The 120,341-nt window shown below is 37.7% G+C and overlaps 5 protein-coding genes and 1 long non-coding RNA gene across 7 annotated transcripts in view; 3 read left to right on the top strand and 3 right to left on the bottom strand.

Annotated features, from left to right (window-relative positions):
- LOC119775737 (killer cell lectin-like receptor subfamily B member 1B allele C) overlaps window positions 1-4,378 on the bottom strand; it is a 10,210-nt gene extending 5,832 nt beyond the window's left edge. Inside the window, exons 1-2 of the mRNA XM_038273841.1 lie at window positions 4,294-4,378; window positions 3,726-3,878 (exon numbers count right to left, since the gene is read on the bottom strand). Coding sequence (XP_038129769.1) covers window positions 3,726-3,878; window positions 4,294-4,337 — 197 coding nt within the window. The 5' untranslated portion in view covers window positions 4,338-4,378. The remainder of the gene's footprint in view (window positions 1-3,725; window positions 3,879-4,293) is intronic.
- A 4,009-nt stretch (window positions 4,379-8,387) lies between these two features.
- On the bottom strand, window positions 8,388-14,216 carry foxr1 (forkhead box R1). The gene is made up of 7 exons (XM_038307576.1): window positions 14,082-14,216; window positions 13,789-13,881; window positions 13,328-13,539; window positions 9,864-9,932; window positions 9,519-9,646; window positions 8,603-8,835; window positions 8,388-8,474 (listed from the first exon to the last, which is right to left on the bottom strand). The coding sequence occupies exons 1-7, from the start codon at window positions 14,200-14,202 to the stop codon at window positions 8,446-8,448; spliced, it is 885 nt and encodes a 294-aa protein (XP_038163504.1). The 5' UTR covers window positions 14,203-14,216; the 3' UTR covers window positions 8,388-8,445.
- An 897-nt stretch (window positions 14,217-15,113) lies between these two features.
- Window positions 15,114-25,888, bottom strand: atp6v0d1 (ATPase H+ transporting V0 subunit d1). The gene is made up of 8 exons (XM_038309410.1): window positions 25,694-25,888; window positions 21,638-21,809; window positions 21,107-21,285; window positions 20,922-21,001; window positions 20,708-20,785; window positions 19,420-19,596; window positions 18,463-18,540; window positions 15,114-16,057 (listed from the first exon to the last, which is right to left on the bottom strand). The coding sequence occupies exons 1-8, from the start codon at window positions 25,818-25,820 to the stop codon at window positions 15,896-15,898; spliced, it is 1,053 nt and encodes a 350-aa protein (XP_038165338.1). The 5' UTR covers window positions 25,821-25,888; the 3' UTR covers window positions 15,114-15,895.
- Window positions 25,889-26,892: 1,004 nt separating this feature from the next.
- On the top strand, window positions 26,893-87,378 carry LOC119775646 (NLR family CARD domain-containing protein 3-like). The gene is made up of 11 exons (XM_038273735.1): window positions 26,893-26,981; window positions 28,360-28,413; window positions 28,499-28,609; window positions 38,484-38,600; window positions 41,086-41,176; window positions 41,678-41,894; window positions 42,032-43,802; window positions 43,891-44,064; window positions 44,231-44,404; window positions 44,521-44,567; window positions 87,176-87,378. The coding sequence occupies exons 2-11, from the start codon at window positions 28,361-28,363 to the stop codon at window positions 87,376-87,378; spliced, it is 2,958 nt and encodes a 985-aa protein (XP_038129663.1). The 5' UTR covers window positions 26,893-26,981; window position 28,360.
- LOC119799410 lies at window positions 74,742-75,396 on the top strand. The gene is made up of 4 exons (XR_005282849.1): window positions 74,742-74,843; window positions 74,922-74,975; window positions 75,080-75,190; window positions 75,286-75,396. It is a non-coding gene; the product is annotated as an uncharacterized LOC119799410 (long non-coding RNA).
- Window positions 87,379-110,751: 23,373 nt separating the features above from the next.
- Window positions 110,752-114,353, top strand: LOC119799199 (high choriolytic enzyme 1-like). 2 transcript variants are annotated; one of them, XM_038309095.1, is made up of 10 exons: window positions 110,752-110,889; window positions 111,000-111,098; window positions 111,267-111,294; window positions 111,381-111,431; window positions 111,714-111,845; window positions 112,723-112,840; window positions 112,919-113,097; window positions 113,403-113,484; window positions 113,641-113,765; window positions 113,850-114,353. In XM_038309095.1, coding segments are annotated over exons 2-10 (771 nt in total). In that variant the 5' UTR covers window positions 110,752-110,889; window positions 111,000-111,044; the 3' UTR covers window positions 113,852-114,353. The 2 variants fall into 2 exon arrangements, with proteins under 2 accessions (XP_038165023.1, XP_038164962.1); XM_038309034.1 differs by lacking the exon at window positions 113,850-114,353 and having other exon boundaries at window positions 113,641-113,773.
- The last annotated feature ends 5,988 nt before the right edge of the window (window positions 114,354-120,341 follow it).

The raw sequence follows: 120,341 nt of genomic DNA, 5'->3' as shown, positions 1-120,341 counted from the left end.
TATTCTCTGTCTCTACCCTCCTTAAAATTTATCACACAATTTAATTACCTGAGTTAATTAGGAGGGTGCTGATGTAGTTTTGTGAAAACCATAAAAAGCTAGTCAGTCACTCCATTTCAAGAAGCAAGTCATATAAAAACTCTTCGTTTTCTAAACCTGAATTAGTTAGCTCAACCTCTGTTTCAGTCACCATAGTAACGTTCACCAAAGAGCTAACCTTATCAATAGCAGGCTTTGTTCAGTCTCCTCTGTCTCCGCTCTCCTTACAGCCAATAAAACTGTTTTATTTCCTGATTTAGTAAGATTTTTGTTGTGGTTTTGTGCATAAAAAAACAACTAATTTTATCTGTTTCAAGAAGCAGGTTTAACAAACTCAGATTGATATAGCCTAAGATCAGGAACTCTTGAGTTTTCGGTTTTCAACAGCTGCTAACAATTAGTTCAATCAACTCTAAGTAGAATCACTCAGAGTTGAGCATATGTGCAACAAGTATGAAAAGCCACCGCACTGATTCGACGACTCATCATGACAACAGGGAACAGGAAGTGCCTATTTCAACACACTAGAACTATAAATTTTAACAATGAAATTAAAAGAAAAAACAGACAAACAGCTCTACAGCTACAAAGTAGAGTGCCCGAGTTCATATGGCTCTGGTGGGCCATTTATCATAAGCAATCTCCTCTCTGTGGTTCCATTTGTAGATCACTTAAATAAGGATCTTACTGTTGAAAATAACACTCCCAAACCGAACTTTAATAATATATTATCTTAACTACATTTTTGCAACAGAAACTGAACTTCAGAAAATAAAAAATAAAAAATTATACAAGTAAGAATTACGTTTTTATATATTGTGTTAACACATTTTAAGTGGCCACTTTAACATTTATCAGCTTGACTGAATATGTATTTATGATAGTGGGTTATAGCAGTGTGCTTAGGCTTTGAGAAGGTTGCAAGTACCTGGTTCAGCCTCCACTATGGGTTGCTGAGCAAGACCCTTAACCCCACACTGCTCCCTGGGTGCTGCACAATGGCAGCCCACTGCTCCCCAAGGGGATGGGTTAAATGCAGAGATACATTTATTCAGTGTACAATCAATAAAGTTACATTTCTTTCTTTTTTTATTTATTGGAATATTGAGATCGGAAGTCAATTTCTTCACATCCAGAGTGTTTATTCTAGATCTGAAAAATGTAATTTTGGTTGAAATGGTCATTTTGACAAGGGAAAAGTTTCTTCAAATATCAGGAATACATATTCAGTAAAACTAATAGCCTACATATCTAGATGGCTTGCCATAGCCTGTTGTGACCATGTTAACATTATGAGTTTATTTTATCTGTCTATTTCTTAGGTGAAATCATCTGTCAGGATGTGAAGATGAAGTCTAAAAACATTGTTCTAATAAATGGAACCTGTTCATCGTTTTATAGGGTTCTTCCTCATGTTGATTCTGTGTTCTTTTACACATTAAATACTAAGTGGCTGTTTTGCAGCCCCTTTTGGATGTTATCATCCCAATAAATGGTGGTAATTAATAGTTATCAGTCCTATTGAATGGCTTCAGATTGTGTCAGTAGGCTCAATAGGTCATTATCACAGAGTGAATCCTAATCCTACGATACATATGCATGCGTAAGTTTTTCTTCAACACTTTTAGTAAACATATACTAGAGTACATTTTTAAGTTAGAACTTCTCATGCCTGTTAACAGCTACTCGAAGTTCAGGGCATAAAAAGTTATAAATAAGATCATATCCACTTCACAGGTGAAATAAATTGACCTAAGCTGAAATTGAGTTTTAAATATCTTTAAAACTATTCTTTTTATTTGACACTTTACAACTAAAACATTTTTTGATGAGCAGATGTTTAGCGCTGCATCTATAAGAATTTACTTGGGGCCGGAAGTTCCCGTGCTTTTTGGGGAATGTGAAGTCAAGCGCATCCATGTTAAATGTGTCCAACCTGGCAAACTATCGAGGCGTTATATTCAACATAGATTTATTATTGGATGCTAAGAAGTAACCGGAATCCATCTCATCTGAGACACCAATGAAAACTCCAGGTAAGGTGAAAAAAGTAAAAAAAGAACCTTCGTAGGTAAGAGCATGTGCTACGAGAACGAACAGAAGAGTGCTGCAGTGCAGTGTTTTGGCCACAGGTGGCAGTATCAGAAACCTCTGTGATGCCTCTTTAAGGAGTAAAGGAAAAATAACAGCTCAAGCTCGTGGATGGCAAGCTGGGAGGGGACGCTATCCATCAAGGTTTGGTGGCTTTTTGGCATGGTTTTCAAAACTACACCAGTACATTTTTCATTTGGTTCCAGGCGAAACTGGCATAAAATGGTGTGTGATTGAATTAGGAAGATATAGATTTCCATGAGTGGACATGAATAGCTAGTGGAAGAGGACAGGGTAGAGTTAAGGAGGAAAGGAGATTGAATCACAGTCAGAGGGGAAAAAATGGAACTGGATGACCATAGTTCAGAGGAAGAGAGAGAAGTATAGTAGGAAAAAAATTCTATCCGCTATTAATTCCTGTTTACATATATTGATTTATGAGAGCTGAGTCACATTCATTCAGGCACCACTGCTGCAAGGCTAAAAGGCGTCTAAGGGTGATGGGTTGTTTATCCTATTCGGGAGTGTTTGGGATAAAAAGACTGGTTCTGAAAACAAGCTAGACTTTCTCAGGGAATATTTTATAACATTATGTGTTGCTTCCAACTGTCTGTCTTTGTTTAGCCACAACAGTAGTAAGGAGAAAAATTCAAAGAGAAGATCGTTAAGTAATATTGAAATCAAGAGATGATGAAGAGATGTAGAAATGGTAAAGGTGCAGGGAGATGCAAATTTAATGGTGTGATGTAAAACTAAAAAACTAAAAAAGAGGCTAAGCAAATTCAGAGCATTTGTAAAAAAAAAAAAAAAAAATGGTGACAGACAAGAAACATTTTAGTGGAAGATAAAATGCTTTGGGCTGTTAATTATGGCATCCTTTTGGATGAGAAATGGGTTAAACTGATGGGAACTGTTGCTGGTACACACACACACACACACATATATATATATATATATATATATATATATATATATATACATATATATATATATATATATATATATATATATATATATAAAAATAAAATTAAACAAAAGTTGGAAAAAGTGACAAAAAAGGTGAGATGGAGAAAGACGGTTTTATAGAATCAAAAAGAAAGCAGGACAAATAAGAACTGGAAGAAGGATTAGAAAGTAGAATAGATTGATTGCAAGATAAAGATTTGGGCATACAGGACAATTCTACACTGTTAAAAGACGAAAGCATGTTACAGGTAAGTTTGATAATTGTGAAGTGGAGAAATCAATAGAATATGTCATATTGAGATGTCAGAAATATGAATAGTCATGAGGGAGCATATGAAAGAATTAGAGATTGGATTTAGCAGTTGCAGTACAAAGAATCTTAGATAGTTAACATGAACAAATAATCATTCACATTTTTAAAGAAAACAACATTGTTCAATAGAATTATGTAATGCACATAGTACTTTTGAAATTATTTCATGATGAACAGCACTTCATACCAATTTCTCATTTATATATTTTTGCCTTTATTACAAAGACACTGTTTGTACCATGTATTTCTCATTTTTATATGCCACAAACTCCAGTGCAATATAAATATACCTAAACATTAAGGAAGGAAACCTTACCCACTACAGAACCTGCGAGCATCCTCCCACGAACGGGGAAATGAATTGTATTTATAATCTTTTTTTACCACGGATCCCAGGCAAAAAGCAGCATTGGTATAAAGAAGGAGGAGAATCAGTGGTCCAAATAGGTTGTGCTTCATCTCCAAAACCCTGTTTTGAAAAATAGGCTTTGAGTTTGTGAAATCAAATATACATATTTTTTTTATTGTAATATCGTTTTAAAACATTAGGTGAACAAGATTTGTGACTCTGACCAAAGTAAGCCGAATGTACGTTGGTACTAATGACTGAATCATAAACAAAGTATCAATACAACATGGACAATTCACTTGTAGAAAGAATATTGCAGCAATAACCTTCGAATTTATGAAATATGCTGGGAATTAGGTAAGTTTTGAATTTATATTTTATCCAAATCTATTATTTTGTAAATGTTAAAAAAGTAAAATCAAAAATTAATTCAATTAGAGAACTGAAACCCAGCTGATTCCAATAAAGAAACAAACAAAACTGTTGACATTCTCTAATTATTAGAAGGATTAAAGACTTTATATGGAATGATTACCTGTCCAGATTATTTGAGTTGCACCTTCTTGCCATTCTTGCCATTGCTTCATCCTCATGTCAGAGGAGGGAAGTGCATATTTAAGATCTAAAGAAAACTGTCACGCCTATTGTAATTCTGCATTTCGGAAAAACATTTGACTTCTAGCAAATTAGAAAAAGATTTACCTATCGGGCTTAACTTTAAAAACAGTTTGCCTTGGGGCTTCAAGGGAGCAAGCAAATGAACCAATGGATGTTTTCAGTTTGTCCACAAACCAGGAGAACGTTGGTTCATAGGGTCTAAAGGGAGGCCTATTTAAGACAAACCGGGGGTTTAGGCACTAGTCCAATAATCTATATTGTGATAAATTCTGACCTTGAACATTTGCAGTAACTACAGAGATAAAATATCAGTAAAGGGTTTTTTATTTCCCAACTCAAACAGAACTCATATAGCATTTGAAAAGATAAATTTGCTTCAATTTTACTTAACTTTTGGAAGTGATATTTAATAGTTTTGTGTTCCTTACAAAGATGGTGTTTGTAACTCCACCTTGCTGACAAAAAAAAAAAGAGGCAATGTATTGTACTTGCTTGTGATCACTGGCCCAGACCTACCTTTAAACTGCTACATTTCCAAGGGACTCTATTTCAACAACATTGAATCAGTAGGGGAAAAAATTAAGTATGATATCTGTATATTACACATCTCCTTGTTGCTAATACTTCTCTCAACTGATGAGTCATAGTCCGCACGGACCTTGACTCTCCAAACCAGTGCAACTCCTCCTCCCTGTGCCTTTTATTTGCATGTCCTGTTTTGCCATTGAAGCTTAGCTTTTACATGCAGACAATCATGACTGTTGCCATGTACTTGTATAAGGAGCTTTATTGAAAATTATTTAGTGAGTGAAATCGTATACACAGACAGAAAAGAAAGGGATAAGAAATAAGTGTAAAGAGATAGAGACAGGAAACCACATGAAAAGAGAATATAAAACAAAATAGCGAAAATAGACAAGATACGAGACAGTAACTCTTAGAAATCTGCTTCCACACCTCTATGAGACAAAATGAACAGAAAAAAGGTAACAGCAGTAAAAAGACAAAAACAGACAACCAAAGTATATCTAAAAAAAACCTTCCAGAGCAGAAAGTATAAATTAGAAATCCATGTGTGTGGAAGGCAAAACAGAAGGTTATCATACAATACTATTCAGGGGGGTATATATCTGTAGCTGCAGCTCATTTTTCAGTATTAAAGTGTATTCGTGAACACCTGGAACCAAACTTGGCATGCTCATGTATAAAGGAATTACAAAGGTTCTTCAGAAAATAGATTCAATTCAGTTTATTTATATAGTGCCAATTCTCAACACGTCATGTCAAGGCACTTTACAGTTCACCAGATCATACACACTAAGCATACTTGTAACAGTGGAGAGGAAAAACTCCCTTTTAACAGGAAGAAACCTCCAGCAGAACCAGGCTCAGTGTGAGCGGCCATCTGCCGAGGCCGACTGAGTTCAAGGAGACAGAAGCAGAGACACAAAAAGCAACTGTAAAAGGCAGCCCCGTCCAGGAAACGCGCAGACAGGCAGACGAGCACCAAGCCAACTCCCATGTCAGAGGATGAAGAGAGCACATCCAGTCAGTCGCGGTCAGAGAAACAGGACTACAATGGAAAAACAGGCTGATATCCAACATCTATAAACAAGGGTGTTGATGGAAGCAGCACAGCTGATATTTCTCTCCAGGATGGCATCACAGCCAAACAGGAACAGACGAGGCAAAGCAATAGCAAAAGAACAGTGAACTTTTAACTTAATACTCTGTGCTCTGCGAGCGCTCCACTGGAAGCTACTGCTCCCGTGGTGCATGCTGGGACAGCAGCCAGTCCGAAGAAGGCACACAGAGAAACAGCCCTCGTCTACTTTTAAGAGTAGGCTTAAAACTTTCCTATTCTATAAAGTTCAGGTTATCCAGAGCTATTTCTGTAGTTATACTGCTATATGCTTAAGCCTGGTAAATGCTTGACATCTCTGCAATTTTTGTGTAGCCAAATTACATCATTTTTGTTTCTGCACAAAAAAACATGGTAGACAATCCCACAGGGTTCGTAATTTAGACAATAAAACCACAATGATCAAGAAATTGGGGGGACTACTCTTGGAAAGAAATTACTCTCACTCTTGGATGATACAAAGAGGCTTTAATGTTTGAAAGGTTGTGACTTTTAAATGTGTTTTGTAAGCTTGAGACTGTGCCGTATTCAATCCCCTAGAACGTCTGGTACAGGTGGAAAAGCTGCACAGATTTTAAAAGCTGAAGACAGGCTTGCAGGTCTAATTTCTTTATGAAATATAAACGTGTCAAGAATATCTGAGGCTGTATGCTGCTGGATGTCATAGGTGGGTAGTGACAGTACAATTACTTGACTACTGTACTTAAGTACTTTGAGTTTCTTTACTTGAGTAATTTTTTAGGGGGAGCCACCTTCACTCCAATGCATTTCAAAGTCTTTTTCACGTCATTTCAAGGAAGCTGCTGGTTTCTGGTTACTTTTTGCTCAGCTTAATTTTGTAATCCGTCGCTGCTTTTTTCTTTCTTGAAATGCAATTTCAACATGCAGCCATTAGGACTGAATCTGGAAACTACATTCCACGTGAGATGAATGTGAGAAACTCAGGGCAGATATTATCTGTACTTTATATATGCCAGTTGATTACTTCTTTGTGGAAATTGATTCAACCTTAAATCTCTAATCCATAGTGTAAGCGTGAGGAAGATGTTTTTTTAAATAAAAACTAATCCAAATGGCTGTAATTATTTGCAGCATTTTTATGCTGTAGTTCAAGTGGCGTAGCATTTGTAGCAGAGTGGTTCTACTCAATACATCAGGTTGCTTCCGAAAGTTACAAGGTTCTTTAAAATCACTATGAAAACTTTACAGAAATTGCTGATATTAGACCATTTAATTTGTATTTTTGAACACCCAAGTACTTTCAAAACCATGTCGCTTTGAATACTTAAGTATTTTTTGAAAAGAAAGTACTTCAAAGCTTTAATGTGAGTAGATGTTTGACCAAGTAACTTTTACTCGTAGTCGAGTGAGATTTGACAATGAGGATCAAAACTTTTACTTCAGTACTACTGTTGAGTACTTTGTCCACCACTGCTCATGTGGACCACTTTTCATCATTCTGCTTTATTCTACTTTTATTCTTCAACTTCTAATTTCATGTCCATTTTTTATAGCTACTTCTGGCTTTAAGTGTTTTCTCCCATTTCTCACCTGAATATGGCTACAGACTCAGATTTTTCTGAAGATAGAGCCACCTAGTTTGCCTTTACTTTTTCTAGCATAAAAAGTATCTATGGATCAGTGCTTCTGTGTTCTGTACACACACCTGTTCAGTTTTCTAAAACTCAAGTTGTTCTCGACAGAAGGACACTGAGCCTGGTTCTGCTGGAGGTTCCTTGTAGTTAAATAGAGTTATTCCTTTCTCCTGTCGTTGCATGCATGCAAGCTTGGTGGGAGGGATTGATGCAAGATCAAAAGCACAAGGCAAGCAAATTTCTGTCACTACATGCCCATCCAGAAAGAGTCTGAACTAGTCTTATTCTAACCGAGTAGCTTGTTAGCATTTCACACCTACTTGCTAACATTTAAACTACCTGAACAGCACTGGTGCACAGGTATAGCAGAGGGGGGGGGGGGGCACTATACAGACTCCACTGACTAATGAAGGCTGCATCAAAACTCACAGGTGCTACTTGAAAGTAAAGGTATTTTTCTATTCTTTGCAACAGTCTGTCTTCATTCCATAAGAATGTGCCGTTCTGCAGAATGGCAGCGTTTATGGCACGCATGGCCTCAGTAAATCCGTTCCCCCCTCTCAGCCCCCCACCTGAATGTATGTGACGAATTGTGATGAATGGTTGTACTGAAACTTAGATTGCAGTGTAAATTTGATTGATTAAACAGACCATTGCTTACCTACTGCCAACCTCTAGGTGGGGATGCTTCTACCTGGCTATTGGGCTTTCATGCGGTTGCTACTCAAGTGGATGCAACAAATCTTAAATAATTCAAGGTTAACAATAAACATATCTCTGTATGTTTTATTATTTATTCTTGTAAATGCATTGATAACTTTTACAGCTGCAGTCACTGTTCAAGTAAACTCCATATCGCATCTGAAAATAAAACAAAATAGTTTAAGCAAAAAAAAAAAAAAACTGTAAATTTAAAAACAAATGGTTATGTTGGACAAAAAAAAAAAAAAAAATGAATGTTCTTTTTGTTAGAAATATTTTTAAGTGACCTGGTTTAGACATGCTCCTCTCTAGCATCTTTAGGGTTTCACCAGTCAACATGTGAATCTCATCCTGTAGCCGGCGTTGTCCGTCCAGAGTTAAGTGCCAGAAACATGACTTCCTCTTCCCCACTTTGCAGAGCTGGTTGCAGGTTTTACGGAAGCTGCTGCTGAAGCACAAGTTGTGGCGGATTGTGTTTTTCCAGCCATCTGGAGCTGTCTGGAAAAAGGGGAAGTGTTCTCTAGGAGATTGAAAAAAAAAAAAGGTATGAGGGTAAGCAAAGACTAAACTTATTTGAGAAAGGCAAAGACTTCATTACGCAAAACATAAAACCTGAATCTTTTGTAAGATTGCAGACAGATCCTAAAGAAAATAATGTTATCCCCCATCTAGAGACCAAAAACTATAGGAAATCCATTATCATTAATAAAAAATTCTCGTCTTTTAATTATAGAAATGTTCTTTTTTTTTTTTTCTTAGTCAACGCATTGTATAAACATAAAAATGCAACTAAAGACATGTTTTTGTTGATTGTCTCCCCATAGTGGTTGGAAGCACATTCATTATGCTGAGCTAGTTTTCAGATCCCTGTTGTAGTTCCCATTACTGAATTTTCCTTTGGAATATGTTTTGCATATTAACATCATATTTTCAGCAGGTTTTGTGTTTGCTGGAAAATTTCCTGTGGCTGCTGTCTGCAGGGACGGAGCTAGATGCCCCCCCAACGGTGCCCATGGCCACCCTTAGCCCTGTGGCCCCACTACCAGTTTTCATAAAATTGCATGAAATTTATTCATGTTGCTACCCGAAGCGTATCATCAACTACATCACTTTAGTCAACACAAAGTTTGGCAGTGGAGGAGGAAAAAATTGACCCTTTAGTTTACCAGTCCGCCTTCATTTATTTGGCTCTCCACCTCCTACCTGGTAAAGTTGTAAATCTGCTGGACTTTGAGGCTCCCAGTTTGGCTGCTCTTTAGTGCCAAAGAAATAAGGATGCAATAATTCACTGGTGGACGAGGCCAGCACCCCGGTTTTAAGGACTTCAGGTCCTAAGAGGCAAATGTTAAGACAAAAAACCAAGACATATCTAATGTGAATAAAACATTTGACATTGACCATAAATTATAAAATCTGACAACCTACCTTTAAATGCACCAACCTTTTTTTTTTTTTTTTTTTTTTTTTTTTTTTTTTAATACATTTAATTGTTGAACTTTATTCCAGGGAGTTGAAGTTAAAACCCTGAAATAAAGCTGCCATCCTCACCACAACTTTTGTGATTCTCCCCTTGCGTCTGGTCCTGGTTGGTCGACTGGAGACCTCTTCCTCCTTTATCTGAAAGTTAAAGATGTGGGGATTAAAGAGAAAATCCTACATGAAAATATAGGGGCATTAGTCGAGTTAGCATTTATTTGGTTTATTTAAAAGCAAGAGTTATATTGCATGATTAAAATATTTCTAGCGCTGTTCATGTAGCACAGTAAAAGGTATAGAAATACCCAACACCTGTTGTGTGAACTGCATTTTTTTCCATTACAGATTGGCTCAAATGTCGCTTCAGTCAGAACTAGGCCATGCTCTTTAGACTGAATAATTTAGTCGTCTCATTTTAATCTGTAAAGCAATAAAATTAATGTGCATGCTTGCAGAAACTGCTGACATACTCCAGCAGCATGAGGTCTAGCATTGTCCTAGGTTAGAAGGAACCCAGGGCCAGATGCACCAGCATATGGTCTCACAAGGGGTCTGAGGATCAAATCTTAGTACCCAGTAGCTGAACTCAACACAGCAAGATCGCACAGAGCAAACCGTGTGGGACAGGAAGTCATGCGCAGAAAAAAAACAAAAAAAAAAACAATCTGGCTAATTTTCAAAATAACTAATTTTCCTTGGTAACTTTCCTTACTTCAAGAGTCACCATGGGTCCTTGAAAAGCATTAAAATGCTCTATTTTTATCCACAATTGCTGTAATGTTGTAGACTCCTATATTTATTCATTTTATATAATTGCTTAAATGTGCATATTTTATCAAGTTTAATTTTATATTCCAACTTATTTAAAGTATTTTTTTTTTACCATTTTATACTTTGACATTGGGTTGCTCTGAAACCCAAAACCAACTTTATTTTATGTCAACGTGTCGAAATGACAAACTCCATGAAACATGATTTTGAAATGGCATATTGTTTTCATTTCTATCATTTTGTATTTGACTCTGTTGATTTTCTTCATTAAAAGAAAAACAGGATAGGGGACAAAGGCTGAGTAAAAACAACCTCCTCTTTGGGCCGAACAGCAAGAAGAGTAGAGAAGAAAGTGATATAGGGGGAGCAGTTACCATACTATAAAAGGAAGACACTGTACCAGTGAACTGTATGAGTTTTTAAATGTAAATATGTATTGCATGATAATTGAAGTAATTGAAATACACTATATTGCCAAAAGTATTTGCTCACCCATCCAAATTATTGGAATCAGGTGTTCCAATCACTTCCATGGCCACAGGTGTATAAATTCAAGCACCTAGGCATGCAGACTGTTTTTACAAACATTTGTGAAAGAATGGGTCGCTCTCAGGAGCTCAGTGAATTCCAGCGTGGAACTGTGATAGGATGCCACCTGTGCAACAAATCCAGTCGTGAAATTTCCTCGCTCCTAAATATTCCACAGTCAACTGTCAGCTGTATTATAAGAAAATGGAAGTGTTTGGGAACGACAGCAACTCAGCCACGAAGTGGTAGGCCACGTAAACTGACGGAGCGGGGTCAGCGGATGCTGACGCGCATAGTGCGAAGAGGTCGCCAACTTTCTGCAGAGTCAATCACTACAGACCTCCAAACTTCATGTGGCCTTCAGATTAGCTCAAGAACAGTGCGCAGAGAGCTTCATGGAATGGGTTTCCATGGTCGAGCAGCTGCATCCAAGCCATACATCACCAAGTGCAATGCAAAGCGTCGGATGCGGTGGTGTAAAGCACGCCGCCACTGGACTCTAGAGCAGTGGAGACGCGTTCTCTGGAGTGACGAATCGCGCTTCTCCATCTGGCAATCTGATGGACGGGTCTGGGTTTGGCGGTTGCCAGGAGAACGGTACTTGTCTGACTGCATTGTGCCAAGTGTAAAGTTTGGTGGAGGGGGGATTATGGTGTGAGGTTGTTTTTCAGGAGCTGGGCTTGGCCCCTTAGTTCCAGTGAAAGGAACTCTGAATGCTTCAGCATACCAAGACATTTTGGACAATTCCATGCTCCCAACTTTGTGGGAACAGTTTGGAGCTGGCCCCTTCCTCTTCCAACATGACTGTGCACCAGTGCACAAAGCAAGGTCCATAAAGACATGGATGACAGAGTCTGGTGTGGATGAACTTGACTGGCCTGCACAGAGTCCTGACCTCAACCCGATAGAACACCTTTGGGATGAATTAGAGCGGAGACTGAGAGCCAGGCCTTCTCGTCCAACATCAGTGTGCGACCTCACAAATGCGCTTCTGGAAGAATGGTCAAAAATTCCCATAAACACACTCCTAAACCTTGTGGACAGCCTTCCCAGAAGAGTTGAAGCTGTTCTAGCTGCAAAGGGTGGACCGACGTCATATTGAACCCTATGGATTAGGAACGGGATGTCACTTAAGCTCATATGTGAGTCAAGGCAGGTGAGCAAATACTTTTGGCAATATAGTGTATGTTCGAAGGCTGGCCTTCCATAAAAAAAAGAGTGAATAGATTAGGTACCAGTATCAACATAATTTAATAGAGACATTAATTTTAAATAGGGACTGGTTGTCTTCATCCTACTGTAGCTCCTAACAGCCACCACTATTCAGATATCACTTATTCCCACAGCTGACACATTTTTGCCATGTCTTAAGGTCTTTTTACAGTTGTGAGGAATTTTAATTGAGCCCAATTCTGGTCCAGTTATCTTGCTGGCTTTCATGTTTGCAGACTGTTGCTCTTTGCAAAGTAAATAAAAAATAAAATAGCAAATATTTGTTTGGACAATATAAACTAAGTGATTACTTTGGGCCCCTGACTAACTACTGGGTCTCTGTACCCCCAAGAACAATTTATATTTTTTTGCATCTATAATGGTTTCTATCAAATTATAATAAAAACATATAGTTTCATGATGAAATTTTAAATTGGTTTACGTCAGTAAACCTTTATTCCGCAATAATTAGCAATAATCGCTTAAAGGAAAGATGAAATTGACTGGTCTTGGGGCAAATTGTCAAATTGACACAGATGCTAAAGGACCAGTGCAAACTCAAAAACAAACTTATCTTTGGTGAACAGTCTGGCAGTGATGAGAGTGCACTGGCACCAGAGACTGAAAACCTTCCAGATACCCTAAAGCATTGATGTACCAATTTAATTATTTACCTTTTTGAAAATCAGATTAGAGTTCAACCCAAATGTTGCATCTGCAGAGCAAAACATCAGAACTGAGATTATTAAAGAATTAACCTGAGATGATTCAAAAAAAGATTAAGTTGGCCTGGAGTGTTTAGTTTTAACCACAAAATTGTCAGAGATCTTTTACACTGACGCAACAAGAGACTTAGCAAACAGAAAAGCCAGGAAGCACAGACTTGAGTTAAGAGTATTGAGGAATAGTTTCACAATACAGATCAATTTTATCATCGTATTCATTGCATGGGACAAAGAAGACATGATGTGCAGCAAGTTAGCTGTGTTTGAATACCCACAACGAAAAATGGTATGTAAGGTTACCATATATTCAGTTGGGGGAATTGAGAACATTAGTTCCTCCTGATGGGGACATTTCCGTGGCTCAGATGTAGATGGACCCTGCATCTCTCCAGGCTCTAACTGAGGCAGACGGCTGGAGGCCGAGGCAACCGATTCAGACTGGTGATTGTACTGGAGCGGACATGCAATGTTGGGATTCACCAAAAGCCACAGGTTTGGTTTAACAAATGTATCTAATAGAGAGGAGGGAAAACCACACATTGCACAAATTCATTCAACTCCTTCAGTGATTATTTAATGGACCTTTAAAAACAATCAGCAGTCAGAGGTACAAGAATGATGCAAAAGGCAGCAATGATGACAGAAAAGTAAAGCCTGAAACATTTCAAAAAGCTATTAATGAAGAAGCGAATGTGCAACACTCCTGAAATATCCCGATCTGAACAATGTAGGAGACCAAACCAATCTTTTGGTTAACTCACCTGATGTTTTATCATACCAAATAAAGTCATCCTTTCTTCTGGAGGCCCTTGCAGAGGGTCTTTGGGCCACATATGGATCATTCGTTATGTCATCTGTCAAAGATTTACAGATTCCCTTGACACATATTCCTGCATTATGAATTTGCAGAAATAAAAAGAAAAACAAACACTAAATTCTCATCGTTTCAAAATGTTTCTGTCTTGTATAAACCAAACACTTCTCCATACTGTTTCTAATCAAATACCAGGTGACATTTGCTCTTTAATTCAGCTTTTTTCAAGGAGTGGTTCACCGTGATAAATTTGGTCAGTGGTAGTTGCCAGTTTCAGCTCCTTATCCATGTCCCAGTCTGTCAGACCCACAGAGCAGTGCAGGTCAAAGAATCCAGCTTCAGTTTTCAGCTGGAAAGTCATACTTTAATCTGTTTCAGAAGTTTTCTTCCCTTCTTATGAGGAACGGGGAAACTGAAGCCTGCAGGCTGTTGATTTAACAGCTGGAGCAGAACTGCCTGATTAGACCTAATCAGATCTAACAGAGCACAGCCTTCTTTGAATGGAAACAAATCAACTCAGGGCCATTTGTGTAATTTTCATCTTACTTTTGGTTTTGATGCAGACTGAACAATATGCTACTAGTAATGAGTTGCAGTTGTTATATATATATATATATATATATATATCAGCATCTGCAGGAAGTGCTTAAAAAAAAGAGGATTCTTTCACATGTTTCCTTTTGTTTGATACATTGAAGACAATCTTTCGGATTAATTTAGGAGTTGGTAAATTGAATGGAGGCATTTATTCAACTTGTTTAACTTTAATGGTCTAAAATACTTAAATACTGATGTTTGTTTCTACTAAATAAAAAGAACAATTGTTTAGTGGTAAAGAATGCAGGTTCAAATAAGGCTTTCTAGAAAAATAAAAATTCAACATTTGCATTTATCAGCCTTAAATTGTCACATTAAACATTTTTTTATTTGCTTATTAAACAATTTTTAAATTCCACATCAGATTTAGAAAAAAGTAATATAATGGATTTTACTTTTCACCTAAATTTTATTTCCAGTGCCATTTTTAAGAATTATCTCAAATGTTTAAGGAAGTTGGGTGTTAACCTAGTCTTGGATATGAATAATTTAAATAAACACACATCAGTCCTGGTTTTAAAGCATTAACCTGACATTTTCAGTAAATTTCCTAAACTTTGGAAACTAAAAAATGATTAAGACTTTCCATTTCTTCAGACCAAAGTCTGTTTATTGTCATTGAGAATGCACAGTTCACAACATCAGATCAAAACATTAATAAATCAAGTTTTATACAACATGAGAACACAAAATCATATAATAATTTTTTAAATATCTATATAACCTGTAGAGTTTAACAGGATTTTTTTATATAGCCACAATATTCTAATACCACTTTGTTCATATACAGAAACATCACACAAATGCAGGAATGACAGCAACGTCTGACTGCTTCAGAACCCGCAGCTCTCATTCCATTCAAGCTATAACTTGTCTAAAACAGTAAATCAGACTCATTTGTGTCACTTTTTGTCGTTGGGAAAGACAGTAATTACCAGACATGCAGATAAACTCTAGTGCCAGAACAGAAATAAATACAGACTTTAAAGAACTTAAAGTAGAGGAATGTTTCAAATACATTTTATTTCAGCTGAATAAGATAAAGACTAGTTGAGATTGGTTAGCTTGGAGAAAGAGAAATCAAAATCTTCAACCAACTGAAGCTTGCTGAATTTAACCTGTTTTTACTAAATTGCAAATATCAGCTTAAGTTTATTTTACCATCTGAGGGGTTGAGAGCGTGAGAAGCGATGGTTTAAGCACACTGAGCTTGGAAAGGTTTGATCATCCAGACACAAGTTTGAAAGTCAAATGGGTTCAAAACAGGGACCAAAGCCCTCTGGCAAACAACACACGGGTGATTTGTTTTAGAGCACAGAATTTACAATATAGAACACCTGACTATGAGAAAGTATCAGAGCCAGGGTTTTAGATCCTTTACCACCAGACTGACTAGAGACGAGAGTGGATGAAATGATAGAGGGCTGAAGATGGAAAAAGTGAGTGGAAATGCAAGCTCAAAATATTGGGATGTAGTTGTCAATTTTAGCGCGGTGCCGCTGAGCGATGCATTCTGCGATCCACACAATGTTCCTGCACTCCTGCTCCTTCAGCTTGACGTATGCGTAGAAGACGCTGAAGTGGAACTGGTTGAGGAAAGCTAGCTTGTTCAGCTTCACCTGCAATTCACAGAAAGGAAAAAAGGGAAATTAGGAATTTTAGTAGAAAATATGCAATTAGAAAGTTTGCAATATTTCCCTGTGTCAAATTAAGGCTGTAACAAATGATTATTGTCAGTATTAATCAACAAATCAGACAAAGAAAAGTCCTATTCTGCAGATTGTTCACTTATTTCAAATGCTACAGTCACACTTAACACGATTTGAGCAGCAGATGCAGCTGGTTTACGTGCAAGGTTTATGGTTGTTGCTCATCAAGGCACATCAAAAGGTCCTGCAGTGTTGAGCAGCAGACAAGGGTTCACAAATGTGGCATCCTGTGAATTAGCTCATAAATATCACCACTACCAACAGATTGTGGAAAAACTCTAAGAAAGAAATACTGTCACTCTTGAACAACATGAAAAGGCTTTTATAAAGCTGTAAACGGCTGTTTTCTACTACTACTTATGTAGTATAGTGCTGAACATCTATCCTATCTCTCTGGGCTGCTTTGTCAGACAGCAAAAAAGCCCAAAAACAAAACAATTGGGGGGGGATTCGGAATCTCTTCCAGCTGGATGACGTTAAGTATGCAACTTAGGCAAGATGTCATGTAACACATTTAAAGACAAAAAATAGCGACTTTTCTTGCTGAGCAGTTGACAACATTATCTCTTCGTGTCTTTCTCCCAGTCCAAGAACACGACTGACTCACACAAAAGCTGCTCTAATTGACTACATTTACTAAATGTAGTCAATTAACGTCAAAAGATTTTAATAAATTACTAGATGAGGCTAGTAATAAAGTAGTAACACATTAAGGATGTTTTCACACCTGCAGCATTACAGTAGGTCGATCTAAATTTCAAACGCCTAAATTTGGTCTCATTTGGGTGAGTCGCTCGGACTCTAATGTGCACAAAACTAGTGCAAAATGAACAGGTCTCGGTTTGGCTTCAGCTGTACTCCGGTGCATATTCCGGGCAAAATCAACAGGTTTGAGCTAAAACGAAAGAGGGCTACTTTAGTGACTTGGACACAACAAAGACATATTTCCACTGTAGAAAACGTTTTTTTCCTTTTTTGTTTAAAGACAGTTGAACAGAAACCACAATTCATATTAAGGTCAATAATGCTCAGGTGATTTTTACAAGTACTAAAGGGTTGCTCAATATGCCAATGCTTACTTCCTACTAAGGCATTTAAAACAGTATTATACAACATTTGGCTGGGACCGATATTTACAGTGCCGCCAACAGAGCTTGCAGCTACACGATGGCAGCGCTGAGATGGGAAATGTGTTGGAGAGAACATTGCTGCCAGCGACTTTGTTACTACATTTAGTTTTCAGACTGCTGTCATTACTTTTTTTTTTTTTTTTTTTTTTAAAGAGACTAGTGACTTTTTCTATGTTGTTGTAGACCAGGGGTGGGCAACTCCAGTCCTTGAGGGACGATTTCCTGGAACATTTAGATTCCTCCTTTGTTCAACACACCTGAATCAAATGGTTGAATTACCTCCACAGTATGCAATCAATTTCTCCAGAGTCCTTTTAATTATCTATTTACTCTATTCAGCTGTGTTAGGTCAAGGACATATCTAAAAGTTTAAGGATTCAGGCCATCCAGGGCTGGAACTGCCCATCCCTGTTATAGACTGTGGTGACAAATGGTAAAAGCATTGTTGGGTCAATATACTGTTTTTAGTGAGCAGGCAGTGCTTTGCATATGCAAAGCTGTTGGCTCAAATATGCAAAATGGTAAAGAGAGAGAATAGTTTCATATTTTGTTTCAACATTGTGTGCAATAGAAAAGATTGTCCTTGTTTTTTTCCTGAATTATATGCTATTGTTAGTAATTATATAAATAAATAAAGTCTGTAATTATACTGCTGGTGCTGAAAAGAAAAGTATCAAAATGTTGAAACAGATATCAAAATGTTAGTATCATGACAACCCAGCAGTACTAGATAAACTACTGATATTATAACAATAACTATCAGCATCTCTTTCATTACAGTTTGACATTACAATGAAATTTGTTCTCTGCTTTTAAATTATCCATCAGGGAACAGCATAGTAAGCATCTCAGGGCTAAGGAACCAAAAAACACCATTCTAAGGGAATTGAAGCAGGACAGTTTAGTCTTCCTAAAGCAGAAACTCCCTGTTCTAACCACTAGACCATCAACAACAAAAAAAAGTTATGTCCGGATAAACTATATAGAAATGTACTAATTAATAATTAACTTCGCAGGCCAATCTATGTATCCCAGCGCATTTTTAGAAAAAAAAAGCTGTTGACAGCTGCCTTCAGTCATCTTGCAAAAGTCTGTCCCATGACAATGATTCAGCCATGATGAACTGTTCCTAAATTAAACCAACTGCTGTAAAAGGAAAAAAAAATGTGTTATGAACTGATTTACCTCATGTTCAAAGAAGCGATCCTCCAGGGTTTTATCTCCTGGGTTGCTGCCTGCACCTTCAAACAACAGCTTGTACTCCTGAAGATGAATTAAAAAAAAAAGAGCACAGAGACTTATACATGAGCTTTTTACTGGGACATGTCAATACTATACATCATGTACGATAAACGATTGAGATAAAAACAAAATACAGCACAGAACAGCTACAATATGAGAAACCAATTAGAAGCTAGAAAAAATAAAGTTCTGCCTAACATCTACAATATAAAAAAAATAAATAAACATATGCGGAGTAAGAGCGCCCCCTGATGGACCACACTATACAAAAGTATTCTCAAGTTTACTATGATGTTAAATGTGAATAGTAGGCTATACAATTAGGTCTTATGCATTATTAATACAATTATAACTGCTTTTTGTAGCAACATAGAAAACAGTTATTCAAGCTCACTCTGCACACCAAACCAAACATGGAGAAGCAACATTTAGTTCCTACGCTCCACTTATCTGGAACAAACCCCCAGAAGACTGTAAAAGTGCTGAAAGGCTCAGTTCTTTTTAGTCTAAGTTAAAAATCCATTTGTTCAGAACTGCCTTTGACTGTGACATTTAAAGTGGTAACTGAATTAACATTAGTTTTAATTTGTGTTCCTACTGTTTTATTTGCTTTACTACCTGCTTTTATCCTTACTTGCTTTTATTTTCCTTCTATTTTACCGTTTAATTCATGTAAAGTACTTTGAATTGTCTCTGTACTGAACTGTGCTGTACAAATAAACTTGCCTTGCCATATTTCTCTATTGAATCAATGATTAAGCAAACAATTTTAATTTCTTGCCTGTTGCAAAGTGAAAAAGAATGATGAGGCAATCCTGCTTCAAAAGCAAAAGCACCAAAACTGAAGATCATTTTAGATTTGACAGGTTTTATTAGTAAACTGAAGTATTTTGGACTTACAGGATAATAATCAGCAACAGCCTTGACTTGCTCATAGTCATCAGCACGGGCCAGTTGTGCAAGACCTTCTGGATAAAGCTTGCCGCAGTGAGGGAAGAGCTTGGCTCGGTCTTCCTTCGATAGCTCTGTACCAAATGAGTTGATGGTGATGATGAAAGCTCTTCTATCGGCCTCAAACTGCAACAAAAAAAACAAAAAAAAAACAAAAAAAAAATTGAACCAAAAGGTTTGTGCAAAACATAAACAAGGAGGATGCAAGATCCATTAAAGGAGAATTCCGGTTTTTAACACTTTTAGCCCATTTTCTGTAGTGTCCAGGATGAAATCGAATGATCTACACCAAAATTTTGACGATTGGTCCTGTCTCTGCTTTTTGGCTCATGCAGAATCCACCCCTGGCTGCTTCAGAATGGCTTCCATTGTGCATGTCCGATAATGTCCTTAAAACAACCTTAAATTTTCTTTTTTTAAAATATGCTACTCACCGGGTCGTCAGCGCTGTTCAATGACATTCCAAAAAAAGTTTCGTGAAGAAAAAACGTTCCTGTAGTGTTTTATTTAGCATTTTGTAAATCCCATTGAGGTCTGTTGGAATAGTCAATATGCCTCCGCCACCGGAAATGGGGCCTGTTTACGCTTAGTTGTAGTCTTTTCGCTTCACTCTGTGTACTCCGACGTCGAGGTGCTAACGTCTCTGTTAAACACTTTAAAAAACTCAGAAAATTTGTTTGCTATGTCCTACACAGTGGTCCTACATTCCCAAAGTATAGAGACATTGTCGCCAACTAGTGGTCTGGAGTGTGCAACGCTTCAGATTCGAACGGGAAGCTGAAGTTTATAAGCGGTTGTGATGTATCGGAAAAAATAGTTCTGGGATTTACAAAATGCTAAATAAAACAAGACAGGAACGGTTTTTCTTCACGAAACTTTTTTTGGAACGTCATTGAACAGCGCTGACGACCCGGTGAGTAGCATATTTTAAAAAAAGAACGTTTAAGGTTGTTTTAAGGACATTATCTGACATGCACTATGGAACCCATTCTGAAGCAGCCAGGGGGGGATTCTACATGAGCCAAATAGCCGAGACAGGACCAATCGTCAAAATTTTGGTGTCGATCATTCAATTTCATCCTGGACACTACAGAAAAGGGGCTAAAAGTGTTAAAAACCGGAATTTTCCTTTAAGCTCCAATATTTCAAAAAATATTCCGTGGGTTTATTTTATCTGTAGCAAAACCATAAATATTTTCTGAATTATAATTTTTCTATCTTTGTGGTACCGACTGACCTCCAGTATTGGACACATAGTGTCGGCAGTGGTTCCTCCCAGGTTAGAACAGAACTTGTAGAAAGCCTCCAGGTAAGCCTGAAAAAAAATTGTTTTAGGAACCGATATAAAGTGAAACAAACACAGCTGTCAAATTGAAACAATTAAATTTTTTTCCTGTAAATAGTTTTATATTTCCAGACAAAATAATTTTCAGTGTAAATAAGGGATTTACCTTGTAAAGTGTGTTACGAATGATTTCAATATTCATCTCGTCCAGATCCTGCTCAGATATACAATCCTGGAAGAATGCAGCTGTACAAAAAGAAATAATTGTTATTATTTTGATGTTTTGTTTTTTAATCACTCTAAGCAAATGTTTTCGCTTTAATTAATGAGTTAATGTGAGTCCCAACATACCTAGAGGAGTGTCCACCAGGATGGCATTATAGAGCTCAGCAGGGGTCTGGGCAATGTTGACTGCCTCCATCTGCTCGAAGCTTCCCAGGGGGTGACATTTTGGGACGAGTTCAGAGATCGCCCTCTGATGCAGGGTGCCCGTGATCAGCAGGATGACGTTATCAATCATATAGCTGTACCTACAAAACACAAGTGCCAGAATTTTAGAAAAGGTTTTATTTGGATGTTCACAGCCTAGGAATATGTTTAAATTTTAGCATAAACACATTTTTAGAGTGCAGAGAAAATATTAAAATGTATAGATTAGGATTTTAAAATGTTTAGGATCTTTGATGATTTATGCTAAACAGAAAGATAATTTATGCTAAACAGAAAACACATATTTCCATGTTATTGTTGTTACTTGTTGGTTATTACTATTTATTTGCAGAATCTGTTATTTTAAAATACTTTGCAGGATTCCAATTAGCTGTTTATGGAACTTAGAGAAATATTGTTGTAATTGATCCAATTTGGCAGATTTCAACTCACGTGATAAAATCCATAAAGCTAGCCAAAGGTTCGTACGACTGGTTCCTCATGTGGCGAAACTCCACCACCATCTTTTCCTTCAACTTATCATCGATGACCGACACAGTGAGTGGAGATGCCTCATTGGCAAGAAAACTGCCATAGTCTGTGCTTTGCAGATGGAGCTTTAGGTCTGCAGAGTAAAAACATTGTCAAAATTAAGATTATAATACCATCAGTAGCAGACAATGCAGTTTTATCAAATATTTGTTAGGTTGTCTGTCAACCTAAATAAATAATCTGACCTCAGATAAACCTCAAATATTCTTCAAGCTTCTTTAGTTGCAAAATCAACTACTCAATCTGGATGTAAAGCTACATTTTTCTTTTAGATCAGGTATTTTAAACATGTGAGGAAGAAAAACGTATATTGATCCTAAATTCCTAAAATATTGGTTGTGGTAGCATATACTATAGGTTTCTGGCAATTATACACCAAATAAAACTGCAATGTCTGTAGTAAAAACTCTGAACAGTTGGCATATTACATTTAAACAATCAAGAGTTAACAAAGCAATGTTGAATGAAAATCAGTAAAAATTAAAAGAGAAAAAGGTTAAGATACAACATCTTGAATATTTGGTATGACCCAATTTGGATTTTTTATTTTATTTTATTACAACTAGTAAATAACACCCCTAGCAAATTAAACCCATTACACCTAGCAAATAACACCTGGTGCACCAACCACAGCATTCAACAAAGTATAAGATAGTGTGAATAACTTCATACATTTTAAAAGCTTGCAAAGTGATTTTAACTAAGGGAGGAGTCTATCCAAAATCAGTGGAAGGTACCAATACTAATGTACGTCACAGATCAAAAAATTAAGATCCAAACTGTGGACATTTCTTATCATAAGCCATGAGTTTGTATTCCATATTTAATGCTGCAGAGTTTCTGAATGATGTTCTGCTGTTAAATGGCAAACTGTGAAGTGGAAATCTAACAGAAATGCTCTGAAGGGAAGCGGGTCTCATGAGACGTGCAGTAGATTCTCTTTAGTGGTGGTTTTAATTCCTGGTCCTCAAGTACCACTGCCCTGCACGTTTTAGATTTCATCTTTGCTGACTTAAACCTGAATTATACAACAATTAACCAGCATTGCAGCCCTTGAAGGCTGCTAAGGAAGTCTTATAATAATTTAAAAAAACTTGAGTTGCAACAGACAGACATCCATAATATGCTGGGCAGTGATACATAAGGAGGTTTGAGAAATACTGCTCTTTAGGTAAAACACTAAAACACTGATAGTTAGCAATGTTTTAGCAGAAGGCAAAACATGGAGTGCAGCAATGTAGTTAACCTACTTTTAATCACAACATGACTGCTCTGTGGAAATATTTTTTTAACTAGAAACACCACAAAGTAAGACAACAGTATGGAATATTTACTAAGCTGCTATACAGAGAGGCAGAACCCTAACTGTGACCTACAGGTGCTGGTCATAAAATTAGAATATCGTGAAAAAGTAGATTGATTTCAGTAATTCCATTTAAAAAGTGAAACTTGTATATTATATTCATACATTACATACAAACTCATATATTTCAGATGTTTATTTTGTTTAATTTTGATGATTACAAATGACAACAAATGAAAATCTCAAATTCATCATGTCAGAAAATTAGAATATTACTGAAGACCAATAAAAACAAAGGATTTATAGAAATGTTGGCCAACTGAAAAGTATGAACATGAAAAGTATGAGCATGTACAGCACTCAGTATTTAGTTGGGCCTCCTTTGGCCTGTATTACTGCAGCAATGCGGCGTGGCATGGAGTCGATCAGTCTGTGGCACTGCTCAGGTGTTATGATAGCCCAGGTTGCTCTAATAGTGGCTTTTAGCTCTTCTGAATTGTTGGGTCTGGTGTATTGCATCTTCTTCTTCACAATACCCCATAGATTTTCTATGGGGTTAAGGTCAGGAGAGTTTGCTGGCCAATTAAGAACAGGGATACCATGGTCCTTCAACCAGGTACTGGTAGCTTTGGCACTGTGTGCAGGTGCCAAGTCCTGTTGGAAAATGAAATCTGCATCTCCAAAAAGTTGGTCAGCTGCAGGAAGCATGAAGTGCTCTAAAACTTCCTGGTATGTAGCTGCGTTGACCCTGGACCTCAGAAAACACAATGGACCAACACCAGCAGATGACATGGCACCCCAAACCATCACTGACTGTGGAAACTTTACACTGGACTTCAAGCAACGTGGATGAAGTGCCTCTCTTCTTTTCCTCCAGACTCTGGGACCTTGATTTCCAAAGGAAATGCAAAATTTACTTTCATCAGAGAACATGACTTTGGACCACTCACCAGCAGTCCAGTCCTGTTTCTCTTTAGCCCAGGCAAGACGCTTCTGACGCTGTCTGTGGTTCAAGAGTGGCTTGACACAAGGAATGCGACAGCAGAAACCCATGTCTTTCATACGTCTGTGTGTGGTGGTTCTTGAAGCACTCACTCCAGCTGCAGTCCACTCTTTGTGAATCTCCCCCACATTTTTGAATGGGTTTTGTTTCACAATCCTCTCCAGGGTGCGGTTATCTCTCTTGCTTGTACACTTTTTTCGACCACATCTTTTCCTTCCCTTCGCCTCTCTATTAATGTGCTTGGACACTGAGCTCTGTGAACAGCCAGCCTCTTTAGCGATGACCTTTTGTGTCTTGCCCTCCTTGTGCAAGGTGTCGATGGTCGTCTTTTGGACAACTGTCAAGTCAGCAGTCTTCCCCATGATTGTGTAGCCTATAGAACTAGACTGAAAGACCATTTAAAGGCTTTTGCAGGTGGTTTGAGTTAATTAGCTGATTAGAGTGTGGCACCAGGGGCCATCAATTTTGAACCTTTTCACAATATTCTAATTTTCTGATATGATGAATTTGAGATTTTCATTTGTTGTCATTTGTAATCATCAAAATTAAACAAAATAAACATCTGAAATATATGAGTTTGTATGTAATGTATGAATATAATATACAAGTTTCACTTTTTAAATGGAATTACTGAAATCAATCTACTTTTTCATGATATTCTAATTTTATGACCAGCACCTGTATAATCCAACTGGTAGCCAAAGTGTAGGTAATCTTACACTTAATACCGCAAACCATCAAGCAATGTTTAGCAAGACATTCTACCAAGGAGTGTAACTGCAATCATGTCCTAAAAAACAACCTTAAACATCTGTAAAATAAAAAAAGGTAATAATAATATCATAAGAGATTATGGGAATGTTTAGCCAGGCAGAAAGCCAACTGAAATTACCACTGGGGTCAATCCAAAACATGGCAAGATAATGCCACAGTTAATGCTGTGAATTTTTAAAATCATTGTATTTTTTAAATATATTTAATAGTTGCTGAGACAGTAATTTGCAATAATAGCAATAAGCAGCCTTTTTTACAATTATATTTATTTATCCTTCAATATATATCAGATACACATATCTAGTGTTGATTTGAATTGAGTTCAATCAGACTTGATTAAAACAAAGTACAGCAGTGTGTGTGTTTTTTTTCACCCTTAATAATTAATTTTCTTTAATTTACTAAAGACAATAACTTTGCATATTTTCAATAAGGATAGAATTTTTCCTTTTAACACGATGGATTATCTGTTTCGCTTTTGTGACCTTATACTTATGTAAAGTTGTGTGTGCAGCCCTAATATGTATAAAATATACACAATATAAATCATAATAACATAGTGAAAAGGGAACTATAAAAGCAGCCTCGCTTTAAACAAAAGCCCATCATTTTATAGCCTCGGCAACAATTTCCTACATTATCTATTGAAAAACACTAGCTAAGAAGTGCTAGCATCAATCAACATCAGATTCATTAGACATTGACAGTAAATGATGTTCGATACTTGAAGGCTAAACTAAAAGACAAAGATAACTGTATCAATACAAGCACAGACAAAAACACTTATACATATACCGAGTTAAGCCACTTTATTTAGTATTTAAAACGATAGCTAGATTTAGCTGCTAGCAGTTAGCTTCAGTCTGCTTTAGCTCACCTTCCAGAGTCTCACACTGAACCAGGTTTAAATAATCGGCCTGAGACAGTATTCCAGCTTTAAACCCCCTGACCAGCCCCTCCAGGTAGCCGTTATCTACGTTAAAATAGAGCTCGGAGAAAGGCATCCTGGCCGACCGTCAGACCGTCGCTGCAGCTGGGAAACCGTCAGTTAGCGTCAGCTGAGGAACCACGTGACAGTCACCTGATCCGTCAGCTGCCTGTGTGTAACTTCGAGATTTACGAGATATCAATCACCCGATATCTTTGCTACTTAATTTATTAAAACATAGATTGATATTAGATCTTAATCGTAGCACTAAAGGTAACAGCTGTTTTTCAGCTTAAAAATACCATGAAACGACAAGACGTAATATTCATGATAAACCAGTAGGGGGCAGTAATATTAATTTAAAATGTAAGGCCCCAGACATAAACTCACTATATTTATCTATATTCATTTAATATCTTATTCTACATGTGATGGAAAATAGATTTTTTTTAATGGGAGATTTCTATAATATACAATCATGAAAAATAATATGATGGTATATTAGATAGATGGATAGATAGATAGATGTTTTTAAAATCCTGCTTTCTGGTGATATACAGTCTACTCTAGTACTTCAAAATAAAAAAAAATAAAAACTTTCCTATGTTGTTGGTCCGTCATTTACTATTAGGCATTTAAGTAAACTTGCTTTTTAAGAGCACTCAACGATAGTTTTTGACTTATGTCATAATCGAAAAAGAAAAACTTACAGTACTATTAATGAGTCAAGTCTTGCTTATATACCAGCCATCATGAGGACATGGAGTGGGCAAACCTTTTCCACATGAATGTTTATTGTAAAATCACTGATTTGAAAAAAGTAAGTAAAGTAAGTTTGCAGAGATAAATTTTTTTCTAAGTAGAAGTTAATATCTGGCTGACAATCCACAGCAGAACAATGTATATTGAATACTAAAAGGCAGAGCTGATTAACCACATTTAAACAGCATGTATTCAAGTTGTATTTGATCATAAGAGGATAGGAAAAACTAACAAAATGCTACAAAAAGTACCATGTTGAAGAATAATAAATTAAAATTGCTTGCTCTATTCTCCAGGACAACAAGTGGCAGTGTTCAACTTGAGTTGACATTGTTTTCTACCATCAGATGCATGTGACTTACTGGTTTAACCAGAATGACATACTGTAACAAGTCAGATGTACACTGACTCTGCTGGGAAAGGATGGTGCTTTATACCTTCTTTTATAATTCTTACTTGGATTAGACGTTGTCAGGTAGGATGTTTGTTTTATGTAAACCTTTTTCATTTTGCTGTTTACTCTATTCAAATGTATTATTATTTGTGTTTTGCTATCACAAAGCCTCATGTCTGATCTTTCTAAATGCTTCAATAAAAATAGGGAAAAATATTGTTCTCATGTTAAGGTACTCTGTTTACTCAAGTTAGTGAGCAGAAAACAGCTCTAATCTATTGTCAACAAAAAAACAAGATCTTAAAAAAGTAATCTGTCTGTCTGTCTGTCTGTCTATTTATTAATTCTGAAGCCTAATTAAACCAGAAAGACCAGAGTCTCTTGCTTGACGCTGTGTGTTGATGAGGACTGAACTGTCTGAAAGTAAACCATTAATTTTAAAAGTATCTCATCTGAAAGTAAAATGTAAGTCATAGTAAAAGTCACTGTCTTATATCAAACTGTAACATGTGAATAATGTTAAATTATATCCTGTTAAAGCCAAATGGACCAGCAGAAACCAGAATCTCCACAACACGTCCCAGCTGAAGATGAAATGTGAGACCTTACTGAAATATTTCAAACATTTATATTACATTTTTGAATTAAGATCAAATCAAAATCAACATTTTCTTTTTAAGCCAAATAAATGAGGAAAACCCAGAATCTCACCTGCCAAGATGTTTGTTCATGACAGACTCCAAACAAGAATTATTGGATTTCAAGGATGAAGGACCCTCTGAAAATAAAATGTGACAGTGATTTATAGGATAACTATAATAAGTTATGCAAGTTTTTCAGATGTTATTGTTGAATGAGGATATATAAATATATATGTATGTCTATATGTGTTAAAGCCAATTGGATACGAAGAGACAAAAACCATCTCAAACAACTTCTGTGTCCATGAGACCAGAATCCTTGTATCATCTCCAGTCTGACAATACAATTTGAGATTTTACTGCAATGTTTCAAACATTTGTATTAGATTTGTGAAATGAGATTAAATCAAAAGTAAACATTTTAAAGCTAAGTAAGACAGTAATTTTCTTGGATAACTGAATTAAGTAATTGATTGGTAATTGATATTATCAATTTTTATTAGTGTAATTAGTATCAGATAATTATAAGTTTTTTTTTAAAGCTAACTGCTTATTATCGTATAGTTTTTTTATGTCAACCAGATAATAATAAATTTAAACCTTCCTTCCTTCCTTCCTTCCTTCCTTCCTTCCTTCCTTCCTTCCTTCCTTCCTTCCTTCCTTCCTTCCTTCCTTCCTTCCTTCCTTCCTTCCTTCCTTCCTTCCTTCCTTCCTTCCTTCCTTCCTTCCTTCCTTCCTTCTCTCACCCAAAGCAATAATAACTCTTGTCTGTTAACAAAACTTTTCGTGTCTAATGTCGTTATGTCACATTAAAGCAGAATGGACCAGCAGAGACCAGAATCTTCACATCATGTCTCACCTGAAGATAAAATGTGAGACTTTACTGTAAATGTTTCAAACGTTTGTATTATATTTAAAAAAAGAGATGAAATCAAAATTAAATGTTTTGTCTTCAAGCCAAATAAATGAGGAAAGGCCAGAATCTCACCTACCAAGAGGCTTGTCGATGACAGAATCCAAACATGAACCATTGGATTTCAAGGATGAAGGACCCTCTGAAAATAAAATGTAAGACAGTGATTTATAGGATAACTATAATAAGTTATACAAGTTTTTCTGATTTTATTGTTAAATGAGGACATATAAATATATATGTATGTCTATGTGTTAAAGGTACACTATGCAACCAGTGTTGATTTTCCAGCGAGGCTCCCCCCAGAGGGCGAAAGTAAAAGTGCACTGTCGTAAATATGCTCAGCTGTTCTCCTGGTTTCTCCGTCAAGCCAGGCGCGGTTGTTTTCAGCTTAGCAGACAGGCGAACGCAACGAATGACTAATGCTGCGTTCACACCGCAGCTGGCGCGACAGAAGCAGCGAGTTTACATGCAAAGTCAATGGTTGACGCGCGTCAAGGCGCAGCAAAAGGTTCTCGCGGCGCGTTTTGAGCAGCAGGCCCAGCGCGTCTGAGCAGCTGAAAGGCGCGTTTAATCATCTGACGCAGGGAGAGAGACACAGCGCTGATGATCAGAGGCTATAATCTCTCCTCTTAAACAGTTTATTGACGCCTAAATTAACTTAAAATGCAGAAATCTGCTGGCAGAGTATGCAGTTTGGATTATTTAGATGAAAAACACCTACCAGCTGCCGTGGTGAACTGCGAGGAGGTGACCCGGCCAGAGGCTGCTGATGAAGGGATCCCTTCTGTCGGCGCACCGCTGGTATGTGGGGGGTCTGAGCGGCTCCGACAGAAAAAATATTGAAGGCAGGATAATAATCTGAATGAACTGACGGCACTGATTACGTTTTCAGGTGTTTTTTCTCATTTAAACACATATTAAAACTACTTTATTCCAAATGATCACAGCAAATATAGCTGCAAGGCAGAGAAAGGATAGTGAAGCTCCGCCCAACGCACGTCAGACACACTTTTGCACCGCGCAGCCAGAGCAGCAAAGCTGCTTCAGCTGCGCGTCAGAACTAACTGGTACAAGCAGCAAAAATGAAGCAGCAGACGCGATTTTGCTGCTTTTGCTGCATGAACGTAGCATAACTGCACAAAGATCGCCACTGTGCTAGTGTTACCGGCCTCAGACCTAGGGGAAATCTGGGCCGGCACAAGCGATGCACAGGCAGGATGCGCTGTGGATCTGTGAATGATGAGGAACGGACACGTTAATACGTTGTGCCTGGCTCTGCTGGCAGCGGTTTATTATTTACTACAACAATCTTAAACATTCAGTCATTCCATTTAAACAAAAATATCAAACTATCCTTGCTTTGAGAATATCACAAAACATCCTAACATGGGGATAGTATTCATGTCAAAATACACTGTCATAGGTTTTAACTTCAAAACAGCTAAAAATACAATTGACCTCTTGGTTTATAATATTGTTAATAACCTGAGTAATACAAACAAAAACTCTTGTAAAATAAAATAAAGTGCAACATAATAACCCATTACATCTGTCTGTCTCTGAGTGTATATGTCTTTTATTGCAAAATAAACTTAATATTCATCAAAATAATAACTTCCCATCACCAAAGAGTAATAAATCTAATGCCCATTCATACCTTCAGCCATTGGCTAAGATGCAAAAAGTAAACATAAAACGACAAACAAATACTCTTGTAAAATAAAATAAAGTGCGACATAATAACCCATTACATGTGTCTGTCTCTGAGTGTATATGTCTTTCATTGCAAAATAAACTTACTATTCATCAAAATAATAACTTCCCATCACCAAAGACAGTAATAAATCTAATCCCCATTCATACCTTCAGCCATTACCTCAGATACAGAAAGTAAACATAAAACAGATACTATATTCTCTTTCACATACACATCTGTACGTCCCGTGTGCTCTCTGTAATCAGCCGTTAAAGAACTACTGGCGGTTGCCGTTATTCGACTCGACAAAACAAAACAAATACTTATCAGAACTCGGATCAAGTCCTCTCAACACGTTACTATCATGTCACAGACAGTTCACATTACTTTCAACATCTTTAAGAATGTTTAGGAATAGTTATAAATAGTACCTGTGAATGATGAGGAACGGACACGTTAATACGTTGTGCCTGGCTCTGCTGGCAGCGGTTTATTATTGACGGTGCATGCGCGGGCAGAGACCATAAGAAGTTTCCTCGTTTGTTCATTCACTGACAGTAGCGCCCTCTACTGACTAGCTGGTCATCGACATGAGTCAGTTAATTTTAGAAAGTTGTTCTAATCATCTTAAAATAAAATAATCTTTTAAAAAAAAATGGGGGTGTCTGTTTTAGTAAAACATTAATTTCTAGACCCACTATACTCTCCCCCACTTCAAGAGATGTCTCCGGACATCTAGAACTACACCACAAGACATCACCTAGACAGGTAACAGTCTAGGAAAAGTCATCTGTCTAATGAGTCCACACAGTTGGAGTAGGGTAGTACTCTGTTCCGAGTAAGATGGGGTACGGAGTCAAGGGGTAAGGAAGAAATGGGAACATTGCATTCACTCCATGTCCCCAGGGCTGGTATGATGGCTGCCCAAATTGGTCATAAGTGAATCTCTCTCTGGGTTGAACCCTGCGGTTGGACCTCCTTAAGAGCTCTCCACCTTGTGACTCTCTATCAGGCTCAACCATCCCCTCTGGCATTCCTTGACCTGTATCATCTGCTCGATCAACTGTTCCAGTTTGTTCATGGACATTCTCAGCAGACTGTGTGTCATCCTGTAGTTGTGCTGGTGCCGATGCCGGTACCACAATGGGAGCAGATTCCATTTGCTGGTACTCAGCATCTGAAGCTGATGCACGTCTTGGAGGTTGGAATTCTTGCGCCTCTACTCTGTGATTGCTGAAATTATCAGATGGAGGCTTCTGATGTCTGATTGTTCTCCTTGTATACACAGGCAGCCGTCGGGGATTGTACACATATCCCTCCTCGTCAACAGAACCATCAGAATCTTGCTCATCTACTTCTCTGCTGCTCATCTGTTTGTGTCTCTGCTTTATTTGTTGCCGTGGGGTATGACAAGAGTGCTCATCTTGTTCGAATGGCAAGTCATTAACAGATAAGAGAAGGTTACGATGGAGTACACGGGTAGTTTTGTCTCCCTCTTCAGCTTGAACTTTGTAAACAGGGCTTTCCCCCATCCTTACAATAACTCTGTGCACTGTCTTCTCCCAGTAAGCACGGAGTTTGCCCGGGCCACCTCTCTCTGAGAGGTTCCTGATAAGCACGCGGTCTCCTGGCTGAAGTGCAATTCCTTTAACACCACGGTCGTAGTATTTTTTTCCTTTAGCTGAGCTGTTACGACTATTCTCTGAGGCTATCCTGTAAGCCTCTTGCATTCGAGTAGCCCATTTCCGTGCATATTCCTCGCGACTGGGCGCTTCTTCCTCTGTCCCCAGGTCAAAGACTAAGTCGATGGGCAGGCGTGGGGCTCTTCCATAGAGGAGAAAGAATGGTGAATAGCCGGTGGCTTCATGTTTCGTACAATTGTACGCATGGACTATATGGGGCAAATAATCTTTCCACTCAGTTTTCCTTTCCTCTTGGAGAGTGCGCAGCATCTGTAACAGCGTTCTATTCAGCCGTTCGACCGGATTCCCTTGCGGGTGGTATGGGGTAGTACGAGAGTGAGCAATGCCAGACAGCTGTTGGAGCCGCTGGAATAGATTATTCTCAAACTCCCGTCCCTGGTCATGGTGCAAAATCTGAGGGTAAGAGAAACGGGGAATAAAATCACAGAAGATTTTCTCAGCTGCTGTCTTGCCTGACTTGTTCTTAGTTGAGTACGCTTGCGCGTAGCGTGTAAAATGATCGACCAAGACTAATACATACTCAAATCCTCCCTTACTTGGCTCCAGATGAAGGTAGTCAATAGAAACGAGCTCAAATGGAGAACTAGTTGTAATTGACTCCATAGGCGCTTTTTCTGGGACAGTGGGTTTTTTTTGCTTAATACAGGAGCACCGGCGAATGACATGGTCTTCTATTTCCCGCTGCATAAATGGCCAATAGAACCTTTGTCTTGCTAGGTGGATGACTTTATCAGCTCCGACATGTCACATGTCATCATGCAGGTGTTTGAGCACGGTCGCCTTTAGCTTACTTGGGAGAACGAGCTGTTTCCATTTTTCTGTCTGTCTGTACAGAATTCCTTTGTCAAGTTTGAGTTTGGTCCATTCACGTACGAGTCTCCTTGTCTCTTGCCCCATCCGTCTTTTATCTTTACCATTGGGGTTCCATCCACTCCTCTTCAGTGTCATCACCTCATTGATCGATTCATCCTCCATTTGAGCAACTCGGATGTCTTCTGGGGTGATGATGGGGACTGTCACAGAGGGGTCGTCTTCACCACCAGAATTGAGATGTAGTGCAGCCATCCATGGCACATCCTTCTCAGCTACAGCCTTGCTCCCCTGCCATATAGTGGAAACAACTTCGGGGGGCAGGGTTTCCGTGTACTCTGATACATGACCCTTCAGCTGTACTGGATAACGTGACAGGGTGTCGGCGTCAGCGTTCGCCTTGCCTGGCCTGTATTTTATGGTGAAGTGAAAATCTGCCAACTCACCCACCCAGCGATGTCCAACCGCATTGAGCTTGGCTGTACTTATGACATAAGTAAGGGGGTTATTATCTGTATACACGGTGAATGTAGGTGCATAATAAAGATAATCCCGAAACCTGTCACAGATTGCCCATTTCAAGGCCAAAAACTCAAGCTTACCAGAATGGAGGTGGTAATTTTTTTCAGCTGGTGTAAGTGTTCTGGATCCGTAAGCAATCACACGAAGTTTGCCTCCCTGCTGCTGGTAGAGCACAGCCCCCAGCCCTTCATTGGATGCGTCAGTGTTCAGTACAAAGGGCAAATTATAGTCGGGGTAGGCCAAAACAGGTGGATTGGTTAGCATGTCCACAAGGCGAGTGACAACAGCAGTGTGTTCATAAGTCCACTGGACAGGTGTATTGGAGAGGAGCGGCCCAGGCTTCAACACCTTTTGTTAATCTGGGGTACTTTTACCTTTGACAGGTTTTTGGCTTGGCTGCCTGGTACCCTCTAGGAGTTGAAACAGAGGTCGTGCGATTCTTGAGAAGTCTTGTATGAATGATCTATAATAGCTAAGGAAGCCTAACAGACCCCTGACTTCTCCCACATTCTTCGGTTCTCTCTCTTTAAGTTGTAACACTGCTTCCAGGTCTTTAGGATCTATCTGGATACCTTCACTTGTCACTAGGCGCCCAATGTATTGGGCACCACTTGTCACTAGGTGCCCAATGCCGGGGCGTTGGTAAGGCCAAAGGGGAGGCGAAGCCACTCATATAACCCCCAAGGGGTACTGAAGGCGGTCAGATGCCTGGAACTCTCATCGACAAAACCCTGATGGTAAGCACTGCCCTGGTCGAGTATGGAGAACCAGGAGTAGCCCCCCAGGTTGTCCAGCAGGTCTTGAATGCGCGGGAGCGGATGACGGTCTGGGACAGTTTTAAGATTTAACGCCCTATAGTCGACACACAGACGTAGGCTCTTATCTTTTTTTCGTACGCAGACCACGGGGGATGAGTATGGTGAGGTGGGCTTTCTTATCCAGCCCTGGTCAAGTAATTTCTGCACATATTCTTTTACTTCTCCATACAGGGGTTTTGGGATCGCATTATAGCGCTTTTGGACAGGTGTCTCATCATTAAGCTGGATTTTGAGTTTCAAATTTGGGATGCAACCGATGTCAGCATCATCCTTGGCAAAGACATCTGATTCCTCATATAACATCTCTCTGGCAATTTTTTGTTCATCCTCTTCGAGGTGTGACAAGTCAATAGGTGGATGCCATTTTTCTCTAATCAGAGCAGAGCAGGTTTGAGCAGTGGAACTGTTTGTCTGCTTCGGATCGCTGGGAGAAAGGGTAATTGGTTTTACCTCACTAATTCCCTCAATTGTGCCCAATATGGTTCTCTGTGGCAGATAGATGTCATGTTTGGTGAAGTTCTGAAGGGGGATTTTTGCAATTTTTGATGAGCCTGAGGGGACATCGACTAAAGTAGGAAGGGGGTCTAAACCCTCAGGACAGTTGTTCTCTAGGCTGGGCTCAAATACCATTGTTCCACCCTGTGGCCATGCTCTGACTCTGCACCTCACCTCACAGATTTGACCAGCAGGGATTTTTAGTCCTTTCTTTCCGACTCGCACAGGGCAAGGGGAAGGTGTTTCATCAGGGGACAATATCTGGAGGATGGAGATCAGAGTTTCCACTGTTTGTTCACTGAGACTCATGGCTTCCTTCAGTATGGCAGTAATATCTACCTGTTCTTTGTTTTCCTTGATCATCTCCGCAATGACATTGCTACCTAAAAGGGGACCATTAACACAACTCTGACTTATTAATATGGGTACTTGAATGTCAATGTGTCCATGGCTCTTACTGCGTATCTGTAAGTCCACATAAGCCCATCCATCGAAAGGAACTGTTGTACCATTAGCTGCAGATACTTCAAGCGGTTGGTCTGGGAATAGGGATGAGAGTGGCTGTATATTAACAGTGGGTAGTGCTTCCTCTACCCATGCTCTCCCCACCATGGTCACCTGAGCCCCTGAGTCAAGCAGCATTTGAAGTGGGACTCCATTCATTGCACATGAGACCATACATCGCTTGCCGATTAATTGTGCTACCCGGTTTCTAGATGTGGGCTGGGACAGCAGTGAAATTGAGTCTACTGGGTTTGTGGTTTCAACTGAGTTAGCCTGTGCTGGAGGCTTGTTACTGGCAACGGTCACCGGCAGCCTCATTCCTGTGACCTCCTCTCGTTTACCGACACCTTTCTCTGCAGACATCCAACTGCTCTATGACCTTCTTGGCCACAAACAAAACAGTGTGGGCAGCTCCTAATGTTCTTTTGCACACACTCCTGACATCTGCCTCTGTTCTCAGCTGATATCTGGAATCGGTTTGAGGGCCGGGTGAAAGGGGTGCAAGGACTCCCATTGGTCACAGGCTCTAAGGGTTTGACAACGCGGGCAACTTGTTGAGCGATCGAGTTCACCTGTGCAGTCAGTTCTAGAATAGCAGCGCGGTTTGCCTGTAATTCAGCATCAACAGCGGTTGGTTTAGTCTGGTCAGTTTGAGCCACATTTACAGACGCTGGTCGGGTTTTAGTCATTGTACCAAGGCGTTTCACCCTATCCATCTCCTCACTAGTGGACTTAGTGATCTGTTCTAAGAGAAGGTCATCAGTAACCTGTAAGTTTGTGAGAAAAGGTTTCAGGTCACATCTTACATGGCTATTTTTCTCATTTAATCCTTGGTAAAGAGTGTGAAGAAATGTGCCTTGGACAAGTTTTTTATCATAACAAAAATCTGCACCTGGCTGTTGTGACTCAAAAATAATCCTCTGTTTTAGACCCATGATACGATAAAAGAATTGCTGTGGGCCCTCTTTGTCTTGCTGTCTAGCGGTGCTAAGCTCTTGAAAAAGTTCAGTCCCGTTCTTGTCTCTAATATGAGAGCGGAGAAACCTTTTTAACTCACTCATAGTAAGATCATCTTTGCTAGTCAACATCTCCCTGAACGTACCAGGTTTAGTTATCTTAAACACAGTGCGAATAACTTCTGTCTCACTAAACCCTTCCAGTAAACCTTGATCCATTTGTTTACAGAGGCTGCTGTAGGACACTTCAGAGCCGGTGTCAGAAATCTGACCACCATGAATCTTAAACTCTCTACGTGGAAACAGAGCAGCTACATCAGTGAGTTTTACAACCTGCTCACCAGCACTGGAAGACAGGCTGGCACGGCCAGGAAGGGCGGCACATGCGCTGTTGGTGGCGGACTCAACTGGCGATGTGGTGGAAAGGTTCCTGGGAGGTCCATTATTGTCTCTGGCTGTGGTCGGTTGAGGGCTGGGAAAGTCTCTTTCTTCAGGTGATGACAGCAGGTGGTAGCCCATGGATGCAGTAGTCGAACTGATCCTTTGACGAGTGTCTGTATCCTCCTGCTGGGGGGGTGCAGCCTCACTGACTTCTTTTGCTCCCCCGACTGTATCTCCTTCATTCGTGTTTTGTAACAGGCGATCGAGCATGTCGTCAAGGTGAAGAATCTGAGACATGACTTCATCTTCCATGCCGCTTAGCTTCTCGCTTCTTAAGAAATCGTCAATCAAATCAAACAGTTCTGGTTCACTCAGTGCCATAAGGCCCTCAGCGTCCGGCCCCGATCCGTCATCAATTGCACTGGCGATGACCTGTAGTTGACTGATACTCAATGCAAACAGTCTCTTTCGGATTTTGAAAACCAGCATCCTCCGAGGGGTTGTGGTAGCCATCTTTAACCTCTGTAGCCTCTACTCTATGGATGACGCACAGTACTGCAGCCTTCCTGAAGCTTTGGACACAGGTCTTCTCTGTAGCAGTTCCCACTCTCCCAACTAGGTGGCGCTGGAGATCCCGGACGAGCCCCCAATTGTTACCGGCCTCAGACCTAGGGGAAATCTGGGCCGGCACAAGCGATGCACAGGCAGGATGCACTGTGGATCTGTGAATGATGAGGAACGGACACGTTAATACGTTGTGCCTGGCTCTGCTGGCAGCGGTTTATTATTTACTACAACAATCTTAAACATTCAGTCATTCCATTTAAACAAAAATATCAAACTATCCTTGCTTTGAGAATATCACAAAACATCCTAACATGGGGATAGTATTCATGTCAAAATACACTGTCATAGGTTTTAACTTCAAAACAGCTAAAAATACAATTGACCTCTTGGTTTATAATATTGTTAATAACCTGAGTAATACAAACAAAAACTCTTGTAAAATAAAATAAAGTGCAACATAATAACCCATTACATGTGTCTGTCTCTGAGTGTATATGTCTTTTATTGCAAAATAAACTTAATATTCATCAAAATAATAACTTCCCATCACCAAAGAGTAATAAATCTAATGCCCATTCATACCTTCAGCCATTGGCTAAGATGCAAAAAGTAAACATAAAATGACAAACAAATACTCTTGTAAAATAAAATAAAGTGCGACATAATAACCCATTACATGTGTCTGTCTCTGAGTGTATATGTCTTTCATTGCAAAATAAACTTACTATTCATCAAAATAATAACTTCCCATCACCAAAGACAGTAATAAATCTAATCCCCATTCATACCTTCAGCCATTGGCTCAGATACAGAAAGTAAACATAAAACAGATACTATATTCTCTTTCACATACACATCTGTACGTCCCGTGTGCTCTCTGTAATCAGCCGTTAAAGAACTACTGGCGGTTGCCGTTATTCGACTCGACAAAACAAAACAAATACTTATCAGAACTCGGATCAAGTCCTCTCAACACGTTACTATCATGTCACAGACAGTTCACATTACTTTCAACATCTTTAAGAATGTTTAGGAATAGTTATAAATAGTACCTGTGAATGATGAGGAACGGACACGTTAATACGTTGTGCCTGGCTCTGCTGGCAGCGGTTTATTATTGACGGCGCATGCGCGGGCAGAGACTATAAGAAGTTTCCTCGTTTGTTCATTCACTGACAGTAGCGCCCTCTACTGACTAGCTGGTCATCGACATGAGTCAGTTAATTTTAGAAAGTTGTTCTAATCATCTTAAAATAAAATAATCTTTTAAAAAAAAATGGGGGTGTCTGTTTTAGTAAAACATTAATTTCTAGACCCACTATACTAGCAACGAGAATGCTTTTAACTGGGGGGGTGTAGCAGTTCTCGCCGTAAAGCAAGACTGACTCTCAGGAGACTTCTGAGCCTATGGGTGCGGGTCGGTGCTCCTGCAATTGCAAGTGCAGTATTTCCCCCACAGACCACCAGGGCGGCCGAGAATACCTTTGTTCAACCTGAAATTACTCATTTAATCATCCAAAACGTTATGGAACACATTAATTAACTGAAAAATGTTGCATAGTGTGCCTTTAAAGCCAAATGGATACAAAGAGACTAGAACTATCTCAACCAACTTCTGTATCCATGAGTACAGAACAATCAGAAGATGAACCAGATGAAATCGTGGAACAACGCCCCTCTGTTCATGAAATGTATGTCTCTATTTAATTCTGTTATATTAAGACGGAGGAACGAGGGACCTACCCGCTCCAGCCGGTGAACAATACCTCCTTAACGACCAACCCTTAACAATCATAGACAGGTTTCAGGTATTACAGGAGACAATCCCCCCCTTAATGGCAATCCCCCCTTTAACGACCCCTAGAATCATAGACAGGTTCAGATATTACAGGCTAACGATGGAACTAAACGACCCATTCATCGGTTACCATTTGCATGTTTCCAAGCGATACAAGGCGTTGTCTATATAAGACTCAAACTCACTGCGGATCCAGACATTTGAATTGAGAAAGCTTCCTGGAGAGGTGGCGAAACGTCTTCAAATCTTGAAAACCAAGTCCAGTGGATATTTTTTTGAATTTTTTTTACGGAATGTTATATTAAGGCTTTTTTTAAATTATGAATTGAGCAATAACAAGAAACATAACCAGAAACAGGATTTTTACATGTTTATGTCGGGTTAGGTTTTATCTGATGATAACACTTCATCCTTACTGAAAACAATGTATTGTTAATAACATAACCAGGAACAAAAAGCATGAAAAGAAGACTGGGATTCCGCTGAAGAAACTTTAGATGAACCACAACAGAATTATGAATAAAACAGTTTAGGCTGCTTAAATATACAGAATGGTACATTTAGTTGCATGAAATTACACTTATTTATTTGAATTAAAATCTGTGTGTATGATTGTTGTTTTGTGCACTGTCATTTGGTGGTGGGTAAACAACGTCAACTCACGGGTGATCAGGTGTAACGCAGCACAGCTGATTAGGTGGGAGGTGGCACTTACCTGGTTTGGTGTGCTGGCTTGCCGTTGGATGTAGTGTTCCTAGTGATGCGTAGATAAACAGGAGCGTGCACGCACAGAGACAGAATCCAATTGCATGGCTGGAAGAGCGACGCACATCACCGGTAAGGTGCTGGGTTTTAATATTCTCTCGCTGGTTGTTTTAAACTGCTTGATCGACTGTTGTTGCCCTTTAACTGGTCGGATGTTTATAACTTTTTCACTGTGGTCGCTTGGCGAGTGCATTGTTTTAATCCGCCGATTACTGTTAAAGTTTATTAGTCTGAGTTGACGGTACAAACTTTTGAAACGAAGCGCGTTTGACGCTATGCGCTTACTTCCTGATTCGCGGTGCACTCTGGGTGTTGTAGTCGGGCCGAAGTCGTAGTTGTTTCCTGTAATGCATGATGGGAGATGTGGTTCACTCACTTAGCATTTGTAAATGGGCTCCTGTTGTTGTTGTTTTAAGCTGCTTTTTGCAGTGGTAGCTCTGGTGTTTGTATGTAATGAAATGGATTAAGTGTAGTGTCTGTTGTTGTGCATTCTATTGTTTATATTTATAGATATTGTTGGCTATGCTTTAATGAGGAATTGTATTTATATGAATTATTTATAAAAGCTGCAGATCTTTATACAGTAGTTACTGACGCTTCATGGTGTGTGTCTAAATAAGAGTTTATAGCTTATGGATGCATTTATGTTTATTTATATGGATTTCTCATTGATATTGCAGTGAATTTGTATTAGTTAATTATGTAAATATCTGAACATGGCATCTAATGTATGGCACAACTTTGGTGTTTTCCAAAGGTTTATAACCTGCTGTGTTTCAAGTGTGAAATCAAGAAAGAAAATGAACAAACAACATTTGGACACTGAGTTGTAACCAAGTCTCGCTCTTCTAGCGACCCTTTCGGTGGGGATAAATAAAAATAAAAAATAATTGTTTTTAAAAGCCCCTGTTGACTACATGCTTTGCAAATTCACATGTGTGGTGAATTGGCTCTATATAAATACATTGTATAGAACCAAATTGCTGTTTTATAAATTATCCACCCATCTCTGTGTTGATACCTCTAGCTCCTATGTGTTTTAGGAATATAAATTGTTAGACATAAAGCTTTATTTTTTTTTTAAGCAGCAGAAATCCTGGAAGACAGTGGAAACCTAGGAACAACAGATTTTTTGTTGCACATTTCAGTAACAAGGCAATTCAAATTGCTCTACATGAATAGAACATAAAAAAAGAAAAACAAAAGAAAGGTTCACTGCAGTACAGCAATAAGGCCAACAAAATATATACTACAAAATGTTACTTTAGAGATGGGAGTAAAAATATAATTTAATAGCTATAAAGTCTTACAACATTGCAAATTCTGATATGAGAACTATAAGTGTTACCAAAGCTTTGACAAATATTCTTGTAAATGTTGTAAAAACATAGCATTGTTACATTTCTCACATTTGTTGTTAATTGTAAAATGGAAGTGATCAAGTTTGTGATTTTGATCCGATGAATTCCTAAATATTGTTACCGGTAATTCAATTATTATTCAGGGTGAAAATCCTTTCAAAATAAGGATACAGAAATATATATTTCTCTGAATATAATTGGTGTGGTAAAAACCTCAGATGTGGCTTTACTTTGTGTCTTTTTGTCTCACAGTTTGAGTCGGATGCGGCCCCTCTCCAACAAAAGACCATCAAGGAGGTCTAGTGGCCATGAGAATAAAAGTCACCTGGATTTAGTTTTCAAGGTATAGCGTACAACTTTATTTCTATTATCTTTTTGGTGTAGCTTCATTGAAGTTCATATTAAGTTTAAAACACATTTTCTACAAAGACGAAAATTAAAACTTTGATTTTTTTATATAAACGTCTCCCTACAAACATCATTTTGTGATAATACTTATAATGTTTAAGACTTGTTTTGCATCACCTGCCTAATCAGGAAAGTCCCAAGTTTTTAAAACCTGTTTGTTCACATTTTTGTTACTGGCAGATGACTAGTTTAATTATACGGACAAACACCTCGACACCTCGTTTCCAATTTCTTTTTGTGTAAGTCAGTGGAAAGAGCAGATTTGTTAATTATTAGTGTTCATCTTCTGAAGCCCTTGGGTGGCAGTATCAGTTGTAGTTTTATTCTTAATTTATTGCTGCAGGATAGATGTATGGTGACTGGTTTTCCAAATATAAAAGATAATTTTGATGTCTTGCTTTAAAAAAGGTTTCATATGAAATTTGTGTTTCTCCAGGTGCTTGAGGACGACATTATGCATTTTGTAACAAGTGAACTTAGAAAAATGAAGAACATGTTGAGCCCGGAAAGCTCAGGGAGGTATAGTGAGAATAAAGAGGAAACAGCTGATGAGGAAATGCATAGAAAGAGCAACAGATATGCATTCCTGAAAATTACAATCAACTTCTTGAGGAGAAGGAATGAGGAGCGGCTCGCTGAATCTTTGTTGAATAGTAAGAGATTATTAAATTTTCTGTTAATGTAGTTTAAATATTAAATAAATATATCATAAACTTAAAAAAGGATTACATTTATTTCATATATTTACCTACTATCCACAATAACCTCTTATTTTTATTTTTTTTATCAGAAGCTCAAACAGCTGTTTACCAGTTTAAATTGAAGTCCCACTTGGTTAAAAAGTGTCAGCAATTTTTCGAGGGTAATGTCAAGAGAGGAAACCCGAAAAGTATAAGTCAAATCTACACTCAGCTCTATGTGGCACCTGATGAGAGAGAAGTCAAGGATGAAGATGACGTCCAAAAAATTGAATCAGCATCTTTGGTACCAGGTGGTTCTGAAACCACCATCAGCTGTGAGGACATTTTTAAACCTGAGAGAGATGAGAAAATTAGAACGCTGGTGACCAAGGGTGTTTCTGGCATTGGGAAGACAGTGTTGACACAGAAGTACACTTTGGACTGGGCTGAAGGCAAAGCCAACCCTAACATACAGTTTATCTTCCCATACACATGCAGGGAGCTCAATTTGCTAAAATCTAAAAGCATCAGCTTAATTGGACTTATTCATCAATTCTTCCCTGAAACAAAGGAAGCAGAAATCAGTTGTTTTGAGAAATTCCAGGTTCTGTTTATTTTTGATGGTCTGGATGAGCTTCAACCACCTCTCACCTTCAGCAACGCTCAGATTCTAACAGATGTTAGTGAAACTGCATCGATGCATGTGGTGCTGGCAAATCTAATCAGGGGAAAACTTCTTCCCTCAGCTCTTATATGGATAACCACACGACCGGCAGCAGCCAATCAGATCCCTTTCCAGTATGTTGACAGCATGACAGAGGTCAGAGGGTTCACAGACTTACAAAAGGAAGAATACTTCAGAAAAAAATACCCAGACAAGGAACGGGCCAAGAGCATCATATCCCATATTTTTACATCAAGCAGTCTCCAAGTAATGTGTCGCATCCCTGTTTTCTGTTGGATCACTGCTACAGTTCTGGATGAGGTCATGAAAGATAAAGGGAAAACAGAGCCACCCAAGACCCTAACTGAGTTGTATATTCACTTCCTGGTCGTACAGATCAATCGTGACAATGCCAAGAGTCACAACAAAATGTTGACTGAGCTCATCTGGAATTCAGAGAGCGAGAAGATCTTACTTACTTTTGGAAAATTAGCTTTTGAGCAGCTGGAAAGGGGAAACCTGATCTTCTATGAAGAGGACCTAAAGGAGTATGACATAGACATAAACACTGCATCGGCATACACAGCAGTGTTTAGAGAGAGCTTTAAAGAAGGGAGCATACTGAACCAGAAAAGGATGTTTGGTTTTGTGCATCAGAGCATTCAAGAGTTTCTGGCTGCACTTCATGTCTTTTTAGAGTTCATTAAGACCAGTAATAATCTGTTGAGAAGAAGTCTCAAGCCTTTGCAGCGAGAAAACAAATTCAAACAGTTTTACCTGAGCGCAGTGGACAAGGCTTTGGGCAGTCCAAATGGACAATGGGACATGTTTACACGCTTTCTTTTAGGACTCTCGCTGAAAAACAACCAAAACCACCTACAAGGCCTAATTAAAAAAACAAGTCAGTTACCAGATGTTCAACAAATGCTTGTCCAAAACATCAAACAGAAAATTAGGGTTTGTCCTTCATCTGAGGAAAGCGTTAGAATGTTTGACTGGCTAAATGAACTGAATGACCATTCCCTAGAAGAGGAGATGACACTGTATCTGAAGGAAAAGGGTTGGGCAAAGAAGCTCACTTCTTCTCAGTGGTCAGCATTGGCTTATGTCTTGATGTATTCACAAAGAAATTATATTTTCAACTTCAAGAAGTTCTCTGATTCAAAGGAGGCACTCATATGGCTTCAGCCGGTGATGAAAGCATCAAAGAAGTCTCTGTATGTATTAAAATAATCTAAGAAAATGTTATCATGTATTCAAGAGGGGAAAGAGTAATTAAATATCCATCTGCAATTTGTGTTTTAGGCTCTATAGTTGTAAACTGTCACAGAGAAGCTGTATACCTCTTGGATCAATGTTGGCTGCTGAAACATCGTGTCTCAGAGAGCTGGACCTGAGTGACAATGACCTGCGCGATGATGGAGTAGAAATCCTCTCTCAAGGACTTATGAATAAAAAGTGTAGATTGGAGGTTCTTAGGTCAGTATTTCAAAACTTAAGCAAAATAAACATTCCTACTAAGAAATATAAATACATTTGTTATTGTGTTTGTATTCCCAATGACAATATTAGGATCACCTCTGGAAAAAAAGAGTAAACATTTCATAGCCGTGTTATAACAATATGGCCGTATAATTATTTACAGCTTGTCAGGCTGCTTGGTGTCAGAGAGAGGCTGTGCTTCTCTGGCTTCAGCTCTGACCTGCAACCCTTCTCATCTGAGAGAGCTTGATCTGAGCTTTAACCATCCAGGAGAATCAGAGCTGAGAAAGATTTATGCTGGCATGAAAGACCAAGGCTGGAGGCTACAGACTCTAAAGTAATTTTAGTTTTCTTAAAATGAATAAATATTTTTCATATTTCTTTATGTAACTGGTCATAGTACACATATTTATCGTAAATATTTATGACATCTTATAATTTCTTCTTTTACAGAACAGATCATTGTGGAAAGCTTCGCCTGAATCCATCACCCCAACGGTGTAAGTTAAATATTTTTATTTTCATTATATTTTATCCACTTAATTCTCATTCACCAAAATATTATCTCAAAGCGCTTCACAAAGCAAACAATAATTGATGCAATTTTGAGGTAACACAGCCCAACTAACTTATCAAGAAAGACTTTTTTTTTGTAACAGAATACCTTCATCTGCAATGTTTTGTGAAACGACCAAGGTGGCAGGAATGATTACTAATGTGATCTGATTACTGTCATTAACCCAACATGGCGAGTAAGGTAGTGCAAGCTCTCTATTGGCTGTGTGATGTTGCAATTGCATAAATGCAGCCAGCTGGCTAAGAATTAAATTTGTAGCACACTTGGGGGAGTGGCGGCCTAGTAGTTGGGGCATAGAGCTTGGAATCCTGAGGTTCTGAGTTCAAGTCCCACCCCCACAGACTGCCTCTCTGGGTCTCAGACCCTTAACCCCAGACTGCTGGGGTTGCTAACTCCAGGCGTCACACCATGGCAGCTCAGTGCATCCCCAAGGGATGGGTTAAATGCAGAGATACATTTCTCCAATGTGAGATCATTAAACTTCAATTATTAAGTTCAATGTATGTATTTGACACACATAATCTCTAAGACATGATAGATCACTGGATTTAATCCATCTGTGTTTCTTTCTGTAGCTGTTATACTTTCTGAGAGACTGTATAGCAAAGTCATCTTCAGTGCAAGCAATAGTAGACACAAAGTATTGGGTTGTTGATTTTAGAATTTCAATATACATAGATAGCCAATGGTTGCATTGTTGAGAATCATTTCACTTCACATTTCACTCCAGCTGAACCAGGCTTGATGAGAGCATTTATCTCCCACAAGTAAATAAGAAATGTTCTAATAAAATCTAGGTGAATTCTGCTGTTTGTGGACAGAACACGTTGTTACACCGAGAACATGCTGTAAGTTACAGCAATGACTTAGTAGAATTTTTAAACCTGAAGGAAGAAACAGTCAATCATAGGATCAGTTGGCCAGGTGTAGTATCACTAAATCAAAAAAGAGAGAATTTAAGATACTGTCTTAAATAAACAAAAATTATACCTACAGGCTTAGATAGGGACGAGTAAGGCAAGGCAAAGGCAAGGCAGCTTTATTTGTATAGCCAATTTCAGCAACAGGGCAATTCAAAGTGCTTTCCATAAAATCAGTTAAAAAAAATAAATAAAACACAGAAGAAACAGTTAAAAATAAAACAGAATAAAAATTACAGTGCAGTATAAAAGAATAAACAGTAAAGAAATTAACGCAATTTAGAGAAAGGCAACATCAAAAAAGGTCTTCAGCATTGAAAGAACTGAGAGTAGCAGCGGACCTGCAGGTTTCTGTGAGTTTATTCCAGATGTTAGGACCATAGAAACTGAAAGCTGCTTCCCCCTGTTTATTTCTGACCCTAGGAACAGAAAGTAGACCTGTCCCAGATGACCTTAGAGGTCTGGGGGGGTCATAGTGTACTAGCAGGTCAGAAATGTATTTAGGCCCTAAAGTAAAGAGAAACATCAGAGGGATGAAAGGGTGTCAGTAAGTCTACCAATAATCTAAGGTTTGACAAAGACAACCCAGTCTCATGGGAAAATGTACCCCCACTACGTTGGTCCACACTGCAAAACGTAGTGGAGGTACATTAATGGCCATTTTTTTGTGGTACTGTTACATTTCTTCTGCCTATACGCTTTCTATTGTTTTACGTCCTAGTCACGTGACTTTCAAGATTCCGGCTGGGAGAAGAGAAAAAAATAAATATATGGCTGACATTTGCTCATTTTTTTGTGGAAAGATTAATAACTTGAGTTTGTTTTTGCATTAAAATGAGTTTTGATTACATTTCTAGTGAGAAATGTATAGTTTGTTGTCAGAATATTTACTCAGGGAATGTACATATTCACTTGCTTGTTCATTTCTTGCAAAGATTTTTCAAGATAATGTGAAACCGTAACATTTTGGTGTAAACATGGCCGAGATTTCTCTAACTTTAAATAATTTGTACTTTATATAACCATCTTCCTTTTTTATCTTCATTCCACCTTTTTTGCCATTTTTCAATTTCTTTCCTCTTAATAAATGATTTTCATTCCCCTTTCCCTAAAGGAATTGTAATTGTTATTGCCTCCTCTAAAGCCCTTTTTGCTAATTTGTCTGCCTTTTCATTTCCTTTTACCCCTTCATGTGCTGGAACCCAACAAAACCAAATATCAATGCCACCCCTGTATAATCTAAATAAACTGTGTTGAATTTCTAATACTAAATCTTTCCTATTATTTCCTTCTCCCTGAATACTTTCTAAAACTGCTTTGGAATCCGTGCATACCACCACCCTGTCTGGTCTGACCTCCTCAACCCATTGGAAACTCAGTATACCTGCCACCATCTCTGCTGTGAAAACAGATAGTTAATCTGAAATTCTTTTAGAAATGTGTATTTTGAACTCTGGTACATGTATTCCTATTCCCACACACCCTTTTAAATTCTTAGAACCATCAGAATATATTTTAAGGTAATTATAATATGCGTTTCTTAAATATATATCAGTCTGTATCCATATTTCGTTTAAATTCCAATCATTTTTCAATAAGTCTCATGTCTACATTTATCTCAGGAAATAGCCATGGAGGAATAACACTAATTGGATTAAACCTCTTCCTCCTTCGTGGCAGCTTCAAAATGCATCCGAAGTCAAAACATTAAGATTTCTTTCTTTCTTTTTAATTTTTGCTGACAATCCAATAAAGAATAATTATTTGAAAAGCATAGTAATATAATATTTTTTTTAAAGCAGTTAATGATTCCAACAAGCAAACTCATATTATAATTACCTTGGGTTCCAGCACATGAAGGGGTAAAAGGAAATGAAAAGGCAGACAAATTAGCAAAAAGGGCTTTAGAGGAGGCAATAACAATTACAATTCCTTTAGGGAAAGGGGAAGGAAAATCATTTATTAAGAGGAAAGAAATTGAAAAATGGCAAAAAAGGTGGAACGAAGATAAAAAAGGAAGAAGGTTATATGAAGTACAAAAGTCAGTATTAAATAGAAATATTAATGAGAGAAACCGAAGGGAAGAAATAATAATGATCAGATTAAGAGTAGGTCATACTTATTTAAATGACAATTTATACTTAATAGGGAGGAAAAATAATGATAAATGTGAAGGATGTGGAGAGATAGAAAATGTAGAACACGTATTGATGATAGAGTTGAAAGGACAGGCCAAGAATGGAGTCTTAAAGGATTTTTGCGAAATAAAGGAAATATAAAAGATATTTATAGATTAAGGAAAGCATTATTTATTTATCTTCAGAATACAAAATAAAAAAATAGAATTTAATAGATGTAAAACAATGTTGCTACACACTCATGAACAGTAGGTGGCGGTATGCACGCCCCTTCCAGTGAGCCCGGTGGGACCGAAAACATTTTGAATGGAAATCAATTGGGAGAAATTAATAAACTTCTGGTCCCAGTCGCTCTCTGTCATTGATTCCAGATATGCTGGTTGTGTATTTAAATTGTTTTTGTTTTTCTGAGTTCCACTTTGGTCAAAACCCATCAATGAGATCGCACCAAACAGGAAGTTAAATGCACAAAGGATCCGGTAGATTTCCAAATAAAACACATCCGATCTTAACCCATGATCATTTTGTCAACATTAGTTTCTCCCGTATGCCACGACGTAATGCATTGATCTGAAAATCAACCTCAGACGCAACGCACGCAGTGGGGAGGGTTTGATCCGTCAGATGGAGTTAAATCACAAAGAATTCAATGTTGAATCGGGGCGGCAGCTAAATGCTAGGCGATGGGTAGCAGCCAAAACGTTGCAATTTCACATAATCCTGACGAGATCCGAAAAACGGTAGCAAAAACTAGCAAGCGGGTGATTATGTATGTTCACTAAGTAAATATTATGTAAATAAACCCTACACTTCTCGCTATGAATGTAATCAAAACCCATTTAAATGCAGAAACTGATTGAAATTATTGATTTTCCCACTAAAAGTTAGAGAAATCTCGGCCATGTTTATACCAAAACGTTTAAGTTTCACATTATCTTGAAAAATCTTTGCAAGAAACGAACAAGCAAGTGAATATGTACATTCCCTGAGTAAATATTCTGACAACAAACTATACATTTCTCACTAGAAATGTAATCAAAACTCATTTTAATGCAAAAACAAACTCAAGTTATTAATCTTTCCACAAAAAAATGAGTGAATGTCGGCCATATATATATTTTTTTTCTTCTCCCAGCTGGAATCTTGAAAGTCACGTGACTAGGACGTAAAACAATAGAAAGCGTGTAGGCAGAAGAAATGTAACAGTACCACAAAAAAATTGCCATTAATGTACCTCCACTACGTTTTGCAGTGTGGACCAACGTAGTGGGGGTACATTTTCCCATGAGACTGGGTTTACAAATGACCGGGGATAAAATTGCCTGTTACACAGTTTTTTTTTTATTTTTTAGTCCATAACAATCACTGGGCAGTTACTCCAATCTCATCAAGAGATTGAATTGATTAATAAAGCCAAGGTTAGAATAACAACAAAAATGTGTATTTCTGAGATTATAAACATGTAGTGACTCTTGTCTATTTTCTATTATCAGTTTTCCTTGAGCAAATACTGGATCCCAACACAGCAAACAAAAATCTCCTATTGAGTGAAGACAACAAACAGGCAGAGATGGTAGAAAAGCAGACCTATGCTGATCATCCACGGAGGTTTGACACCTGGAAACAGGTGCTGTGCAGAGAAGGTCTGACTGGTCGTTGCTACTGGGAGGTCCGATGGAGAGGAAGCATCAGAATAGGAGTGACGTACAAAAGAATCAGTAGGAAGGGGCAGAGTGAGGAGTGCTGCATTGGTTTAAATGATCACTCTTGGATTCTTTCCTGTGATTCTCAGGGTTTCACTGCCTGGCACAATAACAAACAAACTGTCATAAAACCAAACCAACCTATCAGCTCCAACAGACTAGCAGTGTATTTGGACTGGTCTGCAGGCACTGTATCTTTTTACGCACTTCCTGGGATGGTGCTCTCAATAAAAAAGATCCACCTTCATACCTTTCAGACCACATTCAATGAACCACTTTATGCTGCATTTGGGTTCGGATCAACACAGGAGTGTAAGAATGAGTCTGGGTCAGTTTCCCTGATACAGGTTGAATAATATGGTCGGATTTTTCAGAGACATTTTTTCCCAAACTGAGCACAGCAGTACTTATCTATCTAGGAAGGCCTACATACTTACTTATTGGGAGGTTAAAGTTAAGATGTTCATCCTGAACATGTAAATAGTCAAATTATGGACAAATATAATTGATAAGTACAGAGGTCAAATAACAGTCATCCTGCATCTACACATAATTTATGCTTTCAGCTTTGCTTAGCTTGCACTGTTAAAGAAAACTGAATTAGCAAAAGAAATCAACGAACATCCAAAGAATTTAAAAAGCAGAGAGGGTCAGATTCAGCCAGGATTGTTCTAGAGTTTTCATTGTTTTTAGGGCAGCCTCTGAGGCAACAGACATTATCCCTCTACTACTATCCTGCAAAAAGATTTCTTCTATATAGTTTTTTTCATTCTATTGCTATTAATGTCTTGGAAATAAAAAAATATATAATTTTTTTTGGAATCTTTTATTAAGTATAATCCTGTGAAATGCTGAGAATCATCCTATCTTAATAAAACACAAGCAATAGTTTTGAATCTATTAGAAGTAAATTTAATATGGAGCATATGGAATAATTTCAAGGAATTGAATTAACAGGGCAATTTAGAAAGTATCTTATAACCCATAATCTGAATCGACACATTAATGCTATAATTTTGATACAGTTTTATTGCACGCTATGAAGGCAATAACAATGTCTGGAGCAGACCCTAGATTTAGACTCTAATAGAACTGTTTTTATCTTTGAAGCAGGTACTGCATAATGGCAGAAAAGTACCAACTTGTGTCTGTTTATAATTTATCGTAATCATAGATGCCATTTTTTCTGTTTTACACTGAAAGATTTATATTTTAATGAACAAAAAAAACATGCAGTGGGTAATCTTGCTTGATTGTTGTATATGTTTGAAATCTGTATAAAAGTTTGATTTATCTCAGAGTTGAAATAGTTTAGTCTGACTGTTATGACTTAAGTTTATTTAATGAGATTACTGTACCTGTTCATAATGTAATGTCATTCACAATTCCCAGTTCTCTAACTGCTTCCTATTGTGGCTTCATTTGTAAATGTGTGCTACTGTTCACCATACATAGATTTCTATCAATAAACTTATAACTTAAGATCAAATACATGACTGTCTCAATACTCTTCTTATGACATCAAGTCTGTCAAATGATTCATAGCATTATATCACCTGTACGAATCTGATTGGTGAATTAATATGTTGTGGTTATAAGGTACTTGTCAATTTGAGGGTTTAGTTGATGACCCAAATTCAGAGATGAGTACTTGCAGGTTTAATAAAATAAAGGGCAACAGAAACAAAATCCAAGAGCTAAATGCTAGAAACCAAAAAACAGGAGAAAACTCACAAATGGAGCCAAACAATGACAGAGCAACAAAAAAAAAAAAAGACACCAGCAATGAGGAACTGCAGACGTGGTGTATATACTGGGGACAGAACATTGGAATTAAAGGAACAGCACTAGACTGGTCTAAATCGTATCTACCTGATCAATTTTAGCTTGTTCACGTTAATGACAAATCTTCCTCATGCTCAAGGGTTACCTGTGGAGTACCACAGGGATCAGTGCTAGGACCTTTACTTTATATATGCTCCCAATCGGTAGAGTTATTAGACAGCATGGAATTAATTTTCACTGTTATGCTGATTATACCCAGCCATATCTGTCTATAAATCCAGATGAAGCTAACCCATTACATAGATTACAGGCATGTCTTGAAGAGATAAAAACCTGGTTGACTCTTAAATTTCTCCTTGTGAAATGCAGACAAAACAGAAGTTATAGTCTTTGGACCAGAGTCTTTGAAAAAGAAGCTGATTAGTCAATCACTCTATTTGGATGGGATTAAACTGATTTCAGATGATAAAGTAGAAAATCTTGGTGTTATTTTTGATCAGGACCTGTCATTTAAATCCCATATCAAAGAGATTTCTAGAATTCCCTTCTTTCATCTGCGGAATATTGCAAAAGAAATTTGAAATATCCTGTCCAGGGGTGATGCTTAGGGTGACCTAATTTTCATTTGGGAAAACCAGGACACCTTGGGGGGGGGGATATTGAAAGAACAAATGTCTCATCGTCGGGATTTGCTCCATGATCAGAGGAAATGTTACTTGGCGCAGAACAGTTGTGAAAATTTGAAGTTCAGTTTAATATAATAATACAACTCTGTGAATAGTTCCGTCTGAAATTAATGAAAATTGTTTTAATGGTTATTGAGTCAGATATGTGGCGGTAATGTTTGGTTTATCTAAAGGTTTTAATCTGTTACTGTGTAAATGAGTTTGGCTGTAATTTAAGGACAGATTCTAATAGATCTGCAGAGTGGGAACTATAAATCTGATAGGATTTTAATTTTTTTATTGTTGTTTTTCACAATATGCTTAACTAAGTATTTTTTGTTGTTGAATATTAGAGATTTTGCAGATATATTTTGTAGATACATTGTTTAGATTTACTTATATATTTCTAACCCTTTTATAGAATAGAATAGAAAATCCCTTTATTGTCCCACAATGGGCAAATTTACAGCAACAAAAAGATTATTGAAAATGGTCACACAAATGAGGACCTTAGAGAAATGTATAAGAATAACATAATAGGGAAGAGTTAAAATATAAAAAATAAAATTCTGTAAAGTGTTTTAACAATATAAAACTGGAGAATAAATAACCAATATGCAGCTATGGACATTTTTACAATAATGGATGTTTGAAAATAGCAACATACGCAGAATGACAGCAGCATGTTATTAAACTGACTAAGATTTCTATCATTACATTTGATTTTATTTGTTCCTGCTCCCGGTGGTTGGAATCTTTATTCCACTCTGGATTCTTGTGAGTGTAGTCTTTGTTCACTTTAACTTTTTAAAAATTAAATAAATAAACAAACAGTTTTGAAAACCTCGGTATTCATTCTTCTCCTGCTTTGTGTGTCAACTTTCACGGTTGCTAAGCAACAGAGCATACGGCGGTAAAACCCGCCGAAGGGAGGACCTGTTCGAATTTACAGACAGAACTCTTCCGGCCTCCTTATTGTCAAGGACTTCGAAGGATCCAGTCTAGGTAGACCGCGTCCTTGGAGGATGCAGCCCAGGTTTTTGAACAGAGCCTCTGATTAAGAGCAGGGCTGCCCGCACTGACGCGGCTCAGGGATTACGTCACACGGAGCGTCGTGCGCAGTGAAATCAGGACATTTCCTCACTTTCTTAAAAAAACCCGGGACGCCCGGGACAGGACGTGAAATACGGATATGTCCCGGGAAATACGGACGTTTGGTCACCCTAGTGATGCTGAGAAAGTAGTCCATGCATTTGTTACTTCAAGGCTGGATTATTGTAGTTATTTACTATCAGGAAGTCCAAAAACTGTAGTTAAAATCCTTCAGCCGATCCAAAATGCTGCAGCCAGAGTTCTCATGAAAATGAAAAAGTGAGATCACATCTCTCCTATCCTGGCTTCTCTTCATTGACTTTCTGTTAAATCCAGAATAGAATTTAAAATCCTTCTTATCACATACTGTATAAAGCCTTAAATGGCCAAGCTTAATCTTTTATCAGAGACGTGATTGTTCCTTATGTCACTAACAGATCCCTTTGCTCTCAATCTGCAGGTTTACTAGTGTTTCCTAGATTTCTAAAAGTAGAATGGGAGGCAGATCTTTTAGTTATAAGGCCCCTCTCCTGTGGAACCAACTACCAGTTTTAGTCCATGATGCAGACACCATGTCTACTTTTAAGGGCAGGCTTAAAACTTTCCTTTTTGATAAAGCTTATAGTTAGAGTGGCCCAGGTTATCCTGAGCTATCTCTATAGTTATGCTACTATAATCTTTAGATTTCTGGAGGACATAGGGACCCCTATTTCAGGAGGTTACAGGTGGTCATATTTAAACAGTTTAAAGACATGTATTGTTAGGAATTTAACAATTTAAAGACTATTATTTGATATGTTTACCATGCATTGTTTAAACTAATAAAAAAAAAAAATTCTTATATAGCCTTTTTCCAAAAAATCTAACAAGAGATACCGGTTTAAATCTTCACTCAAAAGGCAACTTGAAAAAAAAAAAGAAAATATATGTTTAGAACTATCATAATTCTGCTTCATTCTCTCTCTATTCTCCCACTCTGCAAAATCTGTTAGTTCATTCTCTAACGTTATACTAGCTCTACTTTTTCTCATAGTAGCTTCGCCTTATCTGTCCCTGTCTGGCTGTGACACCACCCTGGAGAGAGATATCAGCTGTGCTGCTGCCATCAACAGCTTTGTTTATCCTGATGTTGGAGATCGACCTGTTTTCAGTGTAGTCCGGTTTCTCTTACTGTGACTGGCTGGATGTGCTCTCTTCATGGGACATGGGAGCATGCTCAGAGCTCCTCTCCCTGGCTGTGTGTTTCCTGGACGGGGCCGCCTTTTACAGTTGCCTTTTGTATCTCTGCTTCTGTCTCCTTGAACCCCAGTCGGCCTCAGCAGATGGCCGCTCACACTGAGTCGGGTTCTGCTGGAGGTTTCCTCCTGTTAAAAGGGATTTTTTTTTCCTCTCCTTTGTCGCTAGAAGCAGGCTTAGTGTGAGGGATTGCATTTGAGTCAATGAGTCGATGCAATCAACTGGTTTTCCTTAGATAGAAAGCTTTGAATCGATTTGACTGTCTGATCTGGTGAACTGCACTGCAAAAACAATCCAGAAATAAGTAAAAAATGGCTTAAATTAAGTATATTTAGCCTTAATTTGAGCAGGTAAATAAGATGATTTGCCAATGGAATGAGTATTTTCACTCTTAAAATAAGATAGTTAGATAATATTTACTTGAAATAAGACGATAAAATATTTTTTTCTTATTTTAAAAGGAAATTGTCTTGTTCCATTGGCAAAGTGTCTTACTTATCTCCTCAAATCAAGGAAAAACACACTTATTTTAAGAAAAAATAACTTATTGAGATTTATATTTTTTGCAGTGTGTAAAGTGCCTTGAGATGACATGTGTTGTGAATTAGCGTTATTTAAATAAACTGAATCGAATTGAATTTAACAAAGAATGGGTTAATCAGCTGATATAGAGCAGGTGTGAAGAAAGAAGGAAGCCAAGGGGAATTGAAAAAGGCACACGGGGGCAACAGAGAGCAACTCAAGAAATACAAAACTGCCAAAAAAATAACACAAAATGGAAAAGAAAGCAATGAACACGTAAACACAGAATAACATAAATCAAAGTGGAACTGAAAACTTTAAAAAGAAACTCAAAAAGAAGTACACAAGGGGAGAAACATAACATCACTAAGGTACTAGAATCATCAGTCGTATCGGTTTTATAGTTATGGCTGAAAAATTTGTCACCTGGGAATTTTTGCAGAATTAAAAACCAAATTTTATATATTTCATATTTGTAAAACTCTAAAAATTGTTCCAGTGAAAGTAATTGGTACTCTCTACTTAATATTCGGTTGCATCCCTTTGGAGAAAGCAAATATAATCACTTGTTTCCTAAAACAATCAACAAACTTCTCACACCCTTTAGCTAAACATTTAGACAACTCCGCTTTGAAAGGTCATGTAGTGTCAGAGGTAAAAAAAACAACAAAATATCTATGAACTTCAAATACCTGGCTGCAGGTACCGTGCTCTTTTTTTTTTCTTATCTTTTCAGCAGACAGCAGAATGACGAGCTTTACCAATAAAGCCATTTTCTCTGCAAGATTTTTGATTACTCATATTTTGACTAACTACCATCTGGTGGACTGGTGCAAAGATAACAGCCTGATCCTGAATGTGGAGAAGATGAAGGAGATCTTCTTGGACTTCAGAAAGAACCGGCTCAACCACGCTCCACTGGTAATCAACAGCTCAGCTGTAGTGGTGGTCATCAGCACTAAATTCCTGGGGCTGCATATCTCAGACTCCCTCAACTGGAATGTAACAACCCAGTCTCATGGGAAAATGTACCCCCACTACGTTGGTCCACACTGCAAAACGTAGTGGAGGTACATTAATGGCCATTTTTTTGTGGTACTGTTACGTTTCTTCTGCCTATACGCTTTCTATTGTTTTACGTCCTAGTCACGTGACTTTCAAGATTCCAGCTGGGAGAAGAAAAAAAAAAATATAAATGGCCGACATTCGCTCATTTTTTGAGAAGCATCCTGCTGCAGCCTGCGGGAAGGCAGGGCTTGACATCAAGCCCCGCCCACATCAAGGACAGCCATATTGGAAATTCTTCTTCTTCTTCTTTTCATTAATGGCGGATTGCAAGTAACTTTTAGGTGCATACCGCCACCTACTGTACACGAGTGTGTAGCAACATTTTCTCTACATTTATTAAATTCTATTTATTAATCTATGTTTCCTTCATTTCCTAATATTCCTTTAAGACTCACTTCTTTTCCTGTCCTTCCAACAATTCTTTTCAGATTTTCTCTTTCAGATTCATATGTTCTACAGTTCATTAATACATGTTCTACATTTTCTTTCTCTCCACATCCTTCACATTTATCATTACTTTTCTTCCCTATTAAATGTAAAGTGTCATTTAAATAGGTGTGTCCTACTCTTAATCTAGTCATAATTATTTCTTCCCTTCTGTTTCTCTCATCAATATTTCTAATTAGTACTGACTTTTGCACTTTATGTAATTTTCTCCCTTTCTTATCTTCTTTCCACCTTTTTTGCCATTCTTTTATTTCTTTCATTTTAATACATGATTTCCCTTCCCCTTTCCCGAAAGGAATTATCATCTTCATTGTCATTTCTAAAGCCCTTTTTGCTAATTTATCAGCTTTTTCATTTCCTTTAACCCCTTCGTGAGCTGGAACCCAGCAGAACCAGACATTAATGCCACCTCTATATAATCTAAATAAACTATGCATAATTTCTAATACTAACTCTTTCCTATTATTTCCTTCTCCCTGGATACTTTCTAACACTGCTTTAGAGTCTGTACATATCACCACCCTGTCTGGTCGAACCTCCTCTACCCACTGTAAGCTTAACTGCCATCCCATATTGGAAATGCTGACCGCTCTTGCCTTTAGGCGCTGGCAAGAGAAATGGCCAAAAAAATGTGTTATGTCACATGGTATGTCTGTCACGTGGTATGTCCTTTTTATTTTTAAATCTTTATTAAATTTTCAGATGTTAAAATAACATTAGTAACAAACAGTCTAAAATAAACAGCAATACGGAATTATTATGAAGATGTAATTATCTATCCTCAAACCCTATGAAAAACAAATGTCATAAAATGTAAATTAAATTAGTAGTTTAGAGACAAATGTACATTACATTGAGTACACATTTATCTATCCAATAATTATCATACACGCACACTTATCCCTAGAGTGGTGTCGTTAGGGCTGGTGCAGTGGATTCTGGACAGATTCCTAGTCCATCGCAGATTAAGAAAAAATGTATCCATCAAATTTCTGACCCGCTTAATCCCTCATGGGGTCGCGGGGGTTGCTCGTGCCTATCTCCAGCGTTGATTAAGAAAAGCAATATAACCAAATACTTGCTGGTGCGGAAGTTCAAATAATAATATAATATCAGTAGACCATGCATGCAACACTTAAAAAGTTTACAGTAAGAGCAAACAAAGCCCCATGGATTGATGACGAGCTTAGACAGAGCATGGCACATAGAGACTCCCTGAAAAAAGAAGCCTGTGTTTTAGGCAAAGTGGCATTTCCTGTGAAATGGAAAGCTTATTGTAAAGAGAGAAATAAAGTGACTATGCTCAATAGAAAGAAAAAAAGGGATTATAGAAAGTCGATAGATCAAAAGAAAAATGATGGTAAACAACTGTGGAATACCTTGAATGAGTTAATGGGCAGAAGCAAAATTAAGACACTAGCATTTTTAGAAGTGAATGGACTTTTTTTAACAAAAGGTAAAGATATTAGAGACCATTTTGGTAAATATTATTATGATAAAATATATAAGTTAATGAATGACACAAAGTGTTACAGCAATCTGGGCACTTCATCTCAAATAATCAATGATTTGATTGTTAAGAATAAAAACTGTCATTTCACATTTAAATTGTTAAGCACAGATAAAGTTAAAAGTTTGCTTCTAAGTTTACATGAAAACAAACCATCAGGAATGCATGAGATTGATGGCAGATTACTGAAAATGGCTGCAAGTGTGATAGCTTCACCAGTCTGCCATTTGTTTAATCTAAACTTGACAGAAGGGGTCTTCCCTCAAATGTGGAAATCTGCTAAAATACTTCCTCTTTCAAAAACTACCAATGTTAGCCTCTCTGCAGTCAATAGTAGGCCCATTAGTATTCTGCCTATACTTAGTAAATTGCTGGAAAAGGTTGTTTTTGGACAGATTTCAACATATTTAAACTGTAACAAATTGATTTTTGAATCACAGCATGCATATAGGGAAAATCACTCGACATGTACAGCCCTTACAGAAATGACGGAGAATTGGTTGTCTAGCATAGACAAAAAACTGATAGTTGGTGCAGTGTTTTTGGATTTTAGTGCTGCATTTGATTTAGTGCATCATCAAATGTTACTTGAAAAGTTATCGGCATACAGATTTGGTGCCACACCTCTGAAATGGATACAAAACTATTTAACATCTAGATCACAATGTGTGTTTTTTAATGGAAGCTTCTCATCACCTCAACAAATGCAGTGTGGTGTACCACAGGGCAGTTGCCTAGGACCATTGCTTTTCTCAATTTTTATTAATGACATGCCATTTGTCCTAAAAAGGTGCAACATAACTCTTTATGCAGATGATTCTACACTTTACTTTGCAGCAACAAAGATATCAGAGTTAAAAGAAACACTGCAGTTGGATTTGCAGGTGCTTCTTGCCTGGATTAATAAGAACAGACTAACCTTGAATGTTTCAAAGACAAAGTGTATGTTATTTAAAGCTAGGCATAAAAAATGTGATGATAAACTTGATATTGTGCTAAAGGATATGGACATAGAACAGGTTCAAGAGGTGAAACTACTTGGAGTAACATTTGATGAGCAGCTATGCTGGGAAAAACATATAGATATGGTGGTGAAAAATATGGGAAGAAATATGTCTTGTATTAAAAGATTTAGATCTTTCATGACCTCAGCCTCTAGAATGTTGGTGGTTAAATCGTTAGTGCTGTCTCACCTGGACTACTGCTCTGTGGTGTGGTCAGGTGCAGCTCAGAAACATCTGGCTAAATTACAAACCGCACAGAACAGAGCGGCCAGGCTGGCACTGGGACTGCGCTGTGTGTGGACTCAGAGCTCTGCTGAGCTGCATATGCGTCTGTCGTGGCTCAGAGTAGAGGAGAGACTAAAATGTAATGTTTTGTGTTTCCTGAGAAATATTATTGTTTGTGGAAAACCTTCTCTTTTGTTCAGTTTGTTACATTATGTGAGAAATGAGCACAATTATTCAACCAGGCAGGCAGCTTCTGGTCATTTGACTCGACCCATTCCGAGAACAGAAGCAGTGTGCAGGTCTGTGTTGTTCAGAGCTGTGACTCTGTGGAACAAACTGCCTCATAACATCTCGACTGCTACTATGAAAGGTGCATTTAAATCACTTTTAAAAAAACACTGTTGATAGCCTAATATATGAATATTTGTGTAACATATTGTACTGTAATGTGATATAATTTGAAATGTATCGTGGTTCTTATGATGTGATCATTTGAAATGTTATGTGTATCTGTATAATTTTAAAGGGACCCCAGGAAGAGTAGCTGTCAAATTACTGACAGCTAATGGGGATCCAAATAAATAAACAATAAACAATAAACCCCAACAGGATTTATCCTGTAAAAGACTACCTAAAAAAGTTTAAACCTGATATTCCTGTGAACTGCACTTTTTGTGATCTTCTCCCAGAAACTGTAACACATTTGTTTTGGTTGTGTCCATACTCTAAGACGTTTTGGTTACACTTTTGCAACTATGTGAATTCAAATGTTATGAAAAATTTTCAGCTTCATTGGAAAAACATTTTATTTGGCTTTCAACTGCAAAGTAAAATGTTTCCCAAACCTTTCCTTATTAATCTTCTATTTTTGTTGGCCAAATTTCACTTGCATAAATTTAAATTTCAAAAAAAAAAAAAACGGACTTTAAAGCTTATTTAATAGAAGTCAAACAATATTTTCATACAATTCATCTTTCTTCTCATCAGAAAGCTCAAAAAACCATAACAATCTGTTCCCAACTAGAAATTCTAGACAACTTAATGTTGTAAAAGATATATTTATTTGTATAATACATACACATATATATATGACACTCCCCAGCGCATAGGTTTGTATAATTGCTTGTTTTTTTTCTCCTAACTGTACTTGTTTATTGTGACATACCCCCTGGCATATTTATTTGTTTGTTTATATATTGTTGTGTGACTTTAAGTGAAATAAAAAAATAAAAAATAAAAAAAAATCAGTAGACCCCGCATTGGCTGTCGCGGCGCAGGAATTACGGCCGCCATATTGGGGCGGTCGACCTGCTACTCAAACATGCTGATTCAAGCTGAACACACTAATGATGCCTCAGCACTGTGCGGCGTATTTTTGTTTAAATTTACAGACTATTTACGTCAGGGCTCGAGGGATAACTTTTCACAATTAAGATGAAAACATATCTTTACATATATCTTTATATATTCCCTGCCCTGTTACGTCAGCATTTCCAATATGGCTGTCCTTGATGTGGGCGGGGCTTGATGTCAAGCCCCGCCTTCCCGCAGGCTGCAGCGGGATGTACTTGCATTTTTTTGTGCAAAGATTAATAACTTGAGTTTGTTTTTGCATTAAAATGAGTTTTGATTACATTTCTACTGAGAAATGTATAGTTTGTTGCCAGAATATTTACTCAGGGAATGTACATATTCACTTGCTTGTTCGTTTCTTGCAAAGATTTTTCAAGATAATGTGAAACTGAAACGTTTTGGTATAAACATGGCTGAGATTTCTCTAACTTTTAGTGGGAAAATCAATAATTTCAATCAGTTTCTGCATTTAAATGGGTTTTGATTACATTTATAGCGAGAAGTGTAGGGTTTATTTACATAATATTTACTTAGTGAACATACATAATCACCCGCTTGCTAGTTTTTGCTACGTTTTTCGGATCTCGTCAGGATTATGTGAAATTGCAACGTTTTGGCTGCTACCTATAGCCTAGCATTTAGCTGCCGCCCCGATTCAACATTGAATTCTTTGTGATTTAACTCCATCTGACGGATCAAACCCTCGCCACTGCGTGCGTTGCGTCTGAGGTTGATTTTCAGATCAATGCATTACGTCGTGGCATACGGGAGAAACTAATTAAACTAGTTTAAAAAAAGGATCATGGGTTAAGATCGGATGTGTTTTATTTGGAAATCTACCTGATCCTTTGTGCATTTAACTTCCTGTTTGGTGCGATCTATTGATGGATTTTGACCAGATTTTGACCAAAGAGGAACTAAAAAAAAAAAAAAACAATTTAAATACACAACCAGCATATCTGGAATCAGTGACAGAGAGCGACTGGGACCAGAAGTTTATTAATTTCTCCCAATTGATTTCCATTCAAAATGTTTTCGATCCCACCGGGCTCTAGGGAAGGGGCGGGCATACCGCCACCTACTGTTCATGAGTGTGTAGCAACATTGTTTTACATCTATTAAATTCTATTTTTTAATTTTGTATTCTGAAGATAAATAAATAATGATTTCCTTAATCTATAAATATATTTTATATTTCCTTTATTTCCCAATAATCCTTTAAGACTCCATTCTTGGCCTGTCCTTTCAACTGTTTTCAATTTCTTCTTTTCAGGTCCAGATGTTTTAAAGTTCATCAATACATGTTCTACATTTTCTATCTCTCCACATCCTTCACATTTATCATTATTTTTCCTACCTAAAATTGTCATTTAAATAAGTATGACCTACTCTTAATCTGATCATTATTATTTCTTCCCTTCGGTTTCTCTCATTAATATTTCTATTTAATACTGACTTTTGTACTTTATATAACCTTCTTCCTTTTTATCTTCATTCCACCTTTTTTTGCCATTTTTCAATTTCTTTCCTCTTAATAAATGATTTTCCTTCCCCTTTCCCTAAAGGAATTGTAATTGTTATTTGTCTACTTTTCATTCCACCTAGCTTTCCATTAATTAGCTTGAAAATAGCACTTTGTAGGCACCCAGTTTCTCTAACAATGGCCCTTTTTGGGTTACCCTCCATGCATTGGGTGTCAGTTCAGTGGCAGTTCCAGAACATTTTCTTAGGGTTGACCAGGCAGTACAATAATGTGCATGTGGCCAAAAAGTAATAGGGATCAAATTCGGTTCAGAGTCAAGCTATTGGGATCAGGCATCCGGTTCAATTTGCATATTTTCTTAGCCAAAACAAGGATTTGTAGGGCTACTGTAATTTTTAATTGAAAAACGTCCTGAATGGGAAGTCTTCAAACTTGAAAAACAAAGTCCAAAGTTTTTTTTTTTTTTTTTTTTTTTTTTTTTTTCTTTTTTTTTTTTTTTTTTTTGGAATGATTATGACCTGGATGTCTAAGAATCTTCACCAGCTTATCAGGGAAATGAATGCCCACAATGTCTATATTCTCTATATTCTCCAAAAGAGAATAACAGAACAGACCTTCATGAGGCCCTTGTTAAAGCTATGCACATATTTATGCATCTATGCTCTTCAAATAACTTTCTGGTTCGAGGCAACATTTACATTAAATGGGTTGAGAGGTTGTTCTTTACCAGTAAATACATAAAAGATTCCCAGATGACTGCCGATACAAACTCTCCCCTATAAAACCTAAAACTAATTCTTATAAGAGAGTAAAATCTGTATTAGTCTTCATTAAATGTAGCATATTGTTGTAAATAATCGATTGCTTTATTTTTGGTGTAAGCTTTTGGTCAATATGCTAACCTTAAAAGGTCAAAGTGGGAAAATGTACCCCCACTACGGGTAGTAGTGGGGTAGTAGTAGACAAATTAGCAATTAGAGGAGGCAATAACAATTACCATTCCTTTAGGGAAAGGGGAAGGAAAATCATTTATTAAGAGGAAAGAAATTGAAAAATGGCAAAAAAGGTGGAATGAAGATAAAAAAGGAAGAAGGTTATATAAAGTACAAAAGTCAGTATTAAATAGAAATATTTATGAGAGAAACCAAAGGGAAGAAATAATAATGATCAGATTAAGAGTAGGTCATATTTATTTAAATGACAATTTATACTTAATAGGGAGGAAAAATGATAAATGTGAAGGATGTGGAGAGATAGAAAATGTACAACACGTATTGATGAACTTTAAAACATCTGGACCTGAAAGGAAGAAATTGAAAACAGTTGAAAGGACAGGCCAAGAATGGAGTCTTAAAGGATTATTGGGAAATAAAGGAAATATAAAAGATATTTATAGATTAAGGAAAGCATTATTTATTTATCTTCAGAATAAAAAATAAAAAAATTGAATTTAATAGATGTAAAACAATGTTGCTACACACTCAGGAACAGTAGATGGCGGTATGCCCGCCCCTTCCCTAGAGCCCGGTGGGAGCTAAAACATTTTGAATGGAAATCAGTGGGGAGAAATTAATAAACTTTTGGTCCCAGTCGCTCTCTGTCACTGATTCCAGATATGCTGGTTGTGTATTCAAATTGTTTTTTTTTTTTTTTAGTTCCTCTTTTGTCAAAATCTGGTCAAAACCCATCAATGAGATCGCACCAAACAGGAAGTTAAATGCACAAAGGATCAGGTAGATTTCCAAATAAAACACATCCGATCTTAACCCATGATCCTTTTTTAAACTAGTTTAATTAGTTTCTCCCGTATGCCACGACGTAATACATTGATCTGAAAATCAACCTCAGACGCAACGCACGCAGTGGCGAGGGTTTGATCCGTCAGATGGAGTTAAATCACAAAGAATTCAATGTTGAATCGGGGCGGCAGCTAAATGCTAGGCGATGGGTAGCAGCCAAAACGTTGCAATTTCACATAATCCTGACGAGATCCGAAAAACGTAGCAAAAACTAGCAAGCGGGTGATTATGTATGTTCACTAAGTAAATATTATGTAAATAAACCCTACACTTCTCGCTATAAATGTAATCAAAACCCATTTAAATGCAGAAACTGATTGAAATTATTGATTTTCCCACTAAAAGTTAGAGAAATCTCAGCCATGTTTATACCAAAATGTTACAGTTTCACATTATCTTGAAAAATCTTTGCAAGAAACGAACAAGCAAGTGAATATGTACATTCCCTGAGTAAATATTCTGGCAACAAACTATATATTTCTCACTAGAAATGTAATCAAAACTCATTTTAATGCAAAAACAAACTCAAGTCATTAATCTTTCCACAAAAAAATGAGCGAATGTCGGCCATATATATATTTTTTTTCTTCTCCCAGCTGGAATCTTAAAAGTCACGTGACTAGGACGTAAAGCAATAGAAAGCGTATAGGCAGAAGAAATGTAACAGTACCACAAAAAAATGGCCATTAATGTACCTCCACTACGTTTTGCAGTGTGGACCAACGTAGTGGGGGTACATTTTCCCATGAGACTGGGTTGTCTTAGTCAAACCTTAGATTGTTGGTAGACTTACTGACACCCTTTCATCCCTCTGATGTTTTTCTTTACTTTAGGGCCTAAATACATTTCTGACCTGCTAGTACACTATGACCCCCCAGACCTCTAAGGTCATCTGGGACAGGTCTACTTTCTGTTCCTAGGGTCAGAAATAAGTACCTCCACTACGTTTTGCAGTGTGGACCAACGTAGTGGGGGTACATTTTCCCATGAGACTGGGTTGAATGTAAACACCGTTTCACTGATCAAAAGGGAACAACAGCGCTTGTACTTGTTGGGGAGGATGAGGAGAGCCCACCTGCCCCCACCCTTCCTCACCACCTTCTACAGAAGCACCATAGAGAGCATTCTGACCAGCTGTCTCACTGTGTGGTGTGGGGGCTGCAGCGCCTCAGACTGAAAGAAGGTAAGAAGAATAGTAAGAACAGAACAGAAGATCATCGGGGCACCTCTTTCCTCCATTAAAGACATTTCATCCCAGCGCTGCGAGTCCCGAGCCCGTAACATCATAAATGACCCCTCACACCCCCACCATGGAATGTTCTCCCTGCTGTCCTCTGGTAGGAGACTTTGAAGAATCTGATGCAGGTCCAGCAGATTCAAGAACAGTTTCTTCCCCACGGCCATTATACTGCTGAATTTTATGTAAAATGGGTTATACATATATATATATAAAAAGAATGGGAATTAAATGAATGTTAAATGTTAGAACTGTAACTATACAGTCATATGTTTACATTACTGTTTTTCCATCACAATGTTTTTTTTATCACTGCTGCTTACCTTATCAAGGCTGCACTTAAAAAAAATGAAATAGTCTAGAGAGCTGTTCTCAACAAAATTTAGTTTTGTTTCCACTTGTCTATGCAAAATAAAAAAAAGGAAATCTGTCTAAGTCTAAGTACTTTAGGCAGACGAATAGATAGATAGATGTTTTTAAGATCCTGTTTTCTGTTGACATACAGTCTACTCTAGTACTTCAAAATAAAAAAAAAACCTTGTCCCATTCGTTGGTCCGTCATTTACTATTAGGCATTTAAGTAAACTTGTTTTTTTAAGCACTCAACAATAGCTTTTCACTTATGTCATAATCAATAATAAACTTAGAGTACAACATATGCAGATACATGTCCTATTAATGAGTCAAGTCCTGCTTATTGTCATGATGGGCTAAGGACTTGACCCATACACAGAACACTACTGGAGACTGAGTAAAAGTTTGAACAAAGTTTATTGAGAAACACACACAGAGAATGTAATGACTGGTTCAGGTGCTGGTCCGGGACTGGTTTCAAACTCCTTTCTGGAGAGATGAGAGTTTGATTAGCTTTGCAGTTTGATTGTATGATGAGAGAGTTGAATCTTTTAATGTACCTGAAGAGGTTCTAACATATCCTATGAGAGGGGGAACCGGTTGGCTCCAGAGACAGTTAAAGAGGCAGAGAGTTAAGCAGCAGCAGCGTCTAGCTTCGAGCTGGAGAGTTTTCAGACTTGAGTATGTTTCCAAGCTCTTCCTCTGAGAACTGATTAAGGAATCCAGATTGAGATCTTCAGGTTTGGCTTACTTGGCAGGCAGGCAGGTCCTCAGATTAAGCTCATCCAGAGCTTCAGACGTCGGTGGGTTTTCCTGTGATCAAAGAAGACAGAGACAAGAAAAGCTTGTTTCTCTCTAGAGTCTACAAGATTTCCTAAATTCTTAGAGGCTCAGGTTCGCTAACCAAACTTGGTCAACACTGCAGCGTCGAAGGAAGGTCTGACTGCTGCTTATGAAGGGTGGTCTTCTGATGAGCTGATGATCCTCAGGTGTGGTGAGGACTCCAGCTCAGGAAGCCCACAGAGCTCTCTGCTGGAGACAGGTGGCAGATCCCAACAGTACCCCCCTCTCAAAGACCGCCTCTTGGCGGTCCAGAAGACGTGGACGGGAGGGACCTCTCATAGTCCTCGATGAGGGATGGATCGAGGATGTAAGAACCAGGAACCCAGGTGCGGTCCTCCGGACCGTAGCCCTCCCAGTCGACGAGGTACTGCTAACCGCGACCTCGCCGACGGGAGTCCACGATCCGGCGGACTGTGTAGGCCGGATGGCCGTCAATGTCCAGGGTGGGTGGAGGGGAGTTGGATGGCGGGTGGACTGGTGATGACAGGTTTAATTTGAGAGACGTGGAAGGTGGGGTGGATACGCAGGGATGATGACAGGTGTAGGCGGACAGCGGATGGATTGATTATTTGAGCATTCTTGAATGGGCCGATGAACCTTGGAGAGAGTTTTCTGGACATGGACTTTAGTGGAATATCTCTGGTGGATAACCATACCTCTTGCTCAAGGGTATAGTTAGGAGCAGGGCGACGCCTAGAGTAAGCAAAGCTTTTGTTATTGGCAGAAGAACGGTTGAGGGCGGAGATGGTTTCGTTCCAGGTTCGGTGACAGTGGCGGATGTGGTGGTGAACGGACCTGACTGCACTGAAAAAAAATAGAGGTTGACAGAACTTACATTTTCTAGGCAACGTGATGCATTTGGTTTTTTGAGTTTTCTTTACTTAAATTCACTGTGGTTGAGTTTACAAAGATTTTTGAGTTCTGCCAACTTAGGTTTTTGGAGTGTTACATAGAAATTTTGAGTTCTACCAACTTAGGTTTTTGAGTTTCACCTTTAAGTTCTGAGTTCTATCAACTTTGTTTTATGAGTTTGACATATAGATTTTGAGTTCTACAAACTCAGATTTTGTAGTGTTATCTGCAAGTTGAGTTCTATCAACTCAGTTTTTTTAGTCCTACCAATCGTCTTCACTACCAATCATTCAACACACAAAAAATTATGTTAATACAACATTTTTATTGCTTCAAGCCAAACATTGCATCAATAGATACAGTATAAAACCATGTTCAACAACATAATCTTAACTGCACAGATCAAAGTAACCTGACACTGGACCAGAATGTTCTAGATTCGTAAGAGTGATGATGAGGGAAAAAACAGTAAGACACCATTTTAGTAAGAGGAAAACACACAGGTAATTTTTTGTGAAGTAAGTGTATTAACATATATGAAAAAATAACAGTTTTACAAATTTGGACGGCCTTCAGTTTGTTTTTTTCAATTGTAGTCTCTTTAAATTGGGTGCACCCTTTTAAAAAAAATAAAATGAAATAAAATGTCTTGTTTCCCAACGGAAAAAGAAAAAGGTTTTCCCTTTTTATCTCTGAGTTTTTCTTTTTAGTCCTACCACTCCGACAGGACGATGAATGCAAAAAAAGAAAGTCCTCTTCAGTCCAAATCCTTCTCTTCAGTCCAAATCCAGATGTTCACACGGTTGGCTCGCCATCTCCATTTAAGGAGAGAATCCAGAATCCAGGGTATCCAAAAAACCCAGCCTGCATAGCACAACAGGGCTTAGTTAAATCCATTCACTTCTTGTTCTTAACTGTACAGTTTATATCTCTCCAAGTATGATAAATTTCAGTGTGTAATGTAACTTTTCTAACTCATTACGAATTAACTGCTGCATTACAGGGTTATGTCACTGTTTTTCTTGTAAAGCAAATAAAATCATGAAAGCAAAAAATCCACATGTAAATAATGTAAATAACAGTAAATACCCACATCAGATTAAGAAAGTAAAATAATGTAGTCTTGTAATATTCTGTGCCTGAGTGCAACAACACTGCACTACATAAAACAATTTAGAAATTTAATAAGTTATTACACTCAACTTAATGTCTCTTTTCATTTGTACAATGAAAATATCAGGCACACTCTTTTCTCTATGCATAAACACTCACCCGCACATGCGCGGCACAAACACGCACGCGCACACGCGCATTATAAACGCGCACGTGCGCTGCTTTTCCTTTCATCAGAACGTGAAAAACATGTGAACTCATGCTTCAACTCGGTGGCAATACACCACAAGGGAATGCTAACTCACGGAGCTAACCGCTAACTGTCTGTACTTTGCAGCACTCACCGGGAAAACTGGTAAGGTCCCAGGGTCATTCCTCCGTGGTTCTCCAGATGCATAAAATCACAATGTCCGCCAATCTTCTCAAACACGAGGGAAAAAGGCTGTGCCCTTGAAGAAAGGGATAGGAAACCCCGTACCGTAGTGGGCGTGTCCATGAACATAAGCAGTGCGCATGCCCATGAGTTTACAGTTGAGGGAACTCAAAAAATCTTGTATAGGCGATTTAAAACTCCTTGTTAAACCAACTTCTGAGAATTTGAGTTGGGCAAACGTGTATTTATTTGTTAGATGTCAAATTTATATTTCTGAGTCGGATTACAATACAATTGTGTGTTAGAACAACAATTGCCATTTACTTTTTTAACAGTGTGATATCTCCCTCTCATCTGCAGGAAAGAGTGGGGGTTGGTAACCCAGAGACACCTGGAAAGGGGACAGACCGGTTGCAGCTGATTTTTGAGTATTATGAGCATATTCGATCCAAGACGGAAACTGACTCCAGTCAGTAGGATTATTTGAGGTTCAACAGCGGAGAGTGGACTCGAGTTGCTGGTTCATCCTCTCTGTCTGCCCATTGGTTTGAGGATGATAACCTGAAGTGAGGGAGACCTTGCAATTGAGAGCTGTACAGAAAGATTTCCAGACCTGAGAGATGAACTGGGGGCCACGATCAGAGAGAATTTCCTGGGGTATGCCATGGAGCCGGAAGACATGTTTAATTAGTAGCTCGGCGGTCTGGAATGGTGTAGGTAGCTTCCTGAGGGGAATCAGATGGCAGGCTTTGGAAAAGCGGTCAACAATGGTGAGAATGGTGGACATACCTCGGGATATGGGAAGACCGGTAACAAAATCCACAGCTATGTGGGACCATGGACGGGTTGGAACAGGTAGAGGATTTGTTTCTGGCGCAGATGGGACAGGCCAGTACGTACTCCTTCACGTCCTTATGAAGGGACGGCCACCAAAAACGACGTGTGATCAGAGCAATAGTTCTGCTTACACCAGGATGAGCTGAGAATTTGGATGTGGGCATCCACTGGATGAGGCGGGATCTCACTGAGGAAGGAAAATATGTCTTATTTGGAGGACCGTTACCTGGGTCAGGTTCAGAGACCAGGGCTAGGTTGATGAGATCGGTGATTTCCCAGGAGACGGCTCCAACAGTACACGAAGAGGGAAGAACAGGCTCAGGTGTTTCAGGTCGATCAGAGGAGTACAGACGAGAGAGAGAATCAGGTTTAACGTTCTTGGAACCGGGTCTGTAAGAGATGATTAGGTTGAAACGGGAGAAAAACAGAGACCATCTGGAGTGACGAGGATTGGATCTTTTGGCTGATTGGAGATATGCCAGGTTCTTGTGATCAGTCCAAACTAATACTGGATGCTCGGCACCTTCGAGCCAGTGTCTCCATTCCTCCAAAGTGAGTTTAATGGCCAGGAGTTCTCTGTCTCCGACATCATAATTTTGCTCAGCCGGGGAGAGCCTACGTGAAAAAAAGGCACATGGGTGAGTCTTTTGATCAGAATCAGATTGTTGAGAAAGAAATGCTCCAACACCGGAGTCAGATGCATCCACCTCTAGAATGAACTGCTTAGAAGGATCAGGCTGGACCAGGATGGGTGCACTGGAAAAAAGAGTCTTAAGTTTCTTAAAGGCTGTGTCCGCCTCAGGTGTCCATAGGAGAGTCTTCTTTACCGAAGTCAGGGCTGTGAGAGGTAGAGCAGTTTGGCTATAATTTCTAATGAATCGTCTATAGAAATTAGCAAACCCCAGGAACCTTTGAAGTTGCTTACGGTTCTCTGGAGTAGGCCAATCCAGAACAGCCTTTATTTTTTCTTCAGATGGCTTCACCTGCCCGTCTTCAAGCACAAACCCAAGAAATGTAACAGATGGTTGGTGAAATTCACATTTCTCAGCCTTAACGAAGAGCTTGTTTTCGAGCAGCCTCTGAAGAACCAGGCGGACGTGTTTCTTGTGATCTGAGAGGTTCCTGGAATAGATCAGAATGTCATCAATGTAAACGAAAACAAAAACTTTTAGAAAATCTCTGAGGACGTCGTTGACTAGGGCTTGGAAAAAGGCAGGAGTGTTTGTAAGACCAAAAGGCATGACCAAATACTCAAACTGGCCAATGGGGGTCTTAAAGGCTGTCTTCCATTCATCTCCTTCTCTTATCCTAAGGAGATGATAGGCGTTTCTTAAATCAAGCTTGGTGAAGACCGTAGCTCCTTGAACTGGTTCTAAGGCTGATGCCAATAGTGGAAGTGGGTATTTATTTTTGACGGTTATCTGATTCAGACCCCTGTAGTCAATACAGGGTTGAAGGGAACCGTCTTTCTTTCCCACGAAAAAGAAACCAGCACCGAGAGGAGATGAAGATGGTCTGATAATACCAGCAGCTAGAGACTCATTTATGTATTTCTCCATCGTTTCACGTTCAGGCTTGGAGATGTTAAATAATCTACTGCTGGGAAGAGGAGCTCCTGGTAATAAACCTATGGCACAGTCATATGGTCTGTGGGGTGGAAGAGACGTCGCACTGACCTTACTGACAACTGGTGCCAGATCATGATACTCGGAAGGAACAGAAGAAAGGTCAGGAGAGTCCATCTCCCCCATACCTCTAGGGGACTGAATAGCAGGAGCTGCAGAACGAAGTAATGACTTGTGACAGGAAGTGGACCAAGACTCAATATGGCGTTCAACCCAGTTAATGTGGGGATTGTGACGTTCCAACCACTCAAATCCGAGCACCAGGGAGGAACACGCTGAAGGAAAAACAAAAAAAGTTAGAGTCTCACAATGGTTTCCAGAGATGAGAAGTTCTAATGGCTGGGTCTGATGAGTGACTTGGTGTAATCTTTTTCCATCAATAGCAGCAACTCTGAGGGGTCTTTCCAAAGGAACAGTTTCAATCCTCAGTTGCTGGACCAGATTCGAATCTATGAGGTTCTTCTCACACCCAGAATCAATGAAGGCTGATAATGTTAGAGTCTGGTTGGAAACAAACAGGGTTGCAGGTAACAGTAAATAAGGAGATTTATCAGTCTTAAGATGGTCCGTCAGACTCCTCACATCCTCTGACGGACCCTGGCTTTTGATTTAGCCGGGCAGGAAGCAATAAAGTGTCCAGGCTCACCACAGTACAGACAAAGATTCCCCTTGAATCTCAGTTGTCTCTCTTCAGGTGACAGTCTTGTATGCCCAATCTGCATGGGTTCAAACTCCGCTCCTTCTGCAGCTGAGGAGGAAAATTGAGTGATTTGAGCAGAAGCTGGGGGTGACTGATTCTTAATCCTTGGTCTGGAACTGGACTCTGGGGATCTAACAGAAACATGAGTGTGATTAGTTGTAGGAGCGGAAGCAGACATTCCTAGGTTCCTTAGCCTAGAATTGTTTCTAATTCGGAGTCTGTTATCCAATCTTATGGTTAACCGAATAAGATTTTCCAAACTAGTTGGCTCGTCAATTGTGGCTAGTTCATCCTTGATGTTATCGTTAAGAACCTGGAAAAAAGCACTTTTAAGTGCGCCTTCGTTCCAACCGGAAGCGGCGGCTTTAACCCGGAAGTCGATGGAGAACTCTGCCACTGTCAGATTACCTTGCTTAAGACTAAGCAAAGCTCGAGAATCAATGGTTTGATCAGAATCCTGGTTAAAAACTTGAGAAAATTCAGTCAAAAATTCAGAAAAGGTGCATGAAAAACTGTTTTCAGATGAAAACCTGGCCTCTGCCCATTCAAGAGCTCGGCCAGAGAGTTGAGAGAGAATAAAAGAAATCTTCTTTTTGTCATTAGGAAAACTAGCAGGTGAATTCTCAAACAGTAAACGACACTGGAACAAGAATCCCTTACATTTAGACTGTATAGCTGAAAATCTTTCAGGTAGACTCGGACGGAGTTCAGGAAATGACGTCATCGTCTCTGACCTTTGAGACGGACGTTGTTCGGAAACAGGAAGCACTGCTGGTGTGGTGTTAGCGGTTCTCACATAGCTAGCGTATCTTTGTAAAGTCTGATTCTGATGTTCAACATAAGCATTCAACTCACGAAGGGTTTGAGCTTGTCCTTGGATTTGGGCATCCTGTTCCTCAAGTCGCCTTCGGAGGTGCTCTGCTGTGTTTTGTGTTTGGCCGCAGTGTTCTGTCATGATGGGCTAAGGACTTGACCCATACGCAGAACACTACTGAAGACTGAGTAAAAGTTTGAACAAAGTTTATTGAGAAACACACACAGAGAATGTAATGACTGGTTCAGGTGCTGGTCCGGGACTGGTTTTAAACTCCTTTCTGGAGAGATGAGTTTGATTAGCTTTGCAGTTTGATTGTATGATGAGAGAGTTGAATCTTTTAATGTACCTGAAGAGGTTCTGACAGATCCTATGAGAGGGGGAACTGGTTGGGTCCAGAGACAGTTAAAGAGGGAGAGAGTTAAGCAGCAGCAGCGTCTAGCTTCGAGCTGGAGAGTTTTCAGACTTGAGTATGTTTCCAAGCTCTTCCTCTGAGAGCTGATGAAGGAATCCAGATTGAGATCTTCAGGTTTGGCTTACTTGGGAGGCACGCAGGTTCTCAGATTAAGCTCATCTAGAGCTTCAGATGTCGGTGGGTTTTCCTGTGATCAAAGAAGATACAGTAGAGGCAGATTAGAAAAGCTTGTTTCTCTCTAGAGTCTACAAGACTTCCTAAATTCTTAGAGGCTCAGGTTCGCTAACCAAACTTGGTCAACACTGCGGCGTCCAAGGAAGGTCTGACTGCTGCTTATGAAGGGTGGTCTTCTGATGAGCTGATGATCCTCAGGTGTGGTGAGGACTCCAGCTCAGGAAGCCCACAGCGCTCTCTGCTGGAGACAGGTGGCAGATCTCCAGATCTCAACACTTATATACCAACCATCATGTGGACATGGGATCAACAACCTTTTCATATGAATGTCTATTGTAAAATCACTGATAAAAAAAAGTGAGTAAAGTAAGTTTGTAGAGATTAATTTTCTAAGAAGAAGTTAATATGTGGCTGACAATCCACAGCAGAGCAACAGATAATGAATACTAAAAGGCAGACCTGATTAACCACATTAAAACAGCATTTATTCAAGTTGTATTTGATCACAAGAGGCTAGGAAAAACTAACAAAATGCTTAAGTACCATGTTGAAGAATAATAAATTAAAATTGCTTGCTCTATTCTCCAGGACAATAAGTGGCAGTGTTCAACGTGAGTTGACATTTTTCCTACAATCAGATGCATGTGACTTACTGGTTTAACCAGAATGACAAAACAAGTCAGATGTACGCTGACTCTGCTGGGAAAGGATGGTGCTTTATACCTTCTTTTATAATTCTTACTTGGATTAGATGTTGTCAGGTAGGATGTCTGTTTTATGTAAACCTTATTCATTTTGCTTGTTTACTCTATTTATTCATATTAGGCTACTCTACTTAAGTTAGTAAGCAGAAAACTGCTCTTGTTGACAAAAAACAAGATCTTAAAAAACATCATCTGTCTGTCCGTCTGTCCGTCTGTCCGTCTGTCCGTCTGTCTGTCTGTCTGTCTGTCTATTTATTAATTCTGAAGCCTAATTGTACTGAAAAGACCGGAGTCCCTTGCTTGAAGCTGTATGTTGATGATGACTAAGCTGTCTGAAAGTCAACCAGTTGATTTTAAAAGCATCTCATCTGAAAGTAAAATGTAAGTCATAGTAGAAGTCACTGTTTTTTATCAAAATGTAACATGTGAATAATGTTAAATTATATCCTTTTAAAGCCAAATGGACCAGCATAAAATCATTTTATTATTGTATAATCTCCAGTCTGACAGTAAAATGTAAGATTTTACTTGCGGTCCTTCAAACATTTTTATTATATTTTTGAAATTAGATTAAATCAAAAGTATACATATTAAAGTTAAATTTGAGGTACAATTTGTCCAGAAGCCAAATGAAGCAGCAGAAACCAGAGACCCCACCAAGACCAAAATTTGAACCAATTGAATTCAACACAAGATGACCCTCTTAAAATACCTGAGACTAAATTAAATCAAGTAGTTGACTGGTAATTTATATAGTCAATTTTGAATTGTGCAATTAGTATTGGGTAAATATATATATATATTTTTAAATATCTAACTGCTTAATATCCTAGTTTTTTATGTCAACAAGAAAAGGATAAATATAAACAACTCCTTCCTTCCTTCCTTCCTTCCTTCCTTCCTTCCTTCCTTCCTTCCTTCCTTCCTTCCTTCCTTCCTTCCTTCCTTCCTTCCTTCCTTCCTTCCTTCCTTCCTTCCTTCCTTCCTTCCTTCCTTCCTAATTTCCTTCCTTCCTTCCTTCCTTCCTTCCTAATTTCCTTCCTTCCTTCCTTCCTTCCTTCCTTCCTTCCTTCCTTCCTTCCTTCTACCCAATGAAACAGGAAAGACCAGAGTCACCTGCTTCAAGCTGTGTATCCATAAAGTCTAAAGTCTAAAGAGTCTAAAAGTGAAACACTTGAATTCAACAGCATCTCACACCAAATTGAAATGTAAGCTGTGACAATTCTCACTGTCTGTTAAGAAAACTTTACAAGTGCCTAATGTTAAGTTATGTGTCGTTAAAGCAGAATGGACCAACAGAGACAAGAATCATTTTATCGCTTCTCAGATGATGATAAAATGTAAAACTATAAATGTTTCTAACATTTTAAATATATTTTTTTAAATGAGATCAAATCAAAACTAAAACTTTAAAGCTACCTTTGATGTACACTCTGTCTTGAAGCGAAATGAAGCAGGAAAGGCCAGATTCTCATCTACCAAGATGTTTGTCCACAAGACTCTCCAAATATCAGCCATTGGATTTTAAGGATGGAGGACCCTCTGAAAATAAATTGTGAGACAATCATTTTCTATGATAGCGAATAATAAGTTATAACATTTTCAGATCAAATTGTTAATTAAGTATATGTATGTCTATATGTTTTAAAGCCAAATGGATAAGAAGAGACTAGAACCATCTCAACCACTGTCGGTGTCCATGACTACAGAACAATCAGAAGATGAACCAGATGAAATCGAGGAAAAATGCCCTTCTGTTCATGAAATGTATGTCTCTATGCAATCCTGTTATGTTAATGCTGTGTGTTGATACCCCAGATCCCATATGTTTTTGGAATATAAAAATCTTAGACATAAATCTTTAATTTGTTTAAGCAGCAGAAAAACTTCGAGACAGTGAACTCCTGTAAGGAAAAACAGATTTATTTGTCACACATCTAAGTAACAGGACAATTCAAAGTGCTGTACATATAAAGAACATAAAAAAAGAAAAACACAGAAAAAAGGTTCACTGCAGTAAAGCAATAAGACCAACAGAATTTGAACAACAAAACTTGAACTTTATTGAGGTTTAAAAATGTTAATGATAAATGAATGGGTATAAACTCTTACAACACTACAAATCCTGATATGCACAATATAATTGTTACCAAAGCTTTGATGAACATTTTTGCAGATGTTGAAAAACAGCATTGTTACATTTCTGACATTTGTTGTTAATAGTAAAATGAAAGTGGTCAAGTTTGTTATTTTGATCCGATGAATTACTAAAGTTAGTTAAAGCTACAGTGTGTAATTTTCAGCGACATCTAGCGGTCAGACTACAGACCGCAGCAACATGAACATCTCCCCCCCACCGCTTCTCCCCCCAGAACAGTACCGTCTCAGTTAATCTCTCTCAACTTGCCGTAGTTATTTTTGAGCGTCATGGGAGATCTCGCAATCGCTAGTTTGTTGCCTCTGCGCTTGCCGTAGCGCAAAGATGTCAGCCTCCATGGCTGCGAGACCCGCTCCTATGTAATTATAAATAACGAATTCTAAGGCAACGCAAATATTATGGTTAAAAGGCTGAGCTCATAGGTGATGATAAATAACATAGTTATGTATAATATATTAAATTTCTGACTTTATATGCCTGTAATTATTACACACTGTAGCTTTAAATTGAATAGTTATGCAGGGTGGAAATCCTTTCAAAATAAAGATCTAATGACATGACAACAGAAATATATATTTCTTTGAATATAATTGGAGTGGTAAAAATGTTGACAATAATCAGAGGTGGCTTTACTTTGTGTTTTTTTCTCTCACAGTCTGAGTCGGATGCGGCCTCTCTCTGACAAAAGACCATCGAGGAGGTCTAGTGGCCATGAGAAAAAAGGCCAACTGGATTCAGTTTTCAAGGTATGGCATACAACTTTTTTTCTATTATCTTTTTGGTGTAGGTTCGTTGAAGTTCGCATTAAGTTTAGAACACATTTTCTACAAAGAAGACAATTCAAACTTTGATTGTATTGTATTTATGTTTCCATACAGACATCATTTTGTTAGAATATTTATAATATTTAAGACTTGTTTTGCTTCACCTGCCTAAAGTCCCAAGTTTTCAAAACCTGTTTGTTCACATTTTTGAAATTACTGTCAGATTATTAGTTTAATTATACGGACAAACACCTCGTTTCCAATTTCTTTTTGTGTGAGTCATTTGAAAGAGCAGATCTGTTATTTATTAGTGTTCATCTTCTGAAGCCCATGGGTGGCAGTATCAGTTGTAGTTTCATGTTTAATTTATTGCTGCAGGATAGATGTATGGTGACTGGTTTTCCAAATATAAAAGATAATTTCGATGTCTTGTTGTAAAAAGGGTTTCATATGAAATTTGTGTTTCTCCAGGTGCTTGAGGACGACATCATGCATTTTGTAACAAGTGAACTTAGAAAAAGGAAGAACATGTTGAGCCCAGAAGGCTCAGGGAGGTATAGTGAGATTAAAGATGAAACAACTGAGGAGGAAATGCATAGAAAGAGCAACAGAGATGCATTCCTGAAAATTACAATCAACTTCTTGAGGAGAAGGAATGAGGAGCGGCTCGCTGAATCTTTGTTGAATAGTAAGAGATTATTAGATTTTCTATTAATGTAGTACATGCAAAAGTGATTTGATTTCAAATTTTAAATATTAAAAAAATATATCATAAACTAAAAAAAGCATTACGTTTATTTCATATATTTACCTACAATCCACAATAACCTATTGTTTTTTTTTTTTTATTAGAAACTCAAACAGCTGTTTACCAGTTTAAATTGAAGTCCCACTTGGCTAAAAAGAGTCGGCAATTTTTCGAGGGTAAGGTCCAGAGAGGAAACCCGAAAAGTATAAGTCAAATCTACACTCAGCTCTATGTGGCACCTGATAAGAAAGAAGTCAAGGATGAAGATGACGTCCAAAAAATTGAGTCAACGTCTTTGGTACCAGGTGGTTCTGAAACCACCATCAGCTGTGAGGACATTTTTAAACCTGAGAGAGATGAGAAAATTAGAACGCTGGTGACCAAGGGTGTTTCTGGCATTGGGAAGACAGTGTTGACACAGAAGTACACTTTGGACTGGGCTGAAGGCAAAGCCAACCCTAACATACAGTTTATCTTCCCATACACATGCAGGGAGCTCAATTTGCTAAAATCTAAAAGCATCAGCTTAATTGGACTTATTCATCAATTCTTCCCTGAAACAAAGGAAGCAGAAATCAGTTGTTTTGAGAAATTCCAGGTTCTGTTTATTTTTGATGGTCTGGATGAGCTTCAACCACCTCTCACCTTCAGCAACACTCAGATTCTAACAGATGTAAGTGAAACTGCATCGATGCATGTGGTGCTGGCAAATCTAATCAGGGGAAAACTTCTTCCCTCAGCTCTTATATGGATAACCACACGACCGGCAGCAGCCAATCAGATCCCTTTCCAGTATGTTGACAGCATGACAGAGGTCAGAGGGTTCACAGACTTACAAAAGGAAGAATACTTCAGAAAAAAATACCCAGACAGGGAACGGGCCAACACCGTCATCTCCCATATTTTGACATCAAGAAGTCTCCAAGTACAGGTGCTGGTCATAAAATTAGAATATCATGAAAAAGTAGATTGATTTCAGTAATTCCATTTAAAAAGTGAAACTTGTATATTATATTCATACATTACATACAAACTCATATATTTCAGATGTTTATTTTGTTTAATTTTGATGATTACAAATGACAACAAATGAAAATCTCAAATTCATCATATCAGAAAATTAGAATATTGTGAAAAGGTTCAAAATTGATGGCCCCTGGTGCCACACTCTAATCAGCTAATTAACTCAAACCACCTGCAAAAGCCTTTAAATGGTCTTTCAGTCTAGTTCTATAGGCTACACAATCATGGGGAAGACTGCTGACTTGACAGTTGTCCAAAAGACGACCATCGACACCTTGCACAAGGAGGGCAAGACACAAAAGGTCATCGCTAAAGAGGCTGGCTGTTCACAGAGCTCAGTGTCCAAGCACATTAATAGAGAGGCGAAGGGAAGGAAAAGATGTGGTCGAAAAAAGTGTACAAGCAAGAGAGATAACCGCACCCTGGAGAGGATTGTGAAACAAAACCCATTCAAAAATGTGGGGGAGATTCACAAAGAGTGGACTGCAGCTGGAGTGAGTGCTTCAAGAACCACCACACACAGACGTATGAAAGACATGGGTTTCTGCTGTCGCATTCCTTGTGTCAAGCCACTCTTGAACCACAGACAGCGTCAGAAGCGTCTTGCCTGGGCTAAAGAGAAACAGGACTGGACTGCTGGTGAGTGGTCCAAAGTCATGTTCTCTGATGAAAGTAAATTTTGCATTTCCTTTGGAAATCAAGGTCCCAGAGTCTGGAGCAAAAGAAGAGAGGCACTTCATCCACGTTGCTTGAAGTCCAGTGTAAAGTTTCCACAGTCAGTGATGGTTTGGGGTGCCATGTCATCTGCTGGTGTTGGTCCATTGTGTTTTCTGAGGTCCAGGGTCAACGCAGCCACATACCAGGAAGTTTTAGAGCACTTCATGCTTCCTGCAGCTGACCAACTTTTTGGAGATGCAGATTTCATTTTCCAACAGGACTTGGCACCTGCACACAGTGCCAAAGCTACCAGTACCTGGTTGAAGGACCATGGTATCCCTGTTCTTAATTGGCCAGCAAACTCTCCTGACCTTAACCCCATAGAAAATCTATGGGGTATTGTGAAGAAGAAGATGCAAGACACCAGACCCAACAATTCAGAAGAGCTAAAAGCCACTATTAGAGCAACCTGGGCTATCATAACACCTGAGCAGTGCCACAGACTGATCGACTCCATGCCACGCCGCATTGCTGCAGTAATACAGGCCAAAGGAGGCCCAACTAAATACTGAGTGCTGTACATGCTCATACTTTTCATGTTCATACTTTTCAGTTGGCCAACATTTCTATAAATCCTTTGTTTTTATTGGTCTTCAGTAATATTCTAATTTTCTGATATGATGAATTTGAGATTTTCATTTGTTGTCATTTGTAATCATCAAAATTAAACAAAATAAACATCTGAAATATATGAGTTTGTATGTAATGTATGAATATAATATACAAGTTTCACTTTTTAAATGGAATTACTGAAATCAATCTACTTTTTCATGATATTCTAATTTTATGACCAGCACCTGTAATGTGTCGCATCCCTGTTTTCTGTTGGATCACTGCTACAGTTCTGGATGAGGTCATGAAAGATAAAGGGAAAACAGAGCCACCCAAGACCCTAACTCAGTTGTATATTCACTTCCTGGTCGTACAGATCAATCGTGACAATGCCAAGTATCACAACAAAATGTTGACTGAGCTCATCTGGAATTCAGAGAGCGAGAAGATCTTAATTGCTTTTGGAAAATTAGCTTTTGAGCAGCTGGAGAGGGGAAACCTGATCTTCTATGAAGAGGACCTAAAGGAGTATGACATAGACATAGACACTGCATCGGCCTACAAAGGAGTGTTTACAGAGAGCTTCAAAAAAGGGAGCGTACTGAACCAAAAAATTATGTTTGGTTTTGTGCATCAGAGCATTCAAGTGTTTCTGGCTGCACTTCATGTCTTCTTAGAGTTCATTAAGACCAGTGAGAATCTGTTGAGAAGAAGTCACAAGCCTTTACAGCGAGAAAACAAATTCAAACAGTTTTACCTGAGTGCAATGGACAAGGCTTTGGTGAGTCCAAATGGACAATGGGACATGTTTACCCGCTTTCTTTTAGGACTCTCACTGAAAAACAACCAAAACCACCTACAAGGCCTAATTAAAAATACAACGCAGTTACCAGATGTTCAACAAATGCTTGTCCAAAACATCAAACAGAAAATTAGAGTTTGTCCTTCATCTGAGGAAAGCATTAGAATGTTTGACTGGCTAAATGAACTGAATGAACATTCTCTAGAAGAGGAGATGACACTGTACCTGATGGAAAAAAAGGGTTGGGCAAAGAAGCTCACTTCTTCTCAGTGGTCAGCATTGGCCTATGTCTTGATGTATTCACAAAGAAATGATGATATTTTCAACTTCAAGAAGTTCTCTGATTCAAAGGAGGCACTCATATGGCTTCAGCCGAAGATGAAAGCAACAAAGAAGTCTCTGTATGTATTAAAATAATCTAAGAAAATGTTATTGTGTATTTTAAAGGGGAAAGAGTAATTAAATATTGTTGTGGGAAAATTTATATCTTTCTCTCATTATATATTAATATTCATATTTACTCACTATAAAAGTTTTCACTCAGTCTGTTTCTCTCTCAAGGCCACACCATTCCCTGCAGAATGGTGTTTGTAGACCAGACATAGCTTCTTCCCATAACAATCCAGATTCTTTCTCAAGATTTATTCATAACATGTTACTGTTAAGCAAAGTGTGTGTAATTTGTTATGACTCTGACTGCTTTCGATTGTTGTAACTAGGGGGGAACGAACCCTGCCCAGATCAGAACAGAGCAGAATGCTGTGCCATGATGACTGTTCTCTCTTTGCAAAGATATTAATAAATGTGCCGACTGAGTGAAATCCATCGATCTCCGTTTATTTAACTAGGATGAATAGTTGAATACTTTTTTCCCACGACAATATCCATCTGCAATTTGTGTTTTAGGCTCTGTAGTTGTAAACTGTCACAGAGAAGTTGTATACCCCTTGCATCAATGTTGGCCGCTGACACATCGTGTCTCAGAGAGCTGGACCTGAGTGACAATGACCTGCGTGATGATGGAGTAGAAATCCTCTCTCAAGGACTTATGAATAAAAAGTGTAGATTGGAGGTTCTTAGGTCAGTATTTAAAAACTAAAACAAAATAAACATTCCTACTAAAAACTATAAATACATTTGTTATTGTGTTTGTATTCCCAATGACAATATTTGGATCAGCACTGAAAAAGAGTACATTTGATAGCCATGTTATAACAATATGGCCGTATAATTATTTACAGCTTGTCAGGCTGCTTGGTGTCAGAGAGAGGCTGTGCTTCTCTGGCTTCAGCTCTGACCTGCAACCCTTCTCATCTGAGAGAGCTTGATCTGAGCTTTAACCATCCAGGAGAATCAGAGCTGAGAAAGATTTCTGCTGGCATGAAAGACCAAGGCTGGAGGCTACAGACTCTAAAGTATTTTTAGTTTTCTTAAAAAGAATAAATATTTTTCATATTTCTTTATGTAACTGGTCATAGTACACATATTTTCTGTAAATATTTATGACATATTATTCTATCTTCTTTCACAGAACAGATCATTCAATTCAATTCAATTCAGTTTATTTATATAGCGCCAAATTCACAACACATGTCATCTCAAGGCACTTTACAGTTCAACCAGATCATACAGTCAAATTGATACAAAGTTTTCTATCTAAGGAAAACCAGTTGATTGCATTGACTCATTGACTCAAATACAATCCCCCACACTAAGCATGCTTGTAGCGACAGTGGAGAGGAAAAACTCCCTTTTAACAGGAAGAAACCTCCAGCAGAACCAGGCTCAGTGTGAGCGGCCATCTGCCGAGGCCGACTGGGGTTCAAGGAGACAGAAGCAGAGATACAAAAAGCAGCTGTAAAAGGCGGCCCCGTCCAGGAAACACACAGCCAGGCAGACGAGCTCCAAGGCAGCTCCCATGCCAGAGGACGAAGAGAGCACATCCACTCAGTCACGGTCAGAGAAACAGGACCACACTGGAAAACAGGCCGATCTCCAACATCTATTAACAAGGGTGTTGATAGAAGCAGCACAGCTGATGTTTTTTCCAGGATGACGTCACAGCCAAACAGGAACAGACGAGGCAAAGCTACTCTGAGGAAAAGCAGAGAGAGCAGAAGGTTAGAGATTGAACTAACAGATTCTGCAGAATAGGAGAACAGAGAGAGAATGAAGCAGAATGATGAAATGGGGGTCCCTATGTCCTCCAAAAGTCTAAGCCTATAGCAGCATAACTATAGAGATAGCTCAGGATAACCTGAGCCACCCTAACTATAAGCTTTATCAAAAATGAAAGTTTTAAGCCTAGCCTTAAAAGTAGACAGGGTGTCTGCATCACGGACTAAAACTGGTAGTTGGTTCCACAGGAGAGGAGCCTGATAACTAAAAGATCTGCCTCCCATTCTACTTTTAGAAATTCTAGGAACCACTAGTAAACCTGCAGATTGAGAGCGAAGTGCTCTGTTAGGAACATAAGGAACAATCAGATCTCTGATATAAGATGGAGCTTGGCCATTTAAGGCTTTATATGTGAGAAGGAGGATTTTAAATTCTATTCTTGATTTAACAGGAAGCCAATGAAGAGAAGCCAGGATAGGAGAGATATGATCTCTCTTTTTCATTTTCATTAGAACTCTGGCTGCAGCATTTTGGATCAGCTGAAGGCTTTTAACTACAGTTTGTGGACTTCCTGATAGTAAAGAATTACAATAGTCCAGCCTTGAAGTAACAAATGCATGGACTAGTTTCTCAGCATCACCCCTGGACAGGATATTTCTCATTTTTGCAATGTTCCTCAGATGAAAGAAGGAAATTCTAGAAACCTCTTTGATATGGGATTTAAATGACAGGTCCTGATCAAAAATAACACCAAGATTTTTTACTTTATTATCTGAAATCAGTTTAATCCCATCCAAATGAAGTGACTGGCTAATCAGTTTCTTTTTCAGAGACTCTGGTCCAAAGACTATAACTTCTGTTTTGTCTGCATTCAGAAGCAGAAAATTAAGAGTCATCCAGGTTTTTATGTCTTCAAGACATGCCTGTAATCTATGTAATGGGTTAGCTTCATCTGGATTTATAGACAGATATAGCTGGGTATCATCAGCATAACAGTGGAAATTAATCCCATGCTGTCTAATAATTCTACCAATTGGGAGCATGTATAAAGTAAAGAGAATTGGTCCTAGCACTGATCCCTGTGGTACTCCACAGGTAACCTTTGAGCGTGTTGAAGATCTATCATTAACATGAACAAACTGAATTCGATCAGATAGATAAGATTTAAACCAGTCTAGTGCTGTTCCTTTAATTCCAACAAAATATTCAAGTCTTTCTAAAAGAATATTATGGTCAACTGTATCAAATGCAGCACTAAGATCCAACAGGACGAGCACAGATACAAGTCCATTATCTGAGGCCATGAGAATATCATTAGTGACTTTCACCAGAGCTGTTTCAGTGCTATGATGAGCTCTAAAGCCAGACTGAAACTCTTCAAAAAGTTCATTATGGTGGAAGTGATCGCAAACTTGTTTGGCAACTACTTTCTCAAGAATTTTGGATAAGAAAGGAAGATTGGATATAGGTCTATAATTGACCAAGTCATCTGGGTCAAGAGACGGTTTCTTAAGCAGAGGTTTAATTACAGCAATCTTAAAAGCTTTAGGTACATATCCCTGTAACAGAGATAGATTAATCACATCTAAAATGGAGGAGGAGATCAAAGGGAATACCTCCTTAAATAACCTGGTTGGAACTGGATCTAACATACAAGTTGAAGGCTTAGATGAAGACAATAATTTTGCTAATTCAGAGAGTTCAACTGGATCAAAGCAGTCTAAACCCGGTTCAGATTCCATGACTACCTCAGGTACAATCGCGGATAGAGGAGTGCTTATGATCTTATTTTTAATAAGATCAATCTTATTTATAAAGAATCCCATAAAATCATTGCTGCTAAGAGCAGGTGGAATGGACGGTTCAACAGAGCTATGGCTCTGGGTGAGTTTGGCAACTGTATTAAAAAGAAATCTAGGATTATTCTTATTCTCCTCTATTAATGAGGAGAAGTATGCTGCTCTTGCTTTACAAAGGGTCCTCTTATACAGCAGTAAACCATTTTTCCAGACTAGGAAGGACTCTCGCAGGCCTGTGGAGCGATATTTTCTCTCCAGTTTCCTAGCATTTTGCTTCAAAGTACGCAGCTCTGCATTAAACCAAGGAGCAAGCTTTCTATTTTTAACGGTTTTCATTTTCAAAGGAGCTGCGTTGTCTAAGGCAATACGCAGAGAACTAGCAACCCCCTCAACAAAATCATCAACCTGTGAAGGGGAATAAGCTAAGCTTTTGCACTCTGCAGCACTGCTCAGTGACACAGAGCAGAGAGAAAGTGAAGCAGATTCTTTAAAATTTATAACTGCACTATCTGATAAAGATCTACTAAAATTGAACCTTCTTTTGGGGGAAGAGAACTCTGTTAAAGTAATCCTGAAGGTTATTAGAAAGTGGTCAGAGAGGACAGGGTTGTGAGGAAATACTGTTATTTCTTCACATTCTATGCCGTATGTCAGCACAAGATCCAAAGTATGAAGATGAGAATGCGTGGGACTATTCACATTTTGAACAAAGCCAATAGTGTCTAAGATAGCATTAAAGGCTGCTCTTAAGCTATCGCCTTCAATGTCAGCATGGATGTTAAAATCTCCCACTATGATGACCCTGTCAGTATTTAATACCAAATCAGAAAGGAACTCTGAAAACTCATCTAAAAATTCAGAGTAAGGACCTGGTGGACGATACAAAGTTACAAAAAGTTCATTGTGAAAAGCTGCGCCTGAATCCATCACCCCAACGGTGTAAGTTCAATATTTTTAGTTATAAGCGTATTATTTTATATTCAATTTCATTTTACGTCATTTTGACGTAACACAGGCCAACTAACTTATCAAGACAGACATTTTTTTTTAAACAAAATACCTTTATCTGCTCTGTGTGTTTTGTGAAACGACCAAGGTGGCAGGAATGATTACTAATGTGATCTGATTACTGTCATTAACCCAACTTGGTAAGTGAGGTAGTCCCAGCTCTCTCTTGGCTGTGTGATGCTGCAATTGCAGAAATGCAGCCAGCTGGCTAAGGATTAAATGTGTAGCACATTTGGGGGAGTGGCGACCTAGTGGTTAGGGTATAGAGCTCGGAATCCTGAGGTTCTGAGTTCAAGCCCCACCGCCACATACTGCCACTCTGGGTCTAAAACCCTTAACCCCAGACTGCTCACCAGGCGTCGCACGATGGCAGCCCAGTGCATCCCCAAGGGTGTGGGTTAAATTCAATGTATTTATTTCACACATATAATCTCTAAGACAAACCAGATCACTGGAGTTAAGCCATCTGTGTTTTTTTAGCAGTTATACTTTGTGAGAGACTGTATAGCAAACCCATCTTCAGGGCAAGCAACAGTTGACACAAAGTATTGGGTTGTTGATTTTAGGATTTTATTATACATAGATGGCCAATTGTTGCATTGTTGAGAATCACTTCACTTCACACTTCACTCCAGCTGAACCAGGCTCGATGTGAGCATTTATCTCCCACAACGAAATAAGAAATGTTAAAACTAAATGTAGTGGAATTCTGCTGTTTGTTACAGAGAGAACCTGCTGTAAGTTACAGCAATGACGATGGCGAGAGGTTCCGAGTTCAAATCCCAGAAAAGACCCCCTTTGTCACTCCCCACTTATAGGAACTGACAAAAATGGGAGACAGACGAGCGGATTCAAACAAACAATTTATTTTCTCCCAATTATGGCATCGAAGAGCTGCTCAGCCAGTCAAAGAGAAGTGTAGATTAATGCTGCCTGTTCCGGTCTCGTCTGGAGGCCAAAGCAAGCAGAGCCAGTGACTGACTGGATGCCAGTATTTAACAGCCACCAGGTGCCTTCAATTAGCAGCCCCTCTACCTTCTTCCTGAAAAGAACAAAAATCAAACAGTGAAATGGCAACACCTACTGGACAGTAGGGGATCATCACACTTAGTTGAATGTTTAAACCTGAAGGGAGAAACAGTCAAGCACACGTTCAGTTGGCCAGGTGTAGTATCACTAAATTGATAAAGAGAGAACTTAAGATACTGTCCAAAATAAATAAAAATGATACCTAAAGGCAGAGATAGGGAGTAGTAAAGAAAAACACCAGAGGGATGAAAGGGTGTCTGTAAGTCTACCAACAATCTAAGGTTTGACTAAGATTGGGGAGTGTTGTCCTGATGGTTAGATCAGTGCGCTTTTGCTCTGAGAAGGTTGCAAGTACCCGGGTCGATCCCAACAGCCTGCACTCTAGGTCTCTAAGCAAGACCCTTAACCCCAGACTGCTCCCTGGGCACCGCACAATGGCAACCCACTGCTTCCCATAGGGATGGGTCAAATGCAGAGGTAAATTCCTCCAGTGTGAGATTAATAAAGTTCAATTATTTATTAGATTGCCTTACAAATGACCGTGGATAAATTTGCCTGTTTCACTGTTTTACTTTAAGTCCTTTTGTAATTTCTTACTATATATGGCTCATTTTATTTTTTAGTTCGTAACAGTCACTGGGCAGTTACTCTAATCTCATCAACAGATTGAATCAATTGTATGGCAATATTTTAAATCCATTAAAGAATAAATCAATATGTTATAAACTATTTTGTAGTCTAAATAATGCCAAGGTTAGAATAACAACAAAAATTTATATTTCAGAGATTATGTAGTGACTCTTGTCTATTTTCTATTATCAGTTTTCCTTGAGCAAAAATTGGATCCCAACACAGCAAACAAAAATCTCCTACTGAGTGAAGACAACAAACAGGCAGAGATGGTAGAAGAGAAGCAGCCCTATGCTGATCATCCAGAGAGGTTTGACACCTGGAAACATGTGCTGTGCAGAGATGGTCTGACTGGTTGCTGCTACTGGGAGGTCCTGGGATGGTGCTCTCAATAAAAAAGATCCACCTTCATACCTTTCAGACCACATTCAATGAACCACTTTATGCTGCATTCGGGTTTGGATCAAAACAAGAGTGTAAGAATGAGTCCGGTTCAGTTTCTCTGATGCAGGTTGAATAATAAGGTTTGATTCTTTGGAGAAAAAAGTTTCCCAAACTGAGCACAGCATTCCTTATATCAATGTATGTAGGCCTACATGCATCCTTATTGGGAGGTAAAAGATATATATTCTGATTATGTAAATAGTCAAATTGTGGACAAATGAAAATTATCCTGCATCTACGAATAATTCATACTTTCAGCTTTGCTTAGCTTGCACTGTTAGAGAAAACTGAAGTAGCAAAGGAGATCCATAAACAGACAAAAAAATTCTAAGGGCAGAAAGGGTCATTTTCTGGAGATATAATGTTTTTAGGGCTGCCTCTGAGGCAACAGACATGATCACTCTTCTACTATCCTGCTATATTTTTTCATTCTATTGCTGCCACTAATGTATTTAAGTCTTGGAAAGAGATAAAAAATTTTTTACAAACTTTTATTAAGTATAATCCTCTGAAATGCTGAGAATCATCCTATCTCAATCAAACACAAGCAATAGTTTTGAATCTATTAGAAGTAAATTTAAAAAATGAGCATATGGAATAATTTCAATGAATTAGAAAGTATCTTTTATCTGAATCGACACATTAATGTTATATTTTTAGACAGTTACTTTGCACGCTATGAAGGCAATAACGATGTCTGGAGCAGACCCTAGATTTAGACTCTAATAGAACTGTTTTTATCTTTGAAGCAGGTACTGCATAATGGCAGAAAAGTACCAACTTATGTCTGTTTATAATTTATCGTAATCATAGATGCCATTTTTTTCTCTTTAACACATTAGTTTACATTTTAACGAACAAAAAAGCATGTAGTGGGTAATCTTGCTTGATTGTTTGTATGTTTGAAATTAATATAAAAGTTTTATTTATCTCAGAGTTGAGATAGTTTTGTCTGACTGTTATGACTTAAGTTTATTTAATGAGATTACTGTACCTGTTCATAATGTAATGTAATTCACAATTCCCAGTTCTCTAAATGCTTCCTATTGTGACTTCATTTGTAAATGTGTGCTACTGTTCGCCAAAAATAGATTTCTATCAATAAACGTATAACTTAAGATCAAAGACATGACTGTGTCAATACTCAACAACGTAAAGTCTGCCAAATGATTCACAGCATTATATCACCTGTACCAAGACCAATCTGATTGGTGAATTAATATGTTGTGCTTATAAGGTACTTGCCAATGTGAGGGTTGATGAACCAAATGCAGAGATGAGTACTTGCAGGTTTAATAAAATAAAGGGCAACAGAAACAAAATCCAGGAGAAAACACGCATGACGAGCCAAACAATGACAGAGCAACAAAACAACAAGATACCAGCAATGGGAAACTGCAGAGGTGGTGTATAAATAGGGAACAGTACAAAGAATGGGCTTATGATCTGATATAGAGCAGGTGTGAGAAAGCAGAAAGAAATGCAAAAAAGGCACAAGGGGGCAATAGAGAGCAACTAAAGAAAGACAAAACTGCATAAAAATAACAGAAAATGGAAAAGAACCCACTGGACAAGAAAACACAGAATAACATAAATCAAAATGAAAACTTTAAAAAGAAACTCAAAAAGAAGTACACAAGGGGAGAACCATAACAGCTCCAAGGTACTAGACTCATTATTCATATCGGTTTAGTAGTTATGGCTAAAAATTTTGTCACCTGGGAATTTTTGCAGAATTAAAAACCTAAAACCTCCAAAAATTGTTCCAGTAAAAGTAATTGGTACTCTCTACTTAATATTTAGTTGCATCCCTTTAGAGAAAACATATTTAATCACTTGTTTCCTAAAATAATCAACAAACTTCTCACGCCCCTTAACTAAACATTTAGACAACTCCTCTTTGAAAGGTCATGTAGTGTCAGAGGTAAAAAAAAAAAACAACAACAAACAAACAAACAAAATATCTATGAACTTAAAATACTTGGCTGGAGGTACCGTGCTATTTTTTTCCTCATCTTTTCAGCAGACAGCAGAATGACGAGCTTTACCAATAAAGCCATTTTCTCTGCAAGATTTTTGATTACTCATATTTTGACACACTACCGTCTAGGTTTTTATGTTTCTTTGTCAGTAGTGGAGTCCTCCTGGATTCCCTGCTTTATCATTTCAGCTGATTGAAATGTTGATATTTAGTTCTTTCTAACACTAGTCTAACCTCAGGTTGCAGGACAGCTTGGGTATCTGTTTTCAACTCCATTAGGACGGCTCGTTAAGGATATCCTGTGTTACAGTCTTTCATCAACTCTTCTGTTTTGTCCAAATCCAGGGGGATTAGCTACAGTGGAATGATGTGATAATTTCAGAGATAATTTCAGAGATATTCTACACTACATCAAGATATCTGAGGATTGACTTGTAACCTTGAGAATGTGGATAATTTCACAATTTTGGCACTGAAATCCTCAGATAATTTCTCCATACAAAGTATGTCACACAGAAATCAGTACAAATATAGTGTTAACTTCTCCTTTATCTAATTTCAAATGTGATTGTTTTGCTGCCCCCACCTGTTTCTTGCTTTTGGTGAGTTTAAATGAAAATCCCATGTTTGAAACAGTTATTCATCCTCAATTTTGTAATAATCTATTATAATAATTTAAATGTTAATATGTGGATTTGGGTTTGTCCTCTTGTTTTGGTTTTTTTCAGACACAAAAGAAATATACGTGTAAAACTATACATGTAATTATAACAATTTCCTTGGAAAAATACTTCCTTTTATTGAAAATCGTAGGGTTGCTTGCACTTTTGGCCATGACGAATAATTTGAATTATCTCTAAAGCTTAATTTAAAATGCAATCGGACATTTGATCCAGAAGAGGGCAGAATTCTCCTCTTCATCAGAGAGTGCAGAACAATAAATTCAAGTCATATAGAGCCTATCCCAAACAGCAAAATGTTATTATAATATCATTTTATTTATATCAGGATAAATTATTTATTCTATTTATTTATTTATTCTTATTCTTAATTTTTACAAGACAACAATTATCAACAATTATCAATACTCACTTTAATATAATTGAGACAAAGACATGCCTACAGCAATCAGTACTGAGGCTCTTCCCAAATGACAAGTTGTCACAAAAAGTACAAAATGCTGATTAAATTACCATAAATCCTCTAATATTGGCCTGTATTCCATTAGCGGCCGGGTCTCTAACAATGGCAGGTCTCACTGTTGGCGGAGGTAAATAATGGCCGGACTGGTATACAGGCTGGGCTATAATAAGAACCAACGATGTTCCTGGGCAGTCCTCAACAACTTGTGATAGGTACCACAGGGGGGCAATGTTTGGTAATGACCCCAAGCCATTAGCATGGGAAGTCCCATCCTTACACAGAGATCGTAGTGGCCTTACACAATCGTTCTGATCTGAAAGACAAATGTGATCACCGGTAGGTCTGGTCGTAACCAGGCAGCGTTGAAATGACAGAATTTCGTTGGCCTTCGTTGTTCTGAATTTCCCTTGAAATATATGATACTCATAGCCAACTTCCACTTAGCCTGCCTCAAATAAAACTTCGCTGTGATGGCAGAACAGCCAAATTTTGTTTTGCAAGTCAGTTTGGCCAAGATTCCATTCTGTGTATTTTTTTTTTTCTTTTCTTGTATTGCCGTGCAGAAAAATTGCAGCCGCTGGAAGAAGTCTGAATAATGTTCTGTATACCGTTATGGTAACTGTACTTTTTCAATAAATGAACCTAGTATTTTATAGGTTCAAAGAGACAAAATCTCGTTTTTATTCATTCCACTGGTAGTCTGTTTTGATCAAATAAAGACCTGCCTCTAATTCTGGCCTCCTTCCAATAATGGCCTGGACCAAGATGTATCTGAGTGAAATAAAGGCCCAGTCCTACATTAGAGGATAGGTACACGCAGGGGCATTTCCTTGACCAAGGAACATCGGTGCTGAGTCCACACCTTCATAGAGGAATCTCATGAAATTTAACTGGGAAAAATGAATCTTTCCCAGTTTTCTGGCATGTTGTCTGAAGCCAAAAGTGCCATATGTACAACCCAATGTATGTAACCAACTAGAGCTATAATTTGATTTAACCGCTAAATATTATATAAACAGATTGTAAAAAAAAAAATAATGTAACTTTTGGATTACACAAAGACAAAGGGTGAAAACAACTTTAAATTAAGGAAAGATCAAATAAAAACGTACTGGCTCTTATTGTTTTCTTACACCCTGCATGCAACATAAAAAACATATACCAATAAACTACATGTAAAAGCTAAATTACACTTTTCTATTTTTGATTTCTAGCCTAACCATGTTGACGATGAAAGAAAAAGAATAAATATTAAAATAAAAGTTTAAGGCAGACTAATTTCCTTTTAACTACACTGAATGCAACAATAAAGGTACATTCACAGTGAAGGTGTTGTAGGTGTCAAAGCATCTGCTATACATACAAAGTTTATGGGAGATAGTGTCAAGAGGTCCTGCGGCTCAGCATCAGTAGCAGCGCATCTTAGCAGCAGGGAGTCCCAGCGTCCTGGTGTCCCAGCATCGAACTGTCCCATTTTGATGCAGGAGATCATAATTCTGAAACTCTGCAGCTTGGCCTGGAGCATCAACCAAGCAGAAAAGACATAGGAGTGATAAGATTTATAATCTGAACTGTGCTATTATTTTCACATGTCAATAAGAGGAAGTGATGTGCATATTGAAAGCTAATTGGGCATGTTGTTTGTCACGTATTAAGGTGAATAAAACTTCTAGTGCAGGTGGATTGCTTAATAACCACTTCTCCTCTGTCAGAATCAAAAGCACGTACTGAACTGTGTGGTGTTTTTATTGCCTCTAATGAAAAGGAATCCTGCTCAACAAGTTGTCTAACAGCTGCATAGTTATATCTGCTAACAGGGAGAATTGTATGTACAAGGAACAGAGAGTGAGCTCTGATCATTCTAATTGCACTAAAAAAATTAAATTAACTAAAACTGTTAAAACCTGCCAAAGAAAAGAAAAAATATTCGACTTTAAATTCTGGTACGTAAAATTTTTACAAGAAACCATAAAAACTCTTCATATAAACTCCCTGCCGCCACTTAATATGGCAAGTTTCATCTGTGACTACTCTAAATCAGCGCTGATAGTCAATAAAAAATGGATGAGTCACCCTTCCACAAAAACTTCTGTTTGATTGGTCATAGCGTGGTGCCTGTGTCGTATGGTGTTTTGTTAAACCTTTATTTTTTTTGTGAAAATTTTATCATGACATTCAGAAAATAAGGTAAAATTGTTTTTGTTTCTGCATTGATAAGATTAGTTGAAAAACAGTCTAGTTTAAAATAAGAAAAAGTGCACACAAAAAACACTAATGTAAAAAATATATTTATCAATAATACAATTCTTTTACAGGTAATTTTTTTTTATTGTGGCTTTTCCAGGATCTGCATATCCATCATTTCGGCTTTTGTGGATCACAAGTTCCTATCGAAGCAAACACTCAGCTATGATAAGAAAACAAGAACCCAGGTACTTTGTAAGACTCTGAGAAGAGTAATCTTTCCTCACATGTCATAGTTTTGATGTAGTGAGAAGGAACATACCGTCTTTCACAATGTTACCAGGTTGGATTAAAGACACAAATTACTGCAGCTTCTCCTAAGCCAATGCAGGTGAATTCTATCCCTGTACTACTGGACCTGTCCTTCCAGTTTAATTTGCATGTTTTCTGAGCCCTAACAAGGCTTGGTTGGGCTACTCTATAAAGCTTGGAACGCTAATCCAAACATTTTGAATTGATAAAGCTTCACTTATTCACAAAACATGTCATCTCAAGGCACTTTACAGTTCACCAGATCATACAGTCAAATTGATTCAAAGTTTTCTAACTAAGGAAAACTAGTTGATTGCATCGACTCATTGACTCAAAGGCAATCAATCACACTAAGCATGCTTGTAGCGACAGTGGAGAGGAAGAAATCCCTTTTAACAGGAAGAAACCTCCAGCAGAACCAGGCTCAGTGTGAGTGGCCATCTGCCGAGGCCGACTGGGATTCAAGGAGACACAAGCAGAGATACAAAAGGCAACTATAAAGGGTGGCCCCATCCAGAAAATACACAGCCCTGCAAACGAGCTCCGAACCAGCTCCCATGTCAGTGGATGAAGAGAGCACATCCAGCCAGTCATAGTCAGAGAAACAGGACTACACTGAAAAACAGGCCGATCTCCAACATCTATAAACAAAGGTGTTAATGGCAGCAGCACAGCTGATATTTCTCTCCAGGATGGTGTCACAGCCAAACACGATCAGATGAGGCGAAGCTACTATAAGAAAAAGTAGAGAGAGCATAACTTTAGATTGAACTAACAGATTCTCCAGAGTAGAACAATAGATAGAATGAAGCAGCATGATGAAAAAAGGGGCCCTTTGTCCACCAGAAGTCAAAGCCTGTAGCAGCATAACTATAGAGATAGCTGAGGATAATAACTATAAGCTTTGTCAAAAGGGAAAGTTGTAAGCCTAGCCTTTAAAACAAATAGGGTGTCTGCCTCACGGACCAAAACTGGTAGTTGATTCCACAGGAGAGGAGCCTGATGACTAAAAGATCTTCCTCCTGTTCTACTTTTAGAATTTCTAGGAACCACTAGTAAACCTGCAGATTGAGAGCGAAGTGCTCTGTTAGAAACATAAGGAACGATCACATTGCTGATAAAATAGTTGAAATAGTCGAAAAATTGAGCTTTTAATTCATGTAGTGGCATCTGGCTGTTTTTTTTAAAGGTTACTTTATACTTTTATACTTTAAGTAGTTTTTGGAGCACATACTATTTCACTTTTACTTTAGTAAAGTAAACTTCAATTTTGAAACCGCAGTATCTATCCTTTTACTTAAGTAACAAATGTGTGTGCTTTTGACACCAAAAAAATAACACCAAGATTTTTTACTTAATTATCTGAAATCAGTTTAATCCCATCCAAATGAAATGACTAACTAATCAGTTTCCTTTTCAAAGACTCTAGTACAAAGACTATAACTTCTGTTTTGTCTGCATTCAGGAGCAGAAAGTTAAGAGTCAACCAGGCTTTTATGTATTCAAGACATGCCTGTAATCTATGTAATGGGTTAGCTTCATCTGGATTAATAGACAGATACAGCTGTGTATCATCAGCATAACAGTGGAAATTAATGCCCTGTAGTCTCATATTTCTACCAGTTGGGAGCATATATATAGTAAAAAGAATTGGTCCTAGCACTGATCCCTGTGGTACTCCAGTAACCCTTGAGCATGAGGAAGATTTGTCATTAACCTAAACAAACTGAAATCGATCAGATAGATAAGATTTATACCAGTCTGGTGCTGTTCCTTTAATTCCTACAAAACTTTCTAAAAGACTTTCTAAAAGAATTTTATGGTCAATTGTATTAAATGCAGCACTGAGATCTAACAGGACAAGTACTAACAGAAAGTCCATTATCTGAGGGCCATGAGAATATCATTAGCGACTTTCACCAGAGCTGTTTCTGTCAGGGTTCCTATGTGTGGGTTAGTGCGAGTTGTGCATCTCTATTATAGTGGATCTTTGTGAAGAACTTGGGTGGCCTACACAGGTGAAAGAAATCTGTATAATCACAGTGCTGGGCTTAAAGGAGCACCAGAGCCTTCATTCAATGCTGGTTTCTTGTGTGTGTTGTAGATGTTTAGGTACTTCCCTCAGTATTTTTCATGACGTTTATTGGTTTTGTTTGGTTTTCAGTATTTTTGTATTCTGTACTTTTGCCTGTTTTCCTCTGACTTTCATTAAACCATCCAAACTCATCTGACAATGATTGACCAAGTCTTCTGGGTCAAGAAATGGTTTCTTAAGTAAAGGTTTAATTATAGCAACCTTCAAAGCCTTTGGTACATATCCCTTTAACAGGGATAGATTAATCACATCTAAAATGTAGGAGGGGATCAAATGGAACACTTCCTTAAATAACCTGGTTGGAACTGGAATTTGCTGGCAACTGATTGTTTCCTCATTTCCTTCTTTGAAAAATGCTTCAGGCTGTTGTAACATTGGAGACATTCAAGGATAAAATCAATATTTTGTGAGCAGGAATGGACCGGCCATAGGAGAACATTATGGTCCAACTTTAATATTCAACTGAAAGGAATCTTTTATTACAATGCTATCCATTTGGCTGAATAAATACAATGCAGGTATATCAACCAAAAAAAAAAATACATAATGGATTATACATGTAATGACCTTCCTGGTGGCTGCCAGATAAATTTGATCAAATAAATGTCCTTACTTTGTATGTATTGTCATTATAACTTTCAAAATTAGAGAAATTTACACTTTTTTAGTAATGGGGATTCGAATACATCTGCTAATCATTTAAAAATACCACTCTAATAGCTTGTCAGCTTTATACAATGCCAAAACAAAAGAGAATGGGCTAAAATCTTGAATTTCACGTAGTCTGTTTAATGGATGTTGGGTTGTCAATTTTTCCCTCTTGGAAAAAGGTTTTTAATATTTTTGAGCTAGTTCTATTCTGTTGTTTTACACATATAGGATTTTACATGTCGTCAGTAATAATCACTCTATTTTCTGTTTCCCCACTTGCTTTTATATATAAGCTTGGAATTTCAAAATGTCTTATTTCAAAGTTTGTTTAATAAACACTCCAACAAAAAAATGTATTTGAATTTCTAAATAATATTTCTTAAATATGTTTGAACCAGGACTCCTTTGTAAATTTAGTCAATAGTCCAAATTTAGTCCTGTTTTGAAAGTTGGGGTAAACTTACCTTACTTAATTGTATGATAAAAGATGAGACTAGCACTGAATATAATTCTTTTTAAAGGTTTTATATCTCTCTAAAGGGAACCGTCACTTCCAGGGTTATATGTACACTGATTAAAAAAAATTAAAGGGAACACGTAAAGAACACAATATAACTTTAATTAAATCAAACTTCTGTGAAATCAAACTATCCACTATGAAAGCAACACTGATTTCAGATTATCAATTTGAGATGCTGCTGTGTGAATAGAATCGATAACAGGTGGGAATTATTGGCAATTAGCAATGCACACTCAACAAAGGAGTGATTTTGCAGGTGGGGACCACAGACCACTTCTCAGTACCTATGCTTTCTGTTTTGGTCACTTTTGAGTGTTGCTGGTGTTTTCATACCTATGTTAGCATGAGAGGGACTCAACAACCCACACAAGTGGTTAAGGTAGTGCAGCTCATCAAAGACCTCTAATCAATGCAATCTATGGCAAGAAGGTTTGCTATGTCTGTCAGTGAAGAGTCCAGGGGTTGGAGGTGCTACGAGGAGACAGACGAATGCCCCAGGAGACATTAAGGAGGCTGCAGGGGAGCAACAAATACACCAGGAGACATTGAGGAGTCCGTAGGGAAGCAGAAACCCAGCAGCAGGACAGCTACCTTGCCTTTGTACAAGTAGGAACAGGAGGAACACTGTCAGGGCCCTGCAAAATGACCTTCAGCAGGCCACAAATGTGCATGTGTCTGCACAAACGGTGACGGAAAAATACTCCATGAGCATAGTATGAGGATCCACGCAACACCATGCAAGATGCATGGCAATTGGCAGAGAACACCAGGATTGGCAATTTTGCCACTGGCGCCCTGTCCTCTTCAAAGATGAAAGCAGGTTGACACTGCACACATTTGACAGATGTGACAGTCTAGAAGAACCATGGAGAGCGCTCTCCTGCCTGCAACATCCCCCAGTATGACAGGTTTTACCATGGGTCTGTAATGGTGTGGGGTGGCATTTCTTTGGAGGGTTGCAAAGCCTTTCTTGTGCTCAAAAGAGGTAGCATGACTGCCATTAGGTACCAAGATGAGATCCCCACACCACTCGTGAGACCATAGGTTGGTGCAGTTAGCCGTGGGTTCCTCCTAATGCGGGAATTTCTAGACCTTATGTTACTGGAGTGTGTCAGCAGTTCCTGCAAGATTAAGGCATTGCAGCAATGTACTGGCCTGCCTGTTGCCCAGACCTGATTTTGATCGAGAACATGTAGGACATGAAGTCTATATTCAACCAACAACATCATGTTGCACCACACAGACTGTCCAGAAGTTGGTGGATGCTTTAGTCCAGATCTGGGAGGAGATCCCTCTGGTGTCAATGTTGTGCCAGTTCATAATTAAAAAGAACAAGCTCAAACTTAAGTTCACAAACCTATAAACAACCTAGTTCAAGTACATTTGGTAAGTAACGCCACAATTCTACACAATAGAACCTCATATATGACCCTTTAAATATGTTATCATAATACATAGAAAGAAATGGAAAATACTCAATGCAGTCATTGCATTGCATTGCAGGTATACTGGATGTGCAGTGAAGCCTTTATTTAGCCGGATTATAAAAAAACTTTACAAACATATAGGGATATTCAGGTCCTTTACTTAGGAACTGAAAGGAGATCAGAACAGAGCTGATGAAGAAAGGCAGGATAATCCACAGGGAGAAGTCATAAGCAAGATCCAGGTTCAGTCCACAGAAGAATCCAAAAGGAGTCCAAAGACGGGTCAATTAAACAGATCAGACAGGGGCAGGCAGGCTCAAAGGGTCAAATACAGAAACGAATCATAAACAGGATCAGATGAGCTGTGATGAGAAACAGGGCAGAGCTAGACCGGTGAATGAAATGTGCAATCCAGCCAGCCATCAGCACAAAAATCACAAAAAGCCTATATTAAAAACATAAGAACTACGTCAAAGAAAGGAAAAACACAGCAATAAACACTGTGGGACATTTTATATTCTGATTAAGGTAATGAGAGGTGATTCTCAGAGAAAGATCTGTGAAGTTTGTCAGAGTTTTTCCTTTTGTTTTGTTTTTTATAAAGAGGAGAAAGTGATGAGCTTTGCTTACCTGCACTGTCTGCCCTTGTTATTTTTTTTCGTGAGGCCCAAAGAGGATCACTATTTTACTATATCCATTTTCTGTCCTCCTGAAGTTAATTTTTTTCTTTTTCAAGGAGATTGATGAACTTTGCTTTCTGTCTGTCGTTGTTTTTGCAAGCCTCAAAGAGGATCACTACTTTATCAGTTTTCTGTTCTGAACTTCTATCAGTGTCAAGTATTATTTTTCCCTCATTGTTTGTGTTTGCATGAGTATTTCCCGTTTGCTATATATATTATGTGCGACTCCAAAACAGACTGTTTCCCCATGCAAATAACAGATTTTATTTTGTATTTTCCCCCCAAAGCAGATGTTTAACTCTGTAACTCTGTCTCTCTTCCTGCCTGACCCACCAGATGAATTGTTGCATTGTCTGACTAAAATAGGGAGTTTATTCTAACTTTAGGTCAGTAAGGATTGCCTGGGGGAGTGGTGACCTAGTGGTTTGGACAATGCGCTTGGAATCTAGAGGTTCTGAGTTTAAGCCCAACTCTCACAGACTGCCACTCTGGGTCCCTGAGAAAGACCCTTAACCCCACACTGCTCCCCAGGCGCCAGCCCACTGCTCCCCGAAGGGAAGGGTTAAATGCAGAGAGAGAGAGAGTTGTCAGTAAATGGGGCTATAGTTACCAAAATGACACCCCCTCTGCTCAGGCCTAGGGTAAGCTTTCACATATAAAGAAGCTGATGTGAGCTGTAAAGATGGATATCAAAAAGTCACCACAACACATAAGAAGTGGATACGACAAATGATAGTGTAACCAGGGCTTACAAAAGCAGGAAACGACAGACGAGGTTCATCACACTGCTAAGCAGAATCACCACTGGAATGATGTGGCCCGGTAGGTAAGCTAGTATTTTTATAAATTTCTATAATTTCATGATTACGGAGGCTGTTTGTAAGGTGATGACGTGGTCTGCTCGAGCGCTCTTTGTTATCTGAGAACCGAGCCCGAACTGAACCGCGTTGAGCCCTACTGATGAACTAGTACCATGTTACTGCAGTTCAGTTGTGTCTGGCGCGGTCCGATTCAGTTGTGCGTGCCATTTACACTTAACAGTTATCTCGGTTACAGTGACCAATCTTGGCATGGTTACAAAAGGGCAGTGTAAATGGGGTTATTGAGAGAGGAAGGGCATGTCAGTTTCTAGAGGATTATGGTTCAATCCTGGCTTAACAATTGCTAAAGCTTTTCAAAGGTTACAGTACGATACAATAAAGTCATTATTTGGCATGTTTACTGTAATGTATTTACTCAGCAACACATAGGATTGAAAAATAACCTGCAGAGGTGAAAAAGGGACATTTTTCCTCCGAACAAGAGGAACCATTTGTCCAAATCTAATTTGAAACAATATCATAATATTAAGAGAGATACAAAGTGCTGAAGAGTAACAACATATTGGGGAATCTTGAATCTGATTCAGTTGCTACAACAGACCATGTGTTCAGGAGAAATGAAATGACTATGATACTGTTGTACAGAGAGCAATTCGGTCAGAACAGCAACAGTGAAGGAGGTCCATCACCAACATCTACAGGTAAACATGTATGTCTTCTATCCATATCCTGGTGTTTATGTTGTGTCTTGTCAGAATTTTGATGGTTTTTTTTCAATAATTAAAGGGAATCTGGTCCATTAAAGTTATAAACTTCTTTTGTAGTAATCCTGCTGCATATGGCATAGTTGGTGGTCATGATTTTGACCCTGTGCCCTATTACAATGTACCACTTTGCATTTCATAAAATCAATAAGTGTAAGGAATAATGAGGAATTTTAAACATTTTGTCTCCAAATATATATATATTTTATATTTTTCTCAAAGCTATCAATAAGAATAATATATAATATGTACAAAGAGTTATTAATCCAAAAATATGCAGTTGACAAACGCAAATTCACTTCCAAAGGGAGAGATTCGAACAGGCCATGAATAACTCCAATGCTAACAAGCATGGACATGCCACAAATAAAAAATACCTTCTACCTGCTCGCTTCTATGTTCAGAAGACAGAAGTCATTTTTGCCTTAAGGTAGGTAAAATACACAATATTAATTATTTATTCATGTTGTATTAATATTTATACAAGCAATTATAATGTTCAAATGTTGAAACATGTAACAACTAGAAATAACCCTTTTATTGTTTTACCTTTTCACATGCACCAGTGTTTACAATAAGACATAATAATTAGATTTTTTTGTATACTTTCAGGAGGAAATTAGATCATATCTTCATCTCACAGGGAGGAATTTCGGTGTTATAATAGCAACTAAATTAATTAATAAACAAAAAAAAATTTATAAAAAACATACAATAAATGGCTCTACACTATCAAAGAAGATTTAGGTCTTTTACATTCCTTCCAGAATAATAGCAACAATTAGTCAGCAACCTGAGATCATCTATCATATTATCTGACATCTGAAGGAAGAAAAGAGCAATTAAAACATTCACTGGTGCAAGGAGGCCTAGGATAAAGTATTAAAACCCTCTTGGCTTAGCAGGATTAGTCTCTGTTGTCTGTCTGATAATACCTTTGTGAGCACCAATAAAACAACTGCTGTTGTAAAATTAACTGGCTCCACTAAACTCAGTTGATTAAATGCCAAGATCATTATATATTTACTTTAAACATAATAATAATTATAGTAAAAAGAAACAAATTAAGATCACTAAATCCAGCATTGTAGACGTAACTTTGTATAATTCAATCAATGCTTTTAATTTAAATTAACAGATGATAACAAATGTTAAATATGCTAGTATAATTAATTTTATTGAGTTGCATTAACAGTATTGGGCTGTTGAAATTTAATATACTTATTCTTTAGTAATACGGTGTAGTTTAGGGAAAATAGTTTACATAATTGTGTTGAATAAAAAAATATATATTTTTGATATGTATGATATCAATTAAAGAAATACAAAATTTTTAGATAATTGATCTTTATCAAAATGGTAGGCTTAATAACAGCCCCGAGGATAAGGATCAGTAACTATTTCTAAAATTACGAATCAAAACTGCATTTCAATAGGAACCAAGAGGCAAGTTGATTTAACAGTATTCCATCTCCCTCATGGTCCACAAAGGATGAAGAAAAACAAATACTGCTTCCTTATGTAAGAAGCAACTGTGGACAATAATTCTTATTTTAAAAGATCATAAATAGTTGTTGAAAATGTTTTGATAAAAAAAATGTTTTGTTCTTTTGCAACAACCGATGTTTTTTTTTATTTATTTCAAAATTAGCATCTTGAAGGAAAACTGTTTACTATGGCACTCTATACTGCATTACTGGATTCCTGTACTAAACTGAAACATTTTGTAACACACTTTGAAACACTTTACTAACCTGAAACACTTCAGGGAAATTCTTCTAACTTGTGCAATGCTTCTAAAGTTGAATATTTCCTGTTCAAGATTCTGTCAGAAAAAATATTTATACATTTTTGGAATCTGCAAGTAACGTATTGATTATGTAGTTCAGAGTCACCATTAAAATTTAAAGCATAAACAACAGTTTACAAGAGCTAAAATTAAATTATACATATATTACCGGTAAATTTGATAGTGTTTTGCTTTGTTAACGACTCTTTGATAAAAAATATACATGGTTTTAAATAATAAATAATAATAATATAATATTACTATATAATAATATTATTATAAATAATATCTTATATAGCTATAATGGTGATACATTCAATTAAATCCCAACTATCCATCCAATAATCCATCTTCTCCCATTTAATCCACCAGAGTGGCAGTTTGGGTGGTGCCTATCTCCAATAATCTATAGAGATTTGCCTATAGACACCTTAGACAGGTTGCCAGTCTGTTGCAGGGCATCAATTCAAAAATTTTTATTTATACAAAGCAATTTCACGACACATGTCATTTCAAGGCATATTACAGAGACAATGTAATCAGTATATTGAATAATATTGAAAAAAAAAGAAAAAAAATTCCATTTGAATTTTAAACAAGCTGATTGTATCGAGTCATTGCAAGTAGAACTTGCTCCTCCTGGATGAGCATTTGCTTGCATTTTATTGTTGAGAATACAGCAGTCCCTCACACAGGGATTGGGCATGGGGCGACAGTGGACAGGAAAAACACATATTTAAGAGAAAGAAAAATCGAGCAGAACCACGCTGAGTGAGCTGCCTTCTGACGACTAATTACGTCTGGAGGTTCAAGGAGACAGAAGCAGACAAGAGAAATATCGAAGCACTGATCCATAAATACTTTTATGTTAGAAAAGGTAGCAGTAAACTAGCTCCACCGGTGGCTCTGTCTAGGGAAGAAACAATTAAACAGAAAAACTGTGAAACAGTTTTCATGTCAAAGGAATAAAAGGGAGCACATACAGTTAGTCACAGTAAAAGCTGAACCACTACCAATGTTTAGGAGTAGGAGAGAAAAAGCACTAAGGACTGAAAAAAACAGGCCCAACTATGTCATCTATAATCAAGATGTTATAATCAAGCCCACATGATATTTCTCCCTAGGATGGTATCACAGCTAAATTTAGGGGTTGAACTAACAAATACTGCAAAACGGGAGAGTAGAGGAAGAATGAAGCAGTGGTCCCTTTGTCCTTAAGCAGCATAAGCCTAGAACACATCATAATTAATTTCAAGTACTTTCTGTTTTACGTTACCACTGATTCCATTTATACAGGTTTTGTGTAGTTTTAAATAGCTTGGGAACATTACAAAACAAAAACATTAGCTTTAATATGTGATCTCCACTGCAAAAGAGAAAAATGACTGTGTTAGGTATTCATTTAGACCAGTATATGGAAAGGGGCATTCCCTACACTCTCAGTGGCTTACATTGTAAATGAAGGAATAACAAAGAAAAAGTAATTGTATGCAAAATCAGACTTTCTGGTGCCGGAGCTACAAGCAACAGCAATGAATGGAAACTGTCTACTGTATTAGACATAGCGGTGCCAGCAGTTCAGACTGTCTCCTGTTAGGAGTTATCAGATGCTTTTGACCTTTTATTTATTTTCTCTTCCTGTCACAAGTACAGTAGTTATCTATAAATGCAAAATGTTCTTTGCAAAGAACTGAGATGTTGTCTCTTTTAACATTTACAATGTCTTTTTTTTCCCATGAGACAAATAAAAGTTGGCTTGAGAATAAAGCAAAAACTACTCACCTTAATGACCCAATGAATTTTTACAGAGTTTTTAAGAATGCCTGTGTCTTTTGTTGTTTTAGACGATTGGCCTCCTAATCAGGGTAAAGTTTCAACGGCAACAATAAAAAAAAAAAAATCTTTCCATATCTGGTGTATTCCTCTACAGCAAATTGAATTAAATATGAGACATGAAATAATATTAGACCTTCCGCTTCCACCCCTCAACACCTTTAGGCACTTCAAATTTATGAAAATGTTTTAAATGATGTCAAACTCAACTCAACTCAAACTTTATTTATAAAGCACATTTAAAAAACTGGGGTTGACCAAAGTGCTGTACAGATATCATAGTTGCAGGAAATATGGTAAAAACATAAAAGCTAAAATACATAAACACAATGCAATAAAATAGAATGAAAATTAAATAAAATACAATAAGTAAATATTTAAGTAAAAATGTAAAAAAAAAAATTTGCCAGATGTCCACTTAGACTTGATTAAAAGCCAGGGAAAAGAAGAGTGTTTTTAGGGAGGATTTAAAAACCTCAAAAGATCCTGCAGATCGAATGTGCCAGGGCCGATTGTTCCAGAGCCTCGGTGCCTCTGTCATAAAGGCACGGTCACCTCTGGTTTTAGGTGTTGTCAGTAGCAGTTGATTGGAGGATATCAGTGTTCTGGCAGGGCCATGGATTTAGAGGAGCTTAGTCAGATACTGGGGGGCTAGGCCTTTAAAAACAAACAATAAAATTTATTCTAAAAGCAACTGGGAGCCAGTGCAGCGAAGCTAGGACGGGTGATATGTGGTCACGTTTACATGTGCCAGTAAGGAGACGGGCAGTCCAATCTCCTATAAATAAAAGCATGCATTACAGTCTCCAGATCTCTGCGTGGCAGGAACCCTTTGACTTTTGATAAAATTCTTCACTGGTAAAAGCAGTTTTTTACGACCAAACTAACCCTGGCCATCTAATTCCAACCTGTCATCAAGTGCTACACCAAGATATTTTACTGACACTGAACATCAAAACTCAAAAGAAGGGGATTTAAGGGACTTTGAATTGATTCAACTCTTGATGCCAGGTTGGGCTGAGTAATCTCCGAAACTGGTAATCTCCTGAAATTTCCACGCTCACCCATCTGGGCAAAAATATGCTGTGGCAGATTATGTTAGAGGCCATAGAAGAATGGGAATATTTAGAAAATGAGTTACCTGTTCCCCAATAGGCTATAGATTCACTTGATTTCAATCCAAAAGATTACCTCTTGGGAGAGGTTTAATAGGTAATTTTCATCAATCTATTTTCTGGCCAATTATAGCCTCAGTGTTCTGAATGAAGGGGTGGGTATACTCTGGACCAGGGCACTGACAGAGATACATTTATTTTGTTCGGGTGGCCAGAGGGACAAGGATATCTTAGGTGATCCTCAGACATGAGAATGCATTTTTTTTCTTAATAATTTGTTATTACAGTTTCTAATTAATCTCAAATTTTACTTTTAATTACGGTACATGTCAAGCATAAAGATGATAAAATATGTGTTTGTAATTTGCCATTTATAAATAATGTAACAAAAATAAAAATCTAAAACTCAATTAGGAGTTTGTCAGCAAGAGAATGTGTTCACAAACTGGTGATTAAATAGTTCAAAACCAGAGAAGTAAATTAACATGTCATTTAGCCTTTTACAGTAAAAAATATTGTAGTTTTTTTTTTTTAAGATTTTAATTTCTCTTAATTCATAACAGCTGTTTATTGATATATAGTTAAGGGCACATCTCCTATTTTCCGTTCTGAAATGGACCAGTCCTTTTATTTTCTGTTTTCAAAAAAGTAACTAACATTTACTTAAAGCTACATTTTGTTTAGGTAATATTTACTTTTATTAGAGTAACATTTTGTAAACTTTTTCATTTATATGTATGATTTTCAAATCTAATTAAGTATAAGTCACATGGGATCAAGTTTGATACTAGCAAGATGTACAATAAAAATGTCAGTAAGCTTCTAAACCTATGAATCAATGAGACACTTTGTTGTGCTCTTATTTATCTTTATCATCTTGGTTTTATCAGATACTGTGATGTAGAAAGTAGCTTTGACTTATTTCACATGGATCAGTTTGTTTTCATGTGTTGGTGATGCATATCTCTTCCATTTTTAAAACTTAAAAAAAAAGTAAGCAAATTACCAGCTGCTTTCATATGTGTCAGAGGTGCCCGTATTCGGCTGTAATTAGGGTTGTTATAGTAAAGATATATGTGCCACATACAGAGCTGTGTAAATGTGTACATAAACCTAAGCAGTGAGGTAAGCAAGAAAGATCCAAGAATAAGATGTTAGTAAACCATAACCCCAAAACCTTCATGAATTTAAAAAACAGTGAAAGAAACTCAGTAGGCACAGTAGAAAATCAAATACTATGGGTTAATCGCACTAGAAGCCAGAAGAGAACCTAAAGTTTTCTGCATTTCAAAATCAATTTTGATGTGTGTTTGACGTTTTAGGTAGCTTTCATCTACATTACTTTGTTAAATTTTTTCAGTTCACCTGAGCAATTGGTAGAAGCAAATACCATATCTAACATTTAAAGACTGGTCTTGTAGTTCAACACCTCAGTCTTTATCTATCATGGCTATAAATCTATTGTCATACACAAGTTGAATCTGCATTAGTGTAGACTTTGAGTCTTGAAACCAGTTTTGTTTCATCTGGAGGTCTGGTGAATAAAAAACATTTATAGATCTAATAGTTAATGTCAACCATACAACCAAATGAGCTCTACAAAAATGTAACCCCTCTTTGTTCATGTTCATTAATCCAGGAGGCTGAAGTTGACAACAAAACCCTTTATCTCACTGTATTTACTCTAACAAGGAAGGAAACTAAGGTGAAACTAGTATGACAGGTCCATTTAGTAATAAATTATGGAAGTGGTCTGTGCATTCAGCTGTCAAGTGTAACATTTTTACTGAATGCAACAAGTACAACCAGCCGTTGACTAAATCAAATGACTTTAAGAAAAACAAATTTGACAAATTTCATCTAAATACTTGCAAAAAAATCAGGCAGACGGTAAACTTCAGAAAAAGGCTTTAATCTCGTCCAGACTGGAGGATGTGTGTTTCAAAATCTGGTCTATGCCTAATAACTACTTGGTTTAAAGATATTTTTCTGTAAAAACTTACATAATGTGTCTTTAAATAAATTGATTAGATATGGCCAAAAATCTGTACCAAATGCTAACCAATATAATTATAGAGTTGTAGAGTAAAATAAAAATTATTTTGACAATTATTAACTTAGTTTAACACTTGTAAAAAATCAACACTAAGTGGAGTAAAATTAATTGTAAAATTCAGAGTTCCAAGTTTAACTCCGTACAGGGCAGGACCATAACCTGGCTCAGTGTTGAAATTGACTTTTGGTGTTAAAGTACAATTTTATATATATCTCAAGGTGTACAGCAAAAACTTGAATAAGAATTTTGAGGGGAAAAAAATATTTTTATTAATTTCAGCACATCAACAAAATGGCAATAAAATCTTGGCATAGAATAAAACAAAATAAAAAACATTTGCATTTTTCTCCTTGGAAAAGAAGGATGTTTTTTCATCCATCTTTTAAATCTAAATACAAACCGTTGAAATATGGTCAGATGAAAATATTCAACATGCATTTAGATTTGTAAGAATAGATCGCAGTGTATCTAAAATTGGAACATATGTAAACTTGTCTGTAACAACCACTTGATCATAAATTCAAGTACATCTATTTCTTCTATTTTCAACAGGTTGAAGACAGAAACCTCAACAGGTTAAATAATCTTCCACTTTTCTTTAAAATATGCATTTCGTATGTATGAATTAAGGTTTAGAAAATGTCCTTTTTGCTTATTTTTTGTATAGAAATGATCACTGCAATTTTTTTTTTTAATGGTTGAATGTTTTTCAACCATAAAACTCTAGCTGAAAAAATTGTAGCCTTTTGAGTCATACGTGGAGAAAACAAAACAAAAGCGTTGACGTTATTCCTGACACACATAGTAAACCTTTTGTTTGAAGTCCTCATGCCAACCTAGAAGTTTTCCAGTTATGTGAGTTTCATACCAAAGAAAAACTCTCTCTAAGACACAACACTCGAAGACATTCTGTTCTTTAAATAACACAAATAAAAGGAGAGATTTATGTTCAGCATGTGACAGACAGCATGAGCAGGAAATATGTGTTTGTTTGTTTATCCAAGACGAAAACAATAGACTTCTGTAGTTTGAAGTGCCAGATTGTAATAGATAAACTTTACTTCTTGATAACTGTACACGAAAAAGTTTATTGAGGTGTGCATTTCAGTCATACTAAATACTATTATTTTAAATCCTTCAAAACTAAAGTAATACACATTAACACTGAGCCTAAGAAGACAAATCTAGGTCATCTAATGATTTGCATGTGCCACATGCACATGCCTGTATGCCTGTCTGTATGATTCCAAGGTTCAGGAGTAAAGACCTTTCACAGACCACTGCACCCAACATGACAATTAGTAAAAAAAAAAGAGGAATAAAATTTTTATTTTCTCACATGCAGCACATGCAGCAATACAACAGTGCAACCAAGACCACTACCTGAGGCAGGCAGAAGCCTCAATGTGTCACTTCTGAAGAAGTCCAGAACGGCTGTTCATATGGAAGTAAATATGTGCCATCAGAATTTGAATAAAAAATACCTCTGAAATTTGAATGTGTATATTAGTGCTTACTTTTTCAGTATTAAAATAAATTCAGAATATATTTTTAACCTAAAAAAAATTCAACGTCATTATTTGTGCATTAAAAAAAAATTCAGTGTAATTTTTTTTACATGGTTGCAATTTTCAGTTATTAAAAAAATTCACATTCCTATTTCAAAGTGATAACATTTTCAATATACATATTTTTCACAGTTTAAATTTTCAGTGTTAAAAAATTCAGCAAATAAAAAATTCAACTTTTCAAAATTCAAATGCAATATTTTCGTTGTCCTCCAATTCAACTTGCTCAAATTCAGTGTCTCAAATTCAGCGTCTAAAAATTCGCTGTAAAAATGGCCAAGGTTACTTCAGGTCACAGACATTAGCAATGGATGTCCGATTCCAACATCCACCTAATCACGTGACACAGCCGTCATATTGAAGAAGTACCAGTATCACCCAGGCTGGCGACCATGGAGGCGAACTCAAACCCAACGGTGAGTTTACTGCTTTCATATTTCTGTAGTATGTTTTATTTTGCGCATGAAGTTTGATACATTATCTTAAAGCCTGATTTAAAACACTGGTTTGGGCCGTTGTTAATCTTACACCGTGTAGTGCCGGCATATTACTTCTCGCTACCTCCGAGCACCCCCCCTCATTGCTTTTTATTTGTGGTATTTCTTTTTATTTCAAAAAGAAATACCACTTTTCCAGGCAGTCTTAGTAAAGTCGTAATTTTTCAGGAGATGCTACCGCTAATGTAGTAAGCTAATATGGCTGCCTTGTGTGCTTCAAAGAGGGGCTGTGAACAGTTCCGACCCCACTCTGATCAGCTACTGTATTGTTAGGTGACTTCATTTATGAATTAATTAAGAAATTTATAGTCATTACAACATCATTCAAAATACCAGTTACCTACCAAATTGTAGATTTATTTGTGCTTGATATAGTTTCTACAATTTTAATGGGAGAAGAGCACAGTAGGCATCGACTGCCTGTCTCAGTCTCACCTAAGACAACATACAAACAACCCAGAAAGTCACCACCCATCAGTTCTCTTTAAAGATTCTAGACTTGGCGCAAGTGGTATTTCTTTTTGAAATAAAACGGGGGAAATTGGGTGAGGGGGGTGTGCTCGGAGGTAGCGAGAAGTAATATGCCGGCACTACACGGTGTAAGATTAACAACGGCCCAAACCAGTGTTTTAAATCAGGCTTTAAGATAATGTATCAAACTTCATGCGCAAAATAAAACATACTACAGAAATATGAAAGCAGTAAACTCACCGTTGGGTTTGAGTTCGTCTCCATGGTCGCCAGCCTGGGTGATACTGGTACTTCTTCAATATGACGGTTGTGTCACGTGATTAGGTGGATGTTGGAATCGGACATCCATTGCTAATGTCTGTGACCTGAAGTAACCTTGGCCATTTTTACAGTGAATTTTTAGACGCTGAATTTGAGACACTGAATTTGAGCAAGTTGAATTGGAGGACAAGGAAAATATTGCATTTGAATTTTGAAAAGTTGAATTTTTTATATGCTGAATTTTTTAACACTGAAAATTTAAACTGTGAAAAATATGTATATTGAAATTTTTATCACTTTGAAAGAGGAATGTGATTTTTTTTAATAACTGAAAATTGCAACCATGTAAAAAAAAATACACTGAATTTTTTTTGTAATGTACAAATAATGACATTTAATTTTTTTAGGTTAAAAATATATTCTGAATTTATTTTAATACTGAAAAAGTAAGCACTAATATACAACATTCAAATTTCAGAGGTATTTTTTATTCAAATTCTGATGGCACATATTTACTTCCATATGTTCATCTCAGAATCATCAGCTTACCTCATTCATTTACCATAAACTTTACACAGCCACTGCCTCGAACAGGGGAGACAGCTACTGTGGAGTCACTGGGAGAATTAGATTATTGGACATGGCCAAATAGGGACAGTTTGAAGTCAGCAGCATAACACATAACAGGTTAAGCTTAGGGGTCAGTCATTGTAAGCTCCAGCCAACCCCTTATTTTTACCCTGCGAGACATACAGTGATTTTTAGTAGCATTTTTATTATCATGATGAGTGACAGAGAGCCACCAGTTAAAGTTTAATAGTCCCAAAAAGATAGAAAGTACAAACATGTATCTCTTTGTGATGGAGCTCACAGAGAGATAAATGTTTGTTTTTTTTCTATCTATTTTTCTAACAAAAAGGTTGGGCCACTGCATGTTTTGTTTTTGCCAAGTTCTATTCCTGTTTTTTGTGCTGCATACATTCTTTTCTTAATTACACTTTTTCTTTACCCAACCCTTTCAATTGCTTCACTAAGTTAAAACAAAGAACACAAAGTGAACATTCATATGAAACTATGCATATTTAACTACTTCCTTAAAGTGTTGATCTGGTTATTGTTTCTAGAGAAACACTGTCAGCTCGGTTTTCTTGTATTGAACCAAGATCAGTCATCTTACTGCCGGCTGATTAATGGCCTAAACAATGTAACCTTTGCCACACCTTATGCTGGCTGTGCTTAAAAGGAGAGAGGCTGAGCACCTGCTGCATCCAGCATCAAACTCCAGGTGAAGCAGGTAAACTTCTCTAACATTGCTCCCATCTCTCTTCTTTGATTGATGTTTTGTTTCATAACCAAGATTATAACATTTAACTCAAAAACAAAACTCTACTTTACTCTACCTAGATTCAGACTTTCAGGTCATAAGGTTCCCTGCAGAGGAGAAGCAACATGATTCCAGTTTTCCTCTTTCTCCTCTTCCTCTCGATGACAGCTGTTCCACTGGTATGTAGGAAGACAGAAACCTCAAATGTTTTTTTTGTACCAAAGAGACAGTTAATATGTTTAGGTATAATGTTTTTTTCTCAGCATTATAAACAGAAAATGTCAAAAGTGTAATGAAACAGAAAACGTGGTTGTGATGACATGCTGAAGTCTCTGTTTGTGTTGCAGAGAGCAGCTGACAATGAAAACCAAATTGGTGAGTGCTCAAGTTAACATCAAAAATCCTGAAGGAAAATGTATCGGTTTCTGTTGTCAGGTAGACTTATTTTCTCTTTTCCACAGATGAGAACACAGATCCCACTGAGGTCATCTCCAAAGCAAATGCCGACATAAGTAAGACGACAGTTACACACAATCCTGAGGCTGTAATTTAATTTAATATTTCCAAGAGTAAACCAGAATGAATATTTTTGAACTTGTCCACTGTTATATTTAGATTAGCCACTAGATGAGAGAAGAAAAACACAGGAAATTAATACAGTAGAGATCCTTAATACAATGTACTCATATTGTTAGAGGTAGAGTTGCCAGAAATACAGTAATAAAAAAAAAAACATTTTTGGTTTGATAAGGTTGATAAACTGCTATTTCTGTGTTATTTTTTATGGTTTTCAGAGACACCACTCATCTTTGGTGACATTGCACCGAGCAGAAAGAGGAATGCAGTACCATGCACGGCGACGGGCTGCAAATGGCCCAAATCTGGAAGTTATGTCTATATTCCCATCTACATTTCCAGTCATTACTGTAAGCATCTCCAATATCTAATTAATTACAAAGAAATAAAAAGAAAAACTTGACATAATGTTAAGATATTGATTAGACCCAAACAGTATGTTTTCTGTCAAAAGAGAATTTTCCATGATACTTTGTCAAATTTGATCCTAAATCATTTTAGTTCATTATCAGTTTTAGGTATTATTCTTCTGGTTTTGGACTTTGACATAGTTGTATTTGATGAAAGCAAGATTTATTCAATCACTTGTCTTATTCTACACATTTGCCCTGAGAGGTGTGATAAGCAAGATGAAGCAGTTCTTTAATTTGGGATAACAAAGCTGAAACTTTCCATTTGTCGACTTTTAGTAATTCTAAAATGTTTGACCTCTGTCTGGTGAAATTTAATTCTAATCTCACTAGATCAGAATTAGAACCAGTTCAACCAATCCCCCTTGCTCCTAGGATGAAACTAGTTCTCTCACTGGTCATTTTGTGAACCAAGTGTGGCAGTCTAACCAATAAAAGAGCTGGTTACATCTAAGGAGCAACTCTGATTGGTTTATCTGAAAAAATGAAAAAGAAAAAAAAAATGGAAACTGGAAATTTGGAAACTGTTAAATAAATTTTCAAATTGCAGTGTTTATGAATTCAATGTAAAAATCAATGTGATTAAAATGTTTAATTTGAAATGGTTGCTGTTCTTTATCAGCGACTCTGCAGGTCCTCCAGTCAATTAGTCACTGGAATATGTATGCTAAAACAGAAGGGAACTATCGACAGTTTCTGAGTTAGAGCTTAAATTCTGAACATGCAGTTAAGACCTTCAGTTCATAGAAAATGTTTTAGATGTGAGTGTTGGCTAAAAACCCACTATGCTTTTCATTGATTGGTTTTCCCCTTGCAGCTGCGGCAGAACGTAACATCATCATTAGAGGCCTGGTGAGCTTCCACAGTTCCACCTGCATTCGCTTTGTTTGGAGGAGGACACAATCAAGCTACCTTTACTTCTACTCTGGAACTGGGTAGGAACACAACTTCATATGAACACACAGACTGCGGTCACAGCCACATATCCTAATTTCACCTAATCTCCCTGTCAGGTGTTGGTCCTACCTCGGCCATCAGGGTGGACTTCAGCCGGTGTCCCTTAGGAGAAATGGCTGCTTGTTCCAATCAACAGTGCAACATGAGGTTAACCACGCTCTGGGCTTCCATCATGAGCAAGTCCGCTCTGACAGGGACAACTACGTCCAGATTTTGACCCAGAACATTATACCAGGTTAGCTCATACGGCTGTATTTAGAACATTTTCAGGAATTTGAAGAAAATAGTGTTAGATCTGTAAATAACTAGGAACAATAAGGAAAGGTCAGGGAATTAAGTACTGCTACGGGTCTGAACAGGTACAGAAAAAAAATAGTAGCGTAATCAAAGCTGGTTACTGTTATCTTTTCATTTGCACTACAAAAATAAATGAGTTTAGCTAATTTAGAAGAGGACACCAGTAGCACACAAACCCAACATCAACAAGTGAACCATAGAAATAATTTAAAAAGGTGACAATTACCTCTGTGCTTCAAACAGGAAAAGAACACAACTTTATGAAAGTGAATACTAACAACCAAGGGACTGGCTATGACTTCAACTCGGTTATGCATTACTCTAAGTAAGTATTTCTCTGTCAGTTCATGCAAGTTATCTGCTTCTGTTGGCAGTTTTGTATCCCAAAGTGTTTACGAATCAGTTGCGTGGAGCTTTTAGTTTTTAGTCTGACTCTGAGTACAGCCTGAACATTTTGTTCATTGCTGCGTTCTTCTTTCAGCACTGCCTTTTCTAGAAATGGCCAACCAACAATAATTTCTAAAGATAATCCTAGCCTCAGTTTTGGAAGGGCAGCATCAATGAGCGCCACTGACATTGCCCGCATCAACAAACTTTACGGATGCTGTGAGTAAAACTAATAAGCTTATATTTTCTTGTAACATTTTCAGCAGCTCATATTGTTTTTGTTTTTCTCTCACATAAATTAAGGAATCAACCTCCAGAAACTTCACCTTGCCAGCGATATCCCTGACCTGCTCTGATCTTCTCCTCACACAGAATCTAAGCGTAAAGTTTTAGCTGCTTGATTGAAGTGGTGTTATATTTTATTCTGTTAACATTAAACCACATATGGGTTTCTATTGGTGAAGGTTTTTCTAATCAAAAAATTTTTTGGGAACTGGGGTTGGATTTGAGGGTTTATATATTTTCTAGATTTTTTTTTCTAAAAAAAAAAAAATGGTTCAGTTAGTCAACCTGTAATAAAAGAAGTGGGATGGCCAGGGATTCGGATACCAGTCTCGGTACTTGCCCCACACTGGAAAAAAAGTCCAGGTACGCTGATGGGTAAAATTCAGAAGTGATGGTACTTTTGACTACCGCCCCATTTGAAGCAATGCCAAGAAGTATAATTGGAAGGAGATACAGATGAACTGTTCCAGGTTGTTGGGATCTATGCTCTTAACTGCTAAATAAAGATGAAGCATTCTAATATCAACGTCTTTTTCTTTTGGATGACACCTACAGCAAAAGTTCAAGACAGCAGCACTCTTGATGAACCAAACATCAATATTTTTTGAAGCCTTGTTTTTTTTTTAAGATGTGTCTGCCTAACCCATATTAAATTAGATTTTGTCTCATCTAAAAGGGAAAAAATGGGTTGTTATAATTACAATCTTATTGCAATCACTCACTAGTTACTTTTGGAATTATATAGTCTAATAATTGGGTAAACCCCAAGCAATGTACGGATACATATTGTTCATTAAATCCAATCAAACACAAAGATTTAAATTAGTTACAGTTCAATATTTATACTTTAGTCCTATTTACCAAATAATGTCTCCAAGTTAAGTTTGTCATTCAAATCAGTAAAACATTTTATAGGGAAAACCTGTCAATTGTATTTAGTCACTGACTTTGCAACATACCCCTACACAATAATTTAGAGACATGGAAGATAATTGTCTGATAAGATAACAAAACTCCCATACACTGTAAGAAATCTCAAGTAAAACCTTCTGAGTGCTCCCCTCAGAATGTGAGCATAAGACAGGGCAGACACACATGAAAAAACCACAGTGTGCTGTTTCAGCACATCTATTAAAGTCCAATCCAATTATATTGTTAAGCACATTAATACAACCACAGATGACCAAAGCGCTGTACAGAAAAATAAATAAATAAAACAGTACAGATAAAAACAGAAGAGCTAAAACCTGGGTAAATATAACATTCACAATCAAATAAATAAAATTGGGTAAAACATAAAAGGAATAAAAGATTAAAAAAAAGATTAAAAAAATATAAAAATAAAGCACATTGTCTCACTCGGTGTTAATAGCCAAAGTGAAAAGTCAGAGAAGAGGCTTGTCTGATGTGCTGAGGCAGGTCATTAAGGAGCTTTAGAGGTACAACAGCAGGAACAGCTGAGCAGATGAGCTGAGAGAACAAGTAGGTCATAAGGATGTAATGAAAGTAGACTTAGACTTAGACAACTTGCTTGTCATTTTGTGTAGTCCCTTCTCTTCATCTCATTGACATTGTGTGCATGTTTTGACACACATGCATCTCAGAAGATCGAAGATGACCGTCAACAGATTTAGTAATGGATTAATCATTTACTGGAGTAAGGAGACGGTAAAGCATTGCTTTAGCTGAAAGAGCAACTCACTTAGAGCAGAAACTTTTTTTTTCAGCTTTATTTTTATTGTCATTACACTGTCACAAGTATAGAGCAACGAAATGAACTCTCTACATTTAACCCATATCATTGGGGGAGCAGTGGGCTGCCATTGTGTGGCGCCCAGGGAGCAGTGTGGGGATTAAGCATCTTGCTCAGAGAGCCAGAGTGGCAGTCCGTGGGAGTGGGGCTTGAACTCAGAACTTCTGGATTCTCAGCTCTATGCAGTAACCACTACGCTATCAATCCCCTACATTGTAAAAAAAAAAAAAAAAAAAAAAAAAAAAAAAAAAAAAAAGACATAAGTATTTTAAATTTAAGATTAAAAACACGTTTTCATCTGTCAGTATGCTCTATCCATATTTTCTAATTTGTTTATTTACCCACACATACTATGCACTAAAAAAATACCCATACATATCTGCCAAAATTGAAATTGATATGCATAAATTTGACCTAAACTTAGTGTCATTTCTTTCTTAGATATATTTATGAATGAAAAGCATCCTACAACCCAAAACTGACAAAATTCAGACACAAGTATATACAAGTTAAAAACGCTAATACAGTAATTAGAAGAAATAAATTCCCTGAAGACTAATTCCATTATATAATTGCTTGCTTTTAATTTCACATTAATTAATCTTAGAAATAACAGTTTCTAAGATTAAGAATTGCTGCAGTAACAACGAAAGATTAAAAAAAAAAAAACTCTCTGCAGGTAAAAAAGCAAAACAGCAGGGGGTGCTGTTGTCCGATTTAAAAGCAGGACAAAATCTAGCAAGGCTGTTCTTGCCCTTTCGGTTTTGTCTTAAGACGACTTTAGAGCGTCCCACAATAGTTGAAAACCTCTGCATTAGGTAATATGGAACTTCATTTTTCTTTTCATTAAAGCTTCAGATACTGCAATCTGCTGTGTTGCAGAGACTCCTGGGGAGTGTTGGCCTAGTGGTTAGAGCACTGCTCTGAGAAGGTTGCAAGTACCCAGGGTTCCTGAACAAGACCCTTAACCAACACTGCTCCCTGGGCGCCACACATTGGCAGCCCACTGCTCCCCAAGGGGATGGGTCCATTGCAGAGAGTGAATTTCCCCATTGTGGGACAGTAAAAGGGATTTACATTTACAATTTACAACATTGTCATGGTATAGGGTTACAACTAATGATATTTTTTCTAATTGAATAATTTGTTGAGTATTCCCCCAAATCAATAGATTTTTTTATCGGATAGTAAACGGTTCCTTGAAGAGGATTTTTTTTTTTTTTTTTTACAGAATTTAGAACTGTAACAGAAGCTGAAACTAAAACTTATCCACTATTGATGGATGAAAACGTTTTTTTTTATCTTGAATTCAAAATGTTTTATTTTTTTGTGTAAGTACTGCTCTAACTGTGTTGCTCTGTCAGGAAAATCTCCTATATCCCTGTAAAGACTCTATACTCCATTAGTTGATGATTATTTCAGTAATCAATTTATCACAATAATTGTTTTCGCCCTACAATGGTACTAAGGAGGAATGCAGATTTTTGCACTGTCAGAGGCTGCAAATGGCCCACTGGACAGTACATCTACGTAACATACTGCATCTACATTAAATTCAGTAGACATGTCTGATTTAACATTAGAAGGTCAAAGGGACCAAATGTATTTGTTTAAAGCTAATATTCTAACTCGCGTGTAAATCATGCCATTTTTCTCTAATTCCGATTTGTTGAAATTGTTGTGCAGAAACCTGACCTGAACGAAAGATGATGTTAGTAATGTTATAGAGGAAAACGTATTTCTATGGACAGGTCATACACAGCCGGTTGAGAAGGAAACAATTCCTGATATTTACACTTTTAGTATCAGAACAGATTTTTTTCCCCACTCTTCTTTACAAGAGGTCGACAGTTGTTTTCTTTTTTTTCGTTTCTTGCAGATTTATTGTTGATGCACAAATTCAAGGAGACATTATTTAGATATTACTGCAAGAAAATATACTAATACAAAATGTATGTCATATATAGTGAAGTGAGTGACAATAAAAATACCCAATTCAATAAAGCTATGAAATATGGTGACATCCTTATTGGTGTGAACACTTTAGCCTTCTGCATCGTTAGAATATACTTGGCACTGCCATGACACCACCTTTATATAGTGTATTTGCCACATGTGTACTTTAGCAATCATCACAGGACATTGTGTGTTGTGATTTTTCATGCACTGATAGTTTACCCAGTACTTTGCTATTTCCCTTGGTCAGGTATGAGATGTATGATGAAGTTTTTTCTATTTTTCATTCTTGGCTCCAAAATGTGACTGAGCCAGCTCACTGGCAAACTCCATCAGGAAGTCCATGCCTGATAAAGTATATGTGCATTTAGAACTGCAGTGTCACAGGGACCCCATCTTGGTGTTCCTTGGAACACAGTTTATTCTCACACCATCTCACACCACTCAATGAATAAGATAAGCTAGATGGTATTATGCGTAGCTCACAACATAACACTTGAAGTGTTAATACCAAGAATAAAAAAATCCTGGCACTAAGTGAAACAGAATTTCTGCAATATACCCGAGCAATGAATCCTCTGCCATCTAGAGTTTGCTTGGCTGATGGAATGGACGCTCCTGGCAAATCTTGGTGACTGTGCTAAGAGCTGCAACAACATCAAATCTTCATATGGGATTAACAAAGTAATTTTGATCTAAGTTAGAATTAAATTAAACTAACATTTCAATGACAGGGTGATTTCCAATCAAGTAAAAGGAACAAGCTTCAAAATTAACACTTGGCTCCAAAGCTGCCAACATGGAAAAGCCAAATCAAGAATTGACAGATTTTTTTTAATCATAGATTTGCTGAGAATGCCCCTGTATTGAAGAGACATGAATTAAAAACAAAGAATGAGCATCCTGGAAACTACAAAAACAAAATATTAAAAGAAGAAATCCTCTGAAAATGGAACTTGACTTTTTATAATTACATAAAGTGTGGCTTGTGAAACAATAATAATAGAATTTGTGAAACAATAAATGAAATGGGCTGGTGGTTTATTTAGTTTTTGGCAGGAGAGTTTAGTGTCTGTATGTAGGGTGATACCTGCCTTTACAGCTTTGGGAAAGGAAAATTTTTGTCTTCATGTAATGTTTCTGAATCTTTCTTGTGATAAAAGTGAGCTAGCATTTGAGGAAGGATGGTGTTAAAGGCTGAGCTGAAGTCCACAAAAAGCATCCTAAGGTTCTTGGTGTTTAAATGCTGCAGAAGAAACCTGTACCAAAACTAGAGGCTTCCTGAGCCATGGTGTGCTTATGTATTCCAGCAGGATCTTCTTGATTTTCTTCTTAATTACTGCAATCCAAATAATAGGAAGGGGATCAGTGGTGCATGTGATGGATGATTTATTTGAACAAAGGTGGGCCTCAGGCAACAATGACTCTGGAAGCCCTAGGGAGAGGTAAAAGATGTCCAGAAAACCCTTGCAAGTTGTTCAGCACAGGATATCAACATCTGACCAAAACACCATGTCAGGACTTGCATCATTGTTGATGTGGATGAGAGGCTAATGCAGCTCTTCCAGGTGAGATAGATGTTAATAGTGCTTTCTCGGCTCATATTTAATCAGAAGCAATGAGGACTTAACCTTATTTTGACTTTAATTTGTGGAAAATACCTTGTTGAGTTGAACATATGCTTTGTGATAATTTTCTAAAAGGTTGGTGATTAAGAAAACAGATTATTTAAAATAGCCTTTTTTTTTAGGTTTATCTGGTTATCTTAAATATTTACATGTGCCAAAGATACATATCTCAGAAAGAGTGGATGCAGATAGTTAGCTTTATCAGTTAGTGGTTTGTACATCCTAATTTATCTAGAATGCTGAAGTCATTGCAACACTTCCTCTGTTCTTAACAGGAAGTTAAGATCCTCTTTACTGGAAGTTGAGATCAGGGTTATATTTAAGCATTGAGCCTCTGCTTAAACACATATTGAAAACTACAATTAGAAAAAACTTTCAGGTAAAGCTCATAACAGTATCTTGCCCTCTTATCATGAATGCTTCTAAGCAGAGTGATAGTCCGGGACTGATCCAAAGCAATAATTATCATTTATTAATTTCAATCAATGCATAAATTAATACTATTTGAGTGTTATCTAATTAAAGTACAGAATTAAATTAAATTAAAAAACAAGTAGGAGAGGAAAATAGGTTGCAAAAATAATTCAAAATTGTTATTAATGTTTTTTTACCCTAAGAAAAATATTCCCACATTGAAAGTATAGATGTATGCAATATTTTGGATTTGATGAGTCGTATCTCTCAAGATACTTTGATGATTTGAGGTATAAATAAAGCCATAATCATAGCATAGTTGAAATATGTAAAGTTCCATTTAAGGGGAGAAAATGCATGTAATATGCTTTAGGACTTTATATTACTTGTAACCTTTTTAAATTTGATTATGCAGCTTTTTACCTAATTATCACAAAGCATTCTAATGATGAAACGACCTAAAGGCTTGTTTCTTGATGAACATTTGGAGCTGTGTCCTGAAAATATCAAAAAGACAAAAGCCAGCAATTCAGTTGATAAAGCAGTGGCGGCCGGCCCATAGGGGGCGCTGGGGCACCGCCCTCCCTGATAAGAAGAGAGAAACGTAAAATATATTTTTAGAAATTAACTCATAAATGTCAGTTTTACTCTCTAGACTGTGTACCTATAAGCAAAACAAATTATATAAACTACATTTCCCTATCTACTGTCATTCATTTGTGGATTTCCACAGACAGACTCCTACCGTCTCTGTTCTGG

The sequence above is a fragment of the Cyprinodon tularosa genome, unplaced genomic scaffold (assembly GCF_016077235.1).
Source record: "Cyprinodon tularosa strain WSP-4 unplaced genomic scaffold, ASM1607723v1 ctg100, whole genome shotgun sequence".
In the NCBI taxonomy this organism is placed as follows: Eukaryota; Metazoa; Chordata; class Actinopteri; order Cyprinodontiformes; family Cyprinodontidae; genus Cyprinodon; species Cyprinodon tularosa.
This window is presented reverse-complemented; position numbering and strand designations above follow the sequence as displayed.

Coding starts and splice junctions, on each gene's coding strand:
- foxr1 (XM_038307576.1), bottom strand. CDS start 14,202: ATGACTTTCCAGCTGAAAACTGAAGCTGGATTCTTTGACCTGCACTGC. Junction 9,647..9,863: donor GGAGAATCACAAAAGTTGTG/GTGAGGATGGCA, acceptor TTTGCCTCTTAG/GACCTGAAGTCCTTAAAACC. Junction 8,475..8,602: donor GAGGAGCATGTCTAAACCAG/GTCACTTAAAAA, acceptor TTTTATTTTCAG/ATGCGATATGGAGTTTACTT.
- LOC119799199 (XM_038309034.1), top strand. CDS start 111,045: ATGATTCCAGTTTTCCTCTTTCTCCTCTTCCTCTCGATGACAGCTGTT. Junction 111,099..111,266: donor CGATGACAGCTGTTCCACTG/GTATGTAGGAAG, acceptor TTTGTGTTGCAG/AGAGCAGCTGACAATGAAAA. Junction 112,841..112,918: donor TACTTCTACTCTGGAACTGG/GTAGGAACACAA, acceptor TCTCCCTGTCAG/GTGTTGGTCCTACCTCGGCC.
- atp6v0d1 (XM_038309410.1), bottom strand. CDS start 25,820: ATGCCTTTCTCCGAGCTCTATTTTAACGTAGATAACGGCTACCTGGAG. Junction 20,786..20,921: donor TTCGTAACACACTTTACAAG/GTAAATCCCTTA, acceptor ATTTTTTTTCAG/GCTTACCTGGAGGCTTTCTA. Junction 19,597..20,707: donor CTATGTGTCCAATACTGGAG/GTCAGTCGGTAC, acceptor TTTTTGTTGCAG/TTTGAGGCCGATAGAAGAGC.
- LOC119775646 (XM_038273735.1), top strand. CDS start 28,361: ATGGACCAGCAGAGACCAGAATCTTCACATCATGTCTCACCTGAAGAT. Junction 41,177..41,677: donor ACCTGGATTTAGTTTTCAAG/GTATAGCGTACA, acceptor GTGTTTCTCCAG/GTGCTTGAGGACGACATTAT. Junction 43,803..43,890: donor AAAGCATCAAAGAAGTCTCT/GTATGTATTAAA, acceptor TTTGTGTTTTAG/GCTCTATAGTTGTAAACTGT.